Genomic DNA, 144,179 nt, shown 5'->3' with positions numbered 1-144,179 from the left:
AACCTAAAGCAATTAACTTTAAACATGCTCTTAAAAATCTTACCTTCCAATTCATGTCACGAACATTTATGTAAGTCATAAGCTTTGAATGAGTTTGACAAAGCTAGTTCCCCGAGCAGTAAAATATGCAGGAAAGATGTTCTGTATTCAGAAACCGCTGTTCCACCTTTTAAACCAAAACGACATCAGCTCTCATGTTGGCACATACCCAAGCTTCCCAGATGCTGCTATATTATTCATAATTAGGACCACATATTTTTTTTTCAGTGATTTTATTATGGTATGGTAGTTCGTGTGCACAGTAACATAAACATGAAGGTAAATTAATTCCAAAATAACACTTCATTTATCAATATAAGTTTCTAAGTGGATTTTACAATCATACTTACAATTGCTATTGAAAAGATTTAGAGAGCTAGAGATTTCTGAGGTTTGTTTTTCTGCTCACAAAAGAGCATAAGAACAATGAATTCCACTCAGGAACAGCTGTACAAAGGCTGCATGTGCCACACAGTTGTTTAATCATTGGCCACATTGTTTATCAATGCTATATGATATTTGAGCATGTAATAGCTAAACATGCATGCTAGCTACTCTCTTCTCTCAGGAGTAAACAAGAAATTACCAGTCCATAAGATTAGAAGCCTAATTAATGAAAGCAAAATTGTGGAAATGAGTGAGCCAACTGTGACCATTGCTCACACCACCACAATAATACAGTTGGTTCTGCAAATTTAGCCTACTGTGATGGAGAAAATTTCCTTACACTCAGATATGGCTCAGCAAACCTTCTTCTAAGCTTTAAAAATGGTAATAATTTCATATAGGAGCTATATAAAAACAATGAATTAAAACTGAAATCCTTATGAGGATGTGAAAGCAACCTATCAAAATAAAAGTTGTTCTGACTCCTTAGCTACAGAAACATTTGGCTTTAGTTTCTGTCTAATGAAGGAGAATTCCCCCAAGCTGCTCCTCTGCCTTTGCTTTAGACTCGCCCTTGCTTTACCTGTACCTCCTTGCATTACAGCCAAGGAGGTGGATCAGTCTCCTCACACTTAGCTCCATAAAGGATCTCATCCACACCCTGCTTTTGCAAGCTGAGTCATTCACTGAACAAGATCTCATTAAAACTAGCAAGGTTTCTTGATCCTGCTGTTCCCAATAGGATGCCTCTCCCAGCCGTTCCTTACCTTAGACCCTCATTATACTTACGCTAAAGCTATCCATTCAGCTGCTTTGTTTTGAGCATGGCCTTCATTATATTTAGCATTCAGGCTGACCTGAAACCCTTTTCTTCTCTGAAGAAGATCAAAAAAGGCTCCTTAGCATCTTTCCTACAAAGGAGAAAGAGGCATGACTCCACAGGAAGAACTGAAAACAAATATGACCTTGTTTTAAACAAGCTAGCTTAAACCCTGTGAGGAATCAGATCAAATGTGAATAGGTTTCAGCTTCAGCTAAATGAGTCAGCAGAGCATCAGGCCCAGAGCACCACTGCCAACCAGGGCTCACTGGACTAGAAACAGCCTGAGTACACATTTCTGGGCAGTACTCACACCTCCAGCTGCAGCGTAGAGCAGCCCATGGGACCCAGGACTGCAAGGACCCTTGGTGCTAAAGAGATTTAAACAGAAGAAACTTGGGCAAACACAGATGATTGCAAAATAACCAACAGGAGCCAACATTGCCACTTCTCCATGGCACTTTTCCTTTCCCAGAATGGGTGATAAAAATGGTCCCCTTTCCCACCCAGTTATGATGAGACCCTGACCCCCTACCACCACCACCTGGAAATGTCCAGGTCCAGCTGTTGGGCACAACTAGCTCACACCTGTAAAAGATGCACAGTGACACCAGAAGTGATTGCGTCGTCCTTAGTGGTGAGCCCCTGCCCTCCCTACCATGTCACCACACTCGGCGCACAGCTCCCCATCTCTCCCCTGGCTATTTCCCATCACAGCTGATCCAATGGTCAGTTTGAAAGCACCAACAGTAGCTGAACCACAGATCTCTCAAAAACTAGATTAGGGGCAGGAGTTGAGGAAAGGGATGGTATTTCTGGAGGAAAGCTCCATTTTTCTACCTCACAGCATCAAGGATAACATTTAGAGAAGTCGTAACGGTATGTCTATACCAGGCTTACTGCCTATCATCATGCTGGGTGCACTGTGGGAAACATCCTCTCTGCTTGGCCGAAGGAGCCAGAGAGCAGAAAGGAGATGTTGGTGTTGGTGTTGATATGGGAGATCCAACATCAGTGGAGAAATCCAGAGGACAGATTTGCTCTTTGTGAATACCAGGAGCTGCATGAAGAGTTTACAGCTTTTTCAAGGCAGAAAATCTTTTCTCTTTCCAAGAGAATTTTGATGAATTTCCATGCAGTTCTCATCCTATCATAATAGTTTTCTGAAAGAAATTGTAATTCAACTGAATGCAACTCTAGATATTATAAGGAATGTGGGGAAAAATATAACTAAAGGGGCAAGAAGAAAATTCAGTCTTCTCTCACTCAGAGCTTCACAAAGTCACTTTAATCAGGATTTATCACGGTGGCTTAGTCTTCCAACACCTGTGTTCGTTTTCCTGCTAGATGAATGGAAAGGAGTGAGAATGTGTTACCTCAAGGGAAGATTATAAAATGAGTTGTGAATTGCCCACAGTAAGAAATAATTTTACGTAGTAATGTATAATGAACACAAACTACATAGATGGAGGGCTTCTTACAGATATCTGTCTAATGGGGATAAATATGGTTGGGTATACAATAAATAGAGACATGATAACTAAATCCATAGATTATGGCATTTTCATGCTTCAAAAACCAGTGCAGGATAGTAAATGGAACTTGAAGATCCTGAGCCACAGTGCAGACCCCTGCCTGAAGGCATCCATCTACCTGCCCCTTCTGCTTGTGCATAGGTTGGGTACTTCCAATAAATGTTTATTCTAGCAGTAGGTTTACAAAATGACAGGAACACTGTTCAAAACACAGAAGATTTTGAAAAGGTGACATTATGAATTTCAGGTCCTAGCTGGTAGAAAATGTGAGTTTCATATGTTCCTGCTGAGACGCTTCTTACTCTACTGTCAGATAGCTGTATTCCAAAGCAGGTGGCACTGCAGGTTATCTCACTTACTTTAAGGGCACTGCAATAATTTAACATCAAGAAAATATGTAGGAGGAAAAGAGGCATCATCCTTCCTCCACAACCTTCCCAAATTCTTTTATTACTCTCATTTGCTCCAGACTTTCCCTTCTTCTCTTACCATCTATCTTTCCTTCTCCCAAATGGCTTCCTTCTGAGAATTATTTGTTTCCTTCTGATATAAGTATAACATACTCAGAGATAACATCTCTGAATCTACCTCAGGCTTCCTACAGGGAGCCTCAACCATAGTAGGAGGTATGTAGGGTTAAGTGCATTCTTGGGAAAGATCTCTTTAAGTCAAAATAAGTTAGACTGAGACTGAATTTATCCAACAATAATAGAAGAAGAAATTATGTGTTAATAGGATATAAAAGCACTGAACTGCTGTAGATTATTTCAATTTAACTTTCAAAGATACAGATTTTTAAGATTTTGACATTTCCTTTCCATTCAGAAAGCTGTCTGTATAGTGCAGCATTCTTCAAGAAAGAATTCAGATTGCTAGGTAAAAATGTAAACAAAAATACAAGATGGGGAACTAAAAACCATAATGACACTGAATACTAAAAATCAGGGATTAAATATAAAATTTGGTTCTATAATCTAGAGCATTTTTTCCCATTGCATTTTGCCTTTTACTTATACTGTTTTGCTCCACAAGTTCTACCTATCTGTATTTGTATGTAGCCCTCAGAAGCTAATAATGTGTCATTCTTCTTTCACTAACATCTTTTCCTAAACTGCATTTTCTTTCTCAAATAATCCAATTGTTTTAAACTCAGAGCAGGTTTCTGTAGCTGGCACTCAGCTTGAGCTTTGCTGCTTCTGTTTTGGTCTAGAGCAAGACTTACATGTCAAAACTTAGCTAGCTTTTGTCTAAGAAAGGTCTGAAACAAAGCTTGTCTCTTCAAAAATCCTGTGGTAGAATGGAAGACAGATATATGACTACTAATAGGCAGACTTATTCTCCAAATAGATTTAAGATAACCTGTAACCATGAAGAACATAAAGGAAATTTCCTGGCCATAGGTGAGCTGACGGCTGGCCAGATGTTGGGGGAAAGCAGGCCATTTGCCTCCCACCAAAGACTGACAAGTCCACTTCTGCCACCAAGCTGTCAAGCTCATGATAAGCTCAGGTACCCCGATATTCAAAAGGTCAGGCAATAATGAATCATAGTAACTGTCATTCAATGCTGTTTTTGTGTAAATATAGGCACTATTTTTTATTTTGCTTGTAATTAACCTTTATTTTTATTATTTTTCTGTTTTGTGGCAAGCAAAAAAGGCTAAAAAAATGCTGGCTAGGAAAAGAGGACAAAAATTAACATTTCTTTCTTAGACTACACTCTCTCTTCATATTAATCATACTTTCAAGAAGTTGCTACTGCTGAACTGTAATTTCTGCCCTTCTATGCCCTTCTACTTCTGTGCTCCCCTAGCTCTTTCATCAGAAGAGTCTCATTTTTAAAGGGAAAAAATAATCTTGCCTTCACACAGAAGCTGGAGCATGAACTTTTTACATGGATTTACTCTGAAGAATTTATGACTTTTCTTCCTGTCACTGAAAACAGGTCTACCCTGACCTACTACTGTGGAGAAGTTTTTCATAACATTTCAGGGTCTTCCTTTTTTCTCTCTCTTTTTACTTTTGTTGAGCAAACAACTTCCAGATAACTCAGTAGTTTTAAAAAGAGGTCATTCATGTGAATTTTTTCATTCACAGAAATCTCAGGAAGTCAGTGATCTTCTCTCAATGTAGTCTCAATGTTACCCATTTGACTTTCCTTTGACCTTTGGCAGACTCTTGCTATCTCAAGCTTTTTTGAAACTGTATTCATTACAGCTCTCCCTTTCTGAAATTCATAATAAGTTGAGAAGACAGGAAAACCACATCACAAGGAAACTGGATGAAAATTGATTAAACACATTTTTTTTCTTCATATTTTGATATCTTAGTTTTTCTTATTCACCTCAACAATCATGTCCTCACTTTAACTACAAACACCAGTTTAGAATATGCACACTTGAATATGGCTTTTTATCTTTTGTGCTTCTGATCTAAAACACACTAGACAGTGGACTTTGCAGTTTATCTGCCATTATTGTACCATCATATACATTATATGAAGCCCTTTTCTTCTGCATTGGCTGTGGATTGCAGAGAGCAAGGATTATGCTTTCTTTTGCTTGAAAAGTGCTTAACATGCTGTGGGCACCACTGTAAACAGTGAAGTAATAATGATCTTTTGGTCAAACTTTCTCTCTGGCTGTTTAGTCGAACAGTTTCTCCTCTATATTCACCACTGATTCTTAGCAAACAAGGGAAAAAAAATCACTTTTTATTCACTTGTCCTCGTAAATTATAAATTTCTGAGTGACTAAGGGATGTTTTCTAACAAAAATAAATAAATAAATAAATAAATAAATAAATAAATAAATAAAAAGAGGGACCTCTTTAGCATCACTCACATTTGAGATTGAGACAATGACAAGCAGAAACTTGTTTCAGAAGATTTCTACAGTCCTCAACTTTATGGCATACCATATTGGTTACCAAATTATACCAAAGTCCGGGTTTCCTCTCTGATGACGTTAATGACTATGAAATTATACATGTGAACTGTTCTTATCTTGAGTCAATAGGAACAAATGAAAACTTCCAAGAACTGTTCACCTCACACTAAGATAGGTGTCTAAACTGTATATGTTCAATTACCCTCTGGAAATTCTCTAAATTTCAACACTGACTGAAGCTTTAAAAAGCTCAAAAGAGTTGAAAGAACAAGATTTGTTTAAATGACCTAAAAATAAGTTTGTCTCACACAGAACATTAAGGAATGGTTTTGCTCTGTTCAGGATGAGAGAAAGATTTTCAAATGGACATACTTAGGAATGGAAAATATTTTCCCAGCAAGCTCCATTGATTTATGACGTGCAAATAAAAAACCTGAAAAACTGTGTTTCAATAGAGCACTAATCTTTGGTGGGAAGGCTGGATAAAGACTCCCACCAGTGTAACACCATGTTTATCCTCAACATAAGATATTGGGGAGAGGAAAAGTTTCAATGTAATGTGTTTGCCAAGTTCTCAGAACTCCTGCTGAACTTTTGCACATAACTTTATATTCAAATATTTCAAGATACAAATAGGATGTTTAAGTTTCCTGTTGATGATGCAGTTATTATTTCTAGGCAAAGCCATGGCATTCCTGCACCATCCTTACTCATATATTATTATTCATTATTATTTTTGGTACTATTTTGTACTTCTATGAAACTCAACATAAACACCAAGAGGGAGGAGATGGACAGAATCTACAGCTCATGGAACTGACCTTAAAAGAGGTTATATGGATTAAAATCTGCTTTTTAGATCAAGAGGCAAAAGAAACTGTTTAAGAAAGGGGACCTCCCCAACAAAGCTGTCTAGCACAATGTAATATCTTTTTCCTCCCCTGTTAATTCTCAGTGCCAGAGACTTCATGACACTACACGCTGCAGGGTGGAATACTTCTTATGTATAAATTTAAGGCTCTACTGCAGAATGCCAGTTCTCTCTTCTTTTTTTTTTTTTTTTTCCCCTCCATAAAGTGGGTCTGGCCTGGTCCCAGTAATGTCAGGTGTTCAGGTGTTTGTTAGGTACATATAAATATATTAGTTTTCCTAAAATAGTAGCGTTAACTCTGTTTATGCAGATAAAACTTTGCACAGATGTCATTTTAGATACTTGCAGGGATTTTTTCAATCATAAAGAGTTTGTTTTCTTCCTGTCCTACTAGTCTGTGAACTCATCTAATTTATCTGTAGTGTCATATGTTCCCACCTGCTGTTTTTTCATCAGCTGCAATTAATGTGTTTTTTTTTTGTTTTGTTTTGTTCACCCCCCCCCCCCCCAATGTGTATTACCATGAAAGCTAATACTTCAGACCTGAGGAGGAGAGTGTGATTGAATATTAGATAGATTGGAGATTTTTCTGAAATATAACAAACTTTTCAGAAACAAAGAGAGATCCTTCTTGGTAATTATAAATTGTTTATTTCTCTCAACAAAAGAGAAGCGATGATATTAGGTTTCTTAAAAATATGCTGTTAATACTTATAAACAAGCACAGCAGGCCAAGCGGTACACATTGTATTGTTCTCATTTTTTTTCCTTGTGGCTTGCAAAACACACAGTACAATGAGCAGAAAGTGGACAATGTATTCTGAAATCTTATATTTCTGCACTGTTTCCACAATTCTGTTTTCCTGTAAAAAGTTTCAATTATAAAAATGTATATTTGATATGCACAAAAAATATATTCCATTTCCCTAAATTACTGTCAAGGATTTAAAAGTGCTGTACACTGTAAATAGGTCAAGATGCTCAACTGGGGAACTGCATTTTGAAGAGCTGAGTGACATATATTTCCATTACCTTTTTTAGGTTATAACCTTGCAGATATGGTGCATTTCAGCAGCCTACACAGGCTCAGTCTCATTGACAGTCATACGTCTTCCCAAAAGATGTTGCTGTTGTGGAAATCTTGTAAAGCATTTCCTGTTAGACATTTAAAAGACTGGATTGTAAACGTTAATGCATTGCAACAGCAAAAGAAACACTAATCAAATTTTAAACTTTGAAATCAAAATTTTCAGTCTGGGTCAGCTCTTATGCCAGTTAAATTCAACTCAGCATAAGGAGTTGAGATTATTTTGCTTTTCAGAATAAGAAAGAAAAGTGGAGAGAACAACAACGACAACAACAAAAAGGCTGGTATCTGAAGACCTCCTTTTGCAGAATGATACATAAGAGGAAAAGACAGTATTGTGCCTATTACGATAATTTCATTGTGCCAAAACACAATTCCCCAGGCAACTTCATCAAACTTTCTCAAGGAATTTGTCTGGAAGTACTGTCTTCTCAGCTTCTTCTGGATAGAGTGAGATTTACAAACTCATGAAGCGTTTCCTCAAGCAGTGGTTAAACACTAACAGTCTGTTAGGAAGATGCACTGACAAAACCTTTGCATGTCATTATCATCACACACCTATCCTCTGAAAGACATCTGAATAGCATTCAAGATCCGTTGTGTTGAGAAAAAAATGTTGCAAAGAGGTTGTAGTGAGGAAAACTCACTCAAAACTTCTGAAGTACAGAGTGTTTTTCAGGCTCTGCTTCCACATCTCTACAGTAAGAAGGAATTTAGAAATTTCGTCTGGACAAAACAGACATGAAACTGTTTAGGGGGCTGAGTGATCTCAGAGACCATGAGACACTCAGAGACCGTGAGACACAAGACACAACTAACTTCATATCAGCTTCTATAGGTCTTATTTGAAGGTCAGAAAAGCACAGGAGTGTGAGGGCAGATAGATGTTCATGGTGTAATCCAGCAGATACAGAGGGCTCTAGAGACAGCCTCAGAAACAGTATCTTAAAAGCTGTTTTATAAACTGGAGTGTGATACTGGATGGTGTTAGATTATAAATTATGCTGCTGCAGAGTGCTGAACAGTGCCATGTTATCAGCTGGAGCTCATTTTCAGAAATGGTGATTTAGCTTCTTTCAGAGCACTTAAAGAGCCATGACACTTTGGTTCCTATTCACACTTTGTTGTAAAACATCTTTTTAGTTTCAAGGGTCCTGCTCTATTAACACTGGAGAAGAGATGACATTATTTGCCCTTCTTGTTCACTTCGTGTTGCTCAGCATCTCTGAGGTGTTGCCACACTGAGGAGCAGTTTTATGTCCATCTGAATCAGAGTGAGGGCATGAGTGGTAGAAAACATTTACCTGAGACTTGCCACCCAGTGTCTATTTCATTCCTTTGTAATTTCTTATGTGGTACTACACTTGGAGAGTGTATGATTTATTTTCTCACAATCTCATTTTGACAGACCTCCTGTCTGAGACTTCTCATCAGGTAGAAACAGATTCATGACACTAATGCAGTGTTATGGATTATTGCACAAAAACCTCCCTTGGGAGTGTGTTTGACTTTTTTTTTTAGGTTAAACACTGCATAATCTTTCTGGGTGACTGCATTATTTTTCCAACATGGGCATTCTGCGGTTTAGGACAGAGTTAGAAGGGATCTCACGTATTAATATTACAATATCTATTGTAATTTTATACCAGGAAAAGACCATCACTTGTCATACAAAGAAACATTTTCGGCTGGAAATATTTCAGCTGGAAATTTATTATTGGAATGACCTGGTCATTCAATGTCTGACATTATTTATTGGCTGTTTGATAGAAGAAAGTGAATAATACTAATAAGATTCCAAGAAGTTAGATTTTAAGCTGTCTAGGTATCAACTCTTTAGCTATATACATTTTACAATTTTTAGTCTAATATTTAAAGCTCACCAGTTGGTCTTACTTCAATGTCTCAGTGGTTGTAAAAGGTAATACAAAAAACTTCAGAGTTTTAAATAAAAGAGAGATGCTGACTGCATCTCTACATCTGTTTTAATAGCTCTCAGACCATCTGCATGGGAATAATTGAAGGTTATGAAAACTTCACATAAATGAACAAATGATGACCACAATGTGAATTTTAATATCCAATTTAAAATTCTTGGTCTAATGTGAAAATGATTTAGTCATTTGTAACTCTTTTGAAGAAGTAGGGCTACATGCAGATAAAGCAAATCAGGCTTTAGTCTTACCTACATTTAGTGAGCCCATTCCCTCTGCTACAGACTGGTTGATACATCTCTGCTTAGCAATGTCATTATGGTAATTACTGAGCATGTATATCTCAGCATGCGACTGACCCATCTCCTGTCTTTTCAGGTCTGCAGACTCATCTTCTCATTTCTTGTTTATCTTCAAAGTTGGTTAAAAAGCTCTCACCCTTTGAAAATTCTCATTTTTATTTTCCTGGTAGTTATTGATCTTAATCAGTTGGTTCACTACAAAAGAAGAACAAGTGTTAGTGGGCAATCAAGTAGCTGAAATTGCAATTTATAGTCATAGACTAGAATCCTTTGTCTCTGCTCCCCTTTCATTTGTAAGATATTTCTATGTCACTTGTTTGAAACTAAACCTAGTCTAATCCAGCTAAGGGCTGGAAATTGACTTCAGACACATCCTGAAGCCTACAGGGATGTGCTGACAGGGACACGGGCCATCCCCAGTACCTCCAAGCTGCTTGTGGCTCAGACCTGCATGTAAGTCCAGATTCCCTGACGGAAGATGCAGAGTGCAGCCATGCAGCTCTCCTGGCGGTGCAGGACAACGTACCCCTGCAAGTCCTGCCCTTTTCTGCAGTGTTGCCATGTCTTGAGACATTTCTCCCTGCAAATTTAAGCCCAAACTTCAGCACAGTAAGCAAAGGTGCCATTCACATAGTTTTCATGAGGCAAGATATAGGGGAAGGTGACAGAAGCACCTTGTGTCCTCTGAAGCCTATACACTGTTGGTGAGCCTGCAGGTAACATCCAGGGGTATCTACATGCAGGCATTTTGGTAAGAGATGCAGCTTCGAATCTCTTAAATGGCTATCAATGACAGGGAAAAGATTTAAGTCAATTTTTCTATCTATCCATCTGACCTCATTAGGATGACAATGCTACGGATCTGTATGGAGCCATGTAAAAGTCATAATTCATTTGGAAGGAATGGAACGATATCCCTGCAGGTCATTTGTGCTCAGGTCTGTACTAACAGATGTTTTTACACTCAAAGAGATGATACATTTTGGTGTAGCTGGAACCAAACTCTTCTTGGCAGAGGCACAGGATGGCCTCTTAACAGCCTAGGGGATTTAAATTGGATATTAGGAAAAGCTTCACTGTGAGGGTAGTGCAGCCCTGGAAGGCATTGCCCAGCAAGGCTGTGACACCTCCATCCTTGGAGGTTTTTGAGACAAAAAATTTTGTCCTGATTTTTTGTCCTGACAAAATCACAAGTGCTAGGGTGCTGGAATTGATGATCACTGGGGGGGATTGTTTACTATGGCCACGCCTACAGTTGATTCATGAAAAGTTGTTCACATTTCCATAGTCACACAATTTATCTAGATCTTAGATTCTGGCTGTCTTGGATAGAAACTGTCTGGTTTGGGGTATTTTGGTACAAATCTGGTATTTGTGTGCATAGTGCCTAGTGCAAGGGAGCCCTGACCTCTCACTGAAATCCTTACTTCTTTTGCAGTTGAAATAACAGTACCATGCACAAGTGAGCTAAAGGTTTCACCCTTCATCCTACTGTGGTGTTTTTTGTTTGTTTGTTTTGTTTTGTTTTGTTTTAATACCATAACAGGCTTTCATTATTTAGCTGCTCTGTCTCCATTGCCAACTTTTTTCCTGGAAGCAAAATTCACTAAGTAGACAATTGCAACAGGCATATCAAACATGAAAGCTTAAAATTTTAATGTTTTTAATTTAATTCTTTAATGACAACTTGCTTGTCCTAGCAGGGTTCCAACAGTGAGCTTCTTCTTTTTTATTCTCCTACAGAAAATTTTATAATCATTTGTAGCAGCAATTGGTGAGTCAAGATTAACACTGGGAGAGCAATAACAGCCTGAAAACACACTGAAGTGCAGACTAGGAATATTTACTTGAACTATTACAGTAACTAATATTAATAATATGAGCATAAAAGAAAATGTCTGAGCTTAAAAAGAAAAAAAAAACATAGTATAAATACTACGAGATGTTTCCTATAAAATATTTCTATAATAAAATGGTCATTCCCAGCTCTTTTCTCGAAGTCTCTGAGAGCCAGTTCCAAGTGATGTACTGGCATCACTGACTAGGGTAGCAGGCTTTAGGGAGCTGCGGTCGTCGTATGACCCCTGCTGGCAGGAAATAATTATTCATAAAGAATGCGAGGAGAAGAGACTTTTGCTTGCAGTGAATGACACAGCGTGACTGAATCAGAAAACTGCATAAATCAAATAAAAGCAGTAGCAATCAAATGAATAAATAAAGGGCCCTGTCACTGTGGACGAGAATATACAAACGAGTAAAAAGTGTTCATTAAAAATGTTAATTACCAACTTCACTTCTTCAAGAAGGGAGGAAAGACGCTGCCAGCCCACCTCAGCTCGAGGTTTGTCCTGATGTGGTGTGTGCCTCACGCAGCACATCGCCAGGAGCAGAGCCCTCCATGACATGCGGTGCTGCCAATCTGCCTCCTCCTGCAGCTGAGCCCAGTGCGCCCAGAGCTCCTCTTCCACCTGCAGTGGTTGTACAGGTCAGCATCCAAGCCACTTCATGGGAATTTCTGAAACAACACATGAAGGTCAGCTCTAAGTGCCAGTCTTCTACAAGGTTTCTGGAGTTTCTTGTGTGTTTTGACGCTACCATTAGCCACAATAAAAACAGTCCCGATCAATGACGCTGTAGTCAATAGCCCACTATGGTGTATTTCCAGCTGTACCTTTCCTTGAAGCTAATAAACCTTAGGGGACATGGAACAGAGGAAGATCCAACAAATGATGTATGATGATGTTAATCATTCATGTTAGTGTAGAATAAACATATTAATTATTCACCTTTCACAATGCAATGGATTTCCAACACTTTTAGATTAGGTGCTTGTTGAGAAGTTATCATGCATTTTACTGAGAAGTTGAATTATTAAGGCTGGGACTGACTCATGGCCCATCAAGCCAGTGCTCTTTTCTGGTGCTTGGATCTTCCCCTGTTTTCTGGGCACATCCACCAATGCAGAACCCCATGGTAGGGGCCTTTCCCATGGAGCACTCAGATGAGATGTCTCCTGTGTTTCACAGAGCATTTTCTACTCTGAGCTTTCTGAAACCTCCACAGGGCAATGAAATTAACTCATTCACTCACTTAGGGAAAAGAAAAAAAAAAAAAAAAAGAAAAAAAAAGAAAAAAAAAAGCCGAAATAGAAAATAATGCACATAAAAGGATTAGTGCATCTAGGTTACATCTGCCATAAGATACACCAAGATAGACACTGGGGGTCTTGATCTGCAATCAGTTTATTTTGGTTTAGCAAATTTCCATGATTTCACTGATCTGTGGTGATTCCCTGAACGTGGAAATTCCCAGTGTGTAGTAAATTCTTCCAATTCCTGTACTGCTCATATAGCTATTTCAAGTTGCTATTTATTTCCCTGTCTAAAAGCATATACACAGTTCTCCCCAGTTCAAACAAAGGGAGCCTGGCTATTTACATATCATGTGTCAAGTTATCCAGGTTATCTGCTTGATTCATCAAAATGACTTGCCCTTTCCAAAGCTCCATTTTATATACCAACTTCACATACCAACAATTTTATACATTTTTTTTTTTTTTTTTACATCTTTTAATCCTAATTCACAAGAAGCGTTCCCCAGAACATAGCTGTTCCGAGCTGCAATGGAGACATGGAAGATGTATGTAGAATTTATTTCCTAAAGAAGATGTTTTCTATGTGGACATCTAGAAAAAGATGTCCTCTACGTGGTAAAGCTTCCTGGGCATTACCAAGCAAGGCCACAGAGAAGAGGACAAAAGAAGCTGCTGGTTTTCCATGAGAGAAGGAAACTCAACTGTCCTCTGGCTTCCAGTGGGGACACAAACAAGTCTCTTTAATTCATTATCGAAGGGGTGTTCTCAGGTGAGTTTTTGGCCTAACAATGTTACTTTTTCTTTAACTTTCCTAGTGAAGGATATCATCAAAACCATCACAAAATCCCAACAGCTGGAGTAGCAATTTAGATGCACCAAACTGCATTCAAAATAGAGGTAGCCCCTCACTCAGAGAGGTGGAGAGATTGTTCTGATTTATTTCTCATGTGATTCTCTGCTTCTGCATCTGAAGTTTACATCTATCTGCACTGACTATGTGTTTTTAATAAGCAAACAGAAGACTCTTCAGAAAGATAGCTGTGGAGAATGACGTTTTTAATGGGTATAAAGTTATGCCATGAAATTGCTGGCCTCCAGTGGCACGCTAAGGGCTTTGGAAACATTTGTATTTCGTGGCGTGTTGAATCAACTGTTGAATACTATTTTGATACACTATTCATAGAATGAACATTTCTTTTACTTAAACACAGAGGTAAATATTTTGCAGATTTGTGTACTTGCAGGTCATGATAGTTAATGACTATATTCAGTGTAATGTTCAGCACTGAAGTTCCAAAATGTTTTAGTTGACAAAACCAAGCAAACATAAATTGTTTATTTTTGCTCAAAGCTAATAAGATAGTTGAACTCAGCACTCACAGAACAGCTGTGGTTTGGCCACCCATATCAGATGAGAGTTGATTCATTTTGTAGAGTGAGCCTGTAAAGAAAATATTAATTTATTTTAACAGATTTCTACTAAAATAAATACTTTTCTCAATCTAGAATATCCCAAAAGAATAAATATATATAATAAATATATATAATAAATATAGAATAAATATATAAGAATAAATAAATAATAAATATATGTAAAATAACATGAGCGTTGGTGGGTAGAAGAAAGCTAACAGCTGAGGACATCAAGACAAAACTCTAGCCCCCACCAGAAGGAACTTTGTGAGTTCTCCTGCATGACAATGTGGAGAGGTCACAACCAGCACACATGGACAGAGGTGACCATAAAAAGCATGGTGAAAGAAACCAGCCAGCCATGGTTTCTTTTGTCTGTTTTCACACTTTTCACATTATGCCTTCATAAATGCCTCTACCCTTTTAGCTGTTTTTGACGTTTTTAGCGCTTTTTCTCTCACAACATTTCATGTTGCCATTCCAAATCAATTCCACTCCTCTACGCTGGATCCTCTCCTTTTCTGACCTTTTCATTTCAGAATGAATTAAGATAAATACAGACGGACATATTACTGTGGGAAAGTATGTCCCCACATACAGCTAATCAGCAATAGCTGCAGCACATTGAATTCACACTTGAAACAATTTAAATTAAATTTAAATTAACTTTCAAACATAGCTCTGCTTGGAAAATATCTTAGTTCTGCTTGCAATAATTTAATAGAGAGTAAGTACTTACTATGGCAGCTATCTTATTAACCTTTTTAGAGAGAAAGTAAAAATTAAAAGGTGTATTGAAACAACCATCAGAGGGTGCATGTACACCATCAGTTTGGACTGATCCTTATTTCACTCTTAGGTGCTGATACTTTAGCTGTCCGTCCTGTGTTCATGCCAGGTCTTGGACAGGGGTGTCCAAGCTCTTCTCACTCCCCCTGGAGATTCAGTTCCAGCTGTAAGGGTACAGGGCAGATCTCAGTCCCTGCTCTGAAGCTCACACAACCTGGCCCTACTTTCTTAAAAGAGGACTTACCTTTAAAATTTATAGATAGATCCAAATGTGAAAAATATTTTCATCTTTGCTAACACTTTGAGATAAGGATGGACTTGCAAAGTATAAGTATAATTTTTGACTTGTGTCTCCATAGCCCATAAAAAAAAAGAATCAGTGGAGGAGGTTTTAATATAGAAATGTGATAATTTAAATTGGCATGGTACCAATTCAGGTAAACTTTTTCATTCAGGCCACTGTTGTATGTCTCATTTAAGGTAGAGGTCTTATGGGCTTATTTAAACATTTGCATGAATCAGGACATAAAAGACTAATAACATTCATATGTTAATAATGTTTATACACTACGTTCTAGAACAGTAGAATATGGGGTTGTTAATAAAAGAATAAAATGCTGAGAACTTGGGGCTGGAGATTTCCACTCATAACAGTAGCACACACTATTTAGTCATACATAATTTTGTTAGAATATTGACAGAAATTATAGATACACATATTTTGTATGTATTACATACATATTATGTACGTAGGTCTATAAACTCATACGAATGTACATACATATTAAAAATAGGGAGACAGACAGGTATCTTAAGGTTGAAGATTTAAGAGGTTAACTGATTATTTGGATGAACATCTTGATGACCTGAGTTACTTGCTCTCAGCAGCTTGACAGCATCCATGCAGTCTCAAGGTCTAGTCAAAGCTAGACTGAAAATCTCAGTATAAAGAAAAGGAGAACTATGTTCCCTAAGAAATTCCTTACACACACAAAAACGCACATACATCACTGTGTATGGAGCTTACACTCCTTCCAGTGCAAGCAGCCACCAGGATATATTTAAACTTCTTTGTAGCTCATTGTTGGAAAGTGAAAGGCTATAAAGGAATCATTCAGATACATCTATGCAATGGTCCAGATAACTCCCAGTCAGATGTTTCCACCCATAAATACCAAAAGCTTCTGTATTCAAATTGAACAGAAATGTTATAGCAAGAAAATATCAGTCAGGAGAAAACCAAGAACTCATGCAAACTTTGAAATGAGAGATTTATGTTTCTACAGTTGTGCTAGTTCTCACGATTACTGCTCTGGCCATGACTATTTCTATGGCTATTAAAGAAAGAAATTCAAACTTGTCTTGTTTTGTAGAATTCATTAAATTTATCCAGTTAGAAAAGCTACAGAAATAAGATAGAGATTCTTTGATTGTATAAAAGGAGAGAGAAATTGAACTTGGACAAGTTCACTGGCACATATGTGGGTGTTCCTAATGTTATTTCATAATCCGGTTTCCCACAATCTAAAGAGTTTTACTCAGATCAAAAGGGAAGTGAGCAAGTTTCATCTTCAAATTTGGCTATTTCATTTATAGCTGCCAAAACACAGTGAAAACAATATTGTTATGCTAGAGGGGAAAATTCCCCTTCTAATTAGAAATAAATAGATAAATTGAGAGTTACTTATGGTTTTCTACAGAAATCTGTTCTTGGACTGAAACCAAGACAGAATGTTATAACCTGAAATGAAGCAACCTGAGAATTAAGGGTTTGATCTTTAACTCAATATCAGCAGAAATTCCACTCTCACATCCTGACTCTAAATGTGAGTTCAACACACATGTTAGTCAACACTTGAAGATAGGTTTGTTCTGAAGTGCTCTACAGAGGTATTTTCATGGCTTTAGCCTCTGCACATGCACCCACTGCTTTATCTTGTTTAACACAGCCACGGAGCAATGGTTAAATGTACAGTCTGACGGTAGGAAATGCCTCTTTTTATAACAAACATGAGATGCAGCAAATTATATTAATGGCCAAAGAATTCAAATAGAGAATCTCAGAGTTGCTGAGGCTGGAAGTCACTTCTGGAGATCATGTAGTCCAACCCCATGCTCAAAACAGGGCCAACTAAAGCAGCTTCCCTAGAATCCTGCCCAGGAAGGGTTTGAGTATCTCCAAGGAAGGAGATTCCATGACATTTCTGGGCAACCTGTGCCAGTGTTTGATCATCCTCACAGAAAAACAGACAAACAAACAAACAAACAAACAAAAACACAACAAAACCCACAACTTTTTCACATGTTAAAATGGAATCTCCTGTATTTTAATTTATTCCCAGAGATTCTTGTCCTGTCACTGGACATCATCTAAGGAGAATCTGTCGTCTTTACTCTCCCCATCAGTTATCTATACACATGAATAAGACCCCTCTGAGCCTTTTCTTCTCCAGACTGAACACTGACAGCTCTCTCAACTTCTCCTCATAGGAGAGATGCTCCAACCCTTCAACCATCTTGGTGGCCCTTCCCTGGAATCATTCCAGTAAGTCCATATCTTTCCTGCACTGGGGAGCCCAGCACTGGACCCAGCACTCCAAATGTGTCTTGCCAGGCCTGATTAGAGAAGAAGGATCACATCCTTTGACCTGTTGGCTACACCCTTCCCTATGCACCTTGGGATGCTGGAACTGTTATATAACTTTCTGATATAGAATCATAGAATTATTTAGATTAGAAAAGGCCCATAAGATCATCAAGACCAACTGTCACCTAACACTAGCAAGTGCACCACTTGATGGACTTGTAGTCCAAACCATGTCCCTAAGCATCACATCCACAAGATTCTTAAATACCTCCACGGATGTGGACTCCACCACTCTAAGAGTGCCTAACCACTATTTCCATGAAGAAATTGTTTCTGATATTTACTCTAATCTATTTGCGGTATCAACCTCCTACAAAAGCTTTTCAAAAAGTCAGCATCTTCACATGCCGTTGACATTTTATACAGAAAAATCAATTGTTTATGTACATAACAGTTATATTACAGAATCTAAATTATAAGTAAGTAAATAAATCTCTGCTCAAGAATGAACAGCATAAAGAAAAATCCAATCTCCTCAATAAAAAAGTACTTTGTTTTACAGCAACAGGGAAAACACTCAAGCCCCAGATATCTTTTGACAACAGCATCTCAGAAAAAAATCAAACCAGATAATCTAAGCTATTCATAGTACCTATGACTATGCAATTATAATAAATCAGTCATCAAGAGGCAAAGCCAGTGTATTTCTGGAGCTGCTTGATCTAGATAAGCCAAATACTTCCAATTTGCTTGAATGAAATAATAGAACTGTAAATATTATTAGAAACATTTTTCTTTTGCTGGGCACCCAAACCAGATGCAACAATATACGTTAAGAAAAGCGGAATGATTATTCCCTGTTACCTATGGCAATGCTTTCTCTATGCTTTCTTGGGTTTTGCTACTGCAATATGCAATGGAGAAATACACTAAAGAGTGACAGAGTCATGAAAATCCCTGTCCTTAGAGGTTTTCAAGACTTGACTGAACTGAGTCCTAACAACTCTAGTATCATAGATAGCTGACTCTACTTTGAGAAGGTGGTTGGACAAATGACCCTAAAACCTGAATAATTCTATGATTCAATGCTTCAGATGATTAGATTTCTTCTTTTGCACTATATATAATGTTGGAAACCTGAAAGGCTTCGCATTCCCCTATTGAAAATAAGCTCTTTTTGCAGCTTTGTGCTGCATCCAAAGAAGCAAGAAAAAAAAAATATCTTATTTGAAAGTGGAAATGCACTCAGAAAATTCATTGTAGTTATTTATATTGCAGATGATTTTTTTTCCTCATTTGTGCGAGAAAAAGATAAAATCTAGTATGACAATCTGAGGAGATTTTCTGTTTTTGCAACCTGCCAAAATGGGAGAAAACAGAGTTTTATCCTACAGGACCTGAATGTCCTCTGTGTTTCACAGCACTGGTCCCATTCCTCCTGAGTTTTCTGGTGCCTAACTCAAAGAGGGAGGTTTGTCTTCCCCAGAAACACCAAATTAAGAAAGGTACGGAATAGCTCCAGAAAAAGAGGTACCTTGATAGCTTAAAATGTATGTGCTTTCTTTTATCTATTTGCTTTTGGGGATAATAATTCCACAAAGATGGAATGCAGAATTTCACATTATACTAAAGATTTTATGAAGCAAACACAACTGAAAAGCTTTTAGCAATTGGAAGGAATAGGAACTATTCTCTTCAGAGAAGAAGTTGTTACAGGATAAGAAAAGCTTTTACAATCCAATCCAAGCAATATCCACTTCACTTTAAACTTCATTACAGTCTTCCCTCCCAAGAGTTTTTTGTTTGTTTGTTTGTTTTTGCTTGTTTGTTTTTGTTTGTTTGTTTGCTTGGTTGTTTGGTTGTTTTTTTTTTGAGCTTTACAAACAGAAAAATAAACTCAGTACTGAGTAACCTTGGAATGAAAAGTAAAAAAGTTAGGTTTGGCATCAAAGCATCATCAGTGTTTTAATCAGCTTTTTCATTAAAACTGTCAATAATGAAATCTTCAAAGAACTTCCCTACAAAATTTCCATTAGGAAATAAGTTGTTTTCTAATGTAAGTCATTTATATAAAGAGAAGAAAGATCAAGAGATTCTGGTCAACTGAAACTGCTGAACTTCATGCAGATTTGCCTGTAAAAGCATTCTTATCTAGTATCTCTAGTGCATCATACTCTTTTCTTTAAGATTTCCTATCTGGTCTGAAGAAACAAAATAATGAATTAGAAAATAAAGTATAAGGAGTAACTTTAGAGGTAGTAGAACAAATTCAAAAGACAGTGTGAAACTTTCATTTTGCTAACTACAAAAATTCCAAACAAATGGGGAAAGCCGGAGGACTTTTTTTCCCTCTTTGCTGTGCCTTCACACATCCATGGCTCTGACCATCTGCCATAACCTCCAGCTCCACAACTCTTCTTTCTTGTCTTGGATCCTTTCCCTCTCCAGACAAGAACCCAAATCTTGTGACTCCTATTTACTGCACTTCAAATTATTCACCCACTATCTTTGCCAATTTAAGGAGCTGCCTTCTCATCAAAGTAAGAATGCGCACACACAATCCCTTTTCAACAGTTTAACTACACCTACTGTAAAAGCCAATTAATGTTATATTCATGCATTTCTGTATGTTCAAGCCTTTACAACCAGCTGTGAAAATTGAAGTTCGTTGAAGGCAGGTAAAGCCTCATTGAACTCTGTACATATTTCCTCCATTCAAGACGATAACCTACATTAGCATTTATGGTCTTCATTACAACTGAGTGGTTTCTGTCCTCTTAGCTTGAACCTGTGGCAGTGACATTGAACACCAGCTGCTGTAGACATACAGAATAAATTCATAAAAATACACTTAGCCTTTTGGCAGGTTTATGCGTGGACAGACAGCTTAAGACAACGGACATTTACTTACTGTCAGGTCATTGTCATATTCCTGAATGGCGTTGGAATGAGGGAAACCATGTGATGCCTAAGTAAAGTGGCTTCTAACAAATTCGCTTTTTGCTGACATCCCTGCTGAGCAAGAAGAGATTAAGGCTTCCAGGACTCCCTAGAGCCGTCATCTTTATTTCTGAGCATACTGATCTGCCTTGTTAGACCCTCAGTTTGTTTGGTAGCCATGTGTATACATCAGTGTCTATGCCATAGGCAGAGTCTGTGTGTAAATGCTGTAGCCAAGGCAGCCTGATACAGAATTTTTGTCCCATGAAGACAGCAAAATTTGGAAAACTTATTTACAGAACAAAATCTTCCTCCTTAATCAAAGTTTGCACAAGGGGTTTGGCAGGGAGGGCTCTCCATATCACCCTTCATCAAACACAATCTTCATTTCAAATAGATTTTTGAGGCAGAGCCATCACCCTGTCACCCTGCCTTGGGCACTGCACTGCCCGGGTGCAATGAGCTACACTGGGGCACTGCCCTGAAGCATTTCCTGCACAGAAGCAGGAGGAGCTGGCTTAGGACCCAAGGCCCTGGGTGTTCTGTGCCAGAGATCAAGAAGGTGAACACCTCCAAGTACTTAACGAACAGGAGCCAACGGGTCCCATGGGTGATGTGTGGTTTTTGAAAGCTGTTTGAAAAGCCTCTCTGCTCTTATTTATTTATATCTGGAAAGACAGAGGCCAAAGACTGAAAGAGGGAAGTGTTGTCAGGCAGTGATGGGAGACCAATAAATATTCTGCATTAGAAAGCAAACAAGACAAAACAAAGTGCTTTCTGCTCTGTGAATATTCCCTGTAGGTCTCATTAACTGCCAGAAATTAAACAAAGATATAAACATTTTCCACAGTGGCTCTTGCTGCTGGGAGTATCCACACTGATATTATCATTTCTGAAGTGATTCAGAGCAACATGCAGGCAGCACTCAAGTGAGCCTTGCACTGACAATAATGTGCTCTGCTGTCATTTTACATTTTAATTATGCTCCCTGGGCTGCAGCAGCCCCCAGCCCACCAGACCTTCCCGGCACTGAAGTCTCAGACAGAAACACCCAGGCACAGTTTTGGTTTGGTTTTGATTAGATCTCACAGTGACCTTGCTCACCCTGGGGAGAAACAGGAGCCAAAAGTTGCCCTTTGTTGTTGTGGCTCTTCAAACTCCATTTCTGTTGGCAGCTTTGGGAACCCTGTGGTAGACAGTCACTATTTTCAGGACTGCATCATGCTCCTCTTCAGCTCAGCTCTTCTGGCACAGGGATAAAAGGGGATTTATGGCAGGATACCTCTTTTCTTTCATATTCAATGCCTCCGATGCACAGATACTCAAAAGCATGTCAGTGGCTAATATGCCCAAACATTTTCAAAAATCTGGATGAAGTGAGGGCAGTAAACACGCATGGGTCAAGCTGAATGCAGCTGTGGGCACAGGAGTATATCCTCTGATAAATCAGTCCCTCTGGGCTTACAAAAGGAAACCTCTCAATGAAATCAAGGGGTTACCAACCCAGCTGAGAAACAACTCAACAACTGTGTTTTTTGTGGCATTCAGCTCTTCTGCTTCTCACCATACCTGGCACTATTGCTCCCTAGGGAAGCTGGTCATGGATAGTATTCATCAGCAAAAAGAGAACAGGATTAGAAACAAGAATGTAGGACACCAAGTCACTGTGAATAAGATGAAACCAAACAGGCTGATTTACCAGTTCTCAATCTGCTTCAAAAAGCAGGACCATCATTGTTCCAGATATTTTTAAAAAGAAGCAAAATGCATATATTGAATTATGTCATTGTGGCAGTAGACCAGTTAATATGTCAGCTCTGATACACCAATCCATCTATTATAAGCAACATAAAAAAAAACCTCTCTGAAAAATGTAATTAAGTTTATCAGAATGAATTTTCATCACAGTGCTCAAAGAATCTGATAAACAGGATTAAAAAAAAATGTTGTAAGGTCTGCTCTTCTCTTGATATGGGCACCACGCTCTCACCAATCCAAATGAGATATGTGCTATTGTTACAAGTCATATAGACAGGATCAGTAATTCTTCTGTGAAAGAACAATTTAGCAAACTTTGTGTGACTTTTAACTTGCAATAGGTTACCTGAGTATAGCCGCAATCAGGAGTTCAGAGCAAATACCAAAGAAAACCAACAACTTTGTCTACAAATCCATCAGCTGTCAAGGGATTTACTTTTCTCTACAGTAATGACGAATTGAACAACATTTTTTTTTCTTAACATTTTAAAAGAAGTTTGCAGTCCAATTTTGTTTTCTGAATCCAAGCCAGAGATTTATAAAACTATATTCTAGTATGGTTTTATAAATAAGAGAGCTTTAAAAGTTCTATAAACTCTATTCTAAAATAGCTTGGAATTATGTTTTTCAGAACTGAACCTAATTGAATGTGCTATATATTCTCTGAGCATTGTCTCTGGCACAGTTTAAACAGATTAGGAAAAAACAAAACAAAACAAAACAAAACAAAAATGGTCAGCAGCACAAAGCAAAATAAGTAAGATTTCTTATGATTGCAAATGAAAACATAAAGTTTATCCTGGTTACTGTTGCACCAGCTATTAAATACAAATAGTCATTGGAATCAAACAGGAAATCCCATATTCTGGTTGGTAGAAATCCAGGCATGTAGAGTTTGCCTACATATAATTTTCTGTAAAATAGAACTTAACTGCCCAACCTTGTATACATCAAACATAAGTTCTAAGATACCACCATCTCTGAGGAAGGCACCCATCAGTCACCTTGTCCAGCAGGGCTATGTGCTGCTCCTCCATTCCCACCACAGACACAGTCATGATTTCAGAAGCTCGGCTTAATTCACCTCAGCCTGCCAAGTGCCACTATGCTGTCCCAAAACAGCACTAGCTGAGGTTTGAGCACATGGAGAAAATGTATTTCTAACCATGCATGACACCATCATTGCTCCAGATCTCAGGTCCCCTCTATCACTGTTTGTCCCCAGGAACAGACAGGATGGTTCTTCCTGTCTGGAACCAGGACACTGCTGGTGGTTTGTGAATGTGTTCAGCGTGTGGCACTACATTTTCAGTGTGCTCTAGATTAATTCCATAATATATGTTGGTTTCCATGATTTACAGTTACCCTTCTAAAAGTCTTAATGAGCAGATCAGTGGCTTACAGCATATTTAGAAACAGTGGCAAGACTGGTCAGTGGGCATCAGGAAGCTCTGCAGTCCTCCTGTGCTTGCCTTGATTTGTTTTTGTTTGCTTGTTTTATTTTCTACAGTGTTTTCCCAATGTCTCAGCCCACCTTAATGTTTTGGTAGGCTGACTACCTTCAAAAGGCAACCTGAAAACAGGCTCTCAGAAGCAACTGCCCCCAGTCCTGACAGTTATTTCAAGCCATCAACCTTCAAAACTACACAAGAAAAAATATCAGTCTTCTGATGAGGGTGTGATGTGTATTCTTTGTATCTGCCTTCAGATGTGTACAGGATAGCATCCATACGTGAGCAGGCTTTTTTTCTTGCGATGGCAAGAAAAAAGGGCTATGGGGGTATGAGCTGTTTTAAGCAATTACTTGAGAATAAATTAAATTTGTTCCAAAAGTTTAAACTTTTTATTTATTTAATCAATTATTTTATTTTAATGGGGTTCTAGGAAGCAAGCTCAGAGTAGAAATCTATCTGGTACATTTTGTCAGAGGAATTTCCTATTGCTTTCCTGTCCTTAATTTCTTTGCATTTCCTTTTCCTCTCTATTTTCTCTCTCTCTTCCCTTGGCACTTCTCTCTCCTCTCCTTTCCACAGCAAACTATGCACATTCAGACCAAAGGTGACATATTTCTCTCTTCTTTCAATACCTGTATCTCCTGCCTTCACCACACTCATTTTTTGCATCATACATCATCTGCTCACCAGCGCCTCCTCCCTATGCAGGAGCAGCCACCTTCCACAGGGCCCTCTCCTTTCAGTGTTATATTTCTTTACTGCTGCAAAACGAAATGACAAGAAAGGAAGAAATACATAATACTAATAAGGTTGGGTTTTGTTGTTTTCTGTCCTCAGGAGTCCAGATTTTTCTCAGGAGCTTTGGAAACAGATCCTTACTGTTACAGGAATAGCATACTCAGTGTGCAAGGTCAATAGGGTCAGGTATTTCAGTAAAATATTGTCTTCTAAGACAACGAAGAGGCACAATGGTTCTCTTTGGTTCACTGACTGAAATCCTGAATGACTTCTTACAGCATTCAGGAAGTCAAGCATCACTTTGCACATTAGAGACAATTTTGATAAGGTAGAGACAAGATGAGAGCACAGGGAAAAAAAAAAAAAAAAAAAAAAGACCAGATTCTGCCATGGCACCAATAAGCACAAGACTGCATTATGCAGAAGGAGTCAGGTCTGTTTCCAGAAAGGCAGAATCAATAGTCTTTCCTTCCTTGATGCAAGCAGGGAAAGTGAAGCCAAACAGACAGCTGACTAGGGTGTGCTGACAGGATTATCCTATGCACAGAACTGTGATTACAAACAGGAGAGAAAAGTTGTTTGTCTACACTTCCTAAGCCATTAAGTAATTCTGTAAATGTCCAATGTCTTATGATAGCAAAGATGTAGGGCTTGGGCATTTTCTTGGGAATGGTGGTGGAGATGGATGTAATGAAATCTGATGGCAGGAAATTGGAAACTCTCTTTACATTGCTTCACCTCGGTGACAGGGTGTTGGTAGGAAAATTCAGGCCTCAGTCATATTCAATGTATTATTTATTCACTGATAAACTAGTACACAGTTTTATCAAGGAAAGAGCAATCTGGGTGGAAACAGAAAGCACATATGCAGGCACACATATATGGAGACAATGACCAGAGACAATTCTTATTTACAAGGCTTAAAGCAAATTTCTATTAATTTTTGTATGCATCCACTGGGTTAACACCTATACCACTAAGTAATGCAGCACAATAAGAACTGATGAGCACATGGCAGGAATTTTGTCTGTCTGTGTGAGGCATAACCAGGGACACAATAGTGGGCTTGCAGAGCTTCAGGGAATGTGGTCATTGCTGGTTCTGGCTCCACAACCAACACCACCAACCCACTGCCTGCCAAAACCAGGCCTGTCAGTCCAACAAAAATGAGCCATCTGGGAGATAATCAGGAAATTTGCTTTGGAAACTCCCTGCTGACCCAAAACAAAAAAAGCAGGGAGGTGGTTTGTCACCCATTAGAGTGGAGCCATTGGACCCATTGGAGGTGGGATTTTCTTCTTGCTTCACCTCACTCTGATGTTGACTGCTGGATACATTTTAAAACTTGTGAGAGTCTGTGTCTTGGTGCAAACAGGGTCATTTTGGAAGGGACATGAAAAATGTGCAATGCAAATGGCTGCTACCCAGAGCATGATGACATTGATGTCTCTTTTGCTTGAAACCTCAAGCAAATGCCTTGCACTCTCTGGGCAAACCCAACTGACAAATTATCATGCCCCTTTAAAGTGTTGTTTTGTTTTGTTTTGTTTTTTCCCAGACAGTACATTTTCTATTACATGGTAAACCACAGTATGGCAAAATGTGAAACCATAAGGGACGTTCTTGTTTCTCCACCTATAAATGTACAACTCAGTACATGAGGCTGGAATGAACCTGCCATATTTCCTACACCTGGGCCTTGTTTCTTCAGGATTTGCTTATCACACAGCTCTTCGTGTCATGTTTTATAGTCTTTTCCATTGCACTCACTAGTAGGCTGTCAGGACATTATATTATTGGATATGTTGCCTCCAGAGAAAGTAAGCAGTAGAAGGAAAGATTTCAGCAGGATGTCATTATTCAGAAAATGTAAGTCAAAGCAAGTCAGCAGAAATGAAAATAGACATAGCAGGAGGAATGCCCTACAAAATAAGGTTTTCTTCTCCTGCCTCCACTAGAAGTCCAGCACAACCTATACATGTAAGACGTGAGATTAGTGCAACACTAGCTAATGATGAGGCTTGTTATTGAGTGTTCCTATGTAACTGATGGAGAAAGAGATCAAAATAAATGTTTCCAAGGGAAAATGTGCATGTTTTCAGATGCACGTGTCCAGTTTTGGACTGCCAAGTATTAGAAGAACATGGAAGTCCTGAAGCAAGTCCAGTGGAGGCAACCAGCTGGTCAGGGGTTGGAGCACTGGACATATGAGGGGAGGCTGAGACAGCTGAGTCTTCTCAGACCACAGAAAAATGGCTCAGGGGAGACCTTATTGATGTCTGCAACCATCTGATCAGAAGACAGAGAGAAGATGGTGTCAAGCTCATCCAGAAGTTCACAGCTATAGGATGAAAGGCAACAGACACAATTTGGAACATGGGAAATTCTGATTAGATATTAGGGGAAAAAATTCCATGAAGGTAGTCAAATACTGGAACAGGGGCTGTGGTTGCTCCATCCTTGGAAGTGTTCAAGACAGTTCAAGTCATACTTGAAAAGGGTTGGAGAGAGAATACAAACATACTGCATTCTACATAGAAGAGAAATACAAGATTGTAGTAATATTTCAGATCTGATCTGAATACAAATAAATGAGGATAAGAATTTGATTTTAAGCTAAGAAAATATACAATATTGGTCAAGATTTTCTTCAGCTTCTGTTCTAGTACTGCACAAACCAATCTTTTGCATGTTTTTTAAAATAATATACAACCATAGAAAATTACGAATTGTGTGTTCTACGAATATGAAACTATGAATAAAAATGTTAATGTACGAAGAGGAACAAAAACAATATTCTAAGTGATTGAAAAGGGAAATAGAAGCCTAAGATAAGAATAATAATTAAAAAAAAGGTTTCAAATCATACTTAAAAACAAAACAAAACAAAAACTTCTATAAATTGGTTGAAGATGTGCCACTTTTGAAATACAACTCTTTTTAACATATATATATATATATATATAAGTATTTACAAAGGCCCTGGATTTAATGACATCACACAGTTTTGTCCAACTGTACAGCTGAGTTCTGCAACTGTCATCAAGCAAAATAGTTTTGGAAAAGCAAAAGCTGTAAAAAATGAGTTTAATAACATCTAAGTGTCACTTCCTTAAAAAGATGACATTTTAGTAAATAAAAAGTTTGACATACCAGTACTTATGAAGTGGTAGCAGCACAGATTTGACAGCCCTTTATTACTTTGTTGCTGGCAAAATCTATTCTATCATATTGTTTTAAAATATATTGAATTAAAACATACTGTTTCCTTTCAGATTAATGATGAAATAATTTTGTTTTACATCTTTTTGTACCCTACAATGAAACAGGTCATAATTCTCCTGCACACCTCTGAAAAAGGATAAATATGTGATTTATACAGGTAACATTTAAAAGTATGATATCTAATAAGGAAAGAGGCTCAGATGTGCTTTTGGGAAGAGCTGTGTTTTACTGCTTTCTAAGTCATGTGGAGAGTGTCCCGCAATTGTTACAGAAGCTTGCTGACCAATTTCCACAATATTTCAGAGTATTCAGCATGTAAATCCCCTAGGAACTCTTGAAAATCTCAGCCTAGTTTTCAGAAGTTCTGCATCTTTCATGGAAAACTGACCCAGAGGCAGAGTTTGGGGTATCTGTCATAAAAGTGATGCAACTCCCAATGATCCTTCCATGACTGCACAGCACACTGTTCAGAGATGCTAGGAATAAAGAAGAAACAAAACAAAACAAAACAAAAGAAAACAGAACAAAAGTAATTTCAAAGGAAAATTGTTCCAAACAATAGAAAGCTGAAACACTGAAAGATTTTTAAATAGCAAGATTAAAAAAAAAAGTGTTTGTAATTTGAATTTTTTTGTTTTTGATTTTTTTTTAAATTGTTATTATTTGATTGATCTATTGCTAGTTGTTCCTATATTTATGTTCAGCCATCACTGAAGTTAATCAATGCTGGCTTATATAATATTTTTATATTTTACAGCCATGGCAGAGTTGTATGTTCCAGGTGAAAAGCTTGAAAAAATAATATTTACTTGGAGAACTAGTCTCCAGAAATAAACAATTTACTTACAGATAGGCTTAACCTTCTTGTGTTGAGCTCTGTGAGTGACAATAGTCATGCGTAGCCAGCAGTTTTCGTTGGTAGGATACTGTTTTCATAACTTAAGCCAGCCTAGGATCATAGATTTTGCCACCACCTTCCTGTCACATAACCATGAATTATTTTTCGTTGTGTGTAATGGTTTCTGAGACGCCATGTTTTCTGTCCAATGTGAGAAACTTTTCTTTTATTTTCTGAAGCTGGGGATGAAGTCAGCAATCTTCAACGGGAGATGATCCAGCAATCTTCATCAGGAGATGAAGAGTGGCACCGCATCAGAGAGAAGGCTGTTATGCAGCATAAATCTTCAAAAACTGACCTTTTTGTGACAGAGTGAATAGCATAATGGCTAATGTGGTTTACACATAGGGATCTTGCAAACCTTTGCTGCTCATTGCTTGTGATTTTCAAGAACAAGTGTGAGGGTTCCACTGACACTAGGCATTTGCAGATGTGGATAGGTGCAGGGGGATCTTGGAAGATGAGTTCACTGGTAGAAGAAGGCAGTGGAGAACTGAAACAAGGTGAAGCAGCTGAAATAACCAAATATGGGATGACATAAGAAGCTATTAGTGGATTATCAACTAACCTCCTTGTCTAAAAAATAGATGTCCAGTCTGAACTAGCAGTCGAAACACTTTCTCTAGTCCAGAGAGAGAAACCAGCACCTCCAAAGGACAGCTGCTAGCTATTTTAGATACTTGGCATAAGATGATTAGAACTGCTGTGATGATGAACAAAGATTAGCTGTCTAAGTCCAGTTGAGAGGAATCCCGCCTTTTTTCATGTGCTGAAACTGGGAAGGGAGCTTTGTGGTCACACCATGCATTGCCAGACAGCCTCTGTGTGAAGCTTGGAGCTGCCTGCTTGTTTAGCGAGGTAACAGTTTGGTGCAGGCCTTGCAGTCTAAGGAAAGGAAATGACAGACAGCTTTCCCACAATTTGCAGTCTTGTTTGAAAAAAAAAATCACTCTGACAAGATAATAACGTGTTAAAATGAAAACATCGTGACAAGGGGTGTTTTATGGTGGTGTTTCAACAAACTGCAAGAAGGGTTGTACGTGAATATGCAAAGCAAATTTTAGTCAGGCTGCCTGTCAACAGGTCAGATGGGCCTAGCAAGGAGAAGAGAAAGACAGCCTTAGAGAGGAGAGGGATATTTAGGAAATGCTGCACAGAGAATGTGAAGTACCAGTCAGCCAGTCAGCCCACAAAATGAGCTAGTTAAAAGTGTGACCTTTGTTTGCTTTGGTTTTACTTTCAGCAGAGAGACAAACCCTGGCACGGTAGGCTAGATTCTGTGAACACCACGTTCAGTGACAACAGATTATATCCAGTTATACAGAAAACTTGATATCCAGACAACCTAGCTGATGAGGGTCAGAATCCACCTATAGCACCCCCACCTGCTCCCACCTGGGCACAATCCAGCAAATACTGAATTATGTCACTTCCAGTCTATTTGAATCTTGTTCTTCTTCTGAATAAGACTTGTTTAAGGTAAATAAAGTAATTAGCCATACACAGGTCTCCCTCACTATCTGGAAACATCTTCGGACAGTGACCCTTCAGTGAGCATATAATCAATTTTAAGCACAGATGGTCCTAGCAACATATATACTTCAAGATTTTATCCAGGCTGTAACCAGTTTTTAAGTCGCAAAAGTCTCGATGCCTAGATCTCCTAAAACAATACTCTCTTTTTTGTGTGTCCAAAGTACACCTACTGATGGAACTGAAAGTGAAGGTAGAAAATTTATATATATATATATATATATATATGGCTGCCCACAGTTGTACCATTGCAGTTTACATCAACACATCGATAAATGTTTCCATTCAGTCTCTGAATAAATGGTAATTAAGGTGTTGCCTTTTTAGGGAGTTCTGATGCATTAAACAGATTTGGTTGGAAGTGTTTTGTTAGTGCAATTACACTACAAGCTTTCCAGTAGGTTCTGTAGAGATGCTAATCTACATCTTGACACAATTCTTGCTTAGGTAAGTGTTTCTTTGTAATGTTATTTGCTTGAGTAGTCTTAATAAAAGTTTGAACATTTCTTTTGAAATGCTTCGGTACATACAGCCTGAAGATTATGGCACAGCTAACAAAATGGAATAACTGAAAATATACAGTATTTTACCCATTCTGGAAAAGAACATAATTGCAGCAGGCAAAACTGTCTGAAACAACAACAACAACTTCAACAACAAAGCACAATCTGATTCAAACCCCACCAAGCTCTTCAGGCCTGCAGTATCCCAGTGATTTTCTACTGCAGTGTTGGGATTTTCTCCTCTGCCATTGATTTTAAAATACCTTTTTGGCTGGACTTTATAGAACATTATCATTTTTACTGACATTTTGGTATAGAAAAGACTCATTGGGAAATGCATTTCCTCCTGGCATCTATGGAAGGAACATGTAGGGATGTGAAAAATGAATTAAGTTGTGGCTGATTGTAAATATGACTCCAGCAAGATGGTACTCTAGCACTAAGGGTGAAGACAACAGTGGGAACAAATGAAATTCATCTGATATAGAACAAGTGCTTTTATATTTCCAGATTAACTCATGGAGTTGAGAGAACTGTAAAAGAACAGGCACAGCCATTATGAAGGCTGGAACTGATTTTCCCCAACTATAAGACATAGACTTATATAGACAGTAAGAAATGCATTGTTTCCTAGTTAGCCAATGGAAATAAATAAATAAATAAATAAATAAATAAGACTCTCAAAATACTGGATTCAGTTGCTGAAATGATTGGCATGCTTTTCTGAAAAAAATTAACTACTTTATTGATGTTTATTAGGAGTACTAATAGCATGGTCCGTATGCTGACTTGACACCAATGGGGTACAGCTCCACTGATGTGACCAGAACTACTCACACTTCAAGATATGAACCACTTTCTTTTTGTTATTTTCAAATTTTTCAAGTATTAGAACTCGTAATACAGCAAGTCTTTCTGTAACTAGTATGTATGCCAGCTGAGCTACATTAAATCCCAGTCTATGCTAGCTTAATTATGCAAAATACAGTGCTGGGTATTATAAGCTGAAAGTCAGAGTCATGATTATGTAGGTCTTTATATAGGATGATGATGTTATGCATTGTGAGACAAGCTTTTCATAAATCTTGCTCCTCTCAGAGCGTTTTGCTTTGACTGTGAAAGCTTAACCGTTCACATTAACCATTTGTGTTAGTTCATTTCTTAGTTATTACCCTAACAGCCATTCAAGGCACTAATGGCACAGGTGCTTTATTCTGTATTATAATAACCTTACCATTCCAGATGTCTAAATCAATCATTCATGTGTACTCGGGGTGATTGCAACTGATTGACTAAGATGGGGATTTTGAAAATGAGCTCAAGATCTCAGGCAAAAATAGATTTTGATGACACATTGCTGAATTATAAGTACTGTTCACAGCTTTCAGGATGCTGTGCAAGTACCTTAAAATAATACATGTTCAAATCAACCATGAAAACTCAAGAGATATTTAAGTTTTACCCTTCAGATATGAAGCAGATTAATTTGAAAAAGAAAATAAATTTTAAAATATCATTAGGAGAAAACCAAAATAATTAGCCAGTGTTTAGTCTGGCATTGTTAATGCAACAGAATTTCATAAGATTGATTTAAATACCTTCAGTGCAGTGTGAATTACTTTATGTATCAGACATTTTGGTGGTTGATGCTGAAGGCTGAACAATATCGTGGGAGAAGCTAGAACAGGGCTTCCATTCCCCATTCACATTGGCACATGCTCCCTTAAGAGCATATGTTGCTTTTCATCCACTCTGCACTTTACTTTTATACACATAATGCAGATTCTGGTCCAAGTCTGACATAAAATTTCTACCTCCTCTCCAGCCAGTCTGATCTGTATTCTCTCAGTGGGCAAAAAGGACTGGATAGGAAATGGACTGTACCATGATAATCCTCAGGCTTCCCTGAAAGATAAGTTCTGGGCTTAAGTTTTGGAATAAAATAATACAGATTTCCTCCCACAGTTCTCAAAATAATATTAGGATAATAGCATAAGCAGTGAACTTGCAAGAAGTAAAGAGTACAAAAGTGTCATATAATTAATAATTTTGTGAATTGCAGCAAAATACCAGAGCATTAACACTCCAGATGGTAAGTGAGGTGAAAGAAAAAATCTCATAAAGCATAACCACATTCTGTCTCTGGTCTTCTAGAAAATGATCTCTTCCCATTTTTTCTCTCTCTGGACCCTTACCTAGAATTAGATATAATACAAAACTTGCAATACATGATACTGTACAAAGACGAGGCTAAAATTAGTTACAGTGAAGCACAATAATTTAAAAATTACTAAACTAAGTGAAGTTAATCAAAGAGGGCCTTATGCCATGCATCCCAGGGTCCCAATGGAACTGGCTGATGTAGTTGCCAAGCCACCCTCCATCCTATTTGAAAAGTCCTGGTAGTCAGGTGAAGTCCGCAGTGACCAGAAAAAGAGAAACATTGCTCCAATTTTTAAAAAGGGTAGAAAGGAGGACCCAAGGAGCTGCAGACTGGTGAGACTCACCTCTATGCCTGGAACGATCATGGAACAGAGCCTCCTGGAAGCAATGGTAAGGCACATGCAAGACCAGGAGGTGATCCGAGAGTTGATCCAGCTTCATCAAGGGCAAATTGTGCCTGACCGACCTGGTGTCCTTTTGTGATAGTGTGACTGCATCAGTTGACAAAGGAAGACCAAGTGATGCCATCTACCTGGACATCTATCCAAATTGATCTCTAAATTGGTGAGTGATGGATTTGAAGGGTGGACCATTCAGTGGATAAGGAATTGGCTTGAAGGCCAGACAGAGAGACTTGTGGTCAATGGCTCTATGTCTAGGTGGAGGCTGGTGATGAGTGGTGTCCCTCAGGGGTCTGTTCTGGGACTGGTACTGTTCAATACCTTTATCAGTGACATGGATAATGGGATGAAGTGCACTCTCAGCAAGTTTGTAGATGACACCAAGCTGAGCAGTGCAGTTGATACAACAGAAGGAAGGGATGCCATTTAAAGGGACCTGGACAAGCTTGAGAAGAGGGTCCACGTGGACTTAGTGATGTTCAGCAAGTCCAATTCCCCTTTGGGAACTGAATGACTAAGGCTGCCTTTGGACCACATCCACATGCTTCTCCTCCTGAAGTTTTCTACACCTCCAAATCACCCTGAAGTAGCTATTTTCTATAAGCTGAGGTGTAGGAGTCACTACAGTGAAAGTCAAAGCAAGACTAATCTTTGAAAGCTGATCTCTGACACCTGAGGAAAAACATTTGTAATGTGCAATTTGGAGTCAAGTGGCTGTCTGTCCCCACAATCTGCCTGGAATGGTTTATGTCCTATAAAAGCTTGGACTTCCTGTAAGGGAATTATTCAAACATTGTGTTGCATTTGTGTACTCATCTTTTTGCGCAGCTTGTTTATTCAATACAGTTGGGCAGTGGCAGCTTTAATCTGTCCCCTCACATGCCACCATTTACCAGCCATGCTCCCTGCCTCCTGACAGACTCAGCAGTGTCTCCTGTTGGAGAAGTCTGCAGACCTCCAAATAGACATTTGTAGACCATGAGGGTCTATGTAACTAGTATCCTAAAGTGAAGGACAAAGATATTTTAAGATGACTCAAAAGTCATTCTCATTCCTCTGCTTTACAGGCACTCTGCCTCTACCAAAAACAAACAACAACAACAACAACAAAAAAGCAGTGTTACTGATGAAAAAAATTCTTTGTATCACACTTAGAAATGCAGCTGTCTTCCTGTCAATGCCAGAAAAACTTGCCAGCTTCCAGGTGCATCACAGTTTTTCTTAATATTTGCAAGCCCCAAAGAACCCCCGCTCTTAAACATGGAAAATACCCAGTCCCTCTTCAGAGTGCCATCCCTATGCAGTAACTCCATGTCTGAAAGTACCAAGTACAGAAGGCACAGAAAGACAAATGGGACAGTATCAGTATGGGAAAAGTCATACCATCTATAAAGGAGCGATAAATAACACTCTCATCTTTATGGCAACTTTAATGCAGTTCCTTTTCCATTGCAATGAAAGGAAACATCCTTTCGACACATTCCCACTTTAGGCCCATTTTCTGCCTTTTTCTTTTGGGTGCCATTGGTTTTAGTAGAGGCCCAGAGTCCCAGAAGGCAACCAATTCAAGCTATTTCCACCTCCAAAGCACTGGCTGGGCTTATACTGATTCTCTGATCCTCCCTGAGGTTAGTTGTTTCAATGTGAGCAGCACCAGGATGGAAAAAGTCCACTTCCTGCTCTTTGCGAACCTCTCTGAGCAAAAATTTGTCCTCTTGTGAGGCAGGGGAAGGAAAGCTTCCACAAGCCCTCTCCTGGGGGAATTGTCCCCTGTCCATCAGGAGATGCTGCAAAAGGCAGCAGCAGCCTGCTCAGCACCATGCTGCCTTCCCTCACTTTTCCTGGTGCCAAACCCCAATGCTTCAGCCTGGCAGCTCTCCGACATTATTTTCCTGGGGTGTCACAAATGCACTTCTTGCTACTGCCTCCACCCAGCCCAGGCTCACCACCCTTGGCTGGGACAAAGCTGCTGGGGCTCCCAACCACTGGCACCAACCGATGTCACAGGGGACTACTCGCCCAGTAAAACTCACTGCGGTATGATGAATGCACAGCTTTCTTATTGACCGATTCTGCCAGTCTGAGAGACAGAAGCAATTAATTTTAAGTGACTGCTCCATTAATTCCTTGTTATCCTAGCTCTGTTAAATGAAATGTGGATGCTAATATTTGCAATTGAATGCACATTCAAAAATTACCCTCAGCAGGATTTAGCAAGTCCCACAGCCACTGTTAAATTATAGTTAGCAGATAACTATAACATTTATTTGTTCATGATGTAGAAAAAGGGGGAGGTGTATGTATGAGCATGTGAATGTTTTCACATGCATATAAGCAAATAAAATATGCAAATAAATCATATTGTTTAATTTAGTCATTGAGTTGAATTTATCTTTCTTACAAAATAAAAAGAGGGTTGATAAGATTAGAGCACAAGAAACAATTAACAATTGTAACAGTTTAAAATAATAGCTAAGCCTTCTGCATATCTTGAAAACACTGATGCCAAAATGAGCATTTCGTTGCTTTCAATCAGAATGGCTTCAACCCACCAGTCACTTACACTCCAAGGTGATTAGCATGCAGATGTGTTAAAAAACAAAAAAAATCCTTTAAAAAAAAAAAAAAAAGGTTACGATTTAGATTAATCCAAAGAGCAAAGGTGCAAATCCAAGAAGCAAATAGGAAAATCCAGAGGTGACATCATTAAAATTAAATGCCAAATGTGGCAACATTCTGCTTTTCATAAAATGATACAAAAATGCTGTGCTAGCCAACTAATTACCATCTAATTTTTTTCCTGAATTGTTTTCCCACTCAGATTGTCTATTTGTTCTGTTTAAGCTACTATTTCAATTCAATTATATGATTGTATGAGTAACATATACAGTAATGCAGTTGGCATTAACGGGAAAATCATGTTCAGAACAAAAGTTTTAATTTGATCTAAATATAGACTAATAGTGCGCACTAGCTATTTGAAAAGGCTTTTGAATTATCAAAGGTTAACTGTCAACATATCACTGACATGATTAAAGGGAACACATATGCCACATTTTACTTGGCTCAACAATAACTCACTGAGTAAACCATAAACTGTTGCACTCACTCTATATCAGCCTGGTTATTGAAAGCAGGTTCTTAAAACACTACCTATAATGAAATTATCTGCTTCTGTCACAGAGATTACGGCAATCTTATTCAAGGTAACTGGAACATGAAATTTCTCAACAAGGTGTCAATACAGGTGGTGCACTGATTCAGCAAAGAGCTTACTAGGTTAGGAAATCTTATGGGGTTTAAGTTCTTTCTGAAGCATTTTGCTCACACCACATGGAGACGAGTTACTCAATCTGTGGCAGCGTTGAGCCTCAAGACTTTTGCCAGTATTTAATTTGGATGTGAATGTTGCATTACTAATCTCAACTATTTGTTCAAAGAAATCCTGGAATTATCCATGCTGTTGCTGAGATCACAGAAAATGTTGTTTCCCAATACTCACATTAGTAGCTGGTTCTCTTCCCACAAAGGCAGGACCTGCCAGTGCAGGGATCTGACTGGGTCTCTGCCTCTTGAGCTGTCACCATACTAGCTGTTGTGTCTAAATTGAGCACCCTAAATGAGGGGGTGTAACAGCAGGTACACAGCTGCCATCTCAATAACAAAAGGATTCTGCTAGAGACTTCTGTACCAAAGTTCACATATTATTGTCCCCCCATCTTTACGAGGGTGAACATTTTTCCATTAGTGGGCATTAGTGAGAATTCCTTAAGCATCAAAGGGAGTCCTTCTGGTTCCCCTCACTGCAAACAGAGGGAAGGAGGCACTTGCAGAGGTCTGTGGGAGGGTGGAATAAAAGTGAAGGTCACTGTCTCATTCCTTGGACTACAGGGGGAACTTCAAAAATAAAAAATAAAAAAGACATTTCACATGTGGATAGCTGAAGTTAGCTGAGAAAAGTACCAAATTGTGGGTATAACTTAGGCTGTGCAGTGATTTCTCTTCATGCAGAGCATCAGCCCTGAGCAACAGACCATCTGGATTGACCATCACCACTCGTGTGAATAGAGGCTGTACCAAATTAATGTCCAAAGTTGGCACCTGTACTAGACGATCTGAACAGAGCCCCGTTCCTCCACATTGTCATCATAATGTCATTCTTCTAACTCATATTATGGGAAGACTGCTGTCAGGTCAGTGTACTCGGCAGAGGCAGTGCAGTGCTCTCAGGGAGTTCCTGTTGTTTCTTGATGCTCAGTGAGACAGCAGGCACTTAGTAAAACAACTGTTTACTGCTGCTGCTGTCTCAGCATCTGCACTTGGGAGTTGAGGGTTCCTATTTTCCCATAAGAAAAACCCCAAGGACCAAACAATGGAAAGGACGTAACCTGTCCATCAAAAATTCTGCACATGTGCTTTATGGACTTTTAGCCAGCATGTTTAGCTTGGCCCTGTGCTAAAAATAGTGAGGCGGGGCTTTTATATTGTTTCTGTTTTTTTGTTTGTTTGTTTGTTTGGCTAGTTTTGTTTGATTGTTTGTTTATTGTGCATTCCAACACAGCAGCGAGGAAGAAAGAGTTTTTCCTCTTTTCAGCACATTTCTAAAATCCTAGAACAGGGAGGTCCCAGCATACCTGAAAATACAAATACTAGATATTTCTGAAAGATCAATCTAAGACTTGCAGAGCAAGTTTAACTATCGGGGCAACCTGTCAGACGTGGGGCTGTTACGGTGCCTGAATGTGCTGTGACTGTTATCATTATACAAACACTACATACAAAACTGGAACTTTTGCATATTTACAATATATGAAAGCTCCAGAGCATCTGTGGGGAAAACGGTCACAAGAACTTAAAAATTACACACAGCGCATACATATACATATAATTACACAACAGCACATATATATATATATATATATATATACATATATTTAATGGCATTCACTACTAAATGAAGTCAACAAGTCAACCTCATCCTGTCCAAGGAACATCTCTTCCCTACAAGCATTTTATTTATCTGCTTCTAAAGATGAAGGGGAAAGGGTAGAAGGGCATCCGTAGAGACACTCTGAAAAATGGAAAGGAAGTGAAAAAGTCATTTGTGAGGAAGTGCAAACTTAGAGATGGAGCTTCAGCTGAGAGCCACTGGCAGAGCCCAGCACTGTCATGGGGCCTCAGACATCCACAAGACAGTGAAGGTGGCTGAAATGGTCCTGGCTGATGAGAAACAGATGCCAGAGAGTACATAAGAGCAGGCTGAGCAGGTGTTAATATCTCTCCCAGTTATCACACCCCATCCTACATTTTGCATTTGTCATCTGGTAATAAGTCCAGCCCTCCCTTGAACCCATGTAAAACTCTAACATCTAATGACACTGATAATCTTAAGGGAATACTGTGGGAAAGAAACTGGAGCAGAAGTACAATAGGCCTGAGAACAAACTTCTTACCCAGACCATAACCATGCCTGAGTGACATATAAACAAAAACCAGCCGGTGACACAGATGAAGGCTAGCTGCAGTTTCACTTCAAGCATATTAACATTGAATAACATTTACTGAATTATGTCTTTGTTATGCTTTTGCTTTACTGGGATATGCAATGTGTTAAGCTCCATGAGTAATCCACTGAGAGTCCTTGTAAGAATGTTCCCAAAGAATTTCTGAACACTAGCTATTGAAAAATGTGTTAGAAATATAAGTCAAGGGAAAAAGTTAATTTATAAGCAAGCAGCTTCCCCATCTTCATGCCACCGCACTTAACAGGAGGATGGGCATTTCAAAGGCACAAATGTATTAAGGAAAACCTTCCAGGAAGGATAAATATAGAAAATGGAAATTGATAAATTATGTTTAGACAGCACAAATAAAATTGAAACTGTAGAACTTGTTCAGGCCACTGGTTTGTTTCCAAGAAAATAAATTTTAAAAATATGTGCTATTATTGCAAGGGACTGGTTTATATAATAATAAGAAAACGGTAATAAAGTGGTGTGTAAGAGATGAAAATGGAAGGAGATTAAAATATGTCATCAGAAGTGGAAAATCAGAAGCAATGCCAACTTTAGCAAGTACTTGGTGTAAGAGAAGCAGCTCGGCATGAAAGCAATCAATGCTTGTCTTATATAGCTATATGAGGTGGTGCAGGATTCTTACTTCAAATCAGATTTTAGCTGCTCCCCTGGCTGTGGACCAAAGTTGCCGAAAGGACCATCATTGGTTCAGACCCTGAAGTCTGCTAGGGGCTGAGGTGCACTTGATTCACAACAGGAGCACAGCTTCTGATTTAATATTCTTCAAAAGGAACCTATTTTGCACACAGCCAACAGCTCCACAGGCCAAACTGGTAAATGCACAGCTGAGTACAGTTGGAGAAATTCCCTACAAAGCCTCAATATGTATGAAGGCAAAGTCCAGTGTAGATGCAGCCGTGGATCACTTTAGCAAATATCAAGTAATGTCTTGTATGATCTGCTTGTCTTTAAATCAGGAGAATTAGTACAGAACCATTGAAAAATTGGAGATCAAAACATAACTTTTTGTTGTGAATGCATTTTTCATATTTGACAGGAATGTAAAATATTCATATGAGAATGAAAAAAATTTGAGGAGAGGAGGAGACTCAGCTTGTCAGGAAGTTTCTTTAAAATCAGAATGAACAGAATCTCTGAGGAACCGCATAATTCTTTAGTCAGTGTTCTCCTGTTGAAAAGATTTAGCTGTTATTCCCTGTGCATGGTAGTTCTATCTGTCACATTAAAAAGTAAATAAATCCCTTCTCATCCACAAGAGAGTTTTTCTAGGTTGAACTTTCTGTCTTCACAAAATTTCTTCAGTTTGGAAACAAAATCCAAACTGTGGTCTACTCTTCCTTTTACTGATTCCACAAAACAGATTTCTATTTCTCTTCTCCTGGGATACACCTGGAAAGCTGCATGAACGAATAAAATAAAAATTCTCCAATTCTAAGTAGAGCTTGCAGAATTTCAATTTCTTTCTTCGAGACAGCATCTCAAAACCCAAATTTGCAAGCTCCCTCTTCTTTTGTATGAGTTCAGGATCAGATTGTATTACCAGATTTGTAGAGTCATGTTGCCTTTCATATTCAATATATGACTTTTTTTTTTTTTTTAGGTTATATAAAAAATACATTAATTTTGGTCATAACCAGTCTATAGTGCTGGTCTAAAATTGATATTCAAACACACACATATCTAGTTTCATAATCTCTGCTTTAATTTGGATAATCAGTCCCACATAACTACAGTTTGAAATACATATTCAAACTTGCTTCACCACTATCTGCAAAGCCCCAGAATAAAATTGCTTTGTAAGCAGAAGAAACTGGGAAACTGGGCAAAATAGGAAAGATGCATCAGCAAGCGGACTTCGTTGCTTTCTGTTTCCTTTCTGATTCAGCATGGCCAAATGTGCTGAGAAACCGATGCCAAATCAAACAAGGCCAAGATGGAAAGTGGAGAATAATGACTAAGCAGCAAGTCTTTTCTTCTATATTATTTTCTTCTTATCACTTACCATATGAAAAACTAGGTGTTATCATTTTTTCAAGCTTATACTTGGTCAACACATTCTCCAACTATCTATCTATGAACATAAGATAACCTTTCAGTTTAACTAACAGACTACATAGAGGCACCCTTCTATGAAGAAATACAAGCTAATTTGCACAGAAGCTGGGAAGAAAATATTCTAGGAAACATCAAAAAGTCGGTGCTACTAATCTTCACAGATACTTCCTGCTGAGTGCAAAGAACTGTATGAAGAAGGGGGAGGAAGAAGTCCTGAAAAGCAAAAGAGATGTTTTATTTGTTTGTTTTATCTTTCAAGAAATGAAATATTTCAGCAATCAAGAAAACAGAATGTAAAGCCTCATGGAAATTCACTGTGTTCTTATTTTTCTTGTGTCAGAATCCCAAGCATGACTCTATTTTCCAATATGTACTTCATGTGGCTACACCCAGCATATACTCAGATGATTGATCAAGACAAGAGACCATAAAACACAGTTGGGGCTTTATTTGAATCAAGGAGCCTTAACTGTAGAGGAAAACATGCCATGAGGAAACAAACAATGGTTTCTGTGGGTACCTCAGTGGTAATCTCTTTTATTAATATTTATTTTTAAAGAAAAGGCAAGTGCCCCTTGCAATTCCAATATCAAGCTCTTTAAAAAAACCTGTACATCACCTCATTCTGAAAAAGACAAGACTTAGTCAAGTGCTACTCAGCCACAAGAATTTTTCCAGAATCCAACGTCTGGACAAAATAAATAAATAAGAAATAATTGTCAAGCTGCAATTATATGTAACAGCTGCCTGTGCTTTGAGTGTCTTGAAGAGAGAGCTCAGGTGAAGGTACAGAGGAGAAAGGAGTCTTAGTGCACTAAAACATTTTTTTGTTGGTCCTGGAGATCTCTGTGTCCACCTTGCTGAGCTTCTCAGCAACTGGGTATTTCTCACCAGTTGGGTATTTCTAATTTGCCCATAAAACAGAGTAAGAAGAGAGGACCTGGCAACAGCTTTCAATTCTTTCTCTGCAACAGAACTCAAATAGGTTTGCAAGAGAACATTGCCTCCTCTCTGAAATTCTTGCCACTAGGGATTTATAGGGTTTGTTGTTTTCACTTCTTTCCCACAGTATAAATAATAAGAATCTGTGAATTTAGCCATGCTGCTGCAGTGTGGGTCCTTCTGTGCTGATCGAATTGCTCTCACTACTGGAGTTTCTGAATGCTCCCTCCACAGAAAGCAATCCTGGATGAAAAGCAGCTGGTTCAAGGGAAACAACAGTCATCGTGAGGTAATCTGGATTAGGAATAAAATTTGGAAATAATGTTGTCTTCCCACATAGGGCTAGCAGAGTCTCCAACCAGTTAAATATGTCTATCTTTAGGAAAAGATCTTTAGGAATTTCTGTCAGAAAAGAAATTTACACTGTAAATATGCTTTATGTACAGAGACACATAGCCTAAAAAAAATTAGTAAACCTAAATATTTGTGGTGTACTGACCCCAACCAGCAGTTTGCCTGCTACCCAGTCACTTGCTCAGTCCCCACCCTGAAAAATGAAAGAGAGACTCAGAAGTGCAACAGTGAGAAAAACTTGTTGGTCAAGACAAAGAAAGTTTAATAAGCAAAGAGAACAGCAGAAACAATAAAAAGATGCAAAGGAACTCACTCACCACTTCCCACCAACAGACCAATGCCCAGCCAGTCTCCAAAAAACCACCACCTTAGAGAAACAACCCCCATCTTGAGTTTTATAGTTGAGCATGATGCTATATGGTAGGGAACTTCTCTTTGGTCTTTTCAGGTCAGCTGTCCTGTCTGCTTCCCCTCCCAACCTCTTGACCATCCCAAGCCTACACCCTAGGGGCAGAGTGAGAGACAGACAGGGCCTTGGTAGTGTGAAAGCTCTGTTCATCAGTAGCTAAAACATTGGTGTGTTATCAACATGGCTTTATTCACAAATCCAAAACACAGTACCACACAGGCTGCTATGAAGAAGATTAATTCCATCCTAGCCAAACCAAGTACAATAATAAAAAAAATCCTTCCCAAAAAGACAGAAGATTCATAGACTCTAAACATCTTCCAGGTTTGAAATAGAGTCTGTGCATATGGAAGATGTTTAGATATGCCTGTAACGTATGATGTATGACTTTATATGAAGTCATGAGAACTTTATGGATTAAGGAACAGGAAGGAAAGACAATAAGAACCATAGGTTTAGAATATAAGACCTATGAAAAAAGTCTGAAATAACTAAAAATTTGTTATCTACAGCAGAGAATTTTCAACCAAGTCATTTCCCAGTCTGGTTCACTGCAGCTGCATGAAAGGCAGGATTGTTTCTTTCAGCAAATGCTACCCAAGAGCATACAACAAAAGTAAAACAGCTCAGCTCTCCAAAGATATAGCCTTTTTTCTCCTTCCTGCCTCAGTCCCCTAGTTGTAAAATTGGAATAAGAGCAGCTTCATACTCTGGGGGGGTTACTGTAGATTAGCAGTGTTTGTGAGGCTGTCAGGCCTATTGGCCTGATGAAGGGAAGTACAGAAGACAAACCTGAACAGAGGTTTGGATATTGTTTTGAGAGAAACTCTTTTACACTGCAATTAATTCATAAGCGTCCACTACTAATATTCCTGTGCATTCTTGATCTATGTAGAGATCTGGACATGGTCAGATCTCTACATAGACAGGGCTCTGGGTGGCCATGCCTGAGCAGGGCATTGGACAAGGTGACCTCCAGAGGTCCCTTCCAGCCTCAGCCATCCTGTGGTTCTACGACTCTGTGACCTTTATAGATAGCAACTGCTTGGAAAAAAAAAAAAAAAAAAAAAAAAAAAAAAAAAAACAGATTTTGTGCTTGTTTAAAAGCATCTTTAGGCAGGACATGTCATATTCTGACATATATATCTTGCAGTATAAGGATGGCCACCGAGAGTAGACTCCTCAACTAGTAAAACACAGATGCACGCACACAAACACCACCAAATAGTAAATTCTCCCAGGGGCAAAGTATTACTGATTTTTCTTTCTGTAACAATGGAGAACCCCCACTCTCATGAGAACACAAAATATAGCAGCAGCAATTATATATTCAGCATTCAAAAATACTCCCAGAGACACTTGAGCTCTGGATATAGCTGTTCCCTTGTTGTTCTGTGTGTCATCCCAGCTCCTTTACCCTGATGCATATGAGTGTTTGTGTATTGACCAGAAAGGGTGGTTGTGAAGAAAGATACCAATCCCTGCTCTTGTGCATCCTTTCTGTACTTCAGATAGAGGTAGCTGATGCTAATCTTATGAATACCAGCTGGCATAATTTCCAGAGGGGAGGGTTAAATTATGGTGTGGTCACTGGTCTGAGAGGCTTTCTTTCTCCTCCTCCTCTTCTTCTCTTCTTCTTCTTCTTCTTCTTCTGCTTCTTCTTTTCTTCTTATTTCTTCTTCTTTCTTCTTTCTTTTTCCTCTTCTTCTTCTTCTTCTTCTTCTTCTTCTTCTTCTTCTTTCTTTTTCTTATGTCTTCTTCTTTCTTCTTTCTTCTTCTTCTTCTTCTTCTTCACATGCTGCCTCTTCTTCTTCTTTCTTCTTCTTCCTTCTTCTCTTCCTTCCTCTTTCCTTCTTTCTTTTCCTTCTTTCTCTTTCTTCTTTTTCTCTTCTTTCCTTCTTCCTCCTTCTTTCTTCTTCTTTCTTCTTCTCCTTCTCTCCTTCTTCTCCTTCTCTTCTTTCTTTTTCTCCTTCTTCTCCTTCTTCTTTTTCCTTCCTTCTTCTTCTTCTTCTTTTTCTTTCTTCTCCTTCTTCTTCTCTTCTTCCTTCTGCTTCTCCTTCTTCTTCTTCTTCTCCTTCTTCTTCTTCTTTTCTCCTCCTTCTCCTTCTTCCTCTTTCTTCTCCTTCTCCTTCTCCTTCTCCTTCTCCTTTCTCCTTCCTTCTCCTTCTCCTTCTCCTTCTCCTTCTCCTTCTTCTTCATAAATAAATAAATAAAGTTTGAAATATTTGTGTTTTTAAAAAGAAACACTTCCAGGTCTTGTTTTTTCTTACAATGGAGAGCTCAATGGTGAACTGGAGAAATGGCAGGGCTATGATATGACACAAACCAAGAAATAGGTTGATCAAGTAAAGCAAATGAGATAGATAGTTCCTTGTACTGCTTGAAACACTTCAGTTGTGCAATTTGTTGTTGTTTAATTAGAGTTAGTTTACATTTATTTAATTAAATTATCCATCAGAAATACAATCCATGTGAATCATTCAACACATCTGCTCTTTCAACTAAATGCTGAATCAATCTTTAAGCAAAGCTATGAGAGACAAGATTTCAGTTGCTGATATTTCAAGCATTAGAAAGTGAAGCAGGAAGAAAATATGGGAAGTGTCCCTGATTCTCCAGACAAGAGGCCTTTTATGGTTCTGCACTTTGTTCCATTGTGATTTTTTTTTTTTGGTAGGTTAGTTGGTTGTGGTTTTGTTTGTTTGCTTGTTTGTTTGTTTGTTTTCTTTTAATGAGAACTGATAAACATTATTCTCCTTTGTAGAACACCTTTAGTGGAATAGCAGGTACATGCTGACTTGCTGACTCAAAACCAGCTGAATCTAGATCAAGAGCAGAGCACTACATTGTTTTCTCTCTCTATATATAGCCACATGGGATGGTATTCTGCATGCCAAGACTGAGTACCACAAGACAATGCTATTTTGTTGATTAACCTTTCCAAAGTAATTGTTACACCAATTTCTTCCATCCATTTGATGGAAATGTTTTACTGTGTCCAGGGTTTTAAAAATTACTTAATTCCCTTAAACTTAAACATATTTCATTTCTGTGACAGGGAATAAGTGTGAAGAAAGGAAATAACAGGAGTTTCCATCAGGGATCATGCTTATAGGTTATTTTTTCCCCACATGTTAATATATGCAAAGTACCTGCGCCACGGATGACCTTATTGTTTGCAAACAGGAAGAAACTATTATTTTTGCTGTTGTACAGTGCATGACATGGCTATAAGTCACTTCTAGTCACTTCAGAGTAGTTCAGGAGAACAGCTAATTTTAAGAGAATCTCTAATAGGGGAATCATAATAATCTCTCAATGAAAATCAAGCACATTTCTGTGTCAGAGGTTTCTGGGCAAGGAAGCAAGATCTCTCTTTTCTACATTGTTCTGAAAGAAAAAGAGAGTTTACTTAGGTTCTCCATGTAAAAGATACGTAGCAAATTGAGTCAAAATGTACAGAGAGGCATCTTCCAAAGCCTCCACTTTTGGTTTTATGCAGCAGCTTCAGCAAGACAGGGGATGGGAGATAAAAGGACTAAGTCAGAACTGTGCCAGTTCAGCCCGTGCAGAAAAGCTTCTTAACCCATTCAGATCAGTGTTATAAGACATGTTGGAGAGAACAGGTTTTGAAAACGTGGGCCTTCTTGCTGATGTTAGCAATCAGTTTACATTCAATAAATGTGGGGAAACTAAATTTTGGTACTGCTAGTCCTCCAGTTCAAACACATTTATTACCAGGCTTGTAATTCTTTGTTGAATTTCTTCTGTGTTATGGATTTTTCATGTATTTCTGTCCCATCTCTGTGACTCCAACAGAGAACACATTTCCAGGAGCTGACATCAATCTTCTGGTAAGCTGTGGTATGGTACCAGTAAAGCATATCAAGAGGGCAAATATACTTACAATGACATTTTTATGTTTAGCAGCCAGAAAAGAGTCAGAGAAATCAGCTCACTGTACTACAAAGCACTTGCTGGATGGCAGACTCTGTTCCTTAATGGCATCCTTATTAAGTTCTTGCTGCCAAATATTGTTTGCTTTTGCTGTCAGAACTGTCTGCATTAATAATGAGAAACTGTATGGAAGCTACTGACATCAAGCACTGTTTTCTCATCACTGCCATAGACAGCATCCCTGGGCAGATGAGAGAACACCTTGTGAATGTGTTCATTGAACAATCTTTCTTAAAACACTTAGGCTGGGACAACATTTCTATGGGCACAATCCCATCGGGCTGACCTGCAGCATCTCTAGGCCTCATGCACTCTTTATCTGAATTGTCTGATATCATACTTTCACTTTGTCTTCAATTGAGCTAGCTCTGAAGACAGGCTATTAGCAGTAGTTATGAGAGCAGTGAGCTGAGATAGTCAGGGGAGAACCCTCCAGGCAAATGTGGGCACAACTCATCGAGCTAGCCAATATCCTCATGTAATATGGTCCCAGAAGTACAAGCCTCTTGGAAGACAGAGGAAGGCTTGCAACACATAGGTGAGGTTTCTGGGTAGCCTTGTAAAATCTTGCAAAAATTACAGTTACCAGAACAAATAAAACAAAGGAAAATGACTTTTTTTTTTTTTTTCCACATGCTGTAGTTTCTATCTTTCTGCTTGTGTCTCAAATGTATTGCTGCTTTTATTTCCTCCTGCTCCATACCAGCTCTGTACGCAGAACTTATAAAGAATACATAATTCAGAGAGAGTGTCAGACAGGGAAATTGAGCTGATTTGGTGGAGCTGATTTGCTTGCAGTTTGTTACCATGATGATTTGGTCTGTGTGAGTTCTGGCTATTGCTGGAAAGCTGATATCATCAAAACTCTCTCTATGTGAATGATCTTCTGTGGAAGCATAATCCAGTAACTGTTGACGGATCACTAATGTGCCTTTTCCAGATAAGGTCAGAAACATATTTAGCACTAGGCAGCTAAATTGGTTTTGAAAATGGCAATCTTGTCCTTTAAGCGTGAACACTACACAGGAGATATTAAAGTCCTTCTCAGCTGTAACAAGGTATTACTGAGGTACAAGTTATAAAAAAGTGGAAGAACCATGTAGTGGTAATGAGAATTTAAAAGGGAAAAAAGCTCTGTGTGAAACCTACAAACCTCTAAAAAGAGAAAATGTCAGTCCCAACAGGCTGGTCAAGGTCATACAGAATTGTGCAAAAGGGTAGAAAAGAGCTGTGCTGGCTGCAGTAAAGCCACAAGTCCTGAATTATCCCCATCTGTGTAACCTACATTTGGGCCCCTCTGGCACATTGTCTCCAGTGTCATTGTACCACCTGCATGTCAGGTATTCATGCAGCATAAAGACAAGCATGGCTGAAAACTGTTTAGAGACATAGACAAAAAGAAGAGATCCTGCATATAGCTGCAAACATCTTTACGTACTTTATCGGCAAACTTTCACACTTATCAGGATACAAATTTACTGGAAAGGAGCACAATAATATAGTTCTGGTAACTAAAATCGCAGCAAAACTACATCAAATTTACAAATTGAAGCCTGGAAAAAATTGTATGTTTTTTCACTTTTAACTATGGTGGTGAGAGATTGGATGATTTTTATTTATTTATTTATTTATTGCTATGTTAGTTATAGTTGTCATGCATTTCATACAGCCCAGAACACATCCCTCAGCTTTTCAAAATAAGCCCAATAGTACGCATCATCAGGGAAGATAATAATTACAAGAAGAAAAGTTGTCAGGTATATAATGTGACTGTACTTCATCCTGCAAGACGACCTTATTCACCTCTCAAACTGCTTTTCTGTCTTCAAGCTGTCATTGAACGGTGCAATACCAAGGCTACTGCTAATGAATCTCCCTGATTCATTATGGCAGATACAGGACAGCAAGGACTGAGTCCCACAGTACCTGAGTGAGGCAACAAGAGGAAGTCCAGTGATGGTATCAGCTTAGGTTGAGAGTCCATATTACCAGACAAGACCATAGAGATAAAGCAGGACTGAGACCAAACCTTGGAGTCAAGCCAGCGAGTCACAATCAAGGTTTGGGTCAGCAGTGGCCATGGCCAGGGATGGGCACAACGGTGGCAAAACTGCAAGGTAGCTTGAGGGTGGGACAAAGGCAAGAGCCTCAGCTTAAAAGTAGCTCTGAACAGAAGGAGTGGGAACCCCTAGCCAAGGCATCATCCAGCTCTTTCCTCAGAAGCGTTCTGCTCAGTGAGCCCACCTTGAATGCTCTCGGCCCTAAGCCCAGGCCAGCAAAATCCTAGCAAGAGAGGGAGGATGTGTTGACACTGTCTGGACTTCCAACATCAGCATTCAACATGGATTCTCCTTCTACAGGCTGATGAACTCTTGGAAGAAATGAGAACAGAGTTGTACTCACAAGTGGAATCATACCTCTTTGGGAAGGCTATAATGTACATTAAGAGCAATGTTGATTCTGAGTGTTTCCTTTGCTCTATAGTCAAAAAAAAAAAGCTCTAAGGAGTCTTGTAAACCACACAGGATATTCCATCTAAGAAAAACATGAAAACAAACTGACATATGGTTGTGTTTAAAAGTGGATAGAGATTGTTACTGTTTAGTTGATACCCATCCTATTTGTCAGCGGCAGGTGGAAACAATATTCATTCACACCATCTAAAACAGACAAGTCTCTATTTTTGGTGTTGAAACCAAACTGATCCCTTGTCAATTAAAAACTGTGGATTGGGATGTGAGGTCTAGCTAGCTAGTTCGCTAGCTTTACTTTGTGGAAACAGAGAATAACAGTTAAACCACCAAATTAATTCAAATGCAAAATTAGTGAAAGACCAAGATAATAGCCTTGTTACGAAGTTCATTATAAAATCTCCATGAACATGTAAGTTAGTCATTCCTCCTGACTCACAGAAGTCACCTTTGGTATTTCGATCATGTAACACTGATTTTGCTAGCCATTGTGCAACCACTTCAACCTACAACACCAGAGTACTTTAGGTTGCCCCACTGTTTTCTTCTTTTTCATGAAACAAGGGGGAAGATAGTTTTGATCTCGTCGTATAACAATAATTGGTACCAGAGAGGGAAGGGATAGGTAGAATGAAGGATGTCCAGGAAAGAACCAGTTCCTCTGGGAACCTGGCAGGTATTTTGAGCTAGAGCTGATAACAGACTTAATCACTTAAAAGCTGAACCCAAGAGAGTCTAACACTTAGATGTCTGACCCCAGCATTGAACCTACAGTCCTGTGCCTTGAGTTCTTTATATAATACATGAGATAATCAGCTAGCTCTGAGTAAAATCCATTTGTACAATAAACTATAAGTTGTCTTCTGTGGTCTTGGCATTGGGTAAGTCATTTTCCCACTATATTCAGGACTTTCTAGAGGTCCCCCTATACCACACTCATTTGATGTAATGCTGTAGAGTGGATGAAGATTCTGCTCACATTTTTCAATTTACTAGGTTCCAATCAATGCTGCAACACAAACGGTTATAGCTGAAGTTGTGTCACAAAATATAAAACAGTTTCAAGACTTGCTTAGGTATGAATTGCAGGTATAGCTGTTAGCAAATGGGATACAACTTGCGTTCAGCAACTGCATTTTTCTGTGGAAAGTACAGGGGACTAGAAGTTTCTGGAACTAGTATTTTGTTTTTCTAATGTGTATTTTAAACAACAGGAAGAAGTCTGAACACAAGTGGTGCAGTTTCCCTCAGGACAGCCAGAAAATACTCTGCTTCAACATCCATGGACTTCCAATCCAGAGTAGAGTTTGGGACCTATACCAGCTCATCTTATCATTAAAGATGTGGCTTAATGCTGCCTTTTTAACAATCACTATTAGTGGGTGGATCTTTTGAAATTTACTTTCCATGCTTTCCTTGCTTTTAACTTGTACCTCAAGGAATTCACTCCATTTCTTGTATGAGGCTCTTCACTAACTTGGCACTCATCCATACTCATAAAAGGCATGTTTTGTATGTGCAGCTCCCATTAAATTCACAGGGAGTAGAAAGACTGTTAAGAAGTGTATTCTGGAGGAGGGGAAATATTAAATATTGATGTGTCTGACTGAATAGCAGCCCCTTAGCTACTGTCTTCCCTCTCCCTGAGTTACCCTGCTTTTGCAGGATTGGAGGGAGACGGTACTATCATAAATAAAAAATGATTTCTGTATCCAGAGCAGGCAGTGAATTAGCAGATTTTAAATAGACCTTTCTTAATTCTATCAGATTGAAACAGCATTATATAAACTATATGATCCCTTGTGCTGATGGAAGAATTTTTAAATAACATTTCTCCCACTCTTACTTGGAAAACTGGATGGCCAGAAGATAATTACCCTATTTCCATCTCTAAGTTATTGCGAGAGGAGGCTCAGCTATTGCAATCTAGTAGAGATCAACACCTCATCAAGCTCAAGAGGCAATTAAACTACTGAAGTCTAAAAAGAACTCAGGCATGAACACTTTTTCAGTGACTTGTATTAATTGTTCCAAAGGTTTTACTCACCTCCTTGAAATTGTCTGATCTGTACACTGGGAAGATCTTTCATGTGGTGGTAATGGGAGCACCATACACATTAAAAGGATGAAAAAGATTCCCTAACTGCCTCTCCTCTAGTGAATGATTTCAAATAATAAACCTGAGACGGTTCAAGGCAAAGTATTTCAACGGCTAAATCAGAGATCAGAGCTGTAGATTGAGTGTTTGCTCTGGCTTTGCTGCAGGAATGCATAAATTCTGCCCTGGTTGCTTCACTATATTCAGAGCTCTACCTTTCCGTGCTGTCTAGGATTATAAAAAGGAAAGGTGTTTGAGAAAGAAAGCATCTGTGCCTTTGGGAGAAAAGTAACTCCTGAAAAACTGAAGACCAAAGTAAAAGCCGATAAAAAATAAAAATCATCTCAAGCAGAAGCAACACTCACAGCCAGGCTCGGTGCTGACAGTAGAAATTTGCAAACAAAGCTATTGAAAACACAAGTTAGACAGTAAAAAGGGCTTTTACACCAAACACAGCTCCTAACACTCTCTACCTCTCCTCTCTGCCTGCTTTTTTTCCTATTTAACTAATGAATATCCATGGCCTTGTGAGCTTTCAAGCCAAGCAGACAAATAGATGGGAAAGAAGCACCTATAAGAGCAATGAGCCATTTCACACAAGTGTGCAGAAAGGCTGACCAGACCCCCAGCTCTAGCCAGGCATTGCATCCATGTCCCTGTTGCATGTAAATACCAGCTGAAAGGCCATAGAGCATGCTTCTACAGCTCCTTCCTCTGGGTGTTCTTATCATACCCACACAGAGTATGGAACATGCTGGGCCATGATGCCTATGCTACAAACCCAAACCATATCCCACACCTTTCCAGCACCCTCCTGCCCTCATTTGTGCGCACATGCCAGCTCCATATCTCACTTTTACTTAAAGAGTCCTGCTTTTCTCCTCATATTTGCCCAACACCTTAGCCTATCTATATGTGGGGAAGAAGAAAATTTCTGCTAGGTGTCAAACACAAATCCCTGGATTATTTGCATTCCCTGCTGTTTGACTATGGCATCCCCAGGACTTGCACTTAGCAACCCTGAACTGGAGCTGTGAGTGCTTGAACCCCTTGCCAGTCATCAAGACTGTCAGGGGGATGTACTAATGGCTAGTAAAAGCTGGGAAATACAAAGATTTTTAAGTTGTTGTATTAGTTATTGCACTCTATCAGTGATTTTATGTGTGGTCTGAGACCAAAACAGTGAGAAGGGTCAGTAATTTGGTATCAGGGAGTCCTTCAGCTCCCAGTCAAGGACAATGGTCCCATAGATAGCATCTTACCTAATTGCAGGATGCAAGATAGACTCCAACTACTGCTAAAAAAGAGAGATTTCTTTGTCCCTGGTAGTAAACTCTAATTACTTCCCAAAGTGCATGACCATTTTGAAGGGCATCATTTAAAAGTCCTTAATAGATAGGTTTTTAATATGGTTTTTGTTCAGCCATAGTTATTTCCATTCAGAGACCACAAAGATTTCAGTGGCCCGTAACTGTACAAGTATAGCCTTTATTGAAGCTAGATGAATGTGAAGGGTGCCACCTGTAAGAGTATTACAGGTTTTAGAGTCACACAGGATTAATTTTGATGCTATGAACACTAAGTCTACTTGGCTCTAAAGATTGAAATAAATAATACAGGCAGTCAGGAATTTCTTGTTGGAATCTCTGTAGAACAACACCCTAATATTTAATCTCTATACAGAGCTTGCTGATATTGCCTTTCAGTTTGGTCATTTTCTTTAAAAAAAAAAAATATATATATATATAAAGGGAAACTATGTATTTCAAATGCATTTTCTTTTGAAATGTCCAATGACCTGTGACAAAACCACACAGAAGACAAAGAATGGCCTGACAGATGGAGTATAAAACTGGTTTTACTTGTACTTGCTCTCCGGTTGGCTGGATTTAGCGAATGAAGGCTTCGTGACATGCATGAGTAATTGGAGCCTACAGCCAAGTTCATTTTGGGTGAGAGTGGGTGGACCTAGCCAGTGTACACTACCAAAGTGCCATTTGTGTGGATGACACCCTTCCTTCCTTCTCTCCTCAAACAAACAACCTCTTCCTTTTGTAAATGCCATGGAGTACCAGGTGTTGGGACAAAAAGGGTTCAGAACTGTACTGTAGATCTATTGCCTGGCATTGTCCTCAGTCTTTTGGGGAGAAACATAGGTAGTTCAAGATATCTGGATAGATAGATTGTTAATTTCAAGAGTGCTTTCTTTTCCTTTCCCCTTCCCAGGTTACTCTCCTCTTTCTCCTGTAGACTGCTCTGCTTCTGGGGCCACATTCATTTTTTTTTTCCCAGGAAGCTGATACTGTGGGGTTTATTCTTAAGTTTTGCAACAATTAATAGCTCCAGGAACAGAAGAGCTAGTGAAGTCTAGTTGCCAAAGAATCTGTGTCTTGTGATTGGATTGTTTCATACCTAATAAACGACGAGCTATGATTAAAGTTCTCAGACACAGTGTTTATAGGTCTGGCATGGATTCTTTAATAAGACTTGAGCATAACCTATATCTTTTCTATCCAGCTACCACCAATAAATGTATGGTAAACTTAATATCTTTGAGACCTATGCTATCTCAGATGAAACAAACTGGTGATTAAAAAATTACTGAGGGACCAGAGAGACAAGGGAGAAGGGAGAGAGACATCAAAAGACATGGATATGCATGCACACAGCGTAAAAAAAAAATCACAGCCATCACCAGCACAGAGATTAAGGCAAAATGTCTATTAACAGCTCATCATACTGAGCTATGCCAGCTATTCTGGCAAGAGATGTCTTTTTCCAATATAATCTCTGTGGGCACATTCGTGCTGTCTGGAAGTGAATCCAGTACAGCCTGGCTGAGAAAACCTTCTGTATGTACAGTAGGCAAGCTCCTGGGCCATGCATTTGCTGAAATTACAAGTAATTTGAATCAGCATAATGATTTTCATTTTAACAGGTGCTGGAGTTTGAGGTTCTGTTCCTACCTGGTCAGCCTATCACTTTTGTGTAAAAGAAAGGTTTCCAATGTCTTTGATCTACAGACCCCCAGACCTCAGATACAAGTCTCCTGATGAAAGGCTTACTTTTCTCAGAACCTTTTGCAGAATCCTTCAAAACAGCCCTCAGGATGCTGAAACCTCAGGATCTAGGAGTACTTCCAAGAAGTAGTTCAGGTGTATGTTTTGGCTTTGTCTTCATCACATTCCTTCCTCAACTCACCATTCACCTCACCGTATTGTTTTCACAGGAAAAAGAGATGGTTGCATGAGCCAGTAAGGTCATACGGTATTGTCCAGGACTGGCCTAATCAACTTAGCTTGACTGCCAAGTTGGAAGCCCATGATAAATGTAAACTCACTCATTTATAAAACCTTCCCATGGAAGCACTGGCATAACAGGAAAAGATAAATTTCTGGTAATTATTTTTGATCTAATGAGGCAAACACTGTATGCCTAAGACCTTTTGTCTTTTGTTGGTTGCTTTTAATAAGCACTGTAGCAATAAATCTTCAGCTCCAATGACAGGCACGAGGTAAAAATATGCACACGAGAATTACCACATTTTTTTCTATGAAACAGTTTCACACGCAAAAGTTCACACTGCTTTTACATGACTTGGAAATCTATGGACATATTGCTTTTACCAGGAATGAATTTATACCCTGTATAACAAGACAATCCAAGGGTTCATTTGTTAGGTTTGTTTGTTTGTATGTTTGTTGGGATGAAACACAGTTTGCAAATTCATTTAACAGGTATTCACAGAAGGAATGTATTGCTTATGTAAGACCATAATTTAACTTTGGAAGGCAGCAATGAAAGTTTATTTGGCTAAATCTCATTAGCTACCGGAAAACTTATCTGGAAATTACTAATCCTCCTTACTTCAAAAAAGAAATTTGATACTAAAATTACCTTGACCATAGGCTATATTTCTACATGTGGAAATTGCAAAAGAGAATAAGGTTACATAGAAGACTGTTCATTAGTGTCTTTACTCACATGAATATTTCTATTGAGATGACTAATGCCAGTTCATACAAAGGTACTTTCATTCACTTGGTTTTGTATCTATTCAGCGGTATCCAGGAGCAGAAATCGAGTAACACAATGACACAAAACAAAGGAACATATTTGGAACAGTGCTTTTGCTTGCTTTGTAAACACAGAATCAAAGAATGGTTAAGGTTGGAGGGGACTTCTGGAGGTCATTTGGTCCAACCCCCACTCTAGCAGGGACACTTCTCTGTTCCCGTTTGTGCCCATTGTCCCTTGTCCTGGCACTGGGCACCATTGGCTGTGTCTCCTCTGCACCCTCCCTTCAGGCACCTTCCCCTGAGCTTTTTCTTCTCCAGGCTGAGCAGTCCCAGCTCTCTCAGCCTTTTCTCATAGGAGAGACACTCCCGTCCCTTCACCATCTTTCTGGTCCCTTGTTGGACTTTCTTTAGTATGTCCAGGTCTCTCTTGTACCGGGGAGCCCAGAACTGGACACAGTACACCAGGTGTAGCTTCACCAGTGCTGAGTGAGGGGAAGGATCACTTCCCTTGGCCTGCTGGTAATACTTTGCCTAATGCAACCCAGAACACCATTGACCTTCTTTGGGGCAAGGGCACATTGCTGACTCATGTTCAACCTGATGTCCACCAAGACACCAAAATCCTTTCCTGCCAAGCTTTCCAGCTGGGTGACCCTAGCATGTCCTGGTGCCTGGGGTTGTTCCTCCCCATGTGCAGGACTCTGTACTTCCCTTCACGGGTTTCCTGTCAGTCCACTTCTCCAGTGTGTCCAGCTCCCTCTGACTGGCAGTGCAGCCCTCTGGTGTATCCACCATTCCTCCCAGTTTTTTGTCATCTGCAAATTTGCTGAGGGTACACTCTGCCCCATCACCCAGACCAGTAATGAAGCTGTTGAACAGGACTGGACCCAGAATTGACCCTTTGGATAATCTGCTCGTTACTGGCTTCCAACTAGGCTTTGTGCCACTGACCATCACCCTCTGGACCTGGCCTTTCAGACAGTTTTCAATCCTTCTGTTTGCTCATATAGCCCACACTTCAACAGCTTATCTATGAGGATGTTACGGGGGACAGTGTCAAAGGCCTTACTGAAGTCAAGAAAACATCCATTGTTCTTGCCTCTTCTACCAAACCAGGCATTTAATTGCAGAAGGTTATCAGATTGGTTAAGCACGGCTTCCTGTTCGTGAATCTGTTCTGACAACTTCTGATGACCTTCTTGTTCTTCATGTGCTTGGAAATGGTTCACAGGATTAGTTGTTCCATTTCTTTCCCACAGATCGAGGTGAGGCATGGCACCAAGCCTGATGGAGTTCAAGAAGCTTTTGGACATTGTTCTCAGACATGTGGTTTGATTTTGGGGCAATCTTGGTCAGAGCCAGGAGTGACTCGATGATCCTTGTGGGTCCCTTCCCACTTGGGGTATTCTGTGACTCTATTCTATGAGGAGTACTGGCCTGAAGTTCCCTTGGTCTTCTGTCTAGCCTTTTTTGAAGACAAGAGTGGCATTTGCCATCCTCCAGTTTTCAGACATCTCTCTCTCAGTCTTCATGATCATTCAAAGATAATTGAAAATGGCCTCACAATGACATCTGCCAGGTTCCTCAGCACTCGTGGGTGCATCCCATGAAGGCCCATGGACTTATGTATGTCCAGTTTGCTTAGATATTCCCTATTCTGATTCTCTTCCACCAAGGGTAATACACAAATGCCTCTAATTAATTTGATATTAGAAGTTAAGGTCTTCTTAACTCTTTTTTTTTTTTTTTTTAATTTTCCCAGAAAGGCAGTCTTCACGAATGATGTTACAATTATGTCATTACAGAGAACAAAGCAGTGAAGCTTGCACAATGAGAGACAGACAGACATCTGGCACTCTGGTTAAATCTTATACACACATATAAAAACACACACATACAGATGTATATATACATAGTCATGGCAAATTTAATGTCAGCAATGTGCAGCAATGCCTTACGTGTTTGAACATAACTGATTAACCTAGACAGTGCACCACAATAGCATGCTTGCTCTGTTTCCCATGCTTAAATCAGCTTGTTCAGAGCTAGCTTGGTTCTCTTCCCATGGCAATCTATCAGGCTGGTCCTGATGAATCATTTGGTCCTGATGAAATCCCCAAACTGAAGCACACAGGCACATCTGTGCACAGGGCCTGGGCTTCCCCGGCTCACATGGCCCTCTGCTGATCGGGCCTTGATGAGCCTGCAACAGGAGGCTCCGTTGTTTGCAGCTGTCTGAGATCCTCCTTCTTAAGACCATGGGCCTTTGTAGCTATGGGCTACATAAACTTAATAATGCTTTTACATTACATTTCCAGAATGGGTGAGTGTGTGTGCTCTCTCTGTCAGTCATCCTACCTGTCTGACACTAGGGCTGGGGAAATTTGTGGAAGAGGAATAACATCAAAGAGGAGTGTGAATTTGTGCACTCCAAATACATTTCAGCTAGATTGTGGCACAGACTCTTCTGACTAGTGCCTTTCCATCAACCTTACAAGTTCTCTAACACCTTTAATGACCTTGTTTACTTTCTGCTTTATTGACAGCTTTAGAGTAGTTGAACACCACTAAGATTTTCTTCCTCAGAGGGAAAAAAAAGATACCAGTAGATAAATCTAGCCTGCAGAGCAGATGTGCTCTCCAGCCTCTTGCAGTCCTGCTTTTCCAGTTACTCAATGTCAGCCCCTTACTGGCACTTCAGCTGATAATTCTCACATTCATGTAACACAGAATCACTATTACTGAGGTGACCTGTAAATCTTTTGCCTGGGGCTTGTGTGAGGAAAGGAGAAGCAGGCCTTTTATATAGCATGCAGCTAAAATGGTTAAAGTCACATCCAACTAGCATCATTGCAAGTAAAGTAGCAGAAGAAAACCAGCTTTGCTCTCCCTAGTATTGCAGTGGCCAGCACAGCCTCCCAGTATAAATCGCAAGAGGGTTACCTTAAGAAAAAGCAGTCCTCAGCGACTACATCAAGTGCATTTTACATGCACATACATCCTCATCCCACTCCAAAACAGGTTTGGTTTTGTTCACTTTCTGGGCCAGTGATATACTGGGGAATAGAGGAACAGAGTTGTGACTGCTCTGTATCATCATGCAAAGATGCCATAGGCCAGGTACTAATTCCAGCATGATCTGGACTGAATCCAGTCCAAAATAAAGCCATTCAAAGCCACTACTTCCCAAATGCTGTAGGGTAGAACTATGCCAATTTAAAATCTCCAAAGGACTTGGGTAAATTATGAAATGTGAAAGAGCAGTGAATGATTAAAGTACTTGCTGACCTAGCCTAATGAAATAGCCTCTTTGATGGGTGATAAAGACCTTTCAGGAGCAGCAGCTTCAACTGCTCACAAGTTTCTACAATTTAGCCACTCTCTGCTATTTCATTCTTACCCAATTACCAGAGAATTTTGCACATGACCTTCTGCACTTTCAGAATAGGCAGTAGTACCTCAAAATCTGTTTCCAGCTTTGAAAAGGTTCAGGGCTGTCTTTGGTTACCTTGGAGGAAAATTGCATCATGGAGAACAAGTCCGTTATGTAGGTAATACAACCAGTCATGGCTACTTGACTTTTATTTTTCTGTCTAGTCCCCAAACCAATTTCAAAACTGGAGCTGGAAGCAACATTTCTGAGCGTCTTTGAGAGTTTTATTTCTATGTTCTAGATGCAAAAAGGACTCTCAGCTTTTACCGAATGAAATCTTGAGACTAATATGATACATAAGGAAACTGATTAACAAAATAGATGGACCGCAAAGATTTTTGACATATGGTTATTTGCTTTTATGTTATAATTCATTCTTTATAAATAACTGATTAAATCATGAAATAATTCACCTATTTTCAGCAAATCTGTATTTAAGTAGTCATTTCCATACTCTGCTTTGACACCTGCTTGTTTGTTTGTTCATATTTGCTGTATGATCAGCCTCCTACTTTGCATGTTTTCAAGGCCTGGGACTGACTCAATTCTGTATTCATACTAAATACTAAAGGAGTTGTGATCCAGTCATATTTGAATTTGTTTATTGCCATCACTATCCAAATATTAAATAATAACTCACTGAAGCAGTTAGCAGGGTTTTTTTTTTTTCTCTCTTGAGATGCTAATGTTAAAAGAATTGCCACCATTCCCAGAACCATGTTCTCTTTTCATTAGTCTTAGGGGAAAAAAACAAATTAATTAATTATAAAAAAAATAACCCCATAAAGTCTCAAACTTCAAACCTTGCCGCCAAAGAAACACTACTACTAGTTACATCTAATACCTTTTTCCATTTTCAGTTTTCTTCCTCACTATGATCTGTTGTTAAAAGTAGAGTTAATTTTAAAACAAACAAACAAACTTTATATTTCAAACTTTTTTTTTCTTTTGTAAAAAAATATTTCTGTATTTTTACATGGATGAATGCATTTTTTTTTTAAATTTTTTATTATTTTTTCCCCCAGATTTATCTAGGTCTTTGTATAACTGTACTGTTGTGCCTGTGCAGTACAATAGTGTCACTCCACAGAATAATCTGTAGATTTCCTAGAGGATAAAAGTTCCAGAATAATTCCTCCCAGGTATGTAACACTAGCTGTGGGATGCAGCCAGGCTGGGAGAGAGGTCATAATGTGCAACTCAGTCTTACTTTCTTGGCTACATTCAGCCTTAATTAGAGTACAAATTTACCAGAGATGATAGCAGTGTGGTGGGAACGGCTTTTTTTTTTTTAATTATTATTATCTTTTAATATTTATTTTTATTTTTGCATTGTTTCAGTGCTTTGCAACTCATTTTCTACTCTCACACCCAGCAGGTCTCTCTGCCTGGATCTCACTACCCAGGGTTCATTTCTGTTTGCCATATTGTCAAACGACATCTCTTGCAGAAACATGACTGGGACAGAAACACATGATCTTCCTTATGTTACACATGGCAGAACAGTCTCCCTCATGTAGCGTCATGTTGAAATGTACATATGATGGCAGACCTTTTTTCCCTGATTATGAAACAACAGCTGGGAAATCGAACAGTTCTGGTTGTGTCAGGCATGAAAGTATGTTGCAGGGGTGCTGTTAATTTTAAGTTTTTCACCAGTTGTTCACATAGATACAACTGTTCCTTCATATTTTTAATTATTAAGAAAGACTTTTTTTTTTTTTTAAAAAAAAAAAGACCATTCTTATAGACTGTGGTTTAGTGCAAATCAAATGCTGTCATAAAGCATTTTAAGAACTAAAGATGAAAACTGCAATCTAGGAGACAGGGTTTATTGCTTGCACACTAGCCCAGAGAGGATTGCCATTAGCTGAGGTCATGCTGTCAGCCTGGCAAAGATAATGACTTAAGGCAGAAGGATGCCTGCTTCATGTTGCACAGCACACTCATAAGAGTCAGCACCTAAGAGAGTATCATCCCTCAGTCTTTCTCTTGGCACAGTTAGCAGCCGCTGCATACCAAGACCTCTGCTACCGGTGCCAGTTCTTGCCACAAGGTTGTGACTGTGACCAGCTGTATCTTGAAATAAGCATCTCTGCTGCTGTCTATTGTGTGGATGGAGAACTTTATAGCTTTTATAATACACATGCCTATAGTTATAGTTGACATAAGAGGGATTTAAGCACACTCTCCTGCAGCCTATGTTAAGTTAGACATGCTCTGGTTCACTCGGGGAATGACAAGGACACAGCTGGCCCTGGTGCCATGCATGACAAAAAGCTTGTCCTTTAGACAGCACAGTCAAGTTGCCTCCCATGAGGTTCAAGTCTCCTCCGTCACGAACTTCCACGGAGCACATTCTGCTCCCTTACTCTCCTTTTCCCATCTTCACGGACTGCAGCCAGTCTCAACATGCTTCTGCAGCAAAATTAGCCTGATGCTGAGTGTGGTGCCAAACAAGGTGCCTTACGCAGGCAGCCTGATAGAGTCGTGGATTGTGCAGCTGAGCTTCGGGCAAGGCAATTAAAAACGTCTCGCCTATCCCTAAACGTACGTGGAACAGGAGCTGTGCATGTGGATACCATTATTCAAAATTCTGTCTGAAAACAAAGTGAGTCTGAGCTGCCGGGCTCACCTCATAAAATGGATGCAGTCATACTCCTGTAATAGTCTCTAGCTTTCATTGCAGCACTGCTCAGCTACAGCTTTTTGATGGCCAAATTTACTCCTGGTATAAAACTGCATTACTATGAGAGTGATTGCTCTGCAGATAAATTCAGCCCTAGATTGTGGTTTAGATGATTTTTATTTTTATACCCTTTTCTCCACATAGATATAAGCCGTGGAATAAACATGCAAGTAAAGTATTTCAAATACAAATCAGAGGAACAAAAGCCAAGAGGAAAGGAGTGGCTTTATACTAACAGCACCGGGGTTAGGAGTTAGGAAATTTGATTCTCAAGGCTTCCTGAGTAAAGTCACTGCCTCTCTGCACTACAGGGTGATATTCTTCATCATCGTGAACAGCATCTTACTGCGCTTATCCTTCAAAGACTTACATATCTGCTCAACTTTTCACACTTTTTACCCTCATAATAAGGAGGGGGTACACTCTCATTAAATGGGTGGGTTTTTGCTTCACAGAGGTCATAGTTCCTTTGGTGCAAACAGCTGCATTTTCTACATTGAAAATAAATAATTGAAATTAATTCAAGAACACTTGTTCTTGCAGTCTTCTCCTGCAGGAGATGAACCTGAGAAAGAATATCCCTTAGTAACTGTTTGAAGGTCATAGCACTGAGTGGGGAGACTGGCTTTTTGTCAGATTTCTTTTCAGATTAAGTGTATTTTATTGAGAGAAGAATGTATTTTGACACATGAGAAAGGTGCAAGGCCTTCAGGTGTAAGTTGAAGGGAAATGTGGGACTGTTTTAGGGTAGTTTAAATCTCATTATCCTAACCAGAGGCAACTTAATATTAACTATTTCTTCGGGAAAGCAAATGCACACTGCTCTACGTGCACCATAGATGAGAGATGTGTGGAGACAGGACAAGAATATGAGGAGACATGAAGCTTTCAAAATGCACTGAAGGAAACAGAGTGACACACAGCTGGGGCATGCTTGCGTACGTCCAGGTCTGTCGGCGACCACCAGGTCACCCACAAAGCTGCAAAGCCAACCCACACGGGGACACCATGAGGGACCCGTGCGGTCCCCTCGCCTTCCCCACGGCACCACGGCGCACGCGCCATGACGGCCGTTGGCCGCCACAGCGGGGGAAGGGGAAGGCGGGCGCGGGGGGCGCCGCTGCGCCTGCGCGGGCGGTTCCCGGGCAGCCGGGCCGAGCCGAGCCGAGCCGAGCGGAGCCGAGCCCGGCCGAGCAGGCTGCGTGCCGCCGGGCATGGTGAGCAAGGGGCCGCTGCTGCGCCTGCTGACCGCCATCAACCGCAGGAAGATGAAGCTGCTCACTGGGGCTCGCTCTCGTCGCATACGTCGCCTGTGAGTGAGCGGGCGGGCGGGGGTCGCCCTTTGTCCGCCGCGGAGCTGAGGGGAGGCGGCGGGGTTGTTCCGCGGACGGGCGTCGCGTCCTGTGCCCCCGGGGTGAGTGGGGGCTTGGTCGGTGGCTGGCTGGCTGCAGAGGCCGAGGAGAGGCGCAGAAGGTGCTCGGGAAAGGGCTGGAGGAAGCGTTGACAGGGCTGTGGGTGGCTGGGGTTGCGAGGCGTGAGTCAGGCTTTCGGCTCTGTCGCCCTTCGTCCGGATTCATTCCGTTGCGTTCTTCGCGTGCAGCGTATTTGGGGCTGGCCTGTTGTGTTTTCAGACGTTTCTGATGGTTTTGTGTAGGCAGCGCGTTGTGGGAAGGGAGCTCTGAAGCCTTGTCAGCGTGGCTGGAGCCAAAGAGCTCGCCTGATGCTCCGAAACACGTGTAGGTGAGCGAGCTTTGGAGGTGGGTGCCTGCGAGGTGTGTGTATAGAACCCCCTCTGCACATTTGGGAGCATGGAGAGATATAACTTAAGCATTGTGGAAGAAAGCTGCTGTTTCTACCCCAAAGACGCGGGACAGGAATTCCCTTTGCTGCCATATGTTGCCGTGTTTGCCAGACCTCATTATTTACTTACTGCTATAATTGTTGCAATTATATGCCAGACCCGACTGTTAGGACAGTTTGTCCAAGCGACTTCAGGTTCCCTGCATACTAAAGCCGGAACGGCTCAGTGCCTGTTCTTATTTTGAAAGGGTTTGATATCTTGCCAGAAATGAAACTTAATATGAAAACAAAGTTACTAGGCTGCTCTGAAAATACCGGGGATCAGTGGCAATTGGCATGGCCCCTGGGACCTGGCCAGTGATGAGATTTGTGAACGGTAACAGTGTTTGCTTTCTGGGTAAAAGCTAGCCTTAAGGAAGGGAAACACTGCCATTTGATTTTTGCTGTAAGTCACCGAAGTCTTCCCAGTGCACATTTCTGGTGATTCTTTGGGGTTAAAAATCAGGAGAGGGACTGCAGATCGGTGTGGCAAAGGGTAGCCTAAAAAGGGAGTAGATTGGTGACTGACTGGAATCTGCTTTTGCAAATCTACCATGTAGTTGCTGTGCTTTTCCATCTTTTAACTAGCAGTGTAGTAAAATCATTAGTTACGGCTGTGGTGCCTTCAGCATAGTATGTTATGCTGGCAGAGATGCCACTGATCTAATAGATTGTAGAGAGACTATTTTCTGTTATCTTTTCTGTGGGAACGACTGGGATCCCAGCCCCCTATCCTGACAGTGTACTCCTTGCAATGTTACTGGAATCATCACTGTTCTCTGCATGCTGTCAGATAACGTGAGGCTAAATTAGCATAGAATTTGAGAAAACTGAGCTTGTGGTGTAGGTGTATGTGCTGGCACTTAGTACATTCCTTCTTTCTCAAGTGCTCTCCAAATGACTAAGTGTTTTCAGGCTGTGCACATCCTTCCAATGAATTTCCATTCAGTGTTAGCGCATGGGGACTCAGATTTGGAGCACATTATGTTTCAGGGAATGAAATACTTGGAAGTACCTTAATTTTTTATGAACTAGGAGGTAGGAGTTTTCTGATAGTGTCGTTTTGTTAGTTTGTGTATGAAAACCTGGGAGAGTGTTTGGAGAGTGTATTTGGAAGAGTGCCTTATTTCACATAAAGCTTCTGCCTTTGAATGCAAATTGTTAGAAATGTGCTTGAAGAACTTCTTCATGGGAGTTAGCAAATGATGGGAAGAGCTTATTACAGGCAGTTGAAAGGCTCTCAGCTCTCTCACTGTCAAGAGTCACTGTTCTTGGTAGTTTCACAGCTCATGGTGTTGGATGCCTGGGCTGGCTTAGGTATTCCTGCTCCACATCTCTCACTTCACACCAGTCTCCTCCACGTATAAGGGCTTAAAACTCCTGTCCTGTGCATCAAGTAAAGGAACCGGTCTGGGTAATGTCACCTGGCAGTGTCGCTTTCCCTTTTAGGTTATAACCAGCTCCCAGTGGGCATTCAGACAGATGTTTTGGCCCAGCTGAGAGGTGGTGCAGTGGGGAAATGGGGAGCTGGGAGCAGTGGTAGACAGCGTTGCCATCACACACCTTGCAGGTTCTACAACTAGTGTGTAATATAAGGAGTTTAGTTAAATTTGGTTAAAGTACTACCTTGATGTGAGGTGCACAGTCAGGCCGATGTTACCTTGGACTCTTACGGACTGCAGTGATTTCTCTAATGCCACTTACAGCAAGAAGGGTCTTTGCTTTCCATCTGGGTTTGAATTAGTCATGTTTGATGTCTCATTTTTGTAAGTCTAATTTCTGTTAATTTAAAAAATCATTGTTCATTTGAAACAGCCTGCGCTACACAGTTTTTGTCTATAAATAAAAACAGAACCCAAATGAAGCATTTCTATGCAGCAGGCAGTAAAAAGTTGTAGCTTAAGCAAATGTTCTCTGGCAAAACTGAAGTGAACAGAGTTTAACTAACACTGCCGTTACTTTACCTCATCTGTAGGCCCTTAGTGAAAGAGGTGATTTTTGTTCCCCATCACACAAGTGATAAATCTGGAGATCCTGCAGCTACTGAGCTGTCTGAATCACTCTGTAATCTGGTAGAATGCTGCTCTTTTTTTTATTTATTTCAGAATTAACTTATTTGAATCACTTGCACTGCTGTCTCCTCCTGTGAACATTGTGTTGCTATACTGTGCTAGATGTAATAGGGGGCCTTGCCCAAAGGTTGAATTGTCTTTACCCTTTTAAAGGAACAAAGTTTTATTGGTACATCTTTGCTCCTATTTGATCCCCTGCAAGGTACTGCAGGAGTGCTAGTGCCAACTGAGGGGGGATGTGGATGGTGGCCCCAGAATGAATCCTTTCAGTCACAGGCTGCACTTGCATCATCTTGAAGCCATTGTGAAACCACAGCTTAAGAACATGAGGTAATTATAAATGCAAGTGAAATGGATTTAATTGATTTTTATTGTCCATAGCAAGAGAAATGTACACATCATAAAACAGCAAGCAATTAACAAGGTACTGGAAAAATATCCAGTGTAACCACTGAGCAATTTATTTACATGCAGACTGAATTTAAAAATAAAATAAAAAGGCCCACCTTTTTGTGGGTTGGTAAGTCAATACATAGGTACCTTAAATTCATTTCCTTGGAAGTTTTGAATGTTCATTCAGCTTTATACAGGCATGCCGAGGTGCTTCAGTGAGGCTGTCTTTATAGAATTAGACCCTTATTTAATTGTTGGATGTAGACTCTGAAATCATATAGCCAGGATATAAAGACCAGAGCTTGTCAATCTACGTGGTTTGCTTTTTTCTTGACGCTACTCTAAATAGTCCACTGATGTCTTGGTATAACAAGGGAGTTGCATGTTCTTGCTGAAAATAAAGGAAGAGCTCTATTTCTGTTGAAGTAGAGCAGGTTTTCTTTGCTCGTTTGTAGATCAAATAGTTCTCTGGAAGTATGTCAGTAGCCTTGTTCATTTTTCAAGAGAAAAAAAATGAATAGTAGGGTGTTGTCAAGAGATCTGAGATTAAGACCTCGCTACTTTTATAAAATAAATCAAAGAGCAGCTACTAAAACAACTTAAAAACAAAATGTCAAAATATTGTGAGTAACGTACATCTTGCGGTGTAGTAGCTTGACTTCTCCCAGCATTGCGGGCTTTCACGATTGTTACGCTTTGTTTTATAAGGTTAGCCATTTGTTTTTGTCAGATTTCCATCAGCTAGAAAGAGTGTAACATCCCCTTCTTGGAATATCAAGGGATGGGGAAGCTTATCGGTTTATATCTTACTGGGCTCTTGCGTGCTGGATGTATAGCATTTGTGCAAAATGAGGTTTAAATACCACTTAATGTTGTATTCTGATAAGCTTTTACTTTCACTTCCCGTGATAGGAGAATAGCTATGAATTTGGTCCTGTTTTACCGCTTCTGGCGAGCTGTCTGAAAGTTATTTAGCGCTGCTTTTGAGAATAGCAGGAGCCATTCTTCTTCCCGCGACTGTTTTACAGCAAGGCAGCAGGATTGACAGGCCAGGGATGATTCAGGAGTGGTCTGATGTGACATCAGGCTCGCCTGCTTTTTGTGTCAGCATGCCACGGATTCTTCACCAAAAGAAAACAAACCATAAACATTTGCTTTCTGACTTTATGTCCTGCAGAGCAGCCTTTCAACTGTGGGTTTATGCAAATCAGGTTACTGTCTTCAGCAGCTTCCAGTTCCCTGCTCGTCAGGCTTCCAGCTAGCTGTAGCCGTGTACCTTACGAAAATGTATTTGTGGTCCAGTAGCAATTTTGAGTTTAAGTCAGGAATAGACGGATTTCTATTCTGCTTTGCTAGCCATGATGGTTTTAGTGTAGGGTGTGGGTTTTTTTTGTTTTGTTTTTGTTTTTGCTATGTCAGAGAAACTTACCCGTACAGTTCCCCGCATATCTCCATTTAGTATTTGTCTTTATGTGGCACATGCAGGAGTGATGCTGTCGTTGTTCTACACCAGGACAAACACTCTTAGGGCTTTCATCTTCTTTCCTTTCTGCGTTTTTCAAAGGGAAAGTGTTTCCCTGTCATTTGTATTGCTTATCTTTTCTGGTAGGTTGGTTGACCAAAGCAGAATTTGGTTCGTAAGTTGAGGTAAGCTGACACAGTGACCCCCACCTCTCCTTCCATAGGGGAGAACAGAAGTTGAAAACCACCAATTTAAGCTAAACTCCACTTTGGTCAATCAGCCTTTAAGAAAGAAAATGAGCAATGTAGAAGAGAAGGGCAAGCATTTCCCCTTTGCAGAAATTCTTGGAGGGAAAGCAGATGTTCCAATTATTTGAAACTGCCTTCCAAGTTGCTAAAATGCACTAAATACATACGCACGTATTTATATTAGATGTGCTGTAATTTCTTTTATTTAAGCGTATTTCAGGTGTATAAAACACTTACTCCTAGATCTGCCAAGCTTTACCAAGGAAGTCAGTGTTCCTACTCAGGTGCATTTCAAAAAAAAATATTGCCACAACTTTAAGAAGCATTTCTTCAAATTCAAAAGTGTATCAGGTAGAATGTTTAGTGCCTGCCTGTTGTGGGAACTGAAAGCTAACCTTTATCCTTTCTGCTGATTTTGCTTTTTGTTTTACTTTTAACCTGCAGTTAAAAAGCGTTGCTTTAAAGGAAACGGAAAAACTGTTTTTCTCAAAAGAAATTTTGTGCATTTGAATTGTGTATATCAGATTTATCTGGAGGCAAATGTCATTTCATAGGGATTTTTTTTTTTTTTTTGAGCAGCAGCTTCTGCTTGAGGAAAGACAGGTTTTCAGTTCTTTCTCTAGTTTTACATGAAAAGGGGGCACAGGAGCACTAGCAGCTTAGATCACTGAAATTTCATATTGTCAAAACAATCCTGACCTTATTCAGAATGTAATTATGGCACCCAGTCAGGGTGAAAAGTCCTTCTTTCTCAGGTGAAAGTCCTCCTGTTGGCTCCCTTGGGAATTCCTACCTTCTGTAGGCAACCAACATATTTGTAAAACACTTTTTTTTTTTTTTCAGTAACTTCAGATCTGGGAAAGTTTTGTGGTGTTCAGGTACACTCAAATGTATGTAGTGATTGAAATGGAAGATCCTGATTGAAACTTAATAACTGTGATGAGCTCTTTGGGATGAAAAACATGCGTACATTCTGTTGGTTCTGTAGCTGCTGTAAATACTGGGTGTTTCCGTTGGTAGTAACTAATTTCTGAATAGGATTGCCTTGTTTGTGGCAGAGCACAGAGGACAGACAAAAATGGATGAGTAGTGGTAAAGAACGATGTGCTAGAGAGAAAAGATAGAAAAGAGTAGAAACATTGAACAGAGAACTGGAAAAAAAGGGGAGGGGGGAAGCAGAAGAGCTGGAAAGAATTTGCCAATGGAAAAATGAAGACCTCTGTTCAGCCTTTAAATGATGGTGCGAACTGAAATGTTGCCATCAATAAAATATGCATTAATAGTTAGCTCTCCATCCAGTGTGAAGCTCAATTAAGTCTTGTGAAGAAAGAAAATTTGCATAATGTTGAATCTGAAAGCTGTAGGAGTGTATCAGCTTGCCAAAGCTGAAGTATTCCTCCTTAAGAAGAGGTTCAAAAACGTTGTCCTGTGTTGCTTGTCTTTCACTAGGGGCTGAGTAGCTGAGGAGTGGCATAGAATGATGTTATCCAAGCTGAAGGTAAAGCCCCTGAAGAGCAGCACACTCTATCCTGATGTCTTGGGAACTTCCCGTATGGGGAAAGCTGAAGTTCTTATCTGCTGTCTTTGATCTGGGGCAGGAACTTTGATGTTGGACAAGACCTTGGTTCAGGAAATCTAATGCAAAGAACTACTTGCCATACAGAAATCTGTATCAACATAAGAGATTTAAAAAAAAATCTGCAACTCTAGTATTTTTTTTAGATTCAAACTATTATACATTCCCTAAAAGCATAATCCTAAATTTCACTCAGGTGACATTTCCTAATACAAAACTGTGATTAGTAATTGTGTGGTGTTATATCTACTAATATTGCAACATATTCTCATCAATATGATACTTTCCTACAGCAAACTAAGAAACGACTGGAATTAACAGTTAGGATATGACTGCAATTTATTTTTTTTTTACTGTTACAGAATCTAGGCTATAAAATGCAGTTCAAAATACATTAGCCAAATAATTATATCCTTTATATCGTTCCATATGTAACTGAGATCTGCAAATAATTGAGTTTTTTTTTTCAAAGCATCTGCAACAATCAACGTTTCATGAGCTCCCTGTGCATACTTCTCCATTCTGTCTAGTGTTCCTTTATAAAGAAAAAGCTTGTTTCTACCAGGAGACCAAAGCTGCTCAGCAACTATGGAGAGTGATTTAAGAAAAAATCCTGTTTTTAACGTCATTGCATCTCTCTGAAATAAATTTGGCTGAAGCAATTCACTCTGGACATTCAAAGGTTAGGATTTTGCTCTAGAAATTCAGGTAACAACTGTGTATCAATTCATAGTGTTCCCACATGTTGATTCTGTTGATTGCAGAATCCGTTTGTAACCAAAATCCTCTTGTACTCTCCTATTCTGTGGAACAGAGGATGTAAGGAGGGTAATTCAGGGAAAATTCTCGTGTTTTCAGCTAAATCTACTTGGGCAAAAGCTCATATAAAAGTTTCTTTAGCTAAGTGTCTTGAAAATGCAAACAACGTAACCATTGTGAAGAAAATGGGTTTAAAAGGGTTGCATGTGTTGTTGCTCATAGTGCAAGTGGATCTTTGTAGGCATTATGGCTCTTGCTTTTAAATACATTTATTTTAAAATGCACATGATCCTGAAATAAAACTGTCACTAGTAATTTAAGATTATGAGTGTTAATTACTGTTGGTGCCTTGTGATAGACTATGACTTGATTTTAATGTCATTTAAAGAGACCCAGAGAAGAAGGATCATCATCCTGGGGTAAAGGCACAAATTTCCTTTGAGATTTTTTCCTACCTTCAGATTGTGTTAGTGTTACTCTTCTGGCTCTTCAGCCTGTTGTGGATGAGTTAAGGCATGCAGAGTCCTCAGGGTAGTAATCTGTGTTTTATTAAAATGTATACAGTAAGTATTGCTGCAATTGACAGACTCAAAGGACAATCAAATTATAACATGCATCCTGTTCCCGTATTCTCGGGATCAAAAAGAATGACTTCTGCCAGCTGTAAAAAACAACTGGTTAGAGCCAAAAGGCTATGATAGGCAGGGAAGTGTCCATTTAGTATTGGATGCTGTACACAAATTGCTTGGCTTTTCTGTTGTACTTTTTTGTGCCTGAATTACTAGTTTTTTTTTGTTTTTTTTTTTTTTTTTTTTTAATTCAAGCCAACCCTGACTGCATAACGTATCTGAAGAATGGCTCTTGAAATGTTCCTTTGGTGAAAGCAGCCCAATCTTTGCACTGCTCTGCATCCAATGTAGGTTCAGAAATGGTCTTCTGTAGGAAAACTAAACAAATTGTTAAGTTTCCAGGAATATGCTTGTACACAGTAAGAAGAAAGCCATTCTTTATTCATCTGTAACTGGCTGCCTTTTGTTTAAGGTAGTTTCAAGAAGTCTTGGAGATATGCAACAGTTTTGCCGTAAGGCTATGCTTGCCAAATAGTTGCAGCTTTATCTATCAGGGGCAGGAGGAGAATAAAGGAGGCTGGGGGGGGACCATGAGTGATTAATGTTTAATATTTAAATCTGGTTGACCTCTTTAGTAACAATACTGTGATTAGGGCTTTAAAACACAAATCCTGTTTTCCTAAAACTATAGCTCTTTATCACATCCAAGTCATGGCATTCTCCTCTGGAAGCTGTCACTTAAAAGTGTAATATCTATGGGGGTGATTAATGCCTCCAACGTATTTTTAATTTTCATGGTACGTGTAATTAATCCTTGCAAAACCCCTACAATAAAAGTGATTGTTGTTATTTTATGGAAGGGAAGCAGAGGGGAAAAAATGTTTCAGCTCAGATGGAATCAAAATAGGACTGCACCTTCCTCCTACAGGCCATTAAATGAGGCTTTCCTGCATCTCTGAGCAATACAAATACTTGGATCTCTTGCTTAATGGCTGCTTATTATTGCCTTAATCAGTTGTTGGGCGAGGTTTAAAAACGGACTTTTGAGAGAATAAGGCTTTTTTCTTCTCTCTTGTAACCAAGCAATTAAGACACTGATTACAAGTCATGCACCTGTCTGTCTAGTCCAGTGAATCGTGAATTCGTCACTGTCAGAGTTTCAGAGGGTGACAGGAAGGCTGTGAATGCTCTCTGGCTGGATGAATGGGAAGTTCTTCACAGAGCGCATGGCTGTTGAGGGAGAGGATCTCTACGGCTCGAGAATTGGCATCTGTTATCCTGGATAAGTACGTCCTGAATTAAAAGATTTAGCTTTAGATTTTTCTTGTTGTGTTGTGGTGGTGTTGGTTCATTTTTGTTTTGTTTTAGACTGGCTTTTACACTGAAGTGCTCAGTTACATTAGAATTTGCTCAGATTGGGTCCATTAGGAGTCTGATGCTTCTGAAAGCTGGGTTTGTGCGTATTGTCTGATTCATGACCTGGTATGGAAGCATTTTTAACCATCCACATCTGCAGCTTTTGGTGCCTGAACTTGGTTGGTGTGGGTGTTATGGTGCCTTTGATGATTTTTGTCTCAGATTTCGGCTTGTAATTCTGCATCATTCTGCTTGTGGATTTGGGCCCCGTAGCCTTAATATGTTTTCATCATTCGGAATATGTTCCTTGCTGAATGTCAGACCTGCCTTGGAGTAACCTTTAGGGCAAGGAAGTGACAAGTCCAGGAAATCCTCTGTAAGCCATAATCATACTGCAGGTTCTGCAGTTGTAGAAGACCGATATATAAACAGCTGTGATGTGCATTTAAAAAAATAAATAAACCCATGCTGCAAAACCATACCTGTGATCTCTTCAAACTTGACATAAGCTAGGTGTGAACACCCAGCAGCGAAAGAAAATCTCTGTAGAGCCGTACATTCAGAACACTTTGTGAGGACAGTAGGTCCACGCAAACTTCTGTGGCAGCTCTGTGCGTGAGAGATGCTTTAGTGTCCTTCGGATCCTTCTGTGCGGGATTTCCTCTATGTGGTTCATTTTGTATTTTTTCCTTTTTTTTCAGTGTTAAAACTTCCAGGAAGTTTGACTATTTTTGTAAGAAGGTCACTTAGTCCTACAGAGTTGTGATATCAAGCATAGTATTTTTGGAAATCGATGGATGCTTTTCTGAGTTCCCATTCCCTGCTGTGGAAACTGAGTATGCACAGCTAACGCGTTTTCTTTAGGAATCCAATTTCTTGTATGTATTGTAGCTGCACAGTCTTTTTTGCTGCAACAAAACCAGCAGGATGGTATTTGTGGTGCAGCTGGTGACTTTTTTTTGTCAATTCCTGCCTCACCAACTAAGCCCAGATGTTTCCTGACATTGCATAAACAATACCTTACATTACTTGTATGGGTTTTGGTAGCCCAGAAAAATAACCGACTGTAAGTATATCTGAGTGATGTGTAGCTTGAGAATTCTGTACCTATAGTTGATGATCATCATGATCATCATTCACTATAAAAAAAAAAAAAGCTTTGCCTTTAATATTATCACGAATAATTCTAAAATCCTAGCCACACAGTAAATAACCTGAATTTACCATTAGTGCTCAAAACTGTCTCTTTTCCCACTGAGAATTTACTCTAATTAATGTAAAATCCACGGTGCTTTTTATTTCAGCTGAATTGTATTGATCATCTATTCCAATATAAAGCTTCCTTCTCTCTTCCCCAAAGAAGATAGGGGGTTTATGATACCACCACTGATATCATAGTGCCCTCCTATAGTTTGATGGTCAAGAATTCATTTGAATTTTTCTTTGAATGACTCGGCAGCACTTGGCAGTTTAACGCAGTCCAGTAGCTTTGCCATCCCATGAAGGGTGGAACAGTAACTGCATTATTGAATTCTCACTTGTGTCCTCCCCTATTCCTCTTTCCCAAGCATATTTCGTTCCTTCTGTTGCCCAGAAAATGCCTGTGACTGTAGCTGCACTTTTGTTCTCGTCTCTGTAACGCCTCTTTGCTTGAGATCACTAAATAATAACCATGAAAGTGTATCTGCAAGGCCACAATCTAGGCAAAGTACTTCACTGAGCTGCTACTTGAGGCCTGAAGCACAGCTTGCAAAAACTGAGGTCACTTCAGAAGCTTTCCATATGTATGTTAATACCATAACTGCATGTGGGCTGCAACAATTGTGAAATGATTTTCTGAAGATATTCGGGGTATATTTTCTGTGTTGTTTATTGTTGCAGAGTCCCTTATGTAACTGTCCCACGTTAACCTTATTTGTGTTGACATTCTGAAGTTGGCAGCTCTGTAGCCTGCTTTATAGCTTCTCTCTCTCTCTCTTCCTTTTTTTTCTTTTTTCCCCACTTTAAGCTACATCTGTGTCCTAGTTGAAAGTGAAAAGGAAAATCTGTGTTCTGATAGTCTTCGTTTAATCGCTTAAACCCTGAATAGTTTCAGAAGATGTTTTCTAGTAGGGAGTAGATTCAGCAAATGAATCTTTTCATGAACACGGAGAAACAGCTGATACTTGTTTGCTGTATCATTTCATATAGTGATTTGTCTGTCTTAAAACATTTCCATACAAAATATGTAATAAATGAGCATTGCTGCTCAGTGAGGCATTTGGTTATGTTGCTTAGGTGCTGTTTGAGTTTGCATCATTACTATATATTTATTGAAAATGAGAGAGAGCATACAAATTAGCACTTGCAACTACTTTTAGTGCAGGACTGTTATGCCAACCCTTTGAACTGGTTCAGCTATTGCCTGTAGCAGCCAGTCCTTTTATCCTTGTCATTCTGCAGTTTCCAATTCTTCTTGTTCAGGGCTATGGGACTTCTTTCTTGCTGTTGCCGGTCTTTCAATATATGTAATAAACATGTCTAGAACTCATTTTTAATGTGTGCAGTGACAAATTAGAGAATTCTTGTGTATTTTGTTTACTTAATATAGTGTGGGGATAACAGTCAGGTAAGTGTATCTGCTGATTTGTTGGCCAGACAGTTCCAGGTGTGCACTGGAATAGACAAGTCCTCTTTAATTAAATTGTTCTATTTTCCTTCTTTGTAGTCTCATGTAATCATTAGAATTCCTCCTATACTCCTAAACTGTGTTCTGGTCACTTGGTTTGCTATGCCATGTACGTAACTTACTTAGATGATGTGGTGAACACACTTAATAGTGTTTTAAATTCCTTCTGACGATGATGGAAAAAATTACCTTATACTCTTACATGACACTAATGTTCTCCCTCTTCTTATTTTCCAGCTGTGTGGGGAAACTTTGTCAATATGAGGTAAAGTCTATTTATTTTTGTATTTAATATACTTACCTGAAATAAAACGGGTACCATTCCCATCAACATGCATCACTTTGTCAAGCAGGGAGAAAACAGAAGAGCGGCTCACGCTGTTGTTGGATGGTTGCTAAGCAGCTGATGCCATTTCTTAAATACAGGGTGTTCAGTCTCAGAAAGGGGTGCAGTGCATGTCTGCTGAAAACCTCATCGAGGGTCTTCTCACATTTCAACATCTTCCTTTGCATGAGATCATCTTGTGAACTGGGAGATGTTTTCAGGCAAGTTGAAGAGCATAGCTGGGCACGTAGGCTGGGATTCTGCTTGCTTTCGTCATAGACCTGACCGATATATTGGTGACAATACAGACTTAAGCATGGAAAAGTAGCAGGTCACCCACTGTTTACCATAATTCTGTGCCTAGAATTGGAAATAAAGTTTTGAGGAGTTTCTCCCCTCCATAATTAATTGGGAGAGAAGCTGGTGGTTTAACTGCTGAAAAGCAAAAAATCCTGTGCTGTGTCCCCCAGAATTTATGCCCTTAAAAATAGGAAGGCATAACATACAAATGCAAATCATGCAGATTTCACAGTACTGCTGTTTGAATGCAAGTGTCCTCTGGAAAAGAAGGTGAAGAGGATATGAGGACACTGTGTTCCCCACAACAAAGTTTTGTGCATAGGGGACAAAATATTTCAACGTGTTGTTCCGCTATTAAAAGGCTTAGTTATTCTGTTACTGTGCTTAGCAGCACAGAATAAAGGAATTTTGAGGCAAATTAAGAAAATTGTTCAATTTCCTGTGGACTCGGCTTTACCCAGGAAAGCTTGCTGTGGGATCTGTTCTTGTCCCAGGCTGTCAACTTTACTTTTCTTGCAGTTTCCCACCCTTGCTACGAGAAGTGTTCAGCTGTTAGCCGAACAGCTGCTGAGCTACTGTGGCTTGCAGATGGAGATATCATTTAGATTACCATGTTATCTCATGATCACCCAACTATGGCAGCTTAGCAGCTGTTAGGTGAGCAGCTGAGCATTTCTGAAGGAAGGACAAAACCTCAGTGGGCTGAGGAGGACAGGCTGTCATGGGATCCAGAGTGTTGGTTCCCTGACAAGCTGTCCTTAGTAATCCTGCAGGTATCCGCATCTACCTTCTTATTTGAGAAGTCCCTTACAGAAAAATTTCCGAAGATCTAATGTTGGGACTCAGTCAATAACATTGTCTTTGTTAGGGGGGAAAAGCTCATTAAAAACTAAACTAGAGTGCCAATACTTAAGCTACAGGATTTCTGAATAAACAATACTGGGTACCTTTTTTTTTTTTTTTCTTGGGAAAACATATGAAGCAGTCACATGAATTTATAAAAACACTCCAGATAACGTGGTATGAATTTTTTATTTGCTGCTATTAAAAAATAAAAAAATAAAATTCACCATGAAAATATGGTTCAGGGACCGTGTCTCAGCCTATTAATGCACTCTACTGATATGACAAATCCATTCAGTGAGGTTTTTGCCTTAGTAATAGACTGAACTGACTTTAGTAACAGAGTTTTAATGAAGGGTATGAAGGGAATCATTGCTCCAACTTCTAATGGTGTGGCATATATATATCTGCTTAACAAAGGGCCTTCTGTTTCCTTAGGTGTTATGACTGCAGGTCCCAAGTAAAGGAGCTCTGTTTTATTTGAAAGAACTCCATTTTATGTTGGATACCCATGAATCCTCTAGTATGCAAAAAATTACTACTGTAAGGCTTGATAAATAATTCCCCTTTCAGAAAGTTTAGTTTGGGGAAGGAAAAAAAAAAGAATTATGCAAACTTAAGGAAAATTATATAGACTAGATGCAAGAAGTAAAATATTCTACAGTTGTTGAAGTTTACCTAAAGAATGGATACACTAATTAAAATATTTTACACAATTACATGCTAAATAAGACCACATAACTTTATGCAAGACACTAACATCTTAGGCAATCCTCTGTTTTCACAACTTACACTGAAGGACGTCAAGGTATAAGCTTGGATTCATTTCAGATGAGTGACGTGCAAAAAGTTAGTATTGCCCATCAAATGGTCACTTAAGGTAAGTTTCAGTATAGGTTTTTTCCTTGTTTTGTGAAAATTCGAAGTCAAAGCTAGGCACGTGTCTTCTTCTCTCTTTTAGATTGAAATTGCAGTTGTGGCATTGAGAGAAAATGTTCTGTTAGCATACAGTGAACTTGCACCCTCAAGAAGACATCTTAGGCATTCAGATAGTAAAACTACACAAAAACACTTCTGCTGACCCTACCTTGGTGCAATGATTAGACACTTTTCTGGTTAATTTAATTTTCTCTGTAAAATGAATGCCATCTTCAGTTTTATTACTTTTTCCTGTGGGCTTGGTTCTGTTTCTGCCAAACTTTGTGACAAGACTGTAGCTGTTTTCAGTGGGAATTGGACCAAGCACTTTCATTTACTCTGAGTATGCCTATGAAATAATGCTAACTTAGGATGCTGTGAAGATACTGTTTTAACAGGAAAAGCTTGATGTTGGTGCAGTGGAGCTAACATTGCTTTGGTATGAATTATGTTTTTTTTGTTTTCTTGCTAACAGGTCTCTCCAAGAAAATGGGGATCAGAAAGTGGAAAGTAAAATAGAGGAGGTCAGTTTTTTAATATTTTTTGTTCTCTTTTGAAGACTCAATTTCTCATTTCATATTGAAAGGGACTAGCTTTGTCATTACTCTCCATTCCATTAAAATCAAAGCATTAGATTTATGCATAACAGCTTTTGAACTCTTACAGATTCACGTAGATATGACTTTCTGGAAATAAAAAGGGTCCCTCTAAATCTTACTGGAAGTTATAGCTCTAGAAGTAGTCTTGTTTGCTGCAGAGACTTTATAGACACCTCCTGACAACTGACTTTCTTGAGTATAGGACATGCACAGATTGTTTCCTCTATCACCCTTCCAAAATATTAAGTATACGTAAGTTTAAGTCAAAATTTGAAACCTTACAAACATGCTTTGCTTTGTTGTCAACTCATGAACAAATATAGCTGTATTTGTGTTTGGGACTAGTTTGCACTGACAACGCTTCAAGGACAAGTGCTGGCAACACAAGTACTACAGTAGGCATGGGTATTGAGCATGCTGGTGGTTCTGAACTTCTTCATCAGCATCTCTGAATTTATTTCAACCTCAGTTTGCTGTGAAATACTATGAAAGTTCACAAACAGATCTTTCTCCAGGTGAGTTTAGGCTTCCAATATTGTAACAAAACAAAGAATTGAACAGATATAACTGTCCTTATTTATATCTGTTATATATCTTAGTTATACTCACCTTGAGGTGAGTACTTGCCACCCCTTTTGTGCATGTGGGTGTGACCATGCTTATTTAGTCTGGTCTGTGTAGTGTCTTGTATTCCTACAGTTTTATACAGCGATCGTTCCTCTGGATACAGAAAGAAGCCTAATGAAATTGCTTAAAATCTGGGGAAGGGCTGTGTTCTTAGGTCATGTCTGTTGCATTCTTTTTTTTGTTTTGTTTTTGATTCTGGTAAATATTACAACAAACATTCTGGAAATCTCAGTTGTTTGAGAATGGTGAAATGCTTGAAATTTAGTGGGTGAAATTTTTTGGGATCAGAGTTACTTCTCTGAGAAGTCAGGCTTGTCTGGATCTTGTTTTTAAAGCTGTAGTTGTACACAGTACTTTAAACTGTCAAAATAAGTATGGCTGTTTCAGGAGCTATTTGCTGCTCCACAGAGCCAGATGCTTGAGGAGCTTAAATGACAATGCAGTATTTCCTCTTAACATGAATATGCAGATTATTTCAGTTAATTCGTGAATTTCCTGAGTTGTCTAGCTCTAACCATCAGTATTTGTGGGAAAACTAATGGTCATTGGATGATACGTTTCTATTTAATACCTTTTTGAATGATAACCCTCTGATAGCTATCAATTTACATATGTCCCTACACGGTAAATTTTGTGACAAACTTTTAGTAAGCTTAATAACGAGAGTACAGGGACTTGCTGATATTTGGCAGGAATGTTAGAAATTCAGGTCCTGTAATAAAGAACCTGAAACTGATGCTGACTGAAATGATTCCCCCTTTCAAAGCAATGAAAATATAAAACAGAAGTATTGGTAGGTGAATTTTATTTTTTCTAATGAATTTCCATTTATTAACATTTTTAAAAGACTAATAAACTAAAAACATTTCCTCGAGTTGTAATGTAAAACATGATATTTCTTTAAATTCACATGTTCTGAGAGAATTGTAACCTTTGCACTGGTGCTAATGTCTCTGCTTCTGTATTTACGTCCACTTAAATAGGAATCATAACGGTGGATGTTCATATCACAAAGCTATGGTACTCATAGCTTTGGATGTTCTTTTGAGCAGCTACATTAGCTTTGAAGATGCTTTACTTTTAGTGGTAAGCTTAAGGGTATTAGGTGATTTGATTTTGGGGGAAAACTGCCCAGGGATTTTTTGACATAAAGAATGCTTTAAGATAGAAGTTTCTTGGATTATCTTCTGTGAAGCTCTTTGTAAAAGACTGCCATGGTTTTTGCTCTAAAGTAACTTCCTATATGAATGTTTTGTGATATGAATCTTACCTGTTCTTCAAAGTTTAAATACTATTCCTTTATTTTTAGGCTGTTGCACCTCTAAGGGAGAAAATCCGAGATCTAGAAAAAAGGTATGTGGTCTTTGCTTGGTTTGGGAATCAGTTTAAAAGCGCAATTTCTGCTTTGTAGCATTAAATTCTGTACCTTGTAGGCTAGAGATACGTATTTTGCATATGCCTTCAATACTTTTGGATTTTTGTCATATCTATGTTAGGATGGGCCCTTGAATGCCAAAGGACATTAATGCTTAGGGTAGTCAGGGCTGAATAATCCCATCAAAGTAACTGTGAGTACTAAATTCTTGTCAAGGTCAAATCCTGTGAAGGAATTTAAAGATTTTAGTGCTGCCGGTGAACAGTTTACCATGGTTTAGTAAGTCTAGTACAGGTATGAGCTGAAATACATTGGTTTCAACTACGAGAAACTGGAGGTGTTTTACCTTACATTTCCCATGCTTGTGATCGCTTACCATGGGTCAGCTAATGTACAACAATTTGCTTTTGAATCTTGTCCTGTGCACGTGTTTTGGATGAGCCCAAAAGACTGACTTCTCTTAGGATTTGTAAAGGAATGTGATATCTTGAATTAAATTAGATAATACAGTTGAGAAATGCAGACAAGCTTTTTGGTGAACCACAGGTGGTAAATGTGGTAGATTTCTACGCTTGCTCTAGTTCCACCACTTCTTGTGCTGGTTTGAGTCCACTCTGCAATATCATTTCCTCCCTCATGTGGCACCAGAGCCATTCAAATGCTGTTAGTAAACTGGGTGGGGAAACTAGACATTTCAGTGTCTCTTCACAAGTAGGTCCCTCACGCTCCAACCTGTTTGCCTTTCAGCCAGATGCATTCTCCAGTCTGGGGAAACTGGCAGTTGTTGGCAGCAGGACACTGCTGTTTTTGACAGTGATACTGTTTCACGGGTGACAGAGTCCATGTCCCAAACAACCAGCCGGCTGAGAATGCTGCATTACAAAGGGGCAGGTCTGGCCTTATTTAAGCCAGTGCCAGTAAGCCGGGATGGTTACATATGGCATACTGGTGGTGATCTGCTGTTTCATTTCAGTAAGAACGCTGATCTGATCATTGATCTCTTAATATAAGTATGGATTTCATGGGTCGAACTAAACAAGTGATGCAGTGGTGAAATTATAGAGAAATGATTTTATGTTCAGATTAAATTTTTGATGCACTGTCTCTGTTCAATTGACTTGGTTAATCTTCACTGACAGCCCAGTATATCTTCAATTTCAGTTGTTAGTAATTCAGGTATTTCCTTCTGCTGTTGTGGTAGGGGTATCCTGGTTGGCTTTTTTTTGCTTTTGTAATTGTTGCATTTTTCCAAATGAGCTATGGGTAAAACCATTAAGTTAAAGCTTTTGTCAGGAGCCGTCTAAATGCTCATTTCACTTTGAGTAGTGTGTGCAGTGCATTAATGGTTCTTGTTTCAAATGTCTAGCAAGTCACTAGCAATGAGCAGAAAGAATGAAAATGTATTTTACCTCTGCAGAAACTGATCTGGGAATCATATTTATAATAATAAATAATTATTATTTATATATAATTATATTATCTGCTGGTTCAACTGCATGTAAGATGTTGCTGGTTCAACTGCATGTAAGATGTTGCTGGTACTAATTTTTAAATTTTGTATCTACATAAAGAGGTGGTATGCAACTATTCACTAACAGATGCCCGAAGGCTGATCCTGCTTGCAAAACTTATTCTCTAGTGTCAATGTTTTTTTACCTCATAAGCTGATTAGAATCTGAAAGCAAGCCATCTTCATGCATTTGGGAAGCAGGAAAGTCAAGAATTCCTTAATGCTAGTCTCATGACAAAAGGTTGTTTAACAAGCTAAAGTTGGAAAGCTTTTATTAATGATTTGCACAGCAAAAAGTATTGCTAGGCCTAGTGTATTCATCAAAGCAAAACTTACACTTAAGCTGTTGCCAAAAGATGAGCGTTCTGCTGGATCAGTTCCAGACTCCTGCATGCTGCCCCTGAGCCATTCCTGGTGTAATGGAAGGTGCAAGAATGGTTGGGACATTCCTTTGGCAGCAGTGTGACTTGGTTATGGACTAATGTAACCTTGGCCTTAAAAATGGAGGGGACTGACTTTTACCTCATATCCAGTTACTTGACACTTACCTTTTTTAAAAACTTGATAAACATTCAACGTATTTTCAACTCTCGTTATTGGTGGATTTGCCCTTCTCTCACTGGAAGGCTGTTTTACATGTATGTATTATGCTTACGCACTGCTGTTTCTCATTGTTTCACCTTAAATCAAGGAAATAAGGTTGCCGTTAGTGATCCCTGTAGTGATGTGATGCAAGGCAAGTGTAGGTAGTTCCTTCTTTCAGTTTTCCTGTATGGGTAATGTTGGAAGATTCTGCTGCATATTTCACCTATCCACAAAACTGAAAATGGCTTTAACTCTGGGATGACAAGTTGTCACAAATACAGAAGCACTGTGCTTTCTCTTAATTTCCATTGGGCCAATACTGCAAGCTAGAACCAGAGGAGATGCTTCAGAATCAGAAAGTGTCGAGTCAGTTCAATCAGAGCCTGTGAGTACGCGTAAACATAATCTCAGTGTGAACTTCTGATGTAAATGTCTCCTGCTTGCTACATCCGATTGTATCTCTAGCATGTGGGCTTCCTGGAGAAGAGTAACTGCAGTTTGATTTCTGTCAGGTGTCACACTGGTATTTAGTAAGAATAACATGAGCTATTGAAATATTGCTGGGAATAAAACGCTACTTAACTTTAAAAAAAAAAAATCACACCTTTTTCACACCTTCATTTGGAGGTGTTTGTTGTCATATGCAGAGTGCATGCCAGTGAGGGGGAGAAAAAAGTAACATAATTGTTACTGTGTCCATAAAAGCATTTAAGGCTCTGAGCATCCATTTTGAAATTAAGAGAGCACCAGAGATTCATAGGTCACATAATTTTATTTCAGAATATTTTAGTTTTGATTGAATTATTCTGAAGAATGTGAAAAAAATGAAGTGAAAGTAGATTGTAGACCATTAAGACAACATCAGTCTATTCACTTTTGAGAAGAAAATTAAGATTAGCTTTCAGACTGAGTAAGGTCTCTTGTTTGGAGGAAAAAAAAAAAAAAGGTTGAGGCATCTTAGAGGGTGTCCTCAGCATTCTGCTTGTAAACATTACATTGATTACACTGAAACTTTAAGGAGAGTTGTTTGAAGTCAATGTGGTAAGTTAATAGAATTTCCTTTCCAGATTTTTATAGAAGGTTGCTTGCTTTTTAAAACTTCAAAAAATAAAAACTAGTTGCTCATGTTTTATGATTGTATTCTCTTGTGATGTCATGCCTGGCTCTAGGCCTGTTCTCAACAGATAGAAGGAGCCAAGTGATTCATACTCGAAAATCACTTAAGCAGAAGGTTAAAAGCACTTCTTGCTGTTCAGTTTTTATATTTTTCATGGTGCTTCAACAAAACAGGTAATTTCTCATGTTGGTCTAGATTCTTCTTTAGATAAAAGGAGTAAGCACGGCCTTACTTTGAGTATTGGGCGTTGTCAGAATAATGTTTCATAATTCAAAGAAGCAAAGCTGAAACTTATATGATTTTTCTTCTTTGTTTTGATTTGTTTTTTAGTTTCACCCAGAAATACCCACCAGTGAAATTTTTATCAGAAAAAGATCGTAAAAGAATCCTGGTAAGTTTGAACTTACTCAAGGGTTGTGCTTGGGAAATAAGAGCTTGGTGGAATGTAATCTGTTTTACAGGATTAGTTAAAAACCACGAGCAGGGTTAAAGTAAAATACTTTGGATGTTGTATGTGCTGCACAGGGTATAGGCTAGTGCTTCGCTTACCCTGTGTTGATGTTCTCAAACACAGCATATGGATTTTAGACTTGGGCTCTGGTTTAGAGGTTTGACTTGCTGATTAAGCTGCTGTTCTCTGCAGGTCTAAACTGTTAGAAGCATCGCTAGACCCGCGTTCCCAGGTGGCTTAAACTTGCAGACTGGGAAACTTTAGGCACGTCTTGGCAGAAAGTTTGTATGGTTGAACTGAACAAGTCGTAAGGCTAAAAGAGTAGCTGCTCTGCAGTACTGTTAAGAAGGAGCAGTTAGACTGAGGCAGCGTGTATCTCTTACCTTCTCTGTTTCTGGTATTTTGAAGCATCACAGACATTTTAGGATGGGAGAGGAGGACAGGTTTAGTCAGGACAAGTAATAGTCCAAGGCGTCTTTAAATTCAGCAAACTGCTGTGACGTCAGTTTTACAGTTTTGTCTACAAGCACTTTTGAAGTTAGCAGTGTCTTAAAATTTTTCTTGTTTTCGTCTGTCCTGGGCAAAAAAAGAACGTCCTTGTTTCTGAGAGGTAGTGGAAGTATAGCTACTTAAGATATGTATTAAGCGCTTCTGCCTCTGTAGTAGAGAGCAGAATCTACGACAAATCCCCACAAAAGTGCTGAACTTTCGTGGTTTTGCCTTGACACTTCAAAATTTTGACAAAACACTGGAAAGATATAAGTAAAAACAAATGACTTTATTGCAAAACTTCATAAAGAATGTGTTACTACATTTTACTAGTTTAGTTTAAGTTCATTTGTTTATGGCTGCCTGAAGGGGATAGGTTTGTAGGCTCCCTGATTCCTTGTTGAAATTGGAAGGTGTAATGAGGAAAGTAACAGCCTTAATTCTGGAAAGTCCTAAATAGTGTGCTTATGCATGCAACTGTAACAATGTTACCTCAACGTCCTTTTTTTGGTACGATAAAGTGTTTACAAGAAAATTATCAGTACAAGCTGTTAATGGATTATGGAGCTCTTTACTATTTTAACTTTGCCACTTGAAGATACTGGATGTCTTGCTGAAGTTCATTGCTTCAACGGAGATGACAAATAGTTGGAATGGGAGTGTTTTCTGCAGACCTGGAGGTGAATAGCTTTTTAATGTCTGCATTCTGTAGAGATTAAATTATTAAAGAGAGAGCTGCCCAAAAGGATGAGTGAGTTGCATAGTCATTTCTTCTGTATTGCAGTTGGGAACTAGTTCAATGCGCACTCATTGGCATTCACAAACCTGCTGCTCAACTGGGCAGTTTCACTCATTTATAATGTTCGTGTCATCGTGTAGGAAAAATTTTGAATAGTTGACTTCAGCACATAGAAGACTTGTGTAGACCTTGCATGGCACTTCAAAATTTGTCAGGAGTAAATAGAAAGAACTGGTGAGCCAAGTGAAGTTTGGTAGGTGGTTTGTTTCATATTTTGTTGATTCTATGTGTTTTTTTTCCCTAAACCATTCTAAGTTCTTATTTTCCCTGAATGCAGTCTCCAGCTGCAAACCTGCAGATATCCACAACACTGATGTGAGCAGACCAGTTCTAGCAGTTCTTTGCTTATTCTGTATCTATTTGCAGATGATTGCTAGTAGCAGCGGTATCTCAGCTAAAACTGGATACTCCAGTACTTTCTTTCAAAAGAGCTTAAGTTCATTGAACTTCGTCCTGGGGTGTATGATTTGTCTGCTTGTTCACTTCTCTGAAGTGACTAGGCAAAAGGCTTTTCTATGCAAGAGAAGGATTTCTGGTGATTTTATGGATGAAAGCGTTGGCGTAGGCTCAGTGTGTTGTGTTGTTGTTGTTTTTTTTTCTGAATTGAATATGGTAGACCAGTAGAAACACAAAACAACAACAAAATTAATGCAATTTCCATGTGGGACACTAGATGTTTTAAATCTGATTGCAGAGAGCAAAAATAAACCTGTCTAGGAAACAGACTAGTATTTAAACACATCCACTGCAGGAAATTATTAGTAATGTTTGTGCCTTTCCATAGATGCTGAAGTTAAAAAGCATGTTGGCACTATTAAATTATATTTTTATATAAAGTTTTGTTAAAGAATGTTTATTTAAGCCCCAGGTGCTGCTATTTCAATTCTGTTATGGAAATGATTCATGTACAGTATATGGTTTTGGAGATGAATGTTATTGTAATTTGCAGGAAGTCATATTTAGAAATGAAGTACATTAACCTTGCTTTTATAAGCAATTACAGGAAGGTTATGTTGAGAACTTCAGTGAAAAATGATCTTTTTAATGTGGCCTCAAGTAACGATAAAAATTAATTTATGTAGCTGTTTACTTTTCCAGGGGAAATTCAGCTCCTTTTCCAGGTAGTTCGTTATCAATACCTATGGAATTGGCATGTTAATAAAGCTAATACAGGTTTATCATAAAAACGACTTACAGATTTAAAATAATTGTAAACTTCTTTCCGAACAAAATTGGTTTGTGCTTTTTTCCTTTTTTTTTTTTTTTGCTTGCATATAACAGAAGAGTGCTGCTACATGCAGTGTCTGGTTGGGTTAGGAGATGGGGAAGAAGACACCTTCTTCATGTTTTGCTACACTGAAGGCATATAGCAAACATTGAATTTGTCTTCTCTGCAATGCTGGAAATAGAAGTAGCAGCAGGGAATTTTGTTGGATCTTGATTGAAGGAATAGGTTCATAAGCTCTATAGGAAACTTTGGTCCTGGTCACCACAAAAAGACAAACCCTTTGGAATGTTCAATAAGGCTGCTGTTCACTCCCAAGTCAGGATAAGCTTATGGCAGTAGGTTTTCTGTGCATTTTTTTTTTCCCTTAGTAAGGTATTACCTGGCAAAGGGCTGTTCTTGCTCAGTTACTGCGCTCTCTGTGCTCATAGCATTATGCCAGAAACCTGTTCCTCCCTCCTGTCTGTTATGGGATTGTGGGAGCTCTGACATCATTGCTTTGTTTTAAAGAGGGTTTCTCCTGAATCTTCCTTCTCCTTCAGGTTTGTCAAGGAACTGAATTACATACTGAATCTGGAAGCACTGACTAACCCAAAAGAATGCCAAATAGGCCAACTAAGTGGCTCTTTTATTAACTGGTACAATGTCTTTAACACCAATAATAGCCCTGAGTTTTTAATATGAAAAAACAGGTGTGGAAAAACAAGAAGTAGAAGGCTGGGGTTTAGAGAAGAAAACAGATGTCAGTCTTTTTTTTTTTTCCTTTTCAGTTTTTGTTAGCTTTCTATCTGCCTTTGTTTCTTTCCTGATTATGAAATTAAAGAAAAAATCTGCTCATCTGGTGTTTGCAGCAGTGGATGGGGGGAGAGGGCAGGATAAATATCTTCACTTTGTGCTAGTCAAAGATTAAGAACTTCAGGCATTTATATCATTCTGCGCACAGTGCTTGGTCGTTATAACACTCTATCCATGCATTAGATTCCTCTTCGACAGTATCACTATGCCCTTTTGTTTGGCTAGTTGTCTCTGCAACTGAAGAATGGAAATGAACAGCTGAATCACCTTTTCAAAATGTAAATTTGATCATGTAGTCACATAACAGAGCTGATGCTACATTGAGCTTTTACCTTCATTCTTTAAAAGTGTTTGTCTGTCATCTTTGTGTATTCTTATAAATAGTTTATGAAGTGCAGAGAAAGTGATTGCTTCCATAGATATGTCTGTCTGGATGTGTCACGCAACGTGGAGTCCTACTACTTGCAGTGTTTACTGCTTGAATACTCTGTTAGTGATTGTTGTTGTCGTTTACTCTTAATGACATACAGAAAGGGGGAAAAATAAAGAACTTGATTACTTTAACTCTAATATGGAACAAGAGCACTATATTTAAAATATTTTATTTCTGCTTATTTCTTTACAGTAAAGCATCATAAAGTTCCAAGACAGGCAAGTGCTGTATGTCAGAGTAAATGGTACAAGAGGCTGCAAACAGAATGATAGGATGTGCATACACATCCTGTCATAATAGGGTTGTGGATGCATTAAAACAGAACAGGAATAGTTTGGTTTTTTTTTTCCGCCTCTGAGAGGTGAAAGAATTTGTAGTACTTAGAACACCCAACATGCCTTCCATTTAAAGCAGACAGAAGCTGGATTTGATGTTTCTAATGTTATAAATCTTTCACAAAAATAGCATGGACTTTTTTTTTTTCTCAGAAATGGGAATAGTAAAGAATTCTCTTACCTTTTTGGGTCTTTTTAGATCTCTCTCTCACATAAAAAGGGCACAATCCATTTTGAAGGAAGAAAAAGGAAAGATTCTAATCTGAAAAAAAAAGTGATGTTGTTGATATGAATAGTTAGCTGAACTTGTTGGCTGACAGTGATGAAGCATGTCAAGCATCTCTTGAAATTCTAGATGCCCTAAATATTGGGTAAAAAAAAATTGAACATGGAAATGGAGATGTTTCCCCTGGAGTAAGTAAGGATCTGAAAGCTACTGTTCTTTTGTTTTCATGCTGTAGACTTTGTCTGGTGTTTCTGTAAAAAGAAAAAGAAATTTATACCAACTGTCCTAACGCAGATAACTGGAGGAGCAGGGTTTGTGGGTTCTCATCTTACTGACAAACTAATGATGGATGGCCATGAGGTTACAGTTGTGGACAACTTCTTTACGGGCAGGAAAAGAAATGTGGAGCACTGGATTGGTCATGAGAACTTCGAACTGATAAATCATGATGTCGTTGAGCCCCTGTACATTGAAGGTGAGTAGTTTCTACCTTGGTATTTGCTCTTGGATGTGCTTTACGCTGGTAAGCGTGTCTGTAAAGAAATTAACTTTGGGCACTGACTTCTGAATTGATCTGTTACCTGTATACTTTATTATTAGCCTGATTTCTGTGACTAGTGTGGGGTGAGAGGTTAAGAACACTTGCCTGTGAAATCAGTTCTTCCTTTCTGATTAGATGGGAGGAGGAAGTTTTCAATATTTCCTTCATGTGACTGATTTTGTGAGAAGACAGGATGCCAAAAGGTTAGTCTGTCTGTCCGTCCCATCCATTGCCCCATGTCCCTGTGTGCATGCACATGCTTACGCAGAATCTGGGTTCTGTGTCTCCTGAGCTGAGAAACTTAATTCAGGAGTGTGTAGTTACTGCAGACTGCATACGTCTGCAACTGTGAATGGTCAGTTGAGAGGAACATAAGCTCTTTCACAGAGCAAGTCGACTTGCTTTTATTAGTTGCCTTACGTTTCTTCTATGGAAAATAGTGCTCCTAGTTTAGGTATGAGCATTCCACCGCTTGTGGAATAGGAAAATGACAGCATTAATTCCTGCAGTTTTCAACAAAAAATGAAGAAACAAAGATGTAGAAGTAACTCAACATCTAAACTTACTACAAGCCTCAAACTATTATGCCAAACTGTAAGATGACTTTAACACAGCTGTATTTAAAATATATGCATTTGTAGTCTTTTCTTTGGGAATATATCAGTGTATAGTGAGTCAATGAAAAAGTTACTGTAACTCTGCTGGAGTTCAGGTGATTTTTTTCTCCCTTCCTTTAGACTTCTGTAGCAATGTAATTGTTTCATTTGTTAAAACAATGGATCTGGGGCTGTTTTTTTCCCCATTTATTACTTATGCTGTAGTCTAATGGGTCAAATTTCACAGGAGAAACCTCTAGTAATTGCATCTCTTGTACTGTTGCTAGAGATGAATTCCTGACAACACTACTGAAACAATTCTGCAAAGGTGTTCCTTCTCTGTTCTGACAATGCATTGCTTCAGTTACTGTCTGTTACTTTATTTCAAACTTTTGTTTCCACTGGTGGGATAATAGAACTAGGATATTATTGGCTCCAGGCGCTGTAGTTTATACCTCAGCCAGATGGGCTTTCCTAATTCACCTATGTTACCTTCTTTCTAACTGATTACACTCAAGAACTTTTCAGATAGTTATCAGTTATCAGATGCTCAGTTACTGGGCACTAATGAATGTGAATTCTGAGATCCTTTTGCTACATGTCGCATTCTTTGTGTAATAAAGACGCATTAATTCTTCATGTTACAGTGATAACGTTATAACATTATTCAGTAGGCAGTTCATTGAATTTCTTCTCATCCTCCAACAACATAAATTAAACCTAATGTGGCTAAATATTAAAATAAAATTGGCTAAAAAATAAGATAAAAATTAACTTCAATATATCAGTATAGCAACTTGATAAATTGTTGTTCAAGTTTAAAAACAGTGCAGGGTTTGGTGTCAAGCATAGGAAAGGAGGGGAAAAAAAACAAGTTGAGGCAATGAGGAATAGTTATTGTAACAGATTAAAAAGTTGTCTCTTTTTATTCTGACATATGGATAAATACCTCTTATTTTAGTCCCTGGTAGTCTTTTTCACTTGGAAATAGAAATTGGAATGAGTGGGAAGTCTTGAAGGTTTTCAGCTGAAGAATTCCTATTTATACACTGTCCTGTATGAACAAGTTCATATACGGATGTTTAGCACTTGAATTCCAGAGAAAGTAATCGGTACTTTATTTTGGAAGGTGACCTCATTTCTCGTCTAGAAAGAATAATGTCTGTGCTGTTGATATGGAAAGTGAATTTAGTTTCAAAATGTGTAGCTTTCATTAAATATCTTGATGAATTATTTAGCTGCATAGTGATGCTTACGTAGTATCTGTAAGTAATTATCTTTGATCCATGACACATGAGGCAGCACTCGGCATTCTTGGATCTTGATCTGGGCTGGCCAGACAGAGTGGTAAACCACCAAGATACATGTTTCATTTCTTAGCCCTGTGATAACTATTGTTAACTGTAGTGCTGAATGACTTTGTCTTCCTCCAGTAGAATTTTTGTTGCTGTAGTGCTTGGGGAAGGTGTCAGCAGAGAACTCACAAGGACCATGTAGTTTTCACTTGACCTTTTCAAGAAGAAAAGCAAAGGTGCTGAATTCTGTAATGAAAGTAGTTTAAGAATCTTGAAAGGCAGGAAATAATCAAAAACAAAATGTGGAAAGAAAATTTGTAAAGCTTTGCATAGTAGTTATGTGAACACTTTTTTTTTTTATTGTACTTGAGTTGTGCGTTCATGAAGTACCTGGGATTTTTAAAGAGATTTTCTTTTCAGCCTGTTACATCAAGGTTTAAAAGGTTTAATCCACTAATAAATGTGTTGTGTTTTTTTTAGTCCAAGATAACAACTGTCTTTTCTAAAGGGTTACATATAAAGAAAGGAATCTTTTCTGTTATATTGTAAAAAAAAAAAAAAAGTATAGAAATCCACCTTTGTTTAATCTTTTACCTCTTATTCTTTATATTCCTTAATATTACAGGTTTTACAAGATGTTTACTTGAAAGCACTGTGGATCATGTTCCTGTAAACTTTAGTGTAAAGAGACATAGCTGTTAGTTGGAGAACAGAAGAGAATGAATGTATGAGCTGGTATTACTGTGATCTATACACTTCTTGGTAACAGAATTGCATTAAAAACTACCCAATGAAATTTTAGATTAAATGTATATAGGACAGAAATAATGTACTTAATTAGTTTACACAGGGATTTGAGCATTAGTGCTGTCTTGTTTATACTCATCTTTGCACTAGGGTTGACTGTATGTCTGCAGAAAAAAAAGATTTAAATTTTTAAATGATTTCACTCATCCTCTGAAGTATATATTTCTGCTGTGAAAATATCATTTTACTTGCATAAATGGGGCAGAGGCAGCTGATTTCAATGTGAAGTTAAAAGATACTAGTCCTACCACAAACTGGGCATCTAAAAGCAATTGGTATTTCCATCCTCATGATTGAGGTCTGATTATCAGCTGCCTTTAGGTGCGTACACAGTAGCTATAGGAGTTGAATAAGAAAACATCAGACAGAAATGCATAGCCCATATCCTTCTCCCACTGGCTTTTCTTCTTCCTGTTTCCTTGGCAGCCTTTGGAAGCCTTAAAACAACACGTCTGGTTAGAGCCATGTATTTACTGTACAAGCATCAGATGCAAAATGATTCTGTGGGGCTCTGATCTTAGACCACATTATTAAACCAGTGCCACCAACATACTTTTGCTACAGAATATTTTGTACTGGCTGGGGTTGTCATTCCTGCACTGTCTCCGGCGCTGTCGTCTGCTTAGTGACCGCCAACATATTCTGCCTCACCCTGAAGAGGCAAGGCAAAAAAAATGACACTTTGAGGCTAAATCCAACACTGTCTTCCCAAATGTATGTTATATAAATATTAAAATCAATGAAAATTAAAAATTGTCACAAATTCAAGCATATAGTTGAACCGAAACAGATTAAGTTTCTAAAGGCTTTAATTGGAGTAACTGCAGTTCCTGTTCACAACAGATTTCTGTTTTGTGAAGCTTTTATTCAGTTGACACACTTGTAAGTAGGGCATTTCTATTTTGCAATGTCTTGCTTTGCTTGAAAAGAATCTGGTCTCTAGAAATTCGAAACTTGCCCTTTAAACTTCAGGTGTCACAAAGTAACTCAAGCTAACTCAGACCTTGTAAACACACCTTCTCCAGTTTAAGCCTTTCCTGGTCAATGTTTCTTTATTTTATCACTGGTCTGGTAAGTGCTTGCCAAAATACTTCTTGCTGCTGCGTTCACAGTTGCTGACAGAGTTCTAGCACCAGATGTGAGTTACAAAAATCTTGCAGAACTTAACTGTTTTTTTGTTGTTGTTTGGTTGTGGTTGTTTGTTTGTTTGTTTGTTTTTCTTTTTTGGTCCATACCCATTTACTTAAAGCTTTGCATTTCTTTTACCCAGTCATTTTCGATTAATCGCACTGCGGTTTAATTGCAAAGCCATCTCAAGGCTTTGTAGCCACACAGTTGAATGTTGTAAAGCATTTACAGGTATGGAGGCAGGAAAGTATTTGATTCTCCTTTGACAGAATAGGGCTGGGCAGTAAGTTATGGGACTTCCATGCTTTTGAAGTGACGTTTTCCCTCCACAACAATTTCACCAAAACCTGCTGAAAAGATTTAGAAAGGGTTGTGAAGGAATAAGGTGGAGAGAAATAGCATCAAACTCAGGTGAGAGGTCAAGTCTTGTGGTGGCTTTAGTTGTCACTTGGTTTCGTTTCTCTGAGCCACCTCGTTGGAAGCAATGTGCGTGCTGCTGAGAGCAGCAGTGAACAGCTTCTCTGGGTGTTTCTTTCATAAGCTTTCAGTCTACACTTCTTTGGTATTGTGATGGTACTGTGCTGCAAGGAAGGGATGCTTACATTCTGAGACATGACTTGAGACATTCATGGATTTTGTTTGTATTCAGGGAGCACTGCATGTGGCAGACAGCATCCTAAAAACATCAGTAGCATTAGCAGTGCGGGTAGGACTTTGAATCAAGCCTGAAGTGGGAGCTCGCTGCCCCCCCAGCACTTGCTGTGTCAGGCCACCTTTGGTTATTATTCTTGTTGCTGCTGGAAGCTGCATGCTGTGGAAAGTTCTCTTTTGGTACTGCACTGGATTTGCTAGTGAATGGAAATATTTTTTATTGACAGGAGAACAAATAGCTCTACTACATGAAGTTGTGTTTTTCTCCACTTCTTAATGTGAGAATAAGTCCTCACCATTGTGACTACATTTGCCAAAATACCATCCTTCTAGTTCTCTGGTCTGTTTTGCAGTCTTGTGGGCAGCTGATCACCTGTAGATATTAAAGTCTGTAGACCAAAAAAACATGGCAACATAAATATATTTGGGGGTTGGAGTTAGATGATCTTTAAGGTCCCTTCCAACCCGAACCATTCTACAATTCTATGAGAACTGATTATATTTTGTGGTACCAGCTTGAAAAAAATGAGTGCTTTACTGCTGGCTCCTCTTTAAACAAAAAAAACAAACCTTTCCTTTTGTAACACAAAAGGAATTATTTACCTTTTTTCCATCCTCCGTTCTAATTCTTACTTAACTTCTTGACTACTTTTCTTGGATGACCTTGGTAGAGGACTTATTTTTCTTTCTTAAGCATCACTATCTCTCACTTGATCATAGTGTTGGCATTTGCTTATCCATGTTCTCTCTCTTTTAAGTAGCACTAACTAACTGTGATTCATGTTACATAGAAGACACAGATGCTTTTATATTTACATTAACTGTGTTATGAAAAGCTTGCTGACTGAGGTTTGTTGAATATTGGGTACTGTTCGTATGAACAAGTCCAGTTTTTATTTCTTTGTTTTTATTATAATTGACCTCTCACCCCTGTAATATCTCCAACCTTGTGTTCTTATTTTCAGCAGTGAAATTTGCAGCCTGGTGTAGTGAAGCTGGTCTCAGGTTTAGGAGATTTGCCTAAGACTTCCATCATTATCTATGTTAATCACATACTAACGTAATCTAAATGTAATGTAATCTAAAATCCTTTGTTATCCGTAGTACAGCATAGAACACTTGTGGAACAAATGCAGTGGATAATGGAAAATGGAAAAAATTAAATGCCCATATCTTGGCATGTCCCTCACTGTTACTATTAAAATACAAATGTGATACTAATTCCAATGATATTTCACTGACAAGTGGCTTACAAAAAAAAATTTATTTTTCCCCAGAATTTCCTCATAGTATTAAAAAATGTTTCTGCTGTCTTTGTTTGGGATTCCATGTGAAAAAAAATTATTCTGAAGTTGGTAGTCACTCAAAAACTTAAGAATAAAAAAATAATGCATTCACTTTTGCAGCTTTTAAATGTTACTGAAGTACTCATTGCTAAAATTTGTACAAGTGAAAAATCTCAACAGACTTCTGGTTTTTGTGTCAACAGTGTTGATATGCATTATATGTTAGTTATTGTTTTACTAAAAATTAAGTCTTGATGTGGTACAACAGGTTTGCAAACACATTGTATGTAGGTAGCAACATATGAAATGCTGAGTTCCAATGTAAGGAAAGGCAGAAAGAAGTACTTGTATCTCAACTGTAATGCTTTCTCATTTAATATATCACACGGAAAAATAATGTTTTCTTTTCTCCCCTCTCTGGCTTTCTGTAGTGGACCAGATCTATCATCTAGCATCTCCTGCTTCTCCTCCCAATTACATGTACAATCCTATAAAGACATTGAAGACCAACACTATTGGGACATTAAACATGCTGGGTAAGTGGAAATCGTTTTTTCTTCTTACTTAACATTGTTACATTAATATAACCTGTACATTGGTATTAAGGGGAGGATGAAACATGAGTCAAACATGGTAAAAATTTGCTTCTTTAAGAAAACATATTTTTTCCCTCTTTGAAGACTTGTGCTTTTCCTTTAAATGTATCTACAAATGAATTCATGGTCTGAATTTTTGGGTAGACCTGTGTGGTGCCAGGAGTTGGACTCAATGATCCTTATGGCTCCCTTCCAACTCGGGATATTCTGCGATTCTATAAACCCTGACAACAAGCAAGCTCAGCTAACAAAGCAACAGAACTTCATGCCTGTAACTTGGCTATGGAGTAATACCTGTGCCGTAATTATAGAAAGTGCAGTTAAGAGCGTGGGATTTTTATCTTGAAGTTATGCCAGTGACTGCACTCCTCACCTTGGTGGCTGCAGAACAATCCCACATTGGCCATGAGTGACTGGGCCTTTCCACCACAGCAAAGGTTGAAGTAGGTGGAAATGCAATTGGTCTGTAAACCCCAAACTTAAGAGCACTTCTCCCTCTTGTGCACTCACTCCTTGGCTAGCAAATACTGAAAGGACATGTAATATCTAGCTTCATACTAGATAATTGGGACATTTAATATCTGGCTTCATACTAGATAATTGCAAGGCAAAATTTTCAGCTTTCTCTGTTGGTTTTGATGCTGGGAATGGGCCTGTAAAAAGAAGGCATCAAGCCTTTGCTACTTTTTCCTCCCATCTTTAGTCTATTTGGCATGTATTGCAACTTGAACTGGCTGTCAGTGATCCTGAGAGCGAGACAAAAAAGACTGCTGGGCCCTAGCCCATCTCACATTTGATATGCTAGTGGGTGCAATTAAGATATCTAAATGATTTAGATCCTATGTGGTATTGGACAGTTGTACAGCATAGATGAAAGTATCTTTGGTCATGCCAACTTGAAGGCCATAAGGGCATTGAAATGGAAGGCAGAGTAATCTGAATAGCTGGGTAAGACCAGGCTCTTTAATGGAACAGTAATTATTAAAAATAAAAATAGAGGGAAACTGATAGTTTTTGTTCTATAACATGTTATTCTGTATAAGATTCTTTATGCAGCCTAACTTTCAATTTCATTAATCATGGTACAGTATGTTATTGCTAGATTCTGATTTCATATTTGGAATGGTTTATGCTTCCTTGGCCTTTATTTAGGTGTGATATACTAAGTTCTTGGATCTTAGCTTGGTGTAACATTTAGTTAACCAGAACTGAACGCATCACATGTGGATGTTTTACTGTTTCTCAAGTCTCCTAGCTTGAGATTGGAAGCTGCAGATGTGATTTACAGCTAGATTTATCTAGTGAGAGAAACTGAATTCTCTTTAAAAACAATGCAAATTGGGATCACAATAAAGCAGTTAACATGATTGAAAGATTCCCGTACTTGCTCAAATTATGTTCTTCTTTCTTTGTTTCCCAAAATCTAGGATTAGCCAAACGTGTTGGAGCACGTCTGCTACTGGCCTCTACATCAGAGGTGTATGGAGGTAAGAAAGATTAAAAAAAAAAAAAAAAAATAGAGCTCTTGAGATGCAAATACTGAAGGGTACTTACAGATCTTTTGATGAATGATAGATATTTATCACTGTCTTAGTTTGAATTCTTTATCAGATTAAGTTATCAGTTTAAAATGTAGGCATGAGTACTTGCTTTAAATATCTCTAGTAAGAGCAGTGGAGGAAGGCTTGGACTGCTGTTTGCAATTTTCATGTGTCTTTGTTTATGGCTCTTTTTCAAAGGGGCTTGTAGGGGAATTTTTTAGTGTTGAACCCTAATTAAGATCCAGATGCCATAATAAAAACTTGTGAAGAAAGATCATTTGAGTAGCAAACCTGCATTTCTTTTCCCAGTGTACTTACAAATTGTATTCTTATGATTCAGCAGTAGCCCTAGTGCAAAAGACAAGGGCATAAACTTCAATCTGAGAAGAAAATGATTGTGCATGCATGCTCTTGCAGTGTTTCTTAAAATTTAATATTCAGCAATGGTATCATATCTCTTCTTCTTCCTTTTCCTATCACTAAGAAGTAAAGTAGTGAGAGAATTACTGATAGAACTGCTAGTTGGATTCAACAAAAATCTTTGATAATTTCTTGCACCATACAACAGACTCTATGCCTAACAGAGAAACTTCCTGCTGTTGTGAACTCCTGCTTAATGGCTAATAGCAGTGTTGCAAGGGTAATGGAGATACACAAGCACAGGCACCTGCTCAACGTTAGTAGTTGTGGCTTTAAAAAATAACCAAGCAAACAAAAAGTACTCATCTCTGTAACAAGATGCAAAGATGCAGTGCAGATTTTGGGGGGAAAAAGAGCAGAAGGACAAAGAACATACCTCAAGGTGTACACTTTTGGTGGAATAACTTCAGTCAAGAAGAATCGAAGCATACACCCAAGCAAGAGATCAGAACTGAAGAGAATCAGAACTGACCATCATTGTTTGAGTTTTCTTTTTGACAAAATGGCCTCCAGCACTTGAAAGTTCAGTAGTAATGCATGCAAACTTCAAACCCAGTAAAAAGGGTAAGTCAGTATAGATAGCAAAGTGGGGAAATGGAACAAAGTGAGTGTATTGTTTCAAATATATAGAGCCTACAGGCAGACACACACTGGGAGCCTCCCAGGGCACTCTTGTTTGGTTGTTTGGTTTTTTGTAATTGACTCCTACACTGGATCTAATTAGAGGATTGTCTAGCCTGATTGTGGCCAGTGATGGCTAGTAAAAAAGTGCTTAGGATAAATCAGAAGAAACATAGCATGTACACTGTGATATATCACCCTACTCTTTCTTTAGGAAATGCAATATTTCTCAGTCTTGCCAATTTTTTGTTTCTTGTGTTTTCTCTTATTCTATAAAACTTGAAGTCGCTTTGCTTTATTTATTTGCAAATACAGTAAAAAATTCTCTCTGTATAACCTATAATGTTTTCACGGAATTCTCTAGGGTCTTATTTGTGCCTTTGAGGTGGGTAATCTTTGCATAGAAGAGTTAAATTTAACCCTCTGTTCTCATTCTTCTATCGGAAAGCACAGGGCTGTTGTTTGCTTATGCTTGGTTATCTTACTAGAGTCTTGCATGTTCTATAATTGTCATTTTTTATGGTTCTAGTGAATACACTTTTAATGAGTTATGTTGAAACTTAATGTTTTTTTAATGTATAGTTCAGAGAGAATCTGTTACTGTCTAACATCAGTGATCCACCAGAAGATTCATTATATATAATCACCTTTTTGATAGAAGATCATTTAAGGTGTTTTTTCCTCCATAGATCCTGAAGTTCACCCTCAAAATGAGGATTACTGGGGCCACGTGAATCCAATAGGTCCAAGAGCCTGCTACGATGAAGGAAAGCGTGTTGCAGAGACCATGTGCTATGCGTACATGAAGCAGGTATTAAATATGTATCACATTTTGTGGATTTTCTATAATAATGAAGACCACATGTATGGCAAAACTGCAGTATATATATTTAGGGGTAGGAGAGCAAAAGAAAATGTCTTGAGTAGGAATGTTCATCCTGTGGCTACAAAATCTGTTTTTTCTTTAATGCAGAAGTTTTATTGTTCCCATATTCTGTTATTTCAGATGAGTAGTGTTCTTCAAGAAAATGTGCTTTAGTCTTCTTGATAGACTTATTATGTCTCTCAGTATAATAGTTTTTAGACAGATTAAACTAAGATGACCTTACTAATTTGAGAGCCAGATAAGAGTTGCTCTAAGTTGGTCTTGTGCTGAAATGCTTTGCTGAATAGGGCAGTTACTGATAAACGTGGGACGTTTAGTGAGCATAATTGAAATCAGAATATATGGGTAAAAATTAGGAAGTTCTTTGGGTACACATATAAGAGCAATATATTCTAAATTGCTTTAGAAATGCCTTAAAAATAGGTAGGTATTAATATAGCCCCTAATGAAAGATACGAATACTCAGTTATGTAAGACATTTTTTCAGCCAAATGCAGTAACGCGAGGATTAAAATGAAGTTTAAAATATATTTTTGAAATGACACATGGCAATTTCCCTAGATTTCATAATCAACAAGTAGAAACTCCTAACTAACTAACCCAGCATTGATTCTTTGCATGCGTGTGAATCTTATTTAATTGTTATTCTACTGCTCTCTGGGAGACTATTCAATTAGAAAATGTGGCACGTTAAAGAAAACCGTACCCCTGTTTCATGGTGTTTGCAGCTTTAATATACAAAGGTAAAAATCAATCAAACATAGTATATTCTTTAGAATTCTAAACCTTTAATTAAGAAAATTCTAAGTGCTGTTAAAAAACAAAAACGCACCTTGAAGACAGAATTAAACTTAAAAGCGAAGAATTTAAGAGTGGTATTTTAGTACAGAGGATGTAGCAATTTTCACTTAACTCTTCAGCCAGACAAAAGGAAATTCTGAAGGTTCATGTCTACTTTGTTCTCTTTTAAATCATTAAACATTTTAAAATATAAAATCAAAGTACAATGTGGTTGTACTGCTTGTGTTCAGAATGATGTCTTCTATATTTCACTGTAGAAAAATATTCCTCATGGGCTTGGAAATGATGGATATAACAGTTTTTAACGAGAAATTCTTGTTCAGTAGGGTACTGAATTTTCTGCAAGTTTGTGGTACGCACGTTCTTGTAGAAGGGCAAGACTGTAGGCCATTTATAAAACTATGGGCCTTGCATCTTAAAGCCACAGGATTAGCAATGATACTATCCCAAAAGTTCTATTCAGGATTTACAAAGAGTTATAAAGGTTTGTAAAGTGGAACTGCGGTGCGCACACACATGAATTGAAAACTCATGACCTAAGTTCTCTATCCTGTGGGTAGCTCTGAGAGAGGTACCATGTACTTTATTATAGATTAGGAGTCTGCCCAAACTTGTCACACCTGCTGAATATTCTGAAATATTTGAGTTTTTTCTTTTTTTAGATAATACACTGTTACCAGTAGTGGAAATATTATCCTTTGCTAGTGGAAAGGTCTGACTTCTACTATGAAAATGAGTATTCTGCTTTTTTGGGGGAGGGGTGTCAGGTAGGTGTGTCCTAGCACAAAACAATCATATATACAGGATTTCAGGATAAAATATGGATGGGGGAGAGGCCGGGGGAAGTTTAAGCACATAATATTGCGGTGTAAATTTTGTGCTTCGTTCAGGAGTTGTCATTCAGTGTGCATTTAACTTTTTAAAAAAATACGATTAGAATTATGGATCTGCCTGGAAGTCCAAAATTCATGAATGCTCCAACTCTGTGACTTAAATACTAGTCAGAATCTGACACTATCTGCATGGCAGTAATCTGGTACATTTGCTTAAACATGTAAATACAAACTCATACCATTTAAAACGCTTAGCATATTAAGGGTGTTTTGTGAACTAGATTTAATATCTCTTCTTATATTATTCATATGGTAGGAAATTCTCCAGATCTGAAGCTATACTTCAGCTCACTGTGGAGTTGTGTAGGAAAAATTTTAATAATCTTCCACTTGTTTCATCCTTTTTTTTTTTTGCATATTGACTGCAACTTTACAAGCTTCAGTGGCAGCAAGTGGACTTAGCTTACAAGATATGATGATAGTTTCCAAATTGCCTTAGAATAACTTAGAATTCCAATTAAGAATTCCATCAAATGCCCTCCTCAGAGTATAGAGTGAACTGAGTCATGATAACCAAATATTAAGTATTACCTTATTTAAGTGGACAAGGGTTATGGTCTACTTTATAGAATACTCTAATCAGGACTGTGAAGGTTCAAGAAGAAAAAGGCAAACTAGAGGTAAAGTTTGTTTTAGTAATGTGAGAGGATAACGCACACAGACTGATGTTGACATCAGTTAATTATGGAAGTGCATTGCAATTGCAACCCTAGGGTGATTTCCTGTAGTATATTGAGTTGCACTTTTTTCTCTAATCTTTAATTCACAAAATGAGTTGGTTTTAGTAATCATAAAAAGCCTTGATGTGAAATGCAGGGGTAGTGAAAACTGTTGATTGAATTGCAACTGAAAAGGCAATCAATAGTGAATAACCATGTAGTTATTGAGTAATTAGATAGAAAACACGTAGCTGTGTTGGAATAAAGCAGTTCTCTTCTAAATGTCTTCTGGGAGTTTATCCTACATTCTCTAATTATTGCTAGCTGTTTTCTTTCCTTGATACTCATTATAGATTTTTTTTAAGCATTCAGCATTCTTTTTTTATGTTGCCATATGAAGTTTGCTAGCAGTTTGCTTAAGAAAAAATGCAGAATTGATGATTTTGTGGAAGAATGGAGTTGGATTTACAGGAACTTGTGGTTCTGTCAGCATGAGGGGAGAAGAGAACCGTAGAACCATAGAATCATTAAGGTTGGAAAAGACCTTCAATATCATCTGGTCCAACCATCACCCCACTACCAATGTCACCCACTAAACAGTGTCCCTAAGCACCACGTCCAGCCTTTCCTTGAACACGGAAGGGATGCCACCTCTCGCCCAAGGGCTGAGGGGAAGGGAAAGAAGCACTCACACAACCGCTGAAAATTGGCAAGAGTTCTTTATTGCCGGGACACCTTGCAGGTAAGCCTGCAGGATGTCCGTGGTGTTTGGCGGCTCCAAGCTAATGCTTGGGATGGAGCCTGGGCGACAAGTAGGGAGCTCGCCGGGCACTGCTGTGATGCCATTTGTGCGCTCAGATGGCAGGTAGCAAAGACGTGCCAGGGTAGTTCCAGGTCTGCTCTGGCCGAGGTGGATCCACTTCCATTGCCTCCTCCACATCTCCTGGTGGATCCATCTCCATGGGCTCCACGGCGTTTGGCAGAAGGACAAGCCAGTCCTTGCCCAGGACTGCCCACATGGGATGCCTTCCATTTGGAATGTTTTCAGGCCAGGGTGCCGAACCAGGGGGTCGTCCAGTTCCACACTGAGGTCTCATGCCACTGTCTGGTTGATTTCCATCCATGCGTTCGACGTTGCCGTCTCTTTTACGGCCATGGCTGGGTCCCACACTGTGCTCTGGACGATAGGCACACCACTGCTCCACGCAGCTCTCTGCCTGCCGCTCCTGTCTTTGCCCCACGCCACCGTGGTGCCATTGGGAAGGCGCAGGCCCCCTGTCGCTGTGTGGCTGAGGGGGCGGCCTGTTCCCCGCATCGCTGCGGTTCCACTGGTACCGCCTGTAAGTGTCTGTGGGCTGGGTGCCAGAGGTCCCTCGAGAGGTCCCTCGAGCACTGCTGTCTGTTGTGCTGCAGGCGCTTTCCCTCTGCCCACGACACTTCTTCTCTCTAGGTGCACTCTTTCTCGGTGCTTCGTTGGACTGCATAGCTGTCCTCTCACACCGAGGAGGCCTGCCGCTCACCTTGCTGCTTCAGCTCTTCTTCCTGCCACACAAGTTGGCTGTCAGAGTGCCTAGAAGCTCAGCGGATGGTGGGCCATCTGCACGAGTCCTGTTTTATAGGGCCCAGAGCAAAGGCAGGGCAGTGGTGGCCACTGTGACTTCAACAAGCCTCTGTGATGGAGCGGTGCACGCGTGGCCACAGGTGGCTGTGTTGGGAGCGGCCTGGAAGATGCCCTCATGTGGCAGAAGGAGGAGGGTTGTGGGGGCTGAGGGTCCCTTTTCTGGGGCTGGCTCCCCTGGTCCATTTGGCTTGCCAGAGAGAAAGGCCGCCCCTCAGCCACAGAAAGAGAAATCATTGCATATCATCAGGTCAACAGTTAAAAGCTCAGAGAATAGTCCTTTAATACCACAGATGATGGTTACTGGTGATTGTATGCTAGGTCAAAACTAAACTGTAGTGATAAATAATATCATGGATCTCTTTACCTTTTTAGAAGCCGTGCAGAGAAGTTTCACATGTAGGAATACTAGTGAGGCAAAGGTTGGAGCAGTAGTCTATAAGGTGATGCAGGCAATCAGCCACCTCAGGCACTGCCTCTAGGAAAGAAGGAAATGTAGGAAAGAAGACATGAAATGCTACAGCTATTCTCACTGCTGACAGACCCCTGAAGTGCAGGTGTCATCACTACAGCTAGTGTCCTGATATTCTATACCAAGTCAATGAAATTCATAAAGAAAAAAATCCACAATTCCTTTCCTTTGCAAAGTTTGAGAGGTCACACACTCACAGTTGTATTAATATTCTCAATAAGCACAGCAGTTCCTTTTGAAAATTTCAAGTACTGTTAGTTGGTTGCTTTTATCTTCTTTATTAACTGACTGCATTTTGAAAGAAGAAACAGTGCTGCTTTCAACCATTGTAACTGAGTGATTCACAAATATGCTTTTATACTTTGGAAAAGAGAAACCACGGATAATCATAACTTTCCTATGCTCCAGTGAAGTCAAGTAGTGCAAACCAATACTTTAGAGATTAAATAATGCTAAGATTTTGTTGTTTGTTTATGTCACCATCTTACATTCCTTCTGGTCATCCATTGTTAACATCCACTGAGGAGAAGTGAGGTAAAAAAGGGGAGAAGAACCATGTCATGGCTGAAGCAGTCTCATAAAGATGCAGCCTGGCCTCTCATGGGATCATTAGTAGTAGGGAACCCCTCTGTAAGCAGAGAGTTTCATTGTTAGAATATGTTTCTAAATCATATTAGTCCATCTGAGTTGTCAGAACTTTGTTACACAAACAGCATATATACAATAGGAGTTTTTTTCTGTCAGTGCAACAACACCATTTTTCCAGATTACATGAAAATAAAGCAGGAAAAAATTGTCTGGTCTTCTTGCTCCTGTTCACACAAAATGGCTTCAATAGTGCTGTAGTATCCTTATTGTTTGTATGTGCTCTTTGCTGTTAACAATTACAAAATAACTTTGTGCCATAGACAAGGTCAAAGCCATGGACTAAACAAATACAAAGCAGTTTCCTAAGAAAAGTCGGAATGCTTTTTGTGGTCTCTGTGCTCAAAGTTTGTGTTTTTTTCCTTTCCTTTCCCTTCCCTGCTGTGCTATAAGAAGTCCCATTTTCTGATTTCCTTCAAGTAATTGGAGAACTTAGTCCTTTGTTCCTGCTATTGTTGCACTGTTGTGCAAACTGAACTTTGAAGTCAGGAAAACTTTAAGCTTTTTATTATTATTCATTTTTATAGATCTATTCACATCAATAGGTTTAGTGAGCGTTTGAATAAGAATAGATCAGTAGAAGCATTCATCTTTTGGTGCGAACTGTGTTGTTTCTGATGTTTTTCTTCAATTTGGTACACCTCTTTTTTTTTTTCTATAAGATGCATCTTCCACATTCAGTCACTATTGCTCTGAAACCATGGACAAGGCATTGCCTTTTACCTGTAACTGTCCTTGTCATCCTAATTCATGAACATAGCTTTGCAGAACTCTCCATGAAGCAGAAAACTAAAATTAAGTTGTTTGGAATATGTACTGTTACTTGTTTGCAGGTATTTCTGACCCTTACTGGAAGCTGTGTTAAAGCTTTCATTCACTGGATTTTATTTCACTGTTTATGTTAACTGTTTCTTTACATTCCAAAGCCAGGCTGTTCAGTAAAATACTAAAGTTAAAATCCTTGTCTGAAGGGAATATGCTAAATAAATAAATGCACTTAAATGGGTACACATCTCTTCCCAGTGGCAATATCTCCCATCCAAATGTTGTTAGAACAGACCTGTGTCTACGTTGGCCATATACACTACATACAAAAGGCATGCAAACTGAGGCAAATGCTAAAATGTATCAGGGAAATAAAAAATAACGATATGAAGAGACCTTGAAGTGATGCAGTAGCTTCTCTAGTCTGGGAAGTGATTTATAAGCATGGTAATATTCAACCATACTGAAGGTGTGCCTTGGTTGTGTTTGAGTCAGACAATTGTGATTGCCCTTCCTAGCTCGTCTAGGAGCTTACCATTTATTAAATTCAGATGTCAGCATCAGGATGCGTTTGCAAAACAGTTCAAAAATCTTGCTGTTACCCAGGAACAATTCTCATTTTGTTTATGCAGTAGGCAATACATATAAATATGTATATATATATATATATATATATATAAAAGGTAGCTTAGAAGTTAAAAAACACATCCTGGATGAACCGTTGTGAACTCTCTGGTAGTTACCGTGCTGTGATTACAGTTCAGGTCTTGGGGAAAAAAAAAGTCAGGGTTATTTAATGATCTCTGAAACACATGAGAGAGAATATGAATCGCTACGAAAGTGGCTAATAAAACAAGGGATGCAGGCAGCAATTTTAGTAATTTTAGCTGAAATATTGGTATAGACTTCTGTCAGGTCACAGTGTTATTCGTGCAACTTACCAGGCTTCCCTGGCAGATTGTTTTTGTCAGTGAATCTCATTGTCTGATGGAGAGAAGACAATTTCAGCTTTTCTTCCCCTAGTTTTATATGCAGGGAGTTCTAATTCTTGCTTGCTGTTTAGATACATCCACAGACTTCACAAAGAAGAAAGTGTTTGACATTTTTAGTGAAAGAAGTTTGCCTGAGACTGTTATGAACTTGGCCACAGCATATGTTTCAGTAACAAAGCCTCTTGGCATTTCGGTTATATTCTGTATTGATCTGTTTTCTGAGACAGTCAACACAGGGAGATAACTTTTCTTAAAAGGCTTGTAAAACTAAAATAGGTCTCCGTAAATTGTTATCATACCGTTCTTGATAACTTGAAACTTTCTGGGGCAATGTTCTCCAGAACTAACTGGCAAAGACTCATGCTGAAGATTATGGAAAAGTTTGTTCGTGTTTGGGGGAACTGCATAACTAATGCTGCTTTTTGACTGACGGCTGTAAAATAGTCTGAGGTTTGCTTTGGGGTGGTTCCTTCAGTATGATCGGCTTGTACCCACCTGGTTTTATGTATTCCACCACTTTTACATTTATTCAGCGGAGGAATCTCTGTGAGCCGAAACAGTCTTTCCTGCGTTTTTTCTGTCTTCCCTTTCCTTCTTTGGAGGCATGGCCTCTGTGATTGTGTCCGTGATGGTGATAGAGTGAACTGAAGTGTCTTGATAGCCCCCAGTGCTGTGTTTGGTTAGTTTGCTCCCAGGCTCTTTTTAGGTTGCTCAAGGAACTTGCTCTCTGAATAATCTGCTGGAGGAAGACATAGTCTTCAGCAGTGAGGACAGAAGCCAGTTGGCCACATTTGATCTTGGTGTCAGGGGTTAGTCTCAAGCTCTCTTTTGTTGAGCAGTAAACATAGGACAAAGTAGTTTTCTCCTTTCTCTAGGCAGTAATAAAAAATTATACCTGACTTACTGCCAGAACTCCAGGGAAGTGATTGACTTCGGTGGTGGGAATACTGTGGGAGGTAGTCAGTTGTGATTAATATGTTGTTGCTATTCGAAGTAACAGCGCATAGGTAAGAGTACCACGAGTATTTGTAGGCAGTTAATACAAAAAGGCGTAAAAAAGTACTGAACGTGCATAAAGGATCATCTGAAAGGAGATTCTCATGAAACGGTAAAAGAAAATTTAGGACAATTATTAAGGTATCGATGCCAAAATCTATTTGTGGAAGAGTTTCTTTTTGAGAAGCCAGATCAGTTTTACAGGCACAAATGAATATTCTGCTGCATAGAAGAGATTTTCAGAGCCTTATGCTGCTGAGAAAAGCTTTGCGAGACAGCACTATAAATAAAAAGTTACTCATTTTAAAAGACAACATTACAGATTTTTGTGGAAAAAAATAAATAGAAGGGAGAGGAAATACTGGATTCACTGTGACTATGAGTAAGTGCCTATACAGCATGTGTTGTTTTCGTTTTCTAGATCCCTCACTAGCTTCCAGCCAATACTGGAAAACAAGGCTGCTTCTGTAGCTTGTGCTGTACAAGAGAGGCTTTTTGGTCAGCATTGTTTAATGAGTTATTTTTATCTTGAGTACTAGCTTCCAAGTGTCTCATTTTCAGTACTTGTTAGTAATGGCAATATCTGGAAAGCCTATGTGAAATACAATCCCTCCCTGGAGGAGTCAGTCTCCTTTTAAGTCTGAGTGCTGGGGAAAGCAGAAGAACAAGAAACTCCATCAGAGTATATTTTCAGATACAGTGAAGGCAATGGCTCTGTAACATGCTGCTGGAGGTATATTTTTTGACGTATTTTTTTTAATTGGAAGTGAAGAACATGTTCGCAGTGGATGCATTTTGCATGGAAAGGGACTCTGCTCTTCCCAGGGTATCTCAGCAGGGTAAAGTGGGTGTCGCGAGGCTACTTTTTGGCTCTATTGTGGATGCAAGCTTGATGTGTAACAAGACACAAGACTGTAGCTTTTCATATGGCGCAAGTTATCTGCTTGGTTAGTGTTAGATTACAATATGCCTACAAATATAAATAGCATTTGCTCATGAAACCTTACTTGCAGGTAAGCAGAGCTTGATGTTGCTTGGCGTTCTCCATACCAGGGATGCTGGGCTTTACCTTTACTACTTGGTGTTTCCCATTTGTCAACACCAAGTAATATCTAAAACATTAAATGTGTCTTTGCCTCTCTGACTCTCCCATTTGTAAAATGTTAATGCTACTGCTTTCACAAAATTGTTTTAAGTATTAATTTGTTTATGAATCACTTGGAGCTCCAGAAGATAATACGAAATGTTGCGTGTATCATCTGAAGGAATAACTGAGTGTCTGTAGCTCCAGAAGCTTGTGCCTTTGAGTGCAACTGGTTCAGCTGAATCAGCAGCAGAAAGTTTGCTTCAGTCAAAAAGTGTTTCTGGTGATTGATGCAAGGATGGATTTTTCTGGAAGGAGGAAGGACCAGGGAGTATGAAGAGGATGCATAAAACTGGGCTGAAGTTAAAAGCTTCCTCCCTGCCTTGTATCTATCATGGTAGCATCTCCTTACAGCATACCGTGCTGCTGTGAACTCATCCATAGCCAAAATGCATGCTTTAGCTCACAAAGGCCAAGCATCCTTCTTGTGGGCTTTATCATGAACTGTGTCTTGTCCAAGTGAGTAAGTGTCAATAAACAGAAAATACTTGGAGAGAGATTACTTCTCACCTGCAGTCTCCCATTGTTAAAACGCTTTGTCCAGAGGGTTTCCAATTTCACGTTTATTGCATTTTGCTTTGAAGTTTTGCAAAATATCCTCCAGAAGGGTGTTCTGGGAATGACAGAGGAAAAAAAAACACTAAGGTATCGAAGAGACCTGGATTATAATGCATGTATTTACACAGCTTAATAAGTAGCAGGGAGTTAAGCAACATTATGGTTGTGGTTACAAAGCCACTTTACAGCATTGGTAAGGACACTTAACCTGAAACACACAATTTTTCTAATCTTTGGAAATGTTACCCTGGTATTATAATCTGATGATTGTGAGATTTCCTGAAAAAAAAAAAAAATCTACATAAGCCCCAGGTGGAATAAATTGTTGTTGGATGGGTACTAATGAAAATCGTAAAGTTCTTGTTAGAAGAAAATGCCTGTGCTGAAATCATCAGCTGTTCTAACACTGATTTAGAATTTGCATTACAAATACTGAGAACTAGCATAAATTGTCTTGCTGTATGCACTGCAGTTTCCAGTAGCGTTGATGAGATGTTAGAAGTGTTTCATTGTGAGAAAAAAATGCGTTTTAAAACTGTAGGAAGGATTCTAAGAAAGCTTTTGGATAGGGGAAAGTAAATTTGCACTTTTAGGAAGAAAGAGACTCTTACTAAGGTAATAACATTTCTTTTTTCTTTGCCCACAGGAAGGAGTTGAAGTGAGGGTTGCCAGAATATTCAATACCTTTGGTCCTCGAATGCATATGAATGATGGTAGAGTTGTCAGTAATTTTATCCTACAGGCTCTCCAGGGAGAACCACTAACAGTAAGTAATGACCTGTCAGTGATGTCAAGAGTCGTATGTCTGTGTGTCGTAAGCTTGTGTGCTGTGAGGGAGTCTGCATTTTAGAAAACGTGGAGGTTACCCCACCCCCAAAGATACAATTTTTCAATATATCAAGCTCAAGCGTATAGAGTTATACATCTAAGGGTGTGCTCTGTATTGATATTGCTTTCCCAGAAAGAAACAAGCTGCGATCTGAGAAAGTATTTTAGTCATCCTGAACTTGAGTCTCTTGTCTGTCACAACTCTTCCATGTGGTCAGGTTTAAAGAGTCACAGTTCTGTATTTCTTCCTGTTGAAGAACTGTATCCGAACCATTTCTGGAAGTTAGGCATCAAAATGTCTTTTTGGAAGCCTGGCTATCAGCCTAAATTTTCTAGGAGTAACATAACATTAAAGGCCTTCAAGCTACATCATCAAGAAAGCAGGCCAGAACTGGGTTTTGTTACCATTGACAACTGGTGTGGTATAGATGGCCCGCATCTATAGAGATAATTTTCCTGCCTTCAAAACAAGTTGCTACATCCAGACTGTTTGCTGGGAATGGTTCTTGGCTCTTGATAATACTTAAACGATGTCACAGCATTGTTTGGGAGAGCAAGAGCTGGCATGGGCCAGAATTCTGCCAAAGGTGCTGCTGGTAGTTTAGCAATACGGACAGTGTCTGACCTATGTCAGGACATGGTTCAGTGGTAGACTTATCAGTGCTAGGTTAACAGTTGGACTCGATGATTTTAGAGGACTTTTCCCACCTAAATGATTCTATGTCCTAATCCTGTTTAGTTTATTATTATAAAGTAATAAGCATGTGTAAAATAAATGTGAGGACAACCTGAAATAGGGAGAAGTAATTTGGAATCTGAGATGGGCTGTGAACTCAGGGAAACATTTGCAGTGTGTGAGACACGCAACAGAATTTCATACTCATTTCTTAATGCTGCCTAGATTAGAAGAGTGAAGTGCCAGGACACCACTCAGAGGCTTCTGGACTCTTGTTCTGATTAATCACTAAAAAGTACCTGCTAACTGTTAAATAGCTGATAAATAACTAAAAGGTTGCCCCTCCACAGGACAACTGTCTTGAGGCAGAGATAGCATTCTTTCTGTTGGAGTCTATAAAATCCACAGTTCAACCAGGACTTCCTCTAGGAAGTTGAAAACGATCAAGGAGGGAAAAGATGAAAATTCTGTGGCAACTCCTGCTACTTTGATTCTTGTAGAGCAAAACCGGAAACCATCATTTGAGCCAGCACTGAGACTGTGGATGCCAGGGCTCAGTCTGGGGTAGGTGACAGACCTGTGAGCCAGCGTGCCTAGTCTGTACGGACAGGAGTCTCTTCAGCACTGAATAGGCTAATTGCACAACAACGTGTTTAGTACGGGTGTTGGGGAAATGAGTCTGCCACATAAATTTATGTCCTACCTATTTAGAAATAAGCATTTGCCGACATAATTTCTGCTGTTTATGTGCTGGGACAGGGATCTTAAGCAATCAGAGGAGAAGGAGACGTTATTTGCTAATAGTCATCAAAAATAAGTAGTCAACTCTTATTTATTTTTTTGTTTGGCTGGAATTTTACATTTTGTACTACTGAAAGCTCATCTCAAGAGACCAACCCCATGGGTTCTTTTTGTGGCAAAACTGCACTAAAATATGATCTGAAATGTTTGAGTGTTGTACATCAACAATAAATTCTGATTCCCACACACACACTTCAGACCATGGCAAGAATGAAGTGAATTATGATATAGTGAGACTCCATTTCCTGTCTGTATATTAGCACAGCTACTGTAATTTATTTGGGAATAAACGTTTTTCCAGGCAGTAAATTTGCCTAGACTGAGGGTGTGTATTAATTAGTAAGCTTCAGGATCGGAGGATCCGTTAGCAAGGCTGTCTGTCTGGAAGAAATTATAAGGATGCTTCCTTTTTGTTTTTGCTTGCAGCATTCAAAATTTCATTCCTTGTGTCTCAGAAACAACTAGTTATTGATGAAAAATGTAAAGCTTTGACAGAAATACGCACTTTTCAAACATGAATGTTGTGCCCGCCACCATACAGCCAGGGTAATTAGTTGCCTGAAAACTGCTTTGTTCTTTCCATCTGTTTGATGGTGCCCTAGATTTGGGACTGATCTGTAATGCTTTGTGGGATAGAAGAAATGTATGTAAAAGGCAAGTCCCTGAACCAGTCCTTTCTTGATGTGATCCTTCTGAGGTTACAGTGCAGCAGGCAGTCCGTCAGACTGCCCACATCTATCATAGTAACTTAAAACAAAGCAACTGCACAGCACAAAAATCCACATGGGATTATTTTTCCTCTCAAAACATCGAAAAACTTCCTGTAGAGAGTTTCCTTTTCTTACCCACTCAGGCATCTCCCAAAAGCTCCAGGTTGAGGCTGGTTCCGTTTGTTGCAAGACAGTAAGCAAATGGAAGCAGACAAGAAGATGGAGCTTTGTGCTTTGAGACTTCTGATTCTTGAAGGACTTGGCTGTATCAAAATACGTATGTGTAACCATATACTTATTTGTCAGTACTGTATGCTTCCAGGATAGTGTCCTGGGGCATAAAGTTTGAGCTAATAAATGATATTTATAAAGCTTATCTAGCCTATAAAAGATCAGAAGGTTCTTCCATCTGTTATGTTTGCTCCCCTAGTACATGGATGTAGTGAGATTTTACTGTATTTGGCCTCTAAAACACTTTTTTATCCGAGCTGCTCAAGTTTTATTGAAAGTAGTCCTGTAATCTTTTATAACTAGAACTGAGTGAAAACACTACCTGGAAGTTTTTTGGAAATTTACTCCATTACTAAATATAGAGTAGTTATCATGTTTTAAAACATGCAATCCTTGGGATATCTCAGACCAGCAATAAGTCTAGAGTCAGTGCTGTTCTTTGGGAGGCATCTTTTTTTCTGTTGTAACTGCAAAGCTGTCTAGACTTTATCAAGAAGGTAATAGAGGATAAAATAAAGGATTTTGCCTAGCATCACTGTTCCATAGGGAGTAACACTCTGCCATTAAAAATGGCTGTACATGAGAAGAGAGCTAAGGGGAGAGTTGTTTAGCTAACCAGGTCAAATAAAATGAATTATCAAGGAGCAGTAGTTGAGACCAAAAAAATTTGTACTCTTGTATTATCACAGAATTTGGCTGACAGGAATATCTAGTATTGACCTTTTTAGAAACCACATGTACTCAATCTCTTGGTTCAAAGTAGTTGTTCAAGTGGAGTAAATTGATCTCACAAAGTGCAAACAGTCTTTTTAACTACCTGCCTTTAAGAAATTACAGCCTATGCAGACATGACCATCATTGCATTTTATTGTTGTAAAGGAAGGATTTATTAAGAGAAACTAAAAGGGGAAAACTGCATTGTATTTTCTAGCCACTACCTGCATGTAGGAGAGGTAGCCACGTTGGGTGACTTTGCACAAATCATTCACAAATGACTTAGTTGTATAAAACTTATTCCATGAGCCAAAACAAGGCAAACAGGAAGCTTTATATGTACATAAAATGCAATTCCTGTTTGCTTTGAGAAGCCACCAAGCTGTTGATGTGTTCTCTTACTCTATTTCTCTCAGTGGATTATTAGGTAAATGCTTAAACCCCCAAATCCTCAGGATCTTACCCAGTGCCTACTGAAATGTGAATTCTTTGGACTTTGAATCTGCCTCAGACAGCAGGCTTAACAAGCAACAAATGATGGCTTGTATACCAATTCTGCTGTCTTTCCTGTCGCCTAAGAAAGCAAACATGCTTTCAATTTTGTCATTCCAAAAAGCTTTTCTGCTGTAGCAGTTTGGTGGTAAGATGTATGTGTCCTCACTGAAATTTAAGTGTTTTCCCCATTTAAATATGCCTGCCCATAACTTTCAGAATTTAAGTATTTGTTTGTTATTTATGTTTAGTACTGCACACAATTAAACTGTAAACAAAAAAAAATCTGATACTGTTATGTGCATTTTAAGTATGCTTTAATGTCTGTTTTGGACTTAAACAACTTTCTTGCTCCAAAGTATTAACACATTAACCAGAGAACACACACACACACCATGATTTTGGAGAAAAAAAAATATGTACAGATGATTCTGGGAGTCATATTCAACTAGAAATTATTCTACCTCCCATTTCCTCAGGTAGTAATATTTAGAGAGTTGCATGATTTTTTTGGTGGTGTACTGATTCCTTGAAACACTTATTGCTGTTTTTTTCTTTACTATTTTTTTTAAAGACCATGAATGTTTGGTGGTCTCTTTGAAGTTGGCTGTTGTTAAAGAGCAAATAAAAATTGCTTGTCATAACCACATCTTAGTATTCTGAGGTTTGCTCTAAATATTTGGTGCTCTTTTCTGGTTGAGTGCATGCTACAGCCTTTTTCAGCGTTCCAGGAGAGGACAAAGCATCACTCTGTCCTAAACTGCTAAGAATGTTGCCTACATGCAGAAGTCTGCATTAATGAGGTGCATAAGGGTGTATTTACCGGAGACACTTCCAAGAACAAAAAGACCTTCAAAGAATTGATCCTTTGCCAAAAGACTTTGCAAGCACATCTTTTTCTGTTTCTGTAACACAAAGCTTGTGTCTCAGGTGCTTTTCCTTCAGACTTCTTACTAGGAAAAGATAATTGTGCTAGAGAGGACTTGTATACTTCTGTAACTTCTCTAATTTTCATCTGGTTTTAGGTCTATGGACCTGGAACTCAGACAAGGGCTTTCCAGTACGTCAGGTAAGCCTTGTTCATGCTGTCTGATATTTATTTGCTTCACTTGATGATTCTTTGAGCTTGGCTACATAGTTTGTACTTCATTTTAATCAATAAAAGAAATTATTTTCATTTTTAGGGAAGCTTTACTTTTAGAATGGAGACACTGAAGTTTTCTAAAATATCAGGAAATAACACATTAGTTGGTTCAGAGCTTTGAATTAAAATATTAATGTGCTCTTCCCTTAGAGGGACAGCAAATACTTGGTAGGTAGGTTTTTGATGCTACTTTGTCTGAGCAGTTTGCAAGTCCTTGAGTTTTAATGCAATACTGCCACCTTGTGTTTTTCGGGGTGCTATATGTGTATTACATATTTCATTATTGTATTGCTTGTATTATTCCCTTCTGCGGGAAGGAACATGCTGAGGAGGTATTGCTGTAGATAACATTTGTAGCATAAGCAAGGCCAGAATGTACTTGAACTAATGAAAAGTGAATCTAGGCGTTAGAGTCTTCTATCTCACTTGCTAAATTTCAGGGCCAGGCTTCTGGGTTGCTTTCATCATGCTGCACTTGGTGGAAATGTTCTTCCCCTCTGCTGAAAGTAATAACTGTGTTGATAGAAGCTGTGGAAACCCATATCAGTTCAAAGCATCCACTCCTTTCGTGATTTTAAGCTGTAATGAAAGATACCTGGATTTGTGTGTCCAGGAACAAGCTGATAAATTTGCTGATAATCCAAAATAACTTTGGGTTATTTTTCTGGGGGGAAGGTAACACCAAAATACTCCTTTTAATAAAATTGTCTTAACATTTTCTGAAAGTGAGAAGACACTTCAAAAAACAAACTGCAAAGCAGGTAGTGGTGGTGTCATGTGCTCCTGTCTAACAACTTACTCTGTTTGAAATGGGCTTCTTTTAAGTTTGGGTACTGGAGCAAAGAGAAGGTATTAATTGTTTCTGAATAATGTAGTTTTTCTTGATTTTCTTTCATGTACTCAGAGGAATTGTAGCCATTATATCCCAGACATAATCACCCTTTAAAAATAACCTGTAATTCAGTGTATCTTACAACAGGGACTGTGGAATAAATAACTAAGGAAACATGCACCCCTTGAAATATATGCTGTAAATCTGATTTCAGCATTTCTCAGCTGACTGATCTGCTTTACTGGAGCTCTGTGGAGGCAGCTCTCTTTTTAGACAAGAATATTATTTATAAGGAAGTGGAAATTGCCTCAATCTGTTCTTCCCTTTTTATAGTGATCTTGTGAATGGGTTGGTGGCCTTGATGAACAGCAATGTCAGCAGTCCTGTCAACTTGGTGAGTATGAGAGCTCCACTGTACCGTGTTTACTGTACGGGAGCCAACATCCTCTGTTTTCCTCCTTGTTACTGATACTGATTTCTAGAAGAAATAAAGCAAAAAATCTCTTTCCATTATGAATAAACCCTGTGTTCTCTTTATAAATATGAAGAATGAGCACCTAGGTGTTGAGATGTGATAGTTTCAAGAAGATGAGAAATTTGCTATATTGTTTTTTGGTTTAGCAAGAAAATTCACGTAATTAGAATATGAAAGAAAAAAATAGAGCAGGATGCCAAATACAACCAAGAAAATAATTGAACTCTAAAAGCACTGAAGCTCTTATCTCTGAACAAATGGAAATCACTTCATACTAGCTTTGATTGGAGGAAAATGGGATAGTATTTGATTGTGTAATTTTCTAATATTAAGGTCGCATAGAAATTATTTTTTTTAAATAGGATGTTTGCTTTGTCCCATTTGTTATCACTTATCCTCAGCAGTAGATATAACAGTAGAAAAAGGATGCATATGCCAGATCACTTCTATGTATGTCAACTTTTGCCAAATCAAGTACTCAACTCTGCAGGGCAGTTGTTCACTTGATTTTTTTTTTCTTTTTTTTTTTTTTTTTTAAGTGTGGCTGTAAGTTCATTTCTGTGTTTTTATCCAAATGTTGATATTTTTTAGCCCCATCACATGTTTTGCCTCCAGAAAACTCAGCTTTTAGATCTGTATATAGCTAAATGTTCAGCTGTAGATCAAACAAGATGTATTAAGAAGTGTGTTAAAACAAGGAATTCTAAAGATGGAAGGAGTTGAGTCTGATGAAGATGAACTAATGCTAACAGGAAGCTTTCAGCGTTTTATTCTGAAATGTTGAGATGTTTCTTATATGCAGGTTGGTTGAAAAATAATGTGAGCATTAAGAGCAATATTGTATAGGAAAGCAGGTAGCCCATATACTTATTTTTATGCAAGATGCAGTAAATTCAGAAGCAATTGTTTGCAGTGAAATTGGTTGCTTTTTCCGATCTGGGTGAACTGAGAACTTGGCATTCTTCTTTAAATGAAGTCTTCATTATATTGTCTGTCCTCAACTCAGCAAAGTTCTTGAGTCCATACTTTGAACCGATGATGTGGTTGCGTGGGCTCCTGAATTGGAGCACGTAGCTTTACTGTGATTAAGAGGTGCGTTTGCCCGTTCATTACATATTGATTTTTGGGTACCTCCATTCACACATTGAATTACCAAGGCAAATGTGATGAAGGGCAGCTTTTCTAATGAATATTCAGCTTGTCAGTTAGAATAGAAATGAGGTATAATGTTGAGCTTTTTCAGTTTAACATGACCCTTTTAGAACTATCTAATATCAGAAAGCTAACGTGTCTTAAGGTGTTCACTTGCTGTTGTAATGAATATTCCTTCCATTTCTAGGGAAACCCAGAAGAGCACACTATCCTAGAGTTTGCCCAGTTAATTAAAAAACTTGTTGGTGAGTATGAGTAATTCGTCAATGAAGCTCATGAAGCACTCTTTGTTAAGATTATTATTTCTTGATTAGTATATGTAATATATGGATAATTTAATTGGTCTTTGGATTTCTTAATAACCTTATCAAAGTCAATTGTATCCTGACCATATAATTAAATACTAACTAGATAATCCAAATCCTCTCAACTGTATGTAAAAGACTGCATGAATAGTTGAATGAATACATTCTTTCTGTGTCTGTGTGATCTATACCAGTAATTTTACATAATGTTTATGCAAGTTACTAGATAATTACCTAAAAGCGAAGAGTCTTCCTCACTGCGTGCTGTGAAAACATCTTACATCCTAGCTGAATTATGGATACTTCAGCAAGGTGGTTCTTCACAATCATGCAGGCTGTTCTCCTTCAATTACCATTAAAAAGCTTCATGCTGTGGTGACAGTCTTCCTCTACTTTTCTTTCATCTACCAGTGACTTGTGCAAGCAATGCCAGCTCCTCCCTTGTTTGTGGCTTGGAAGAAAATACTGTGGCTTTCCCTTCATACTTGCTCTGATATCTGTAGCAAATCAGAACTCTCAAGAATGGAAGCAAATGGCTGTGCGCAGTGCTCTAATGTGGCTTCCTCGTGAGATGAAGCATGCTGGTGCCGTTAGCCAAGGGTTTTTAATCTGTAGACCCCACCAGTGCTTCTGAGGGATCTATAAAAGGTGCCTGAAAAAGACAGGTTCACACACGCAGTACAGAAGCTGATGTATGTGATGTTTCTAATAGAGGACTATCCCCACGGGAAAATGTTTGAGTCTACAGATCAGGGAGGGAAATTGAAAATCACAGCACCAAACCCACCTGGCAGATGAAATAATCTTTACCTTGTCTGTTCACAAACAGCTTGACTTGTTTCAATCTGCCTGGAGAGGCAATTTAATTCTACATCCATAAAATCTCACAGTAAAAAGACACGTAAACTGTTTGCTAGATTTCATTATATAAATTGTCCTATATGCGTCTTGTCATGAGGAAAGACAAGTACTGTGGGTATTTAACAATCAGACTGAGAAGTATGGGCAAAGAACAAGTGAAGTCTTTTCACAAGGCAAAAGCGCTCACAGCGTCACAGAGCAGTTGAGGTGTGGGAGGGGACCTCTGGAGGCCGCCTGGTCCAACCCCCCAGCTCAAGCAAAGCCACCTAGAGCAGGCTGCTCAGGACCATGTCCAGGTGGTTTTGAAGTCCTCCAAGGAGTAAGACTCCACAACCTCTTGGGGAAACCTGTTCCATTCATCAGTTACCCTCACAGTAAAAACGTCTTTCTTTATCCTCAGAAGGAACCACCTGTTTCAGTTTGTGCCTGTTGCCTCTCATCCTGTCTTGGAGCACTGCTGAGAACGGTCTGGCCCCATCCTCTTGACAGCCTCCATTCAGATACTTAACCACATTGATCAGATCCTCCCCCGTACAGGACTCTACAAGTCCCTTTGATGAGCTTTGTGAGGTTTCTGTCAGCTTGTTTCTAATGTGTCAAGAATGCTGGACAACAGCACAGTCCTGGTATTGGTGTACCAGCCACTTGGTATTGACCCCTGGGGTACACCAGTGGTTACCGGCCTCCAACTAGACTTTGTGTCACTCACCAGCACCCTCTGGATCTGGCCTCTTATCTGTATGTCAGCAGCCTGTCTAGAAGGATCTTATAGGATACAATGGCAAAAGCCTCACCGAGGTCAAAGTGGATGCTCTCCCCTTATCTACAGAGGCAGTTATTTCATCAAAGAAGGTTATTCAAGTGATTGAGCATGACTTCCCTTTTGTGAATCCATGCTGAAATCTTTGTGAAATGTTTTTGTGAATCCGTGCTGTTGTAGGGCGGCTGGTTCACCCAGCTGTTGCATACAATGCAGCTGTGTCTGTGGAAGGCGTTTCAGTGGTACAATTACAAAGCAGAAAACAGCAGAAAGACCTAATGCTTCAGTAGGTAGAAAAGACACAAATGCAAAGCATAGTGAATTGCACATGATAATGCACAGTCTCTTGTTTGATAGGCAGTGGGAGTGAAATCCAGTTTCTCTCAGAAGCACAGGATGACCCTCAGAAACGAAAACCTGACATCAGAAAAGCAAAGTTACTGCTTGGCTGGGAACCTGTGGTATGTACAGCTGTATTACTGTTTGTGTGCGCGAAATCACAAGGAGGCGTACCGTGTGATAAGGATATCTTTAAGTTTTCAGAATATTTGCTTAATACAATCTCCAGGACAGTTCTTAAAAGGCTGTACAGTGCCTACAGTCTATCATAAGCTGCCCTTGCTCGTGATTAATGAACTGCTGGGTAAGATTGCATGCCCTGTGCCATGCAGAAGAGCATATTAGTACTGGCATTTTTAAACAAACTTAACTAGGAAAAAAAATATCATAGGCATTTTAACTTTTTCACATGCATATTCTAAAGTGGCTGCCTCCTGTAAGCCTGACATATTCTTTGAAATGCGTTGTACATAGTTATGAGAGCCTAATGAGTTTGCTGTTGCTGCCCTCATTCCTGTTTTCCTGTAGTAACGTGCATTATGGAAGGAAAAGATTGCTTTTAACTTCATTAGAATATTTTTAGAAAATCTGTGGAGTAAAACTCTTTTTAAGATGGTTGATAACAACATTGCAACCAAAACATTTGTTTGGGTTAGTGGGGAGAAATATGAGAATCGGATGTTCTGTTCTGTTAGAGTTCATTTAAAGGGAACTATGTGAAACTTGGGCAAAACAAAATATGAACCTAATCAGAGAGAGATGACGCTCTTTTTTCTTTCTTATTGTTTTGAGTTCTGGCGGACAGAACTTAAACCAGAATAAGCAGCTCTTATTTTGGGCTACAGGTATATGTAGAGATGTTCAAGGCTTGTTCTCTGTGTAGACAAGCTTGGAACATGCTCAGGGTTAGTCGAACTTGTCTTACCATCCACAATAAAGCTTGTCTGTCCACCTGAAATTTGGTAATTAGCCATCTGAGATGGTCAAGATGGTGGTTATTCTTCACAGCTGATAAGAAAGAATTGAAAAATGCCCATGATCACTGTTACTTTTTCTCACACTTTCTGGTGAAGTTAACCGTGCAAATCTATAACCAGGTAGAGTTGATAAGAACTGTTTTGGTGGTGAGGTAAGGCCTATTCAATCCCTAGAAAGAGCACGACTTTCTTAGCCAGGTCCCCACTCTAGCTAGCATAATGGTTTGTAGGCTTTTTTGGATTTTTTTGCAGACAAAAGTTTTTACGGGAAACCTGTGAACCCATCTAGTAAATACAAGGCTATTAATAGAAAAAGCTCTGGACCCTTCTGAAATTATTCAGAGACACCAGATATTAACAGACTGTGCCTCAAAGCACAAGGAGGGTGGAAGGTGTTAAGATCATAAAAGGCTTAAAGCAGTTGACTTTTATACCTCTGACCTGTTTTTGGTGCAGTCAGTACCAACATTGACTCTGAAGTAGCAGCACAGTATTGGTACATCAAGTTTCAGGCACGTAGTTTTTGTGCTGTTTTTATCCTCCTGTATTGAAGATGGTATCAGCAAGCATGTCAGAGCATGTGACACCTGAGAAAAGTGGATAATATTTCTGTTGTTCTGCTCTACAAATCATAGTGCTTAAATATAGGTATAGAATATGAAAAATCATAATTACTTTAATAGGATTTAAGGATATCAAATGGGATACTGGATGATAATCTGTATCCCTTCTTTCTTTGTATTGATGCAAACAACAAATTCTACCACCTTTATACCTTTCTAGGGTATATACCAGTCTGTGAGATTCTGCAAAAGGTGATCCTTAATTATTAAAAACAGAAGGGGCTTAATTTCTGTGTACTTCTCTCTTTTAATGTATAATGGTCAAATTCTGTAAATCTGTTTTAACACTAAACAGGACAAACATAACTGTCTGATATGGTTTAAGTTTGTTATTTTTTTTCGCTTATAACATCAGAAAATACATCCAATGGTTGAAAGCTAACAGATGCATTAGCAGTGCAGAGATGTAACCAGTATGTGGTGCTGTAAATACTTATATTGGCAAAGAATTGAAGGACTTTCTAGCAGTCTTGAATAGCTGTATTAAAGAAGGTGTTGTTGTGAACTCAGAGTAATAATGATTCTCTCATTTTTGGGAACAGGTCCCATTGGAAGAAGGGTTGAATAAAGCAATTCATTATTTCCGTAAAGAACTTGAATATCAGGCAAACAATCAGTATATTCCCAAACCAAAACCTGCAAGGATGAAAAAAGGAAGAACAAGACATAATTGAAGACTGTTGGTTGGACAGGAAATGCCCTGCTTGACATTTGACGGATGTAATTTTCTTTTCTTTTTTTTTTTTGAAAGACTTTGAAACAGGTATCATGAAGAACAAACTGGAATTTCATTCTGAAGCTTGCTTTAAAGAAGTGGATGTGCCTAAAAATAACAAACAAATATTCCCCTTCCCCTGCAAATCTTGCCTTGCACTTTTTAAATCTGTCTTTTTATGTAAAATAGAGTAGAAACATCTTTTAGTATCTTCAAGTTTTATATCTTGCTGTGAGATCATTTTGTTGTGACTGTCCTTGACAGTTTTATTTACTGGTTTCTTTGTGAAGCTGAAGATAAACACAAACGGGATGGAAAATGCCAATTTATTTATAAAATGGGTACTATAAAATATGAGATGTTACTATGCATAAGAAAAAAGCTAGTGGTATTGTCAGATGAAAGACACTGACACCTAGTATAGAGGAGTTTAAGAGAATTCTGTATGAGAGCTTTATGTATTCTTTAAAAGAGATTTTTTCAAAGGTTTAGTTTTAGTTGTACACTTGAATTTGAGATATTTTCATTGATTACCATGGATAAGGATATTTTGAATCACTACTGTGTTGTGCGTACTCTGGGAATAAAGTTAATGTATTATTGGTTACAGTGGTTGAATATGCTATTTTAATAAAATATTGAAACTTCTATTTACTAGTTTGTGTTTCACTGTGGGCACATCTCTGGCATACACAATATATACACAGATGTGTGATTAATTAGGAAGTAACACTGTAAATAATTGGCTCAAGGTTAATAGCATTTTGTCTTGCATTGCTCATCTCTTAATAGCTACATAGGAGGGAATGCAGGATGTTGGAATAGACAGGAAAAAAAACATCCTGATTTATTTCAGTTCAGGCAGTTGATAGTGATGCAGTAGTATACGATTTTCTTTAAGCCGTGGATGCTAACTTCACCTTCCCTAATTGAGGAAATGTTTCTATTTTAAGCATTTATTGAATTGCCAGTAAATGCTTACAACTTCAATAACTATGCCTGTCATCCTAAAGAAATAAACTATAATTAAATTGTGCAGTTCCGCAGCGCAACATACCAAAGACTGAATACCTAGAAGGAAGAATTGGCAGAGGGCTTTTAAAAGGTATTTTGGCTTAGCGCCACTTAAAATCGAAAATCCTAAATCTCATCAAGCAAAGTGGCTTGACTTTATCTCGTTAAAACTTGATGTTTCGTTAGCTTTTGAGGAACAGCTCCTTTATGTTTTTGAGGTCTGCAGACTGATGATCGAAGTGGGAGCTACCTGCTGAGCTGACCTGGCGCGCGGACTCAGGGAGGGCTCTGGGGGCAGTGTGGTATTGAGGCCCCCGTGTCTGAGCATGCCATCCATCAAACTGGCCAAACCTCCTGGTGTTTGCAAGGCTTGGAGGCTCACCCAGGCTGTCTGAAAAAGCTCCAGAAACAATTTGGGGCAAAGGTATTCTTTCTCTTCATATTTACTTCTCATTCAAATTGTGCTGTTGGACGCCAAAGCATCTATGAAGAGGTGGTGCACAAGAGTTGCAACCCTGCATCCAGCATTTAGAGCAGCCACTGAACAAGTAACAGGAGTTGTTGGGTACCAGCTGCTATTTCCAGGACTGCTTTTCATTTTATTCAATTACTTTAGTGTGAAATACGTAAACTGCACTGGAACAAACATGCTTCTGGAGACTGGCATAAAATGCGCATTTTCAAAAAAAAAAATCCGTCAGGAAGTCTGAAGGTTTGGATGCTACAGATCTTACAGATCTGAATTTAAAAGCTTTTTACTTTACTTCACAGCCTGACCTCCTTCACAGAAGGGGCAAATTGGTCAGAGGGCAAATGCCTGGTACTGATACAACCCATTTGTCAGTATGTGGCATGCCTCCCGCTGGGACTGAGTGACAGACCGTATTGATCTGTCACTTTTCTTGTGCTATTTCTAGCTTTCGTTTCAGTGGTTCCTTGTTCAGTTCCCATATCCTTTCTATATGCTGTCTTCTAGAAACAGCAGCTGAGGGCTGTTGCCCTTCAAACAAAGCCAGTGGCTGGCTTTCTAGACAATTTGAAAAGCATGAACTGTGGGTGTTAAAACAGAGTCTGCTGGTTCTGAACACTGAAAATCTAAGATAATTTCACGTTTCGTTTGGTCTGAGCCTTCAAGAAAGCCGTGTAGGTTTGCATGTTGGTGCTCTCTGTTCCTACCTGGTGCTACACATCCCAGGAGGAGGAATGCATCGGTTTTGCAGGGGACCACAGGTAAGAAACAGCTGCTGCCACTTGAGCAGAGCCACTTTTGACAGAGTACAGTGGTAAGCCAAGCCATGTTCTCATCTCAATGCCCAAACAACGTGTTGCATTTTTTTTTCAGGAAACTTGGGATTTCCTGCTGTCACCTAGGCAAGCAGGCAGAGTTAAACTAATGTGACCTATGTTATGTGGTCCCTATTTAGTCGTAGTGAGCTGCACAAGAGGGCAGTTTGGCCCATGTTAGGTGCAAGTTCTCCTGGCTCAGTAGGGAACATGCAGCGCTAGCAGAGGTGTGTGGTGAACTGGATAGCTCGGTGCTGGCAAGTGAGGTCAGTTTTACAGAAGGAGAGGTGTGTAAGGCGTCCAGGGTCCTGGGTTCCTTGAATCTCACAAGGAGGACCACCCTTGCTGCCTGGAAGTTGTCACAGTGTGAGGTCCACGGTTGGACTTTTTTTTTTTCGCACCGACTACTCCTATTTCTACACACAAGGCTGCTCAGAAGCTCTGTAAACCACATTATTGGTCCACAACCAGCTACAGAGAGCCTTGCAGACGGTTGTTTTAAGTGAGTAGTCCTGTGAACATACAGTCCAGAGAAGCTTCGTGTCTTTGGGTTAGATTTTCTGCTCTGGGGAGAGTCATCTAACCATCTCTTCTTGTGTCTGGGACGCTTGCAGCTTCTCTAAGATTCTGGTTTAGCAACCATTGAGCTTACCTCCCTCTGGGCATTTATGTATGTCTCTGCCATCTATTTTTTCCCAGAATTTTTTAGAAATATACATCTATTTCTAAAAGTTCACTTTTGTTGAATATGTTTGGAATTACCTTTCAGAGTTTAAACAGGGGAGGAGGGAAGACACAAATGCAATTGCATAAATTTGTTAGCCTTAGAGAACGGGCTAAAGAGGGTAAAACAGGGCTTTGATTAGTCTGATGGATCGAGCTGCTCCCCAGGCCTTTATTAGTATTGAGTTTAATGCTACTTGAGGCCAAGAAGTCCCTGTAGGTTGTTAGAGGCTGATCAGAGAAGACTTGTCCACAGAAAAAGGATGCTTTGTTACTAGTAAGGGAAGCGTGTACTCCGCACTGCTAGTTCCTAACATCCATACATCCTGCCCCTGAAATCAGTGGAAATGTAGCCAGCACAAATCCATAGTGGCTTTGTTCTAAACATTTCCCAGTGCTGGGATCACGAGTGGTGGGAGAAGAGTATGGCATGGAAAAGATCGGGACTGCAATAGGACTGTTGGCATGCAGACACTATTCACGTGTGCCGGGGTGACCAAGATTTCCCTGTCTCCACCTGAATCCCTTTAGTGGCCTTGAGACCCTGTTTTTATGCCATGTTCGTGAAAAAATCTCACATGTTAAAGTTCTTATTTGCTGCTCTGACTCCTTACAACGAACAGCAGCAAAAGCTCTGGACCCAAGCAGAACTCCTTCTGTATGGCAGGGGGCTCCCGAATGTGATGCTGTATCAACAGGGAGGTTTTTCTGAAATAACAATTCATATGTCTTGCAAAAATCAAACTCTGGTTCCCTGCTCCTTTTCCCAGTCCCTTTCCTTCTCTTACTTACCTACCCATAATAGCATTTTTTTTTCCCACTTTTTTGTTGTTGTTGATGATGCCGTTTTACAGCTTGGAACAAGCAGCAGCTGGTTCATTCTTGCTGTGCTCTCCCAAGGTTTTGGCATGCTCTTGGCAAGGAGGGAATCTTCTGATTGTCTTGGTCCATGCCATGCATGTTGGAAGGTCCAAACATGAAGCCACGGGGAAACTTTTGGGGTGGCCATAAGTGTTGTCTTCCATCCAGGGAACAGTCCTGGGACAGCAGTGCCCAGTTCTGAGTGACCGACTTCCCCAGCGGACACCCGCAAACAGGGGGATGTGGCACCACGGGGTCTTGAAACATCGAGAGCTGGACCACGGCCAGCCTGGGGCTGTTCTGTAGGAAGCCACAATGAACAATGCCCGCTCTTCTGTCCCGGTGAAGTGACGCGATGTCAGTGCTGGGATGGCTGGGGATAATGCTGTGAAGCGCCCTGCGCTGTCTGAGCAGCAGAATAGAAAAGCTGGGAGAGGTTTGGGGACAGAAATATTCAAAGGAAACAACTTTATTAATGTACTTTGAAGCACTCCGTGCATTGTTGACAAATTGTTATTATTTTTCCTCCTTTTGCCTAAACCTGATGGTTTATGCCTGCTTGCTTGCTTTGCAGCTTATTGCATGCTGTTTTGCATCATTGGGACTTCACATCAGGTGGACTCCTCTACAAGAAGGACAGCGTCCTCCCCTCAGACCTGTTGCTTGGGAAAAATAAAAGTAAAATGCGATGCAAAGAGCATGCACCATTTCTAAGAAGCCAACTGATGCCTGGCTACCCTGGAAGACCAAAAAAAAAAAACACTCCTGCCTCTTCCAGGGAGGTGGTGGTGTCACCGTCCCTGGGGGTGTTCAAGGAAAGGTTGGACGTGGCGCTCAGGGACATGGTTTAGCCTGAGCCAGCCTGCCCAGTATGGGCACAATGTAATGGAAAAGATTTTTTTTCTTTTTTTGTCTTAGAGAATGCAGGTCTTGCTGACTGTATTGGGAGCATGCAAGACACGGATAGCTGCTGGACTGAGTCAGCCTGCAGGAATGGACACGGCTTGCAAAGGCCTAGGGAGGGATGGTATTTATTTATAGCACTTTTTTTTTTAAATTTTTCTTACTCGGCAGGTCTGAATTCCCAGTTGTTTTAAATTCTGGGAAATGATGGAAATCATCAGCAGGGTTCAAACTTTGCCAAGTCCTTTGCACTTTTTTGATAGGACACAAACTGGAAGCGTTCTTCCAGGAATAGGTGTTTTCCAGCTGGGCGAAGGAGTGCTTGGTTCAGAACAGGATTGTTCCCTATTGGGAGTAAAGGGTCTTCTGCCCTAGGAAATGAACCAGTTTAAACCAATTAAACTGGCAAGGAGTCTGCTAAGTCTTCCAAGATCTAGGGGAATGCAATTTCTGGAGCACGTTAGGCTAGGGCGTGTGTGTGTGTGTGTGCAGTGGAAAATTGACCAACGTGTTTGTTCAATGGGGATCCCTCGGCAAAAAGCTGTCTGCCTAGCAGTGCTCCTCCTGGTTGCTGGGCCATCCCCCAGAAGGGGCTTTGGAAACTTCTTGCAAGGCATCACAGACAGCACTACCCACCGAACTCCTCTGGAAGACCGTGACAGCTGAAGTCTCCTTAGGCTCAGCCAGGTCTGCATAAGGTCGTTCTCTACTGTTAGAAGAGAGAAAAAGCAACGTAGCTGGGGATGCGGTGGCAGAAAAAAAAAAAAAAAAAGGTCTTATTTCTGAAATGCTCTCTCTCATGGACTTTGATGCTCAGCCTACTTTGCATGGAGTCCAGTCTGAATGGAGGCTGGCAGCAACATGGCAGGCAATTAGTTCTGGGGACCGTGTTGGATGCTATCTGAGGCTACCATCATTTGGAATAGCTTATCTAGCTATTTTGTTCCCATTTCAAGCTGGACTGAAAGCTTGCAGCTAAAGGGAAAAGACACAATGGGGAGCATTCATCAAAGATATCTTTTGCCTGAGATAGTATAGGGCCTCTGCATCTCAACTATTATTGGTGAAGTTGGGTTCTTCCTTGGAGCCCTGGTCCTGAAGAATCCTTTCACAAGCTTTGGAGGCAAGCAAGCTTCTCTACACTGTATTTAGCTTTCGTGAACGTCTTTCTCCTTGCCCCAACAGGAACTGTAAGGGTGCCATATCACACAAGTTTGTAAGGCTGTGGGCAGTAGGTATGGAAATATCAGAGGAGGCAACATGGCAGCTTTCATTTGAGAGGATTTCTTTTTTTCTTTTCCCCTAGGAATAACTGGATTTATTTGTTCACACAAATGTGAATCAGCAAGCACATCTGATATGTATTGGCATATATTATATGCTCTATATGCCAAGCTAGATGACATAATGTAATTTTACAATTGGATGTAGGAAAGCAAATGAAAAAGCCTTTTAAAAAGTAATCTCTAGCAATACAGCTCAATGAAACTCAGTCTACTCAGCTCTACTAAATAATGGAAAATTGTTTATTTTATCAAAAAAAAAAAAAGCTTTATTTCTATAACACTTTCTATATAGTGTACTACTAAGTAACAATAGTTTAAAAAAGTCATATTTCTCTTTTCAAAATCTGGCAGCTCCTTTACACTTGCTGTTCTACACGAACAGCAGGGAAGCAGGGCCACTGTGACTCAACCTTGCCCATCACAGCCCTATAGGTACCAGCTGAAGGAGGAGAAATGGCATTAGTAATCATCGTAGTTGACGCCTGCCCCATGCCTGAAGGTGTGGGGGTTCCGTGGGCCTATTGGTGAATCCTCATCATAGTGGTGCTGGTAGTATCCACCGTAGTACTCATTGCCACCGCGCCCTAAACTCGTCCAGTAGGACATGTCATCTTCAAATTTCTGCCAGACAACAAAAAAAAAAAAAAGTAAATAAATCCTTGCTGTCCAAGAATGAAACTTTACAATGAAGAGAATGAAAGAAAAAAAAAAATGCAATTTTTCTTTTTTCCTCCGGAAATTCAGATCCTTCACATAATTGACAAAACTAAATCCCTACATCCAAGAGGTTTTGTGACTGTACCAACTTTCTCTATGGGACATATCCGGACCCTGATCTGGTCCTGATGTCCTAACCAGCCCCACCTGGGACCCACCATCCCACAGCCCTGCTCTCTATGCAGTGCTTAAACTGAGAGCATCTTCCACTGGAACACATGCTGAACACCATTAATATTTCTGCTACCTTTTCAACAGCAGCCTATAGAAACATCTCAGTGTTTTGCATTAAAAATTGAAAATTTGTTCTGTTGCCCTATGTCTTCAGTCAAAAGGTCCCTGAGTGCAAAATGGGTGAAAGAACCCTTCACTTTTTGGCTCTGATGTCTCACTTATTTTATTTTTCGTGTTTAATCGAATATGCAGCTATAGGCAGTAGGCAGTTCAATTCTGTACACGGCAGCAGTGGAAAAACAGTATGCACGGATATCAAATACTTGCCAAGCCAAAGCCTTTCCATATGAATGACTCTTTGGAAATATTTTTGGCCGAGATTTGAAAAAAAAGTTTTGCAAAATACACAATGGGTAAGTATGGCCTAAGTCCTTGCTAAAGCATGGCTGGAACAAACAGTTATTTCATTGTTAAAACTGTGTCTTAATACTCCAGAAAACCTCCTAAGTGGATTCATTGTGTCCCACAACAGGCCTTGTTTCATTTTCATCAATGCACACAGCAACGTGCAGTGAGGAATACATCTTATCTGCATGGCTTGTCCTTGCTACTTAACCTCTTGGGATTTGCACCCAGTCTCCAGTTTGGGAGCCACAATGCTGCGTTTGTTATTTTTCCTACTGTGTAGGGGGGTATAGCCATGCTGTTAAAAAGTAATTTGTATCTACATAACGTCCAGGAGCAACAAAGAAACGTAGCCTTCATTATTGCAGTCCAAGCAAGGGATTGTTTTTAATTGTTCCAGCTTTGAAAATGAGTGCATTCATCTTCTAAGCAATCCATGTAACATGAAGGTCTAAAATGTACTCCAGCTTGCCTGTGCCCGTGCAGTCTCATTAAACACATTAATGCAGCTGACAGAAGCCAGGAATTCAATGTCTATATCTATTTTTACCTCTTATTTATGTACAAATTATTCCACACGTGGGACTGCAAGTAAATGCACGTTTTCCACTCTCTTTCAGTGTCTGTTGAGCAGGGCTTTGCGCAGCGTGCATATCAGGGAACTCTTGCTTCCACTCCAGCGTTTATACGAATTAACTGTTGTAGGGAAATATATCCTTATCATTTGAAGGGAGCACATTGCCAGGCAGGTTTTCTTTCACATTTAGAGTCAAGGCACAGCTGCCACTGCTGGCGGGGGCCGGGAGCCGTGCAAGAGGCAGGTGACGGTGGTGCAATTTCGTTGAAGAACGCCACCCAGGACCAGCCTGGTGTGCCTTTCTCAGCGTGTTTAGAAGCAAATTGATTGAGTCGAGCCTGCCAAATTCATTTCCTGAAACACAATTGATTACCCCGTCTGGCCGTCTATTTCTCAAGGCAAACTTTGTCTGTAAGCCTGTAACCTGTTAAGCTTAAATTCAGTAGAAGGCAAGAATTCCTGCCAGGATTTTAACGCTGTTTTGTCTATTAATAAAAGTACGTGGAACAAATACCAAGCTTATATTTCTGTGCAACATTTGCTATTTAAACCAGACGAACAAAATCGCAGCATCCGACCTGTGACCAGGAACAGGGCAGCCCCACTCCCAATGGCTCACCCTGAGCCCTGACATTTCTGGGGTGCCTCACTCACCGCCTCGTCGAAGCCCAGGTACAGGAACTGCTGATACCACTGCTGCACGTCGGGCTGGCTGCGGTCCCACAGCTGCCGCTTGTGGCGTCTCAGGCTGCTCAGGAACTCCTTGGCCGCCTTCTCTTTCACCGACACCTCGGGCTTCACGGCGGCAGGGGCTGGAATTAATTCCCCCCCCAAAAGACACGCCAAGAAATTTTTTAATCAGCCTGAAATGTACCCCACTGTAAACATTTCTTTCGTTGTGTTCATTACCTCTGTCCTTGGCAGTGCAGTGTATGTAGCAGTAATAAAAACAGGGACTGGCAATACAGTACAGTTTCGCAGCTATTCCTATTCTCTTGGACTTTGTAACAGCTATTCTGAGCTTGAAGATGTGCTAAGGGTGGAATTTAACTCAATAACCCAAACAGAGAAAAGGAGAATGGAGTCTGTGTGCTGCAGCCACAAGAGAGGGAAGGAAGACAGGAGGTGAAGTTACAAAGCCTGAAGCAGCTGGAGAAACGCATAGCTCAGGGGACATGGGCGAATGCTCTCAACATGCCAGGCCTGCAAATAAGGGGTTTGTTGCTGCTGGAGGAACATGGGTACGTCTGAAATGTACAGCAGTGAGAGCCAGCCAGCCCCTGCTAAGCACAGTGGTGATCTTCCCATCAAAGCAGCGCAGTGCCCCGTGATGGCTGGTTGGGCTTCCTGAGAAACCAAAAGCATGCATAGGGGTAGGAAGAACATCTCCCCCACAAGGATCTTCCCCCTGGTCTGTCCCTCTCACTGAGAGCCAGAACAAAAGCCAAAAGTTGCTGGGGTGCAGGAATGGCTGCTGCACACCTATTTGCAGGTATTGCACAAGGACCTACACGATGCAGGGAGCCTGCATGCAAGGAAAGCATCCCCGGCGTGCAGGGCTGGGAAAAGCCCACGCTGGGAAAGCCAGGTGCTGCGTCCTGCTGCACCACGGCCAGGCACGCAGAGCAAAGGGAAGGGATCCCATGGGGACAGCAGCAGGACCCACAGGGACATGTGGGCACGGGCACCACAGAGCTGGCGCTGTGCTCGCAGGAGTCACGTCACACATACTTGTGCACGGCCAGCTTTGGTCTAGGTGCTCATACAGCGCTCCTCTGGCCGCTCTCTTAGAGCCATGAGGACACTTTTAGAGCTGTGATTGATGGCAGCTGAATCACACAGGGGAAAAAAAAAAAAAAAAAAAAAAAAAAAAAAAAAAAGAGGGAAAGCAATTTGCTGTCTCTTTACCTTCTCGTTTTTGAAGCATCAGTTTAAGCTTATTTCCTCTCGAAACGTCTAGAGAAGCAAAAATAAAACATACTTCAGCTACCCACTCTATTTAGCAAGAAATAACAACAACAAAACAGTCGTATCTCAAAGAGCACACAGAGAGATGCCGTAGCTCCCCTCTACCGAGGGAAAGGCTGGAGAAAGTTTCCACCAGTGCTCCCGTTTACCCGCCTTGGTGCAACACGAGCTACAGGGAAGCCTCCAACCCTCCGACACCCTTTGCCCAGCAGATTTGGGGAGGGAGCCCCACTACCTCGTTCACCTGCCGCGAAGTTTGCCTTTTTCCAGCAGAAGGTCTCCGTGCGGCGACAGAGCACCCGGGCTGGGACGGTCAGCCTGGGGAACTGTCACCGAGCGGGTGTCCTCATGGCCAGCCCCCAAACCCTTAATGCGCCCCAAAAACAAGGCGCTGGTGGGAGATGCTCGTCCCGCACAAAGCTGGGGGGGCTGCGGCAGGGGGATGCCCCCCGAGCGCTCACTCACCGGGGGCCGCGCAGAGCAGCGGGAGGAGGAGGAGGAGGAGGAAGAGGAGGAAGGCCCCGGGCAGGGCCCCGCGGGGGCACGGAGGAGGCATAGCGGAGAACGGCGTCCCCGCCGGGCCGGGCCGAGACGGAGCGGAGCGGAGGGGAGCGGGGGGAGAGGGGGAGAGGCAGCGAGGGGAAGCAGCGCCCGGCCCACGCCGCGCCTACGCCCACGCCCCAGCACGGGGCCCCGCCGCTGGCTGAGAAGGAAAAGAAGAAGGAAAGGGAAAAAAAAAAACGAAAAAAGAAAAAAAGAAAAAAGAAAAAAGGAAAAAGGAAAAAGGAAAAAGGAAAAAGAAAAAAAAAAGTAAAGAAAGAAAAGAAAAAGAAAAAGAAATAGAAAAGGAAAAAGAAAAAGAAAAAGAAAGAAAAAGGAAAAAGGAAAAAGAGAAAAAAGTAAAGAAAGACAAGAAAAATAATAAAAATAAAAATAAAAATAAAAATAAAAATAAAAAGAAATAGAAATAGAAACAGTAAAAGAAAAAGAAAAAGAAAAAGAAAAAAAAAAGAAAGGAAAAAGGAAAAAGAGAAAAAAGTAAAGAAAGAAAATAAAAATAAAAATAAAAATAAAAATAAAAATAAAAATAAAAATAAAAATAAAAGGAAAAAGAGAAAAAAGTAAAGAAAGAAAAGAAAAAGAAAAAGAAAAAGAAAAAGAAAAAGAAAAAGAAAAAGAAAAAGAAAGAAAAAGAAAAAAAGAAAGGAAAAAGGAAAAAGATAAAAAAGTAAAGAAAGAAAAGAAAAAGAAAAAGAAAAAGAAAAAGAAAAAGAAAAAGAAAAAAGAAAAAGAAAAAGAAAAAGAAAAAGAAAAAGAAAAAGAAAAAGAAAAAGAAAAAAAAGAAAAAGAAAAAGAAAAAAAGGAAAAAGGAAAAGAAAGAAAAAAGAAAGAAAAAATGAAAAAAAAGAAACAAGAAAAAATTAAGAAAAAAGAAAAAAGAGAAAAGAGAAAAAAGCAAAAAGCAAAAAAAAAGAAAAAGAAAAAGAAAGAAAAAGAAAAAGAAAAAGAAAAAGAAAAAGAAAAAGAAAAAGAAAAAGAAAAAGAAAAAGAAAAAGAAAAAGAAAGAAAAAGAAAAAAAAGAAAAAGAAAAGGAAAAAAAGGAAAAAGAGAAGAAAGAAAGAAGAAAGAAAGAGAGAAAGAAAGAAAGAAAGAAAGAAAGAAAGAAAGAAAGAAAGAAAGAAAGAAAGAAAGAAAAGAAAAAAGATAAAAGTAAAAAGAAAAGAGAAGGGAAAAGGGAAAGGGGAAGGGGAGAGGAAGGGAAGGGAAGGTTAATTAAAAAAAAAAAATGAATTGTTAACCAAAGGTACTCTCGCTGCAACACTTAGCACATCCTCCCCCAGCCGTACTCCAAGTTCCCCCTCAGACCATACTGAGCTCCCTGCTCTGTGTGCAGCAGGCTCTGTTCCAGCCTGTGCGAGCAGCTGCTAGCCGTAATTGAGGGCTTACGTGATTTTTGTGTCCTTTGTGCTTGAACATGTCGTTAACTGTGTTTCGGTAGCACAAGGCATGCACTCTTCTGTTTAGCTTTGCACAGCTTGCCAGTTTCCAGCCGCATTAATTTTTGTGGTTACATGTAATCCAGTATTAGCAGACAAAGACTTCTCAGCTATTCATACAGGTTTTTTGTTACAGCGGAAATGAAAAAAAAAATATGGCCGTAACATGTCATTTAACATTTCTCTACGTATTAAGTCAGTTTGTCAGTTGCCTGTAATATGGATGAAACTGAGAGCTTGTCTTGGTGGGAGAATGAATCAGAATTAACCAAAGGGTAAGGTTTTTTCTGCCTCCCCTCCTCTCCTGTCCTCCCTCCCTCCTTCCTCCCAGGTCCATGGAAGACTGCAGTGCATTTAAACTGAGCTGCTTTAAAAACCATTAGGATTTATTTTTCTTCAGATAGGCAGGTTTAGCATGTAATAAGAACTGGAGGTCCAAAATCCAAACTCACTAACCAGAAGTCCCTGCTCAGCAGGACCAGATTTGTAATGGCTCCTAAGCTTACCGTGCATTTTCCCATTTCAGGCTTAAGTTCCCCTCAGTGAATTCAGCTTCTCTCAGCGCCTTCCTCTGCAAACATCCAAAACACCCCAGATTAACCGTGGAGAAATCCTTGTCCGCCCTGGACAGAAACCTCTCTCTTGACTTGCAGCAGAGACCCACAGCTCTTAGGAGACGGTCACGGTTTTCTCGCTGCCCACTGAAGCAGTGCCAGGGTACGGGGAAGAATGCGGGAGGTTTTAGAGGAGAGGGTGAGTGAGAAGAGCAGGGCTAAAGCTCAGGCCCCCTGCTCATCCCATTTCCTCCGAGCAGCGATCCCAGTGACCGAGGGGCTGACACAGGAGCCAGGTCCCCTGGGCCACCTCCCATGCAGCTGAGAACCAAAATTATTGTCCATTTTATCACTGCCTTTGAGTGTTTCTTCCCTGTTGCTGCATGTTTTGAGCCTCAGTGCTCTCAGTGTGTAAGGCCGTGTTGCAGCAAGCGCCTGTTCTTCAGCATCAATGTGCTCCTTCATTAGCTTAACTTTGATGGTCTCTTTACTAAAACCATTTGGCTTTTCTTGGAAAGCTGGCTGCAGAAAATAACTAGGAGCACAACAAGCAGAGTACATATGCAAGGCTGCATGAAATACACATGAAGTAGATAATTTATAAAAAACTGGGCAATAACTCACAAACATTTACATCCCGCTGCTATTTTTGATAATGGCAAACCACTATTTTGTCCAGCTGGTCAGTTCACAACAAGTCTTGCGTGTAAGCTGATTATCTGCAGAATTTCAGGTACTTGGTGCATCTGGAGCAAGGGAATACAACGCAGTGAATCTCATCAGTGCACTGGATATATCACCGTGGCTCAAGAAACTGCCCAGATGAAATGCTATCTTGTGAAACTCAGAGAATGTATTGACTTGAGTACAAGGTTATTGTAGAAAATCATTGCTCCACAGGTGGAAGAAATGATTGACAGGAGAATATAATGCTCAAGGTTAAACTGAATGCTGCATCTTTCCAGAAAAAGTCACTTTCTCAGTTCAGGGGACAGAAGTTTTGAACATAAAAAAAAAAAAAAAAAAAGTTGTTAAAAATATAACACAATTTCTTTTCAAAGCCAGTGCTGAAAGGTGACCACTATTTTTTCCAGTAGCAATCTTTATTTCTATCCCAGGTTGTTTTAAGGACTAGCACATTGTTGCCCTGGTGTTGCAGTAAGACACACTTTTCTGCTGAGCTTGTGACTACTGCATCATTACTGGAAGTGCGTACCTTCAGATGAGTACTCATGTTTATTGATACACCTGTGGTGCCCCTTTCTGGTATTTGCCATATAAAAACACAATCACCATGCATGCTACCTTGACAGTGCAGTGTTTTTTAGGGTTCTCTTCATTAACAATAGCACTGCTCTCTTTAAATTACCCTTTTCTTCAGCCCAACTTATGGTTTGGAGTCTAAGGAACTCCTGCCAATTGCCTCCTGCCAGCTTGCTTTCTCTTCAGAGCCTGTGGCACACCGTGTACCTTTTTGGGAGGTAAGCAAATAAGATCCCATCTGATTTTTTGTTTTTATTTTTTAATGGTTCTGCAACTCACTACAAGTCTGCCAACAGTCTGAGTGGCCTTGTTTCATCTCTGTGACCTCTGCATTTACGCTTACAGTTTTTAAACCCAGTGGCTTCTACCTAAAGTGACATGGACATATCTCTGTCGTGAAACATCACTGGGTTTTAAAGCATCTACATTCCTTTATTATTATAATTATTGTACGTTTGGACTAAAATTCAGACAGATTTGTGAGTAGCAGAGAGTCGCCCTAGCTTTTGTATCTCATCACAGCAGCTGTTGAGAGAACTTCTTATGTTCATTAAAATGTAAGAGAGGTCATCAGTATTGCCATTCAAGGATATCCAGAAATTCAACGCACAAAAAAACATGTGAAAAGGTTGATCTTGGTTTCTTTCCTTTTTCCTTTATTAGGCTTCATGCTTTCCAGATTTTCAACACAGTTATGTTTTTAAATATAGTGTATTCTTTTATAATCAAAGGACTCCTAAGGCTGGATTTTCAAGGAAGAAAAACAACAAATATAATGAGACATGATAAAATGGTGAGACCTGGCTTCAGCATAACTAAGTAGGTAAATAGACAGGGTGGACACTGGCCAAGGACTGCAGGAGGCAACACTCCTTCTCAAGCAGAGAAGCACCACAAAGATTTTGATGGTCCACTGACAAGACCTGTTGGATTGAGAACAGGGCAGAGCTGAAGTTTTCCAACACTGAGAAAATTGTTGTTTCCTGTTAATGAGTTTTTACAAAACATCCCAACCATCTTGCCCTGGTAGCTAGCCTTAGGATGGAGGCACTTGGCACTCCAAATTGTTTCTGCAGCCTGTTCCAAGAAAACCACAGGAGTCGTGTTTTTCTGCCAAACAGAAGGAAGAACATTTAAGTCATCATCCAGTTACTCCCAAAACGTGTTGAGTTTCACACTACACTTGCTCCTGCTCCAGGGTCTTCCCAATAGTGACAGAACCAGCCCCAAGTCTCAGGACAAACCCTTTTGCTTTAGGGAAATTTTATTTGTCACTGACTACAAGTTTTGCTGGCCTTGATGCGTGGTCTGTGACTGATAGGAACAAGAGCATTTCATCCATTGCAACTTGCTTGGTAGCAGCAGTACTTTGATCAATGCTACTAATAAACATTAACCTTTATATTTTCCATAGAAAATAGCTTAAAATACAGTATTTCATTTTTCCCCCCATAGTCTTGGCTACTACTGGTATTTTCTGCAGCTTCTGGCTGACACTGTCAGATATGAGGTTGGGGCTGTCAGTCTGTTTGTCTTTCTCCCATTACTGACAGTAATTTCCTGCCCTCACTATAAAATTAACCTTATTGCTCTCATGATGAGCACAGTGAGAAGCAGGTTAGTCCAGCAATGTTATCTGGCCACAACTGCCTCCTTTCGTTAGGTGACATACAATAGAGGGATACAAAAATGCTCTCCCTAAGAAGTCCTTCTCCTTTTTCTCTTCCACTGCCTCCAGTACATTTTTGCAAGCATATAGCAAGTCTGCAAGTTGGGTCTATCAGGAAAGGAGAGGGACTGTAGCACATGTAAACGTGTCTTTTTACCACAGACTGATCTCTTTCAAATCATTCTTTCTTTTACTGCTGTCTCTAAGGTCTCTTCTTTTAATGCTTTAGAATGTTTTTTTCTGAACTCATATTTCTGAGCTATTTTTGACTTATATTCATTCCCTTCTTTTATTATACCCATCCAGAATGCACGTACACTGTTAAAAAAAGAGACACTGCAAATCCTCAGAGATTAGTAAATGCAAAGTATTAGATCTTAATTTTAGCAGTTTGCCTTTAGCATCCCCTTCCTACACAATATTGCTGTCTTAATGGTTTGTACACCCTTCTGCTCTTTCCCCAAAACTGGACTTACTCATGGGGTGGGTGGTGCTCATATAATAATAATATATATGTATAAAATAAAACAGATATTTGACGTTGTGCTGTGCTGCCAGTTGACTGTTCATGGTGACCAAACCCTTCCCCACATAGCTGCTCTGTCCCACCTGCCATGGTCTCCCTGTCGTCCCAGGCCCCCAGCCAAATTCTCGTCACAAGATCATTATTTCCTCCTCATGCTTCACCAGAAAGCTGGTCTGGGGGCACAGCACCATCACACCAGCAACAGCTAGACCAGGGGAAGCAGCAGAATGTGCTTCAGACACCTTCGGGCCCTGGGGCAGGTTTCTCAGGCTGAAGGAACCTCCCTCCACTTGCCACTGGCCCCCCTACAACCCTTTGCAGAGCAGCACATGTGTGTCCTTCCCTCTCCAAAGACTATAACCATGAGAGTCAGTCTTTCCAGCACACAGTTAAGCATGTTATGATGAAGCTGACACAAACTGGAGGACGGATGGAGGCTGGGTTGTTCTTCTCCAGGCAGCTGCCCTATCCTTAAGAGCTGAAGTCCATGTGGTGGCTTGCTACCACCAAGATATTTTTCCCCCTTTCTCCTCCCATGTTATTTGGCTCTCCCTTCTCTTACTAGCACGGACTCTGCTGCTTTTTGGATCCAATTTGGCATTCTCTAAACCAGCAGGGCTGTGTTCAGGTTTACTTTTGCTAGGCCCGTCTTCAGGCCTAGCAAGCTGTGATGGGTCGGCTAGGCAGTGAGCCAGAGCTGGGGCTGAGCGAGAAGGCTGAGGGAGAGTATGTCCAGAACTGGGAATGGGGTGAAACTGATCAAACCGAACTTCTCCATTTTGCTGGGGAAGTGTATGATGTCCACCCCACCCTGAGGAACAGTCAAGGGTCAGGCCTCCATCATAGTCAGACAGCAGCAGCCCAGCAGCCAGACAGTGTGGAGAGGCCTGCCTGAGGCAGGTGCCTGGCATGGAAAATATCTGCCTAAACAGCAGAAATAAGGCAAAGTCACCTGCTGCTGAAAACAGGTGGTTTCTGTCCCCTGGGTTTGAGCACGAGGCTTTGGGAGCCTTAACAGCAGCTGGAGCATCTCGGCTCTGAGTATGACTCCAAGGTTATCAGAGCGGAAGCTGCTCTCATCTTTCTGACGTTATCAAGTGTGACCTTATGCCCCCCTTGATTTGCTGTGCAGCCACTTTCACCACCTCTGCTTTGTGTCTATGCTTTCCAGTTTCACCAGAACCCTGCCTAAGCCCTTCCTGTGATGGAGGCTGTGCCTCTGCCCGTTTGATGCTGGATTACATTTCTGATTTACAGTTCAGTTTTTTTCCAGGAGAGTGCACCTTTTGTAGTTCTTGCGTGCTGCTGCTGAGTAAGAGATCATGGCATCTTTAATCTTCCAGCATGAAATCCCTCTGCAGCAAGCCACGCTTGGATGCCAGCCGCTTCAAAGGCAATCTTTACCAAGCTGGCAGCGCAATGCTGCACCGCCACTGACTATGAGCATTTGAGGGGGCATTTTTGCCTGTTGTGATCATTTAAGTGCTTGTCCTGCAAATAGCCACGCAGATACTCAATTTGAATCATAAGAGCAGTGTGGCATCCCATTCACCTCAGAAAGATTAAATTCCAGTCAGCTGCTGCTATGCCTGGGTCTTGCAAAATGCTGTTGTACAGAAATGTAGCTGCCATGTGAAGGCACGCATTTCATCTCCGGCTCTTTGCTCTCCTGAGGTTGCACCGGGTACATGAATGTGTGCTAATAGGGCTGCACACCTTCCGGACTAAAGCTGGCTCTCATTTACACAGGCAGAAGAACCTGCCCATGTTTGTTCATGTAGACAAGCCTCCAAAGTCTCTGCTAGCTCCTCTAAGCATGGGCATAATTGCTCTTATGTGATGGAACTATTGCCCTTGGGGATGGCTGTGGCACAGAGGAGCTGCCATCCATCACCAGTGTGTTGGTCCTTCTTGACCAAAAGAGAAAACAAACCCATTTGGGGCTTGATCATTCAACTTTGGGCCAGATCAAATACAGTTTAACCAGAAAGCTAATCTGCTTCAGAAATGAGAATTCTGGAGCTGCAGTTCTTCAGGGTGGGGTGAGCAATTTAATAGCTTTACAGCTACCAAATCCAACACCAAAATATTTTGCTTCCTTCTTTCTTAAGATCTGCTACTATAAACCTTTGTGTTCCCTTCCACTTCCTTTTTTCCCCATCTAATGAAAACTGCCTCTTCCATGAAACTGCAATAATAATTTCTTAGAAAACATCTTCCTTCTTTAACATATCTTCTGGTTGCACATCCTGCACTGCAGATCTCTAATACCCTTCCTAGCCAAAGGACAGTGGCTTCATTTTTCAGCGATACCGAGCCTCTAATGCCCCATACCTTCCTCTGAATATAAATACTGTCTTCCTATTAGGTAATGTTACCACCTAACGGTGGCAAAAGAAAGGTACTTTCACCTGGTAATTACTACTAATGATGCAATGGCTGTAGCTCTAATAAACATTGGCTGAAATTTCCTGGGAGCTGGGGGGGACTTGAGCAGGGTATTTGTACACTGGTGCAGGAGAGGCTGTGCAGTAGGATGAGATTCATGGCATCATAGAATGGCTTGGGATGGACATTGAAGGTCATTTAGTCCCAGATTATTTTCTTTCAAGTTGAAGCTGGGATAGAAATATCTTCTCAAAGATGGTCAGTTAAAATTTTATTTTTGCAACTGATTAATGCAGAAGCAGTGACAGCAAGTTAGATGCAATGCAACTTATTACTGGTAATCACTTTTTTATAGGAGACAGGAAGATAGGATGCTCAATGCCTTTTCCCAGTGAGGAGAAAAACGGGGGTGCACAGACAGTTCATCCTTTGAAGTGTGAAGCACCCAACATGGGAGCACAGTTTTCCCTGTCTGACACTCTGCTTTGCAAATTCTAGGCACCTGGAAAAGAATCCAGGTCCTTTTGATTCAAATGCCCTTGGTTTTAATAGGGTAAACATTTTATCCTTGATCATTTTACATGAAATTTTTATTGTGTGGTTTGGGTTAGACCTTTCATGAGAAATTCTTCTACACTTTAGAAAATAAAAAAGAAAACCACAACACAATATAAACAAATCACTGAATCATTACAAAGCCACTAAATAAAAAAATATGGAAAATTTTTCCATAGCAGTAATCGTTCTTGACTTTGTGCTTAAGACAAATCATACTGAAACTTTTGGAGAGGAAGGAGAGAAATACATAGCAGAGGCCTTTTTCTTTTTACCTAAAAAAAAAAAAAAAAAAAAAAAAAAAAAGTGTTTGTTGTAAGGTATACATTTTAGTAAAGAAGACAAAATCCACAAATCTCCACTACTGTCAGCTTTGCTGTGCAGTTCCCATCAAACCTGCAGTCTCAATATCTGAAACAATCAATCAACCTCCTCTAGCCATGGAAAGTCCTTGCTGCCCAAGGCACAGATTAATTTACCTGTAAGAGCACAGACAGCTCTAGACTAGGCTAAAAGAGAAAAAAGTAAAGGCCAACAGAACACTTACATTTTGGGTCTTTATGGACAAATTTCATCTCCTCATGTTTCGTCAGAGGTTTCTCTCCCATATTTGTCTCTGGTTTCCATTGAAATATCATGTATTTTCATTTAAAAGTAGGCTGTCACATACAGAGAACTAAAGTCTTCTATACATATATATATATATATATATAAATAAAAAATAGAAATATTATTCAAAGATCTAGCATATTCTCTTCATAGCATTATATGGGAAAATATATCTGTCTTTTCCCTTCCCAGAATATGTGAACAGCTTTAGGAATAAATTATCTAAAATTATCTAAGGATTAGTTTTTGACAAGAACAATGACAGATATGAAATGTGTCATTTTTTTTTTTTTCACTGATATTAGAATTCTGTGCACTGGTGATGTATGTGCAGATGGAGAAGAAGATACAATCTAAGTGGCTGTTTAATAGCTTTGGAGTCTAACTTCAGATTAAAAATATTAGATGAGGGTTAACAAGCATGTGGAAAGTATAAGGCATTTTTCTTGGACAACACAGGAAGAACTTAAGAGGGATAGTGTTGGAGTAGGTAGGTCTTTCTTAATCACTGGGAGATTATTTTTCTTTCTAAAAGACAATCTCTGTCAGAAGTACGCTTCATGATCCTGAAAGATGTGTTTATACAGGGATGTCAGAGGATCTGAATTATGCAGGTGGTCAGACCAGATTTATGTCTTCTAGCCTTAAAATCAATGCACTTCTCTCAGATGTGAAAGGAAGGAAAAGCCAGGTGGTAGCAAAGAATTTGTATATTTACAAATCACGTACAGAAACTCTTTGTTCCAAATTTACACAGAAATGTCAGCTGAAACCGAATTTTCTTCCACCTAGCTGTTACCATTTTCCCATCGATTGCACAGCAGTGGCTTCAGGCATTATCTGAAAAAGGACAAATGGCTGATTACAGGGCTACATGGAACTGAGGGTCTGCAGGTAAGCAGCAGAGCAAGGAAAAGGGCAGAGCAGATCATAAAGACCGAGGGGCAGGGGTAAGACACAATTTCATAAGGTCTTGACAAAGCTCATTTATTCCCAGAAGTAAAACACTTGAGCTTGTGCCGCCTGCTGAGGATGAACTCTGCATGGCAAGTTGTAAGAACAGCCACTACAAGAAGAGCCTTTAATAAGAAGAGAAAAATGGAGGTGAGTTTTCCCATTGTGACATTGAGATTCAAGCATCAGTCTGGCTGACGGACATGGAGATGCACTGACATGAGGGCTGTTCCTTCCTGTAACTGAAAACCCGTGCTCAGTTAACTGATCACTTCCACAGGCAGTTCCACACTGTGATCAATGCTTTCAAAGGCTATTGACACAGCTAAAGGAATCCCATCTGTGTCTGTCACAGGAGAGGTCCTCATCTCTATCTATCTTCATTAGGAAGAGGTCGGTCAAGAAGACTGGCATTAACATTCACAAGGCTTGAAGCTGTATTAAAATAAAAAGGCAGTGAGTATGAGATCTCTAAATAGTACCAGAATGGATTTATTACAGAGTGCCAGTGTGCTGCAACGTCTGAATGAACGTTTAGGAACAGACAACAGGGAGAAGACCCAGAAAACATCAGATCCCACAGAGTTTCTTTCAGACAACCCTTCTGTACATCATTACGTCTTGCCTGCGGTAAGTCAAGCCAAACACAGCATGAAAACATTTCTGTATTTCAGCCTGTGCTAAATAAATGTTTCTGCCTATTGTTTTTTTAACGACAGACGCTTCCCTTTGGATCTTCATGCACTAGCATAGGCTGTTCTGCTGGTGGATAAAAGTTCTGCCTGTGTGTTTGTGAGTACGTGTGGACAAATTGCAATGTTCAAATGTACATACCAGTGAATAAATATGTGCATTGCACATTTTTTAAATGGTGCCTGTCCACCACCATCCCCAGTGACTGGGGACAGTTCTTATAAGGAAGTCAAGATGGAAAGCGGAACAAGTGCGAACGAAGCAGATATTTGCAGTGACAGTCTCCTGAAGAGGGAATTAGGAATAATACCTGCCCCATATACAAAGCTTTCCTGCCAGGCTGTAGGGATGTGCTCTCACTTTCTTAGATTCTTGCACCTCATCTTCACTTCATTTAAGTCATGGCTAAATTACAAGATATTAGAGGCCAGCCATATAGCTGTGTGTATGTGGGTATTCCCCCACCAGAAAATGCTACAAAAAGACTTCCCATTTTTTCAAATGTGTTGAAATTTTAAATACCTGATGATCTATGTTTCAGTGACTACAGCTAGCGAAACTGCCAAAGGAGACCAGGATCTCCCTCTTCCTCAGAAACACTTGGATCTGCCGATGGGTTTCACAGCTGCACTTCTCTCAGAGAGCTAGAGCTCTGAATGTCATGTAAGGGCAGGGTGGAAGAGCAGGATCTGTCCCTTAGCAAGCGCAGGGCTAAAAGGTTGGTGAACTTTGGGCATGCAGAGGTCACAGAGAGCCAAGGCCATGCCCACCACAGCATTCTCCCATACAGCTATGCCAGAAATAGAGTGGCCAGCAGGACTAGGGAAGTGATTGTCCCTCTGTATTCAGCTCTGGTGAGAGTACATCTTGAGTGCTGTGTTCAGTTTTGGGCCCCTCAATACAAACGGGACATCAAGGTGCTGGAGCATGTCCAGAGAAGGGATACAAAGCTGATGAAAGGTGTAGAGAAAAAGTCTTACGAGGGGTGGCTGGGGGAGCTGGAGTTGTTTAGTCTAGAGAAGAGGAGGCTCAGGGGAGACCTTACTGCTCTCTACAGCTACCTGAAAGGAGGTTGTAGGGAAGTGGGTATCAGGCTCTTCTCCCAAGTGATGAGGGGAAAAGGCCTTAAGAAGCACCAGGGGAGTTCTAAGTTGGATATTAGGAAATATTTCTTCACTGAAAGGGTTGTGAGGCATTGGAACAGGCTTCCAGGGAAGTGGTTGAGTCACCATCCCTGGAGGTCTTCAAGAAATGTGTAGATGTAGTGCCTAGTGACATGGTTTAATGGAGGACCTGGCAATGCAAGGTAAAAGGTTGGACCAGATGATCTTAGAGGTCTTTTCCAACCTGAATTGTTCTATGATTCTTTGATTCTAAAGTTGAGCTACTTGATAGTCAAGCTTTCTTTTGTTAAAAATACCTTCCCTTTATTCCCCAAGCATGACATTCTTAATTGCACTTATAAATTACTTTTTTTGGTCCTTTTGCGTAGCAGCATGCAAAGCAAGTTTTTAAATCTGATCTGACAAATCTGTAGAGTTACCTAAACCATAGTGCATCTGTGCTGCAGCCTGAAGTGGGACGGAATATGGAGCTTTCATTACACTAGGGATTTCGAGTTGTTTCCTTGTTGGTCAGATGAAATGGAGAAAATATTAAGAAATAAACAGTAGCATCACCAGAGACTCTGATAGTATTCCTCTGTGTCTACTCACTGTCCTTTACTTGCATTATTTTTAGCCATTTCCTTGGCTACAGAGCGTGCATTCACACACCCATGCACACACACACATGTGCATGCTCACACTGACAAAGAGCCTTCTTACGGCAAGGAAAATACCCTGTACGAGTCTGCGGGCAACTGAAGGCTAAAACATTTCTTTACGACACCCCACAGCTGTTGTCAGGGCAGAATTATACACTCCTCAAATAACTTTTTGTATGGTAATATCTAAAGTTATGTTTTTGACATTCGTCCCGTTCCTTCAGCAAACAAGTATTTTATCATTTTACCTTAAAAAAAATATGCTTCCTGTCTCCATCCCAAGTGCCTGGCCAGAAGAACAGACCTTTTATTTTTTTCTGCCACAGAACAAGTTTCTCTTTATTTAATCATTTCTCAGCTTCTGAAAGTAGGGCAAGAGATGCCCAGGATGGTGAGCGGCGGGGCGGACAGGCTGCTGGGGAAGCCGCGGGTGAAAGGCAGGCTTATTTTGCTCCTCCCAAATCCTGGCTGCTCAGCTGCAAACGTTGACCGAAGTGTGGAGAATCACATTTCTGCTTCAGCAGGCCGGCTGGCTGGAGAAGGATGATCATAAGCAGATGTACCCGTGTTCTCATGCAAAAGGAATTCGGTCTTTTGTGGAGGCTGCGCGATGTGCGACGGGCTCCCAGGAGTATTTCAGCCTCCCCTAATTCCTTGCAGGTGTTGGAGGCTGGTGTATCACAGGGCTGCAGAGCCTCGCCTCGCCATCCAGGGTCTGTGTAGAGGAGCTGCATGGTGAGGGCTAGCAGGAGGGCAGAGGGAGGAGGAATGGCCTGCAGGGCTAGGCAGGCTTGGTTACGGAGGGCTCTGTCTTATAAAGACGTGAGGACGTGGCACTAAGGGATGTGGCTTAGTGGTGGGGCTCTGTTGGTCAGGTTGGTGGTTGGACTTGGTGATCTTGAAGGTCTTTTCCAACCTCGCTGATTCTGTGGTTCATACTCTTGGTTTATGCCAGGTGGGCTGCAAACATCACAAGGCTGAAGCAGCAGAACTGTGTTTTATCCTATGCACAGTGTTTCTTACTTCTTGCTATGGAAATCCAGGAGGAATAAACAGGATTGAATTAGCAGTTTCAATACAATTTCTCTGAATCCATAGCAAATTAGAGACAGGCAATGAGCATGGCTCATAACATCTACGTGTTAAAAAATTCTGGCTTATAATAGGACATCCCAGTAGCATTGCAAATAGCCCAGGGAAATCACAGTCAGTTTAAAGAAGCTTTTGATTCAGTTACAGCTGTACTTTGGAGGCTTGTGATGCAGAGCAGCTAAGACAAGAATTGTACTCTGGGGTTCGACGGAAATGGATGTAGCCCTTGGATCACACCTCAGGATGCCTGGCCACACGAGGGTGTATGTTTGCAGCCATGGTCCATATCTGGACATACGGTGACCATATGCAGCCCATAAGAGCCTGGGTACCCTGCACGTGGCTCACCCGAAGGCAGTCAGTGGCATCCACGTGCATGCAGGAGTGCTGAGATGCGAGGCTGTACTTACTGCAGCCACTAGAAAGTAACACGATCGTGC

General features: G+C 39.7%; 2 protein-coding genes across 2 annotated transcripts; one reads left to right on the top strand and one right to left on the bottom strand.

Moving 5' to 3' along the window:
* The first annotated feature begins 62,521 nt into the window (after window positions 1–62,521).
* On the top strand, window positions 62,522–120,410 carry UXS1 (UDP-glucuronate decarboxylase 1). Its single transcript, XM_040536707.1, is given in 16 exon segments — window positions 62,522–62,602; window positions 62,604–62,634; window positions 74,502–74,529; window positions 77,126–77,174; window positions 79,186–79,229; window positions 82,794–82,854; window positions 87,511–87,691; window positions 93,952–94,056; window positions 95,544–95,603; window positions 97,388–97,509; window positions 107,774–107,893; window positions 112,605–112,648; window positions 113,889–113,949; window positions 115,370–115,427; window positions 117,466–117,569; window positions 119,590–120,410. Coding segments are annotated over 16 exon segments (1,266 nt in total). The 5' UTR covers window positions 62,522–62,536; the 3' UTR covers window positions 119,722–120,410.
* Window positions 120,411–126,052: 5,642 nt separating this feature from the next.
* On the bottom strand, window positions 126,053–130,331 carry ECRG4 (ECRG4 augurin precursor). The gene is made up of 4 exons (XM_040536692.1): window positions 130,140–130,331; window positions 129,615–129,662; window positions 128,361–128,518; window positions 126,053–126,454 (listed from the first exon to the last, which is right to left on the bottom strand). The coding sequence occupies exons 1-4, from the start codon at window positions 130,228–130,230 to the stop codon at window positions 126,293–126,295; spliced, it is 459 nt and encodes a 152-aa protein (XP_040392626.1). The 5' UTR covers window positions 130,231–130,331; the 3' UTR covers window positions 126,053–126,292.
* Between the last annotated feature and the right edge of the window lie 13,848 nt (window positions 130,332–144,179).

This window comes from Cygnus olor, chromosome 1 (genome assembly GCF_009769625.2).
Source record: "Cygnus olor isolate bCygOlo1 chromosome 1, bCygOlo1.pri.v2, whole genome shotgun sequence".
NCBI classification, from domain to species: domain Eukaryota; kingdom Metazoa; phylum Chordata; class Aves; order Anseriformes; family Anatidae; genus Cygnus; species Cygnus olor.
The sequence above is the reverse complement of the archived record's forward strand: the minus strand, read 5'-3'. Positions and strand labels throughout refer to the sequence as shown.

Coding starts and splice junctions, on each gene's coding strand:
- ECRG4 (XM_040536692.1), bottom strand. CDS start 130,230: ATGCCTCCTCCGTGCCCCCGCGGGGCCCTGCCCGGGGCCTTCCTCCTC. Junction 129,663..130,139: donor GCTGCTCTGCGCGGCCCCCG/GTGAGTGAGCGC, acceptor TTGCTTCTCTAG/ACGTTTCGAGAGGAAATAAG. Junction 126,455..128,360: donor ACCTGGGCTTCGACGAGGCG/GTGAGTGAGGCA, acceptor GTTGTCTGGCAG/AAATTTGAAGATGACATGTC.